The sequence below is a fragment of the Oncorhynchus mykiss genome, chromosome 8 (assembly GCF_057628025.1).
Source record: "Oncorhynchus mykiss isolate SJ-2025 chromosome 8, ASM5762802v1, whole genome shotgun sequence".
Taxonomy (NCBI): Eukaryota; Metazoa; Chordata; class Actinopteri; order Salmoniformes; family Salmonidae; genus Oncorhynchus; species Oncorhynchus mykiss.
The window spans coordinates 24,422,691-24,544,586 of NC_143029.1; the positions used below are offsets into that span (position 1 = coordinate 24,422,691).

Consider the following 121,896-nt stretch of genomic DNA (forward strand, 5'->3'; position numbering starts at 1 on the left):
ACCGGTGTTTTTCTGGATCAAACGCGCCAAATAAATTGACATTTTGGATATATATAGACGGAATTAATCAAACAAAAAGGACCATTTGTGATGTTTATGGGACATAATTGGAGTGCCAACAAAAGAAGCTCGTTAAAGGTAAGGAATAAATTATATTTTTATTTCTGCGTTGTGTCGCACATGCAGGGTTGAAATATGCTTCTCTTTGTTTACTGGGGTGCTATCCTCAGATAATAGCATCTTTTGCTTTCGCTGAAAAGCCTTTTTGAAATCTGACATGTTGGCTGGATTCACAACAAGTGTAGCTTTAATTTGCCATCTTGCATGTGTGATTTAATGAAAGTTTGATTTTTATAGTAATTTATTTGAATTTGGCGCTCTGCATTGTCCCTGGCTTTTAGCCAGGTGGGAAGCTAGCGTCCCACAGAGGTTAATAGCTTGTTTAGGTTCAATTGAAAGACTAATTCATTCAAAATAATAGTGAGGCAATTGATGTAATATGGAGTCATATTTAAATAACTGAATCACAGATAATGGTGAAAGAGTTGTGCCCACCAAAATGTTTTTTTATTCTTATGGATTGACAAGAGAATTATGTTCTCCAGGTACATCACCCAATTTAATTATATTACTCTGTCTGCAAACCAGAATTTGTAAGATCCTGGTCAAAGTAAAGTTTGTTTTTAATCGTACGATAGACGTAAGGCAGAACGTCGTTTGGGCAGAGGTTATATTTTTGCCCACGGGTAAGAGGAGGAGAGTTGGTTGTGCGCGCTGGGATATATTTGGCTGTACGGGATTCAGGTCTGAATAGTTGAAATCGTAAAAGTTGTGATAGTTCCTGGTTATTGATTCTTGGTTTGATTGTTTAGGTAACACCAGTGAATTTGAACAGGAAGTTAATGTATCCTAACATTATAATCTGTTTCCATTACGTGGAACAATGTCAGGTCAGTAAAGTAGATTGCAGGTTGAGTTCCTTTTATTTTACAGGGACAGTGCACATTAATCACAGTTGTGTGTGTAATGGCAGGGTATTCCTATCAAGCACTTTGAGAGACTGTTTGCAGACAGACTGAATGGGTTTTAATGTTGCAAAGCAAGATTGGGCCAAACTAGTCAAGTAGTATGTTAAGTAGGGGAATTTCATAGATTTGAAGTACAGTGTTGTATCCAAGGGTAGTGCATGTTCAATTAAGTACATATAACCATTGAGGAAATTTTAAACTAATGATTGGAGGGAGTACAATGGAATTATCATTAAGTTTTGTTTGTAGTCAACGTTTGGGTTTCTGAATCGGTGGAGTATAATGAAACGCTGACCAAGTGGTTGTGTTTTTTTTCTGGGAAAACGAGTGCTTCATTGTCTCTCTTTGGAATTGTTTTCTGGGGGCTGTAATCTTGAAGGGAGTGAGAGAGGCATGTTTCTACCAAATTGAAAAGGCCTGGAAATGTTTAGAACCTGGGGGTTGCCTTTGGGTTGAGGAAATTTCCATTTTTCCTAGAGACACAATATCTTAAAGGGGTACACACACAAACACACAATTTTATAAGTTTTTGTTTTGTTTTAATTAAACACGTGAATTATTTTGATAAGGGAATGTTCTGGGAACCTGGGATACAACATGTAGAAAATGTTTGATGGTTGTTCTTCAATTTGTCTAATATAGTAAGAAATACTTATTTGAAAGGGTGGTATGACTTTTGACCTCTGTCGTGGCTCTCCTGTGTGGTCTGATCAGCCTCATGGGAGGGCCATTTGGATAATGAATTTGAGGTCATTTGTGATACTGATTTTAAGGTAATTTGTGTAATTGATCATTATAATAGTTTAGTTGACATATTTGTAATTTGAACCAATGAGAAGATCGGGCATAACCTTTGATGATGAGAAGACTTCCTTAAGTCTCTCTTCCTATGGCCATAAGGGTACAATAATTTCTTTGTGGAAGGTTTCAAAGTAGGGATTTTGATCTGATTATGTCATTTGAAACTGTGTTTTGGCTTTTGACCAGTAGTAGTATTTTTATACAATGCTCATGGAGAATTATGGGTTAAAAATGGGGTGAAGGAGGGTTTATAAAAAAAACTGTCAAGGTTATTTTGAAACTTTTTGGCTTAAGTAATGTTTAGTAATCTAGCAAAGTTTTATGTTCCCTTAGGTAATCAGCTGTTGTTGTATGCAGTGTAAGAAATTTAACACAAGGCTGTGAAATGTATATAATAGTATTATTATATTTTGTTGAATAAGGTAGTAGAAAAGGCAGATGGAGAAGGGCTCCCCCGCCCTATGTGGAGGCCTAAGACGACCTTGATGGTTTGGGAGTTTTAGGAGGCGGGGGGGGGGGGGGCAGGAAGTGAGGAAGCTAGAGAGGGAGCAGAAGGAATTTGAGGAGAATGAGAGACGGAGTGAGGATCAGGAGACCTGGAGAGTTACGAAAGGTTAGAATCTCATAAGCCAGGATTGAGAGAAGATAGAAGAATTCCCACTCATAACCTTATCCAACCCCAGAGCTAGGGACGGAGCATAACCAGACACGATAGAAGTCTATAGGGCATGGACACAGAGGGATGTAGCAAGGGCGTTAGGAGTCGCACATCCTAAGACAGGAATAGGAGGATTCAAAAGAGATTTGGTACAAGGATAAGTTGCCCATACTACCTAAGTCATTGTTTAGATATGCAGCAATATTGATGCTTGGGCAGAGCCACTCGATGGAATTAATTCACCCAGGGGAATGGCCTGTCTGGTAAAGCTGTTCATGAAGGCAGGGAAGCCAGACAATGACAGTTGCACTGATCTGCATCCCAGGTTCACATTACATCCAGGCTTCCCCCTTTCACAGTTGCAGGAGGAAACTATTATTGTATGGTTCGATACAGCACACATGGACGTAGGGGAAGTAAGAACATGCAATAGGACAGAGAATGTTACAACCGACGAGACAATGAGGGACCTGACTGGGTGGTTGAGTTTCACGGACTTTAGTAAGATAAAAAGGCTTAGAGCGGGTGTCTGGTGGTTATGTGGAGGCATGAAAGCTGTGGCCTAACCAGCCTACCAATTGGGCCGGTATTTGAGAATTAGTACAGTTAGACATGCCCTTCACCCTTATCAAACACAAAGACCCAATGCCAGGTAGAAGAGAGAGGAGGGCTCCGTCAGGGTCTTTTGACAGTAGTTTACATTGGGGTTCCAAGGAGGGTGCCTGATGAGTTCAAAGCTAGGAATCAGATATTGGTGGATTAGAATCAAGCATCTTCTGGTGCTCAACTCTCAAATGTAGATTGGATAAATTATCTACTATAACCAACAGCGTTTCATTTACTATACTAGAGATGCGATAAAAGGGTTAGCAGAACAAACAGCTGCAACTAGTTTGATGGTATGGCAGAATAGAATAGCATTGGATATGCTACTGGCTGAGAAGGGTGTGTGTGATATTCGGAATGTTGTACTTTTATCCCCGATAACACAGCTCCAGACGGATCAGTGACCAAGGCCCTGGCTGGTTTAACCACATTAGCTCACGAATTAGCAGAGAACTCTGGGGTGGATAATTCTCTAACAAATTGGTTTGACAGTATGTTTGGGAAATGGAAAAATGTCATAATCACTGTGTTGTGGGCAACTTTCACCTGTATGAGTGTTTTGGTCCCATGTGTGAGAGGTTTGATCACCAGGAATCTGGAGAGATCAATAACGCAACAGATGGTGAGATATGGACCGATTCCGAGCTCCGACCAGTGGGATGACAAATAGAGAGCTCCAGGCCTAGGAGATGGCTCTGTTTCTTTTAACTACGAGGAGCCAATGTTAGATGAGACTTTACTTTCATGAAGATTATCAATGAAAATCCTAAACCGGAAGAGTTATGATTGGATATAGGCATAGAACAGTCATTGATGAGTATTCGAATGTCATTACATGTATTAGTTTGGTTTATTCTTGTATAACATTTGTTTCCATGTAGTGTTTAATATAATTTTAATTATTTAGTCATTAAGGGTTGATTGATAAAATAATTTCACTCTGAAAACATTAATTGTATGAAATTGATTATAATCTGTGTGTAGTTTTAGTCAAAATTAGAACAAGGACCTTTTGTCCTTTTTTAGTATGTAAACAGGGTGCAAGTGTGAAACAAATTATAAGAGGAGCTATCGACAGACAAGCTGGACTACGGTGTTCCTTACAGGACATTCTGTCTCCACCCGTGGAGGGGAGAAACTGTTAGGTTTGCAGATAATTCTGAAACATATTGCAGATTAAAATATGTAGTGGAAAAACAGACTAAGCAAGTCGTAGCTTAAGATTTTAACATGTTTGTGTGTTATAAATCTGGGTTTGCATTTGATGTTAGGACATCCTCGTGAATAAACATTTTGACTATTGTAAGCTGAGAAATCTGTCTGTTTCATTTAAACCATAATCTTACAAACCCCGGGTTGCATACTGAGTAGATTAATTGAAGTTTACGAACATTGATAACAAAATTCTCATAAGTTACTGACCTACACAATACCCCATGTCAAAATTGATTTTTATTTTGTTGAATTTTTTACAAATACCTAAATGATTTGGCACAAGTCAATTTGCCACAAGTTGCATGGACTCACGATGTGCAATAATTGTACACACATTAAACCACAAAGACCAGGTAGGTTTTCCAATACCAAAACAAGACAGACATCCCTTTGAGCATGGTGAAGTTATTAATTCATTTGGGTGGTGTATCAATACACCCAGTCACTACAAACATACAGGCGTCCTTCCTTACTCACTTGCCGGAGAAACTGAGGATGGATCAACATTGTAGTAACTCCACAATACTAACCTAATTCACAGAGAGAAAAGGAAGCCTGTACAAAATAATCAATATTCCCAAACATGCAATCTGTTCCCAACAAGTCACTAAAGTAATACTGCAAAGAAATGTGGCAAAGCAATTACTAACTTTTTGTCCCGGATACAAAGTGTTGTTTGTGGCAAATCCATTACTGAGCACCACTCTACATACAGTGCATTTATACGGAGACTTGATTACACACAGGTGGATTGTATTTATCATCATTAGTCATTTAGGTCAACATTGGATCATTCAGAGATCCTCACTGAACTTCTGGAGAGAGTTTGCTGCATTGAAAGTAAAGGGGCTGAATAATTTTGCACGCCCAATTTTTCAGTTTTTGATTTGTTAAAAAAGTTTAAAATATCCAATAAATGTCGTTCCACTTCATGATTGTGTCCCACTTGTTGTTGATTCTTCACAAAAAAATACAGTTTTATATCTTTATGTTTGAAGCCTGACATGTGGCAAAAGGTCGCAAAGTTCAAGGGGGCCAAATACTTTCGCAAGGCACTGTATTTTCAAGCATGGTGGTTGCTATGGGTATGCTTGTAATCGTTAGGGACTAGGGAGTTTTCAGAATAAAACGGAATGGAGCTAAATACAGGTAAACTCCTAGAGGAAAACTTGGTTCAGTCTGCTTTCCACCCGACACTGGGAGAATTCACCTTTCAACAGGACAATAACCTAAAACACAAGGCCAAATCTACACCGGAGTTGCTTACCAAGAAGACACTGAATGTTCCTGAGTGGCCAAGTTAGATTTCAGTCAAAACTACGACAAGCCTTAAATGGTTGGGAAGCAATGATAAACAACCATTTTGACCGAGCTTGGAAGACATGGGCAAATGTTGCACAATCGAGGTCTGCTGCAATCGTTGCCAAAGGTGCTTCTACAAAGTATTGACTCAGTGGTGTGAATACTTATGAGATATCTGTATTTCATTTGTAATACATTTGCAACCGTTTCTAAAAACATGTTTTCACTTTGTCATTATGGGGTATTGTGTAAGTGGGAGAGAAATACACTGCTCAAAAAAATAAAGGGAACACTAAAATAACACATCCTAGATCTGAATGAACAAAATATTCTTATTAAATACTTTTTTCTTTACATAGTTGAATGTGCTGACAACAAAATCACAAAAATTATCAATGAAAATCAAATTTATCAACCCATGGAGGTCTGGATTTGGAGTCACACTCAAAATTAAAGTGGAAAACCACACTACAGGCTGATACAACTTTGATGTAATGTCCTTAAAACAAGTCAAAATTAGGCTCAGTAGTGTGTGTGGCCTCCACGTGCCTGTATGACCTCCCTACAACGCCTGGGCATGTTCCTGATGAGGTGGCGGATGGTCTCCTGAGGGATCTCCTCCCAGACCTGGACTAAAGCGTCTGCCAACTCCTGGACAGTCTGTGGTGCAATGGTGGATGGAGCGAGACATGATGTCCCAGATGTGCTCAATTGGATTCAGGTCTGGTGAACGGGCGGGCCAGTCCATAGCATCAATGCCTTCCTCTTGCAGGAACTGCTGACACTCCAGCCACATGAGGTCTAGCATTGTCTTGCATTAGGAGGAACCCAGGGCCAACCGCACCAGCATATGGTCTCACAAGGGGTCTGAGGATCTCATCTCGGTACCTAATGGCAGTCAGGCTACCTCTGGCGAGCACATGGAGGGCTGTGCGGCCCCCCAAAGAAATGCCACCCCACACTATGACTGACCCACCGCCAAACCAGTCATGCTGGAGGATGTTGCAGGCAGCAGAACATTCTCCACAGCGTCTCCAGACTCTGTCCCGTCTGTCACATGTGCTCAGTGTGAACCTGCTTTCATCTGTGAAGAGCACAGGGCGCCAGTGGCGAATTTGCCAATCTTGGTGTTCTCTGGCAAATGACAAATGTCCTGCACGGTGTTGGGCTGTTAGCACAACCCCCGCCTGTGGACGTCGGGCCCTCATACCACCCTCATGGAGTCTGTTTCTGACCGTTTGAGCAGACACATGCACATTTGTGGCCTGCTGGAGGTCATTTTGCAGGGCTCTGGCAGTGCTCCTCCTGCTCCTCCTTGAACAAAGGCGGAGGTAGCGGTCCTGCTGCTGGGTTGTTGCCCTCCTACGGCCTCCTCCACATCTCCTGATGTACTGGCCTGTCTCCTGGTAGCGCCTCCATGCTCTGGACACTACGCTGACAGACACAGCAAACCTTCTTGCCACAGCTCGCATTGATGTGCCATCCTGGATGAGCTGCACTACCTGAGCCACTTGTGTGGGTTGTAGACTCCATCTCATGCTACCACTAGAGTGAAAGCACCACCAGCATTCAAAAGTGACCAAAACATCAGCCAGGAAGCATAGGAACTGAGAAGTGGTCTGTGGTCACCACCTGTAGAGCCACTCCTTTATTGGGGGTGTCTTGCTAATTGCCTATAATTTCCACCTGTTGTCTATTCCATTTGCACAACAGCATGTGAAATGTATTGTCAATCAGTGTTGCTTCCTAAGTGGACAGTTTGATTTCACAGAAGTGTCATTGACTTTACATTGTGTTGTTTAAGTGTTCCCTTTATTTTTTTGAGCAGTGTATATTTATTCCATTTTGAATCCAGGATGTGACAACAATGTGGAATAAGTCAAGGGGTATGAATACCTTCTGAAGGCACTGTATGCTTTTGTATGTATACAGTACCCACTTCCTTTCAAAATGACAGCTCTCTCCTGTCTCCATGGTAGTTGTGAGTCTTAGTCACAGGAGGTTGGTGGCACCTTAATTGGGGAGGACGGGCTCATGGTAATGACTGGAGCGGAATGAGTGGACTGGTATCAAATACATCAAACATGGTTTCCATGTGTTTGATGCCATGCCATTTGCTTTGTTCCAGATATTATTATCAGCCATCCTCCCCTCAGCAGCCTCCACTGCTGTTAGTCCATGGGATCCTGGCAGTGTGTGCAGTAGGCCATGTCATCAGAGTAGGGCTCCACCTGGATGGTGATTCTGTAGAAACCAAACTTGGTTTGAAGGATCTCTGTAGCCTCCTTAAGGACACTCTGGGGATCAGCATTCTCCTCTGGGAAACAACAATGGCCATAACAGATGTCAACAATCATGCCTTTTGGGCTGTAATGTCTAATAGTTTAGTTGCTTGTGTCAACTGGTTTCTGTTGGCCACTACTGGCAGCATGTGAATCAACATGGTAGATTGTGCGTGCACAATCTAAATGGAGTGATGTCATGTGTCAGACTAAGGGAGGCTGGGTCTCACCGATGGCTACATGGACGGAGACCAGGGTCTGTCCCGCGGTCAAGGCCCACAGGCGCAGGTTGTGCATAGACTTCACCATCTTCAGAGACAGCAACACCTCCTTCACCGAGTTAAACTCTATTCCCTTAGGAGCCCCTGTAGAATGAGGACAGAGGCCTAGCCCATTCAAAAAAGCTAATGGAACACGAGGCAATGCTTTATTGTGCATTTTTATATAAATAAATGAATTGACAAACTGAGGAAAATGTCTGAATAAACAATTTTATTGTTTTGAATTCACCTTGGCTCACTTCAGAGCAGGAGAAACGGAAAAGGCTGTTGAGTTTACCTTCCATGAGTATCCTGACAACATCCCTGAGTATGGTGATGGTGGTCCCAAGGACAAACACAGAGAAGAGGAAGGTACAAATGGGATCTGCTACTTTGTATTCAGGCTGCAACAGAAGGTCCACAGGAGAGAGAATGACACAAGCAGAAGACAGTGGCATCAGAGGGTGATGGGGTGCTGCTCTACTGATGCCATAACACATTAGGCCACTTGGATCACAGGGAGGGTTTCTAATGGAAGAGCAACCTCTTGTAGGGTGATGAGACGTTAACCCCTTCCTACTGAGACTGAGCGACATCAATTCAATAGCACAACAGTTGTATCTCTCCAAATAGTATATTTTAGATGTCAATTTATGACTTTTTGCCCAAGAACCTGACATTTTCAGTGAACATGAATATGTTGCACTGTAAATAAATACAGTATGGGCCTCCCAAGTGGTGCAGTGCTAGCTTTGCCACTAGAGACCCTGGTTCGAATCCAGGCTCTGTCGCAGCCGGCCACGACAGCGAGACCCATGGGGCGGCGCACAATTTGTAAAATAAATACAGTATAACACAAGCCATAATGTAAGTGTACTGTAAGGTGTAAACACTAGTATTTGTTACTGACCCTGTAGAAGATGACGATGGCAGCCACTAGGACCCCAACACTCTGTAGGAGATCTCCCAACACGTGAATGAAGGCTGCTCTCACACTGGTGTTGCCATGGCCATGACCCAGCAGGGTGTGGGAGTGGCCCACATGGGAGTGGCTGTGACCCAAAGGGCTCTGCCCGTTCTCGTCTATTTGCTGGTAGCCTGAGCTCTGGGCATGGAAGGTGGTGGAGTGGTGGAGGATGTACGCCATGCTAAAGGAGGGAGGGAAGAGGATGATACATGTCCATAGTCTAAAGTTCCTTTATCTTTATCCTTCAGTTTATATGCGCTGATGAACATTAAAAAAGACAACATAGCTGAATGGCTGAACCCAGCTAAGGTATTTACTTCACTATGTGCATTTTGTTCCCCAATCAAGTGCAGATGATTATAACTAAGCTATAAAGCCGTGAGAATGAACCACTCACATGATGTTTACTATGACGGCACAACCGGAGGTGATGAGCATCGCTTGACTGTTGATTTCAAAGTTGTTCTTGACTATCCTCTCAATGGCCAGGTAAACCAGAACCCCAGTCACTATCCAGATGGACATCACTGACACCAGCGCTCCTAGGATCTCTGTGGGGGTTGGAGACAGTGACAATCAGTACCACACATCTGTTGATCCATCATTTTAGAGAATTGAGACCCTGGCTATTACTATTCAGCTATGACAACATTCACCATGTGTTCTGGGGACTAAATGGGAAAGTATCTTCAAAGATGTTTGAAGCTGGTACGTCATGGGCCTAACCTGAGCGGTGCCATCCAAAGGTCATGGTTTTGGTGGGTGGTCTAGAGGAGATCCACAGGGAGAACAGGCTGACCATCATGCTGCCGAAGTCAGTCAGGAGGTGAGCTGCATCTGTCATAATAGCCAAACTGTGGGCCAGGTAGCCACCTGTAGATACACAGACAATGGAGATGTCTCAGAGAGACATAATATTCATGTTTGTCAGGCTTCGACCCCTGGTATCATATAAACACGTAAGATATGGAAAGATGTGTAGAATTGCAGGAAAATAGCTTTAAAACGGCAAAACAAATCTCATCCCCATAAAACGTGTAGAATTGGGCGAAAGTTGCTTGAATTTTTTTTTGGTCCGTCAACAAGAGGGGTGTGAACAGTTTGGGGTCACATGGGTTCAGAGGTGGAGGTTAATTACCACGCCGATAAACAACAATATCCAGCCGGACCTTTACCACCTAGGAAATGTATAACCGGACCTTTACCACCTAGGAAATGTATAACCGGACCTTTACCATCTAGGAAATGTATAACCGGACCTTTACCACCTAGGAAATGTATAACCGGACCTTTACCACCTAGGAAATGTATAACCGGACCTTTACCACCTAGGAAATGTATAACCGGACCTTTACCACCTAGGAAATGTATAACCGGACCTTCTCAAATGGTACTTGAGTACCCCTGTTTTAGATGCTATTGATGATGAATGAGTCTCATGAATGAAAGTACAGGCTGTGTTTAAAATAAAAACAACCCAAGTTTTGATTCCCATTACAGCTAAATAAAAATCTACTGATAACATAATGCAAAAACAACGCTTGAAAGAATCTGAGTCATCAGCTAAACTCTGAAATTGCCTCTTGAGATGAAATTGAGTAGTACTGTACAAAAGACAGTAACTTTCATTCCAAATGTCAAGGGAAAGAATTACAGAAACAATTCTGAGTTTCAGTTTCTCCCACAGTAATAGTCGCTGACTAGGAGATAAACGTTGAATATCTTTTTACAACAGTCAGTGTGAAGAAAATGGATGACTCCAAGCCACGGAAGGAAGTCTAGACATTAAATATAGAATCTAAAATGTCACCGTCATGCTTTCCTCACTTTTACCTCCTCTCCATTGTGCTTTGGGCTGACAGGACATTTGTCTTTTTTCCAGGGGAGGATTTCGACATGAAAGGCTGGACACATTTCTAGTAGCCTCTAAAACGTCATTACAGAGAACTGCCCACGGTGCTACTGACTCAGATGGCCTTAAACCTAGTTTTCACTGGCAGTGATCACCAAAAAACTTCACCTTCACTTCAAAGTTTAAGGAACCTACTCATAGTTTGTATAGATTACAGTTTATGGACAATCGTTTTTCCTATATGTGACCAGGAATTTAAAAAAAAACATTACTCTGATCTCAGTAGTCAATAGCTTCTAATAAGGGGCCTAATAAGAGCATTTTAGACTGAGGAATATTATCACCCAGCCTTACCTATGATCTCTCCGATCATGAAGATGAGGCACACAATGGAGGCGATGTACAGCTTCTTCTTAGCCAGCAGCGCGTCATGGTTCTCCTCACTCACTGCTTTGTTATCGTGGCAATGGGCGCCAACAGGCTGCTTCAGCTTAATGGCACCAGCCACATCTTCCTTCTCAAGTGGGAAGTTGGGATAGTCTTCTTTGGAGTCTGAAGAGGAACTGGGATGGGAAAGGAAACGACAACGTCATTTATGAAACATACATACAGTAGGTCTGCCCCTGTCTTATGATCTTTTCATAAGATGATACTGCATAACAACCTAAAGTATATCGAATGGACTTGGATGTTTTCATATGTATATGCATTGTAAAAATACACATGGTTTTGTTGGAGTTGATGTTCAGCCCCTGTCTGCTTGTATCATCAGAATGTAGCGCACTCCCACAGAGATCTGATTACATCTCAATCAGAAAATCTCTCTCAATTCAATAAATGCTTTATTGGCATGAATGGGTGGTTGCCACCGTTGCCAAAGCAATGTATATCAAGTATTACATAAATTAACAATATGTTGAGTATCTATAATAATATATATATAAACAAAAATAATTATACATGGAAAATAATACACAAAAAAGAAAACATACCGCAACTATTCTCTCCCCATGTGCAATGAGGATGATGAGACTAAATGAAGTGGAAAAACTCTAATTTTGGCTTCCAGGAGATAACCCAGCTCTGGGCCCCGACTCCATCAGTCCAGCGACACGCAGGTTAAAAGGAGCCGGCCGAGTGGAAAACAGCTTCTGTTTAATCACACCATGGGGACATGAGAACAAATACACCCCCTCACACCCAACGCATGGAGGCTATTCAAATGTCCGTCTGTCATACATAAGTGGCAATGGCTGGAGCGGAATAAGTTGAATGGTATCAAACACATGGTTTGATACCACTCCATTGCAGCCATTATATTGCGCCGTCCTCCCCTCAGCAGCCTCCACTGGTTCATCAAAATTCTAAGATGGATATTTGACAAAGCCGCAACATAGGCTCATTACAGTTTTACACAGGGATTTCTTACCCACAGTAAATATTTTACATCTTGTCCAATCTGGATTAATTCTAGAGCATAGATTTAGAATCAAACATTAATGCAAATTAGTTCAATGTTCTACAATGGTTCTGCAGCAGTGTCTTGTACTCTACTGGGCTCTCTTCTCCCTCCCAAACTAACTCACACTGCATTCAGTTATTTCCTTCAACTGTCTTGCTACTGTAGATTTAAAACAAAAAATACAATTGTTTTTTTAAAACAAGATACACATAAATGTATTTGGTGTAGACTATGATTGATCAAATGTGTTTCCAGGTTTCTGTGCTCAAGACAAGCAGACTAAAGAGCCTGAGGAGAGACTCGGCGTATTCACACCCCTCAACTTTTTCCACATTTTGTTGGGTTACAGCCTGCATTTACTCCACAATACTAACCTAAATTAGAGTGAAAAGAAGGAAGTCTATACAGAATATAAATATTCCAAAACATGCATCCTGTTTGCAATAAGGTACTAAAGTAATAATGCAAAAAACGTGGCAAAGAAATACAGTTTTGTCCTGAATATAAAGCATTATGTTTGGGGCAAATCCAACACATTAGTAAGTACCACTTCATATTTTCAGGCATGGTGGTAGCTGCATCATGATATGCTGGTCATCGGGAAGGACTATGGAATTTTTTTAGGATAAAAAGAAACGGAATAGAGCTAAGCACAGGCAAAATCCTAGAGGAAAACCTGGTTCAGTCTGCTTTCCATCTGACAGAGACAAATTCACATTTCAGCAGGACAATAACCTAAAACATAAGGCCAAATATACACTGGAGTTGCTTACCAAGACAACATAATGTTCCTGAGTGGCCTGCTTAAAGTTGACTTTAAAAAAAAAATCGGCATGAAAACCCATGGCAGCACTTGATAATGGATGTCGAGCATTGATCAAAAACCAACTCGACAGAGCTTGAAGAGTAACATTTTAAATTTAAAAAAATAAAAAAGGCAAATATTGTACAATCCAAGTGTGCAAAGCTCTTCGAGAAAGTCAAGGGGTGTGAATACTTTCTGAAGGCATTGTATGGTTTTAAACACTGGAAAAATCACATGACTGCACTAGGCCTTTAAGAAATACATTTGAAAAGACAGCCTGAAGACTCTTAGTTTTTATTTGTTTAGACCTGCTGTTTAAATGATTAGTCAGCAAACGATTAATTAGCTGGAAAATGAAATTCTGTTTGCTTTGCTCATCCTGGAAAGCCATTGGCACTGTAGATACGTTGGCATAGGCCTATCACATGCCATGTTGGATCATTTAGGGACATTTTGGGAAATGTAATAAATGATGGTGCTGTGTTGTTCAAAGGGCTGGTCAAAATATGATGAATCCACTGAAGTCTGATGAACTACTGTTTTCATGGCCCATTTTACTATCATCTTCAATAATAGAGAGAGACGGGCGGGAGCAGGGATTCTTGAGGTCATTTGGTACAAAAGATCTTGACAGCAATCTGAAATGTGATGCCAGAGCACTATTACCTTGGTGCCTTTTATTGAGTGGGACGTCTGGAAATAGGTCTGTCATAAGGCTAATAGCCATTAATGTTAGCCAGACTGACAAGGCCCCAACCCCAAATTCAAGCATGATTAATCAAAGAGTTTCAGATTTTCAGACACAAGGGAACTGGCCTGCTCAGCCTGTCTATAGAACCTGACACTGATGCTGGACAGCAGCCAGTAGACCTTGCACTGCTGTCTGCAATTATGATCTTAGAAGAAGCTCTGCAGTTGCATCCACATTGTAGCCTATAACATTTTCTCTCCTAATTCAATTCTTAAATCTGTCATTTCGTCTTTATTCCGTCCATTTAAAATAAAAGGTCCAATGCTGATTTTATCTCAATATTAAATAATTTATGGGTAACAATTAGGTTAAGTACCTTGCGTTCAATTAAAATGGTCAAAAATAAACAAAAATAGCTTCTTAGCAAAGAGCAATTTCTCAAGCAAGAATTTTGCTAGGACTATCTGGGAGTGGTCTGAGTGGAGAGGGGAAACCTGAAAATTTGCTGTTATTGGCAGAGAGGTATCAAACTCACTTTCTTGTTGGTCTATTAACTAATTTACCGCCTGATGATGTCACCAGGCAGGCCAAGACGCCATCCCACCAAAACAGGCAGAAATGTAAGGTGTTTATTCCCCAACAGCTGTTACACTAAAAGGGCATTATCATAACGTTCACAGTATTATTCTAACCTCAGTGGGAATATACACTACATGACAAAAAGTATGTGGACACCTGCTCGTCGAACATCTCATTCCAAAATCATGGGCATTAATATGGAGTTGGTCACAGTTTGCTGCTATAACAGCCTCCACTCTTCTGGGAAGGCTTTCCACTAGTTGTTGGAACATTGCTAAGGGGACTTGCTTCCATTCAGTCACAAGAGCATTGGTGAAGCCGGGCAATGATGTTGGCCGATTAGTCTTGGCTCGCAGTCGGCATTCCAATTCATCCCTAAGGTGTTCGACGGGGTTGAGGTCAGGGCTCTGTGCAGGCCAGTCAGGTTCTTACACACAGATCTCGACAAACCATTTCTGTATGGACCTCGCTTTGTGCACCGGGGAATCATCCTGAATCAGGAAAGTGCATTCCGCCAGCTGTTGCCACAAAGTTGGAAGCACAGAATCATCTAGAATGGCATTGTATGCTGTAGCGTTAAGATCTCCCTTCACTGGAACTGTTCCTTCTCCACCAAACATTACAGTTGACACTATGCATTGAGGCAGGTAGCGTTCTCCTGGCATCTGCCAAACCCAGATCCGCTATCGAACTGCCAGCTGGTGAAGCATGATTCATCACTCAAGAGAATGCGTTTCCACTACTCCAGAGTCCAATTACGACGAGCTTTACACCACTCCAGCCGACACTTGGCATTGTGCATAGTGATCTTAAGCTTGTGTGCAGCTGCTCAGCCTTGGAAACCCATTTTATGAAGCTCCCGACGTAGTTATTGTGCTGGCATTGCTTCCAGAGGCAGTTTGGAACTCGTTAGTGAGTGTTGCAACCGAGGACAGACGTGTTACATGCTTCAGCACGCGGTGGTCCCATTCTGTGAGCTTGTGTGGCCTACCACTTCATGGCTGAGCCGTTGTTGCTCCTAGATGTTGCCACTTCACAATAACAGCACTTACAGTTGACCAGGGCAGCTTTAGGAGGGCAGAAATTGCACGAACTGACTTATAGGAAAGGTGGCATCCTATGATGGTGCCACATTGAAAGTCTCTGAGCTCTTCAGTAAGGCCAGTCTACTGTTAATGTTTGTCTAGGAAGATTGCATGGCTGTGTGCTCAATTTTATACAACTGTCAGCAACGGGCGTGGCTGAAACAGCCAAATCCACTAATTTGAAGAGGGGTCCACATACTTTTGTCTATGTAGTGTTTATAAAACACAGGGAACTCATGTGTTTGACTGCACTGGGCCTTTAAAAACACATAGGCTATATTGACTCCATCCTCTCCCACATGGTAATCTTGTTTTCAAGAACACATGCACAGCTTGCAGCAAAGATTTCTCAGGCATGGGTGACTGACAGTAAAGACCATCCTACTTTGCTGATCTGAAGACTCTGGGACACGGGGACACTGCAACACCCTCATCCCCACACACTGTGTGCACACTTAAAACATGCCATAAATTTCACACTGAAATACTTCCAGGTTTGGTGTTACCTGTTGCAACATCAGTCTCGCTCTCATAATTATTGTCCCAGATTTAGAATGCATGGGGCTGTCAAGCAACCCATTTCATTTCTACTTCTGTTTTACATTATCAAAGCTCAGATTGTATCAAAGTCCTGTTGTCATTGCTGAACGCACACTGATCTCACTGGCACCGTTTACATACAGTGGGGCAAAAAAGTATGTAGTCAGCCACCAATTGTGCAAGTTCTCCCACTTAAAAAGATGAGGCCTGTAATTTTCATCATAGGTACACTTCAACTATGACAGACAATTTTTTTTTTTCTTCAGAAAATCACATTGTAGGATTTTTTATGAATTTATTTGCAAATTATGGTGGAAAATAGGTATTTGGTCAATAACAAAAGTTTCTCTCAATACTTTGTTATATACCCTTTGTTGGCAATGACAGAGGTCAAACGTTTTCTGTAAGTCTTCACAAGGTTTTCACACACTGTTGCTGGTATTTTGGCCCATTCCTCCATGCATATCTCCTCTAGAGCAGTGATGTTTTGGGGCTGTTGCTGGGCAACACGGACTTTCAACTCCCTCCAAAGATTTTCTATGGGGTTGAGATCTGGAAACTGGCTAGGCCACTCCAGGACCTTGAAATTCTTCTTACGAAGCCACTCCTTCGTTGCCCGGGCGGTGTGTTTGGGATCATTGTCATGCTAAAGACCCAGCCACGTTTCATCTTCAATGCCCTTGCTGATGGTAGGCTTTGTTAATTTGGTCCCAGCTCTCTGCAGGTCATTCACTAGGTCCCCCTGTGTGGTTCTGGGATTTTTGCTCACCGTTCTTGTGATCATTTTGACCCCACGGGGTGAGATCTTGCGTGGAGCCCCAGATCGAGGGAGATTATCAGTGGTCTTGTATGTCTTCCATTTCCTAATAATTGCTCACACAGTTGATTTCTTCAAACCAAGCTACTTACCTATTGCAGATTCAGTCTTCCCAGCCTGGTGCAGGTCTACAATTTTGTTTCTGGTGTCCTTTGACAGCTCTTTGGTCTTGGCCATAGTGGAGTTTGGAGTGTGACTGTTTGAGGTTGTGGACAGGTGTCTTTTATACTGATAACAAGTTCAAAAAGGTGCCATTAATACAGGTAATGAGTGGAGGACAGAGGAGCCTCTTAAAGAAGTTACAGGTCTGTGAGAGCCAGAAATCTTGCTTGTTTGTAGGTGACCAAATAATTATTTTCCACCATAATTTGCAAATAAATTCATTAAAAATCCTACAATGTGATTTTCTGGTGAAAAAAAAAATCTAATTTTGTCTGTCATAGTTGAAGTGTACCTATGATGAAAATTACAGGCCTCTCTCATCTTTTTAAGTGGGAGAACTTGCACAATTGGTGGCTGACTAAATACTTTTTTGCCCCACTGTAATAGAACCCAATTAGCCTATCTGTAAAAAAAAAGTATCACTTTAGTTTAGTAAGGTATGTAAGGGTAAGTAGAATGGCAAATAGCGTTAGAAAATAACTATTGTGTTGGTGTTTATGGAGGGTCAAAATCCATGAGAGTTATCCAAAAGGTCATGAACTGTCAAAATCATATTTTACATTAAATTGGATGATATTTCGATGAAACCAGATCAAAGTATGACCAAAGTATAAACAATGACTGTTGCTTCTACACTGAAAGTTTGATCATAAAGTTACTGGTCCCCCCCCCCCCCCCCCCCCCCTCCCCCCAAGCCAAACACTTGGATTCAGAATTCAGGATTATTATGGGGATAGGCTGACATCTCATTTTAATAAACCAATTATATTAAGATATTATCTTACCTAATTTAAATAAGTACCTAGTTGTAACCAACATTGGAGAATGTGTTTGCAGAGGGGAGTAGTATAGCTAGATAGCTAATCTACTGGTGCCAAAACTTGACTGTAGGGTGTCAACAAATTAAAGTTTGCACCATTCATCTATGACAAAGATACTTATATGTTTCTGGTGTCATCTAGTTACTGGCTAGCTAGGTCTTCAGCCAGCATGGAACAAAAGGAGTTATCATGTCAACACATCCTTCAGTGCCTCTGTGAAGTGCATCACAAGAGACATGGCAAACGGGAGATAAAAAAAATGATTGATGCAATTTCAATGTTGTTTGAGTTGCATTGATTATCACCAAATTAGCTTGAGATGATTTTACTGCTACCCTGCTCACTATATCCAAGTTTCTTGACATGGCATTTCGAAGAGCTATCAGTCAGGGAGAGCTCGTGAATATAAGCCTGGTAGCCTGGTAGTTAGCAGTGAGAGGAAAAAGTACTTGAGCATTTCTATCACAAACCAATATTATGGGAATCAGAATAACTGTTCGGGATCTTTAACTAAAAATGAAATGATGTTATTAAAATCCAATAGCATTGTCGGATCATTTGATTAAAGACATTAAAACCGTTCTTAGGCTCTATACAAATGTCTGTATACGTATAACACACATCTCGCATAACACGTGTTTGCGGATGCTAATATGTACAATTAGTTTAGCAATTATTCCATTTTGGGGGGGGGGGGGGGGGGATTATATGGTGGGGTTGACTAAGCAAATTATACTGCAATTTAAAAACAAAGGACAAATATGTGAGTCCACTTAACCCCAAAACAAGGCAAATAAATAAATATAAAATCGTGGGGCATTTCCTATAGGCCTATTAATACCGTTAACTAAACACACTTTGGCTTCCTACTGGGCACATACATCAGTTCAACGTCTAGTTTTGATTTACATTTGGTTCAGTTGTCAACTAACGTGAAATCAACAAAACATGTCACCATGTCTGGGTGAGAAAAAAAAGACAAATCCCTTAGATTAAAGACTTTCTGCAATTGCAAACAGTTTTCCACGTTGATTCAACGTCATCATACATTGATTTTTTTTGTATCTGTTGAAATGACGTGGAAACAATGTTTATTCAACCAGTTTTTGCCGAATGGGTTATGACTTTTCCTTGGAGATAGCCAGGTCTCGCCAGCACTCTGAATCCAGTGTAGGCCCAATTCCCATATGATAATCCACATGTACTTCCCTAAGGATAGGGTATTAGCTATTCATATTTTAATACATTCCCAAAATCAATACAACGTCATGGATTCTATAGTTTATTTGTTGCAATATAAGTTTATTATTTCTATTCACGTCAATAACCAACTTGAGTGGGAAAAAAACGAGCATTTGTCAAATGTTTTTTTATTTATTTAGCCTTTATTTAATTAGGAAAGTCAGTTAAGGACAAATGATTATTTAGAGTCTTTAAACGCGACTGCTGTCCATGGTGCTGAAATCAAATCATCTTCATTCAACCTTTTGTTTTTGCGATTACAATTGCTATACCATTGGGAATCAAATATTAAACCCAATAGGCTACTAAAATAGACTAATAGTTTTCGTTTAGGTTACACTATTTTGTATTTATATATTTTTTTACACAAATAGGTAGACCTAATAATCTATTTAGCTTGTCTATTTTTTTTTATAAACATGACTTTCCCCCCCATGCACATTTTAAATAGATAACTATTTCAAGGATTTTCTTAAATCCATTGGCAGTACATTGTAATTTTACAAAAATATAGCTCACTAAATAAAATGGTCTACAATTTTGTATCAGAACATTTTAAAAGTGACGGATAAAAATCTGCAAACGCCCAGTGAAAATCACTTTTTTTTTTTTTTACTATTACTTAAAAATGAGTTAATATAATTGCTAAGGTCTCAGGGTGTTTCGCCATTCTCCCATCAGATCCCGTAATGAGAGATTATTTTTTACCAGTGATCATGGAACTTCCCTCGGGCCATTCGTCAAATAATGTCCAAAACGAAGCCAAGCATGGAAATTATTTGTTCATTCAGACAAAACATTTCACACACTGCCTGCTTATTGGCAGCACCCGGACAGGTTAAGAATAGACTCAGCGTGAATAAAGCTAAATTCGGCAACTACGGTTCTATTACACGGACCCTTGGAAATTAGGCTACAAATGTGAATGTCTTCTATGTGCAGCGTGAGCTATCCCCGCATGGGATGTGTAGCCTACTTCGTGGAAACATACATTTTCGTTGCATTACCGCATGTTTTCAGAAACAGGACTATCAGTTTGGTGTTGGTTGCCTATGTCTCCAACAATTACAATAAGCTACACTAACTACAGTTTAAAACAGTCACAGCACAAGATAAAGTGTACACCTACAGTACTGCCCTGCACCGTAGCCTAAATATTTTCAGTTTGATAAACCCTTAAAATTACTGCATAAAAGAAAATAGACCAGTCTACTGTGTTTGTATAATTGTACAAATATATTCTCCCTCTTTGTAGGCTAATGCGCAACCTAAAATATCAGAATATGGCATGTAGAATGAACCAAATATCACAACATCTATATTATTTTGGCTTCATATGAAATAATCACAGCTCAAAGGGAAAAAAATGTCATTACCTTTTCAGTGAATACATTTTGGCATTCATCTCGTGCACGAGGTGAGATTTCTCGGAATTTCTTCCTGAATTCACAGTGGTATCCATGTTCGTGTCTTGTCACCCGTTGTATCTAACAAATTAAGCAGAATCTGAAGATGTGGAGTTTCACGGCGATCAGTATCTTAAATGGCACTGAGAAAAGTCGTCCAAGCCATACCAACTGTGCTAATAAAACGAATTAAATCCTTCATGGCAATAAGTATCACCAGTTGCAAATATCGGACCCGATACAAACTAGTAGCCTACTCTCAATTCCACTGCTGCAGTAGCCTATAGCCCAAGTGGTGAACTTGGCTGTGAATGTGCAGGCGTTTGCTTTGGTGCAGCTACAAGTCACAACTGACTGGAAAAGGTCAAGCCCTTAAAAGGGTATCGACAGCGTGTGTCGACGTCAAAAAAGTGCAAGATATTTCGGCGGCTAACCTAGCAAATTGAGAGGAATAGAAAGTTTAGAATTGTGATTGTGTCCTTCGTTACAGTGCAAAAGCCTGTATCTACAAGTAGGCTGCTACCTATTACTAAAAGCTTCATTAACGTCGTGGACATTGAACATAGCCTATAGTTTATTCAATGACCATTTCCAAATGAAACGGCATTGTTATAGCATCAGACATTCAGAGGTAAAACAACTTTTCAGCATATCCAAATTCAATATCAGGTTGCACCTATGCCAATGACTAGAGTAGAAGCAGCCAGGATTTTCTTCGAATGCTGTGTGCATTAAAAATCTGAGTCAAATTCGCGGAATACCTTTGGCACACATCAAGCGGTAAGGATGGAGCAGAGAGATCGATTCAGGACTTGAGTGCCCCAAATCCTTTTTTAGCATGGGCAGCGACATTGAGGACTTTCACCATTTGGAAGTTGTCAACTGGGTGGGACTTCCTATGGGGTTTTAAGGAAGGATCACATGATTCCATCTGGGTCATCAGGAGAGCTCAGCCAATTAATTATACTCCTGAGAAAACCTTCCATAATTACAGGTGGCAGTATGCACCCTTTTCAGTTTATTTGCCAACTCAGAAGTAGTAGAAGAAGAAAATGGACAACTTCAAAATGTAGATGGCTTTAATGGCGCTGCCACAGATAAAACAATGAGCCAGGGCCTCATTTCCCAGTTGCGATATAACTTAAGCATTATAATGATTGTACCAGATGCATCGTTATTTATGAGCCTTTTTTAAAGTATTTCCTAACAAACATGTAGTGAACCTGTAAGAGCGACAGCTAAGAGTTTCATTTGGGGCGTGTTCGGTTTTTCACATGATCCAGTTAGGGGAGCTGTCCAGTTCACTGGTGCTGAAATCGATGCCGTTTGCGTCGTAAGCAAACACGACTAATAGCCGTGTTTCATGTGAAACGTAGGCTAGGCCTATACATTTCGCAGACGAGTTTTTATGAATAAAGATTAAAAAAACATAATCTACAAACTAACCATTTTCGTAATGTAATGTTAATTGATTTCAAGATTTGTACCCCAGTCGTCTTCTTTCCTCCTCAGTGCTTTAGCACACTGCACCACAATACACCAAGTGTACAAAACATTAGGAACACCTCTTTCCATGACATAGATTGACCAGGTGAATCCAGGTGAAAGCTATGATCCCTTATTGACATCACTTGTTAAATCCAATTCTATCAGTGTAGATGAAGGGGAGGAAACAGGTTAAATAAGGATTTTTAAGCCTGGAGATAATTGAGACATGGATTGTGTATGTGTGCCAATCAGAGGGTGAATGGACAAGACAAAATATTTAAGTGCCTTTAAACGAGTGATGGTAGTTGTTGACAGGCACAGCAGTTTTAAGTGTGTCAACATGGGCCAGCATCTTTGTATTCCACATAGGCATTTTGATAATGATTTAAAAATAAATAAATTTCACCCCCCTACTTACTTTCAGTTACTTTTGGATTACTTTGGATTACTTTTTACTTTAAAAGGGATTATAAGAAGACACAAATGATCCATTAAACACATTTGGTGTGTGTCATCATAGAGGTCTCTGATTTGTGGTCAGATTTGCAGGCGGAACAAATTTAAACTTGCGCCTTTTTTCAATGCTGAATTGAATGTCAGAGAAAACAGAAAGATGACAATGGATTTTTCTCAAACATTCTTTCTGAATGTAAAAGTAATCCAAAAAGTAATCATTAAAAAAAAGTAAAGTAGCTGTAATCTGATTACAATAGTTTTGCTGGTAACGTAACGGATTACAGCTAGGTTTTTTTGTAATCAGATTACATGCAGTTACTCACCAACCCTGATTATTGTTGTTCTGCTGAACTCTGACAATGGCTTGGCGTTTATAGTGTTGCATGTATTTCCAATTCCATAATTTGTACTGGATAAAATTCATCTTTGGATAAATCTAAGCTTGCCAAGATACATTTTTTAAATATTACATTAGATCCTATACATTACCTAAATGAAACAGTTAATATCGTATGATCATGCCCATTCACACAAAACGCTTAGAAATTGTTTTAGAATTATATATTGTGAGCTGTGACGTGTATTCATGGTTGCCAAGGGAAGCCAGGCTTACCCAAATATTTGACTAATAACAAATTCTCTCCCTTGTGTTTTCGTAATTTTCAATTAGTTCGCAAGTGGCTGAATCTCACCGGAGAAATCATCCGAGCGAGGGACACGTGCCCCTCTGTCTCAGTATGTGTAGCCCATGTATAGGGTGCTGTCTGGACCAAAATAGTATGACATGTTGTGGTCGTAACATTTGGTTGATTGATGCCTGCAAGCAGTTGGCCTCCCTTGATAAAACAATTATAAAATAATTAGCCAATCAGTGTTCAGCTGAGCTCGACTGTGGGTTGTCCTGGTGCAGGAAACAGGGAGGCCAGTTTGAATTTGGCTTCACACCAATCCAATCACATCCTCAGCAAAACCTCATTTTCATTTGTGGTCTGCTTGTGTTGAAGTCCTTCAATAGCTTGCTTTCAAAATCGGCCCTTTCCTAAGCCATGTATGGAGATGGGGATTTGAACTTGTGATCTTGACTTAATTCTCTTTACATGCAAATTATTATGGCAGTGGTTCTGATCTAAGCATAAATATTTTTTTGCCACTGGCCTGAGATGATGGAAGTTCTAGATGTAGACTAGCCCTTTAGGCTCATGTTAACTAGGTAGCTAATTTATCTGGTGAATTGTTGCCCATGCGAGGAAGTTAGGCTAGCAAGCATTTTAGCTAGGTAGCATATGACAACAAAAAAAAAAGCATACTCTATGATGGAGAGTTGGATGGCATTGGCGTTCCACTAGTCTAATAGAAGTAGGGTGAGTCAAAAAACTGTTTTACCTGCATGCACACACACAGAAAGAAATCAGTGCCATGAACAGCAACATGCTATTCAGCAACATTGATTGGACTAAATTGTTTTTGGTATCTTTAAGTTTGTTTTCAGTGTGTTAAACTAAGCATATACAGTGGGGCAAAAAAGTATTTAGTCAGCCACCAATTGTGCAAGTTCTCCCACTTAAAAAGATGAGAGAGGCCTGTAATTTTCATCATAGGTACACTTCAACTATGACAGACAAAATGAGGAAAGAAAATCCAGAAATCACATTGTAGGATTTTTAATGAATTTATTTGCAAATTATGGTGGAAAATAAGTATTTGGTCACCTACAAACAAGCAATAATTCTGGCTCTCACAGACCTGTAGGACTTCTTTAAGAGGCTCCTCTGTCCTCCACTCGTCACCTGTATTAATGGCACCTGTTTGAACTTGTTATCAGTATAAAAGACACCTGTCCACAACCTCAAACAGTCACACTCCAAACTCTACTATGGCCAAGACCAAAGAGCTGTCAAAGGACACCAGAAACAAAATTGTAGACCTGCACCAGGCTGGGAAGACTGAATCTGCAATAGGTAAGCAGCTTGGTTTGAAGAAATCAACTGTGGGAGCAATTATTAGGAAATGGAAGACATACAAGACCAGTGAAACTGGGCCAACATACTACTAATTTTGAAACATTCGATCTCAGTACAGTTTTCTGTTCCCAAAACTACAATCTGTTACGAACAGAGTGGACTAAGTTTTGTAGACGTATATTTTAAATGGCATTGTTTAGAAGGAAAGCAAGGGCGAATTGAGTTATTGCACATGCGCACAGAGTAGGGACCAGTTCTGTCTGTGATATAATGCTGCGTTCAAGTACTAGTCTTAACTAGGAAACTCTGAGATGTCCAACTTGCTAACTGGTTGTAGTTACACACGTCCCGCATTCAACGAATCAGAAAGTTTGACATTTCTGAGTTTCCTATTTCCAACTAGCATTTGAATGCGGCATAAATCTATGGGATGAGGGAGGGAGTATGGACATAATGGAGCGCTCTCCACGCACTCACATGACATGTACACAAAAAGTGATGTTACACGCTCCTTCCAGTGTTTACGCGCCGCCCGCGTTGTGTACGAGATGGAAGGAAACATGGCAATAACAATTAACCAAAACGATGTCCTGATGCCGGAGAAAGAAGACATGTCCGTGTCTAGATCAGACAGGTATATATATAAATAGTTTATCTATGATTCAGGCTAACACAGAGCAGTACAGAGGCCAAATATATATCTCATTGGCAAACGATATTTCTTAGGAACTTGTTTTCAGTTCCTACCGCTTCCACTGGATGTCACCAGTCTTTGGAATTTGGTTGAGGTTATTCATTTGTGCAATGAAGAAGTAGGGCCATCCTGGAAAAGGGTAACGCTGTTGAGAGTTGGCCAAGACTTGAAAGTAGCGTTAGTTTCCTCTCATCCTCTATTGAAAACAGATAGACCCGTCTTGAATTTGATCGATTATTAACGTTTAAAAATACGAAAGTAGTATGAAATATTTTGGCAAAGTTTATAGGCAACTTTTGAAATATTTTGTAGTGACGTAGCGCATTTTGGAAGCTGTTTTTTTCTAGATCAAACGCGTCAAATAAATTGACATTTTGGATATATATGGACGGAATTAATTGAACAAAAGGACCAATTGTGATGTTTATGGGACATATTGGAGTGCCAACAAAAGAAGCTTGTCAAAGGTAAGGCATGTTTTATATTTTATTTCTGCGTTTTGTGTAGCGCCTGCAGGGTTGAAATATGCTACCCTTTTTGTTTACTGTTGTGCTATCATCAGATAATAGCTTCTTATGCTTTCGCCGAAAAGCCTTTTTAAAATCTGACATGTTGGCTGGATTCCCAACGAGTGTAGCTTTTAATTGAATATCTTACATGTGTGATTTAATGAAAGTTTGATTTTTATATCAATTTATTTGAATTTGCCGATCTGCATTTTCCCTGTTTTTTGGCCAAGTGGGACGCTACCATCCCCTATACCATAAGAAGTTAAAGGTCTTACTCACATCGGCTACAGAGAGCGTGATCACAGTCATCCTGAACTACTGGTGCTCTCACTCATGTTTAAAAATATATATATATATTTCACCTTTATTTAACCAGGTAGGCTAGTTGAGAACAAGTTCTCATTTGCAACTGCGACCTGGCCAAGATAAAGCATAGCAGTGTGAACAGACAACACAGAGTTACACATGGAGTAAACAATTAACAAGTCAATAACACAGTAGAAAAAAAAGAGAGTCTATATACATTGTGTGCAAAAGGCATGAGGAGGTAGGCGAATAATTACAATTTTTCAGATTAAAACTGGAGTGATAAATGATCAGATGGTCATGTACAGGTATTGGTGTGCAAAAGAGCAGAAAAGTAAATAAATATAAACAGTATGGGGATGAGGTAGGTAAAATTGGGTGGGCTATTTACCGATAGACTATGTACAGCTGCAGCGATTGGTTAGCTGCTCAGATAGCAGATGTTTGAAGTTGGTGAGGGAGATAAAAGTCTCCAACTTCAACGATTTTTGCAATTCGTTCCAGTCACAGGCAGCAGAGAACTGGAACGAAAGGCGGCCAAATGAGGTGTTGGCTTTAGGGATGATCAGTGAGATACACCTGCTGGAGCGCGTGCTACGGGTGGGTGTTGCCATCGTGACCAGTGAACTGAGGCGGAGCTTTACCTAGCATGGACTTGTAGATGACCTGGAGCCAGTGGGTCTGGCGACGAATATGTAGCGAGGGCCAGCCGACTAGAGCATACAGGTCGCAGTGGTGGGTGGTATAAGGTGCTTTAGTAACAAAACGGATGGCACTGTGATAAATTGCATCCAGTTTGCTGAGTAGAGTATTGGAAGCTATTTTGTAGATGACATCGCCGAAGTCGAGGATCGGTAGGATAGTCAGTTTTACTAGGGTAAGTTTGGCGGCGTGAGTGAAGGAGGCTTTGTTGCGGAATAGAAAGCCGACTCTAGATTTGATTTTAGATTGGAGATGTTTGATATGAGTCTGGAAGGAGAGTTTACAGTCTAGCCAGACACCTAGGTACTTATAGATGTCCACATATTCTAGGTCGGAACCATCCAGGGTGGTGATGCTAGTCGGGCGTGCGGGTGCAGGCAGCGAATGGTTGAAAAGCATGCATTTGGTTTTACTAGCGTTTAAGAGCAGTTGGAGGCCACGGAAGGAGTGTTGTATGGCATTGAAGCTCGTTTGGAGGTTAGATAGCACAGTGTCCAAGGATGGGCCGGAAGTATACAGAATGGTGTCGTCTGCGTAGAGGTGGATCAGGGAATCGCCCGCAGCAAGAGCAACATCATTGATATATACAGAGAAAAGAGTCGGCCCGAGAATTGAACCCTGTGGCACCCCCATAGAGACTGCCAGAGGACCGGACAGCATGCCCTCCGATTTGACACACTGAACTTTGTCTGCAAAGTAGTTGGTGAACCAGGCAAGGCAGTCATTAGAAAAACCGAGGCTACTGAGCCTGCCGATAATAATATGGTGATTGACAGAGTCGAAAGCCTTGGCAAGGTCGATGAAGACGGCTGCACAGTACTGTCTTTTATCGATGGCGGTTATTATATCGTTTAGTACCTTGAGCGTGGCTGAGGTGCACCCGTGACTGGCTCGGAAACCAGATTGCACAGCGGAGAAGGTACGGTGAGATTCGAGATGGTCAGTGACCTGTTTGTTGACTTGGCTTTCTGTTCAGTGTTGCTTGCCTCAAAGCGAGCATATAAGGCATAAAGAGCTCATCTAGTAGGCTTGCGTCACTGGGCAGCTCGCGCTTGGGTTTCCCTTTGTATTCTGCGATAGTTTGCAATTAAACTGGGTGATATATCAAATTAATTTGATTAATTTGAATGTGTTTTTAAGCGATATTCCAAATGCCTGTATTGCAAAATCATTTTTTTTGTTTAATTTTTCATTTTTGAGCATTTATGTCTGCTTGTTCTCATGTTGTCTATTTGGTCTCGTCTCATTTGCTCTCTCTGTACCACTTGTGTGGAATAATCAACCTGCCTCAGAGGTCAAAGAGGAGAAAGAAAGAGGGCACATAAAAGGAGTTTGACATTTTCTCTGGTTAATAATTCCAGACAGATGTACTGTAATTTACCTGATGGATTGCTTCATGGTCTATCAGTCAGTCTGATGGCTGGGTTTCATTGGGACAACATAGCTAAATTCGAAGTGAAATCCATTTTATTTGGACTATTTTGAAAAACAGCTTATCCAGGCAGTTTTCAGTTCCATTTTGTTGTCTTAAATATTCTTTCTGTGCAAGTTTGAAGCCTAACTCAGCAGTTTTGAACTTCACCCTGTCTCATCTGAACCATTGCACCTCTCTGGTTATGTATTCACTACTTACAGTAATAGGAGTTCCACTGCCAGTGCAGCAGCAGACACTACAACCACTGCATTCTGTTTTTCACAACCACTGCATTCTGTGTTTCACAACCACTGCATTCTGTGTTTCACAACCACTGCATCCTGTTTTTCACAACCACAGCATGTATTGTTGGATTCACTCCTGCCGTTGTTGTTTTAGATTCCTAGTGTACGTTTGTCGGGAGTCCCGCTTTACCCCCGTTTCCTCCTGCAGGCCTGTGTGGAGGAAGTGCCTCTGGGAAAACTATAGTGGCCAGTAAGATAATTGAGGCTCTGGATGTTCCCTGGGTGGTCCTCCTCTCCATTGACTCTTTCTATAAGGTTAACTTAGTTTTCTAGAATCTTTCTACTAAAAGAGTATCATGTAAATGCTATAAGGAGGACACCAAGGTAAACTATAAGAAGATATGCTTAGCCCCAGGACTTTATCCTTGGTAAGATCCTGGCTTTATTTATAAGGAAGGCTCTAAGGTAAACTCGCCAAACTAGTCCCCTGTGATTTTGTATAGGAGTAGTACAGAACTATCAATACCCTCTGCAGCAGAGATGGGCAACTGCCGGCCAGCCTGCAGCTCCGCTTTTGTGGGGGAGGGGGTCCATGTCAGTCCATGTCTCAACTTACGTTTGAGAGTTAGAATACAAAAGGTGCAATATTTTTACATGTGGTTGTGCATCAGCAGTTTTTCTCTTATGTCAGTCACTGACAATCACTCAATTAGCCCATGTAGGCTAACATTATTTAGATTGGTAGGTTAGTCTAGCCAGATATCTAAACTTCTAACTTCACTTAGGGCCTCCAAAATGCTAGGCCCTGCAGTGTATTGTGGGTAAGCAGACTTGCGAGCCACTGCGGCCCCTCATGAGAAGTTCCGATTTTTTTATGATCCTCCCCCATCAAAGTTGCCCATACCTGCTCTAGAGGCATGCTCATCCTACCCAGGCAGACCCACTAAACTCAATAGCATTCTGAGACTGCTGCTTGCATTGTTTCCCTGTTGTTAAAGAAAGTTTAACAGAACCTGGTTGTGGTGTGTTTACCCTGATTTGTCCTCAACCCTCCAAACGGTCGGCCATTTTAATCCTGATTTGAGCTTTTTAATTGCGTAAACCTCTAACTGAATAATTCATATCAATTTACTGTAGCGGCCATGTTCTCATTTGAGGGAATGGCTTTAACAACTCATACTTTGTTGCCCCAATAGGTTTGTGTGAATTTAAAACATCTCTATATATTGACTATCACAAAGGGCATTTCGTTATAGTAATTCCATTCGGTGTTTAAAGTCCATGACAAAAAATAAAATCTTGGTCGACCTAGAGTCTGTTCTTTCGACCAGTCGATAGGTCGAAATTTAAAAATGTGTATTTTTCCCTATATAGACACACCCTTTGCTACTGAGCTTGTCTGATGCTTTAAGCACACTGTGTTTAAATAATGAAGACACAAATTATTTAGCCTAACCAGAAGAAAAAAATGTGTTCCTGACCCTCTTCCTCACACTGCTGCAGGCCTTCGCAGATTCTACTGTTACGCTCCTGCTGCTACACCAGGGGTCGGCAACCCTTTCCATTTGTAGTGCCAATTCATCTTACCATTTCTACTGATCTGCGTGCCAGTTATGATTTTAAATGCACATTTTCATGGAACAGTTGCATTTAATTTATAATAGTCTTCAAATCTCAATCATTGTGGTCAATCAAAATTCAAAAAGTAACTTCTATTGGCATTGCCAACTATATAAAAAATAGTTTACATAAAGCCAACAAATAAAAACATTACAGCCTTAAGGTAGAAAATATCCTGATTTAAAAATAAATATCCTATAAATCACATTGGCTACGCATTGCCTGTTTGCAAGGTACTTTAAATATTTGGTAAACTATTAACAGGTCCGGCCTGAAAATCGCACTAGCAAACTTATAACATTGTATAAATATTCTGGGCCCTCAGTTTCCCGCTATGAAATAACACATATGGAATCATGTAGTAACCAAACAAGTGACAGCTTTGCACACTCTTGGCATTCTCTCAACCAGCTTCACCTGGAAAGCTTTTCCAACAGTCTTAAAGGAGTTCCCACCTATGCTGAGCACTTGTTGGCTGCTTTTCCTTCACTCTGTGGTCCGACTCATCCCAAACCATCTCAATTTGGTTGAGGTCGGGAGGCCAGGTCATCTGATGCAGCACTCATCACTGTCCTTCTTGGTAAAATAGCCGTTACACAGCCTGGAGGTGTGTTGGGTCATTGTCCTGTTAAAAAACAAATGATAGTCACACTAAGCGCAAACCAGATAGCATTCTGCAGCGATACGCCATCCTGTGGTAGCCATGCTGGTTAAGTGTGCCTTGAATTCTAAATATATCAGTGTCACCAGCAAACCAACTCCACACCATAACACGGCCTCCTCCATGCTTTACGGGGGTAAATACACATGGGGAGATCATCCATTCTCACAAAGACACGGCAGTTGGATCCAAAAATCTCCAATTCGGACTCCAGACCAAAGGACAAATTTCCACCTGTCCATTGCTCGTGTTTCTTGGCCCAAGTAAGTTTCTTATTATTGGTGTCCTTGATTCCATATATGTTTTTTTCATAGGTTTGATGTCTTCACTATCATTCTACAATGTAGAACATAGTACAAATACAATAAAACCCTTGAATGAGTAGGTATGTCCAAACTTTTGACTTGTACTGTGTGTGTACACACACACACACACACACACACACAGTTGAAGTCAGAAGTTTACATACACTTAGGTTGGAGTAATTAAAACTTGTTTTTCAAACCACTCCACAAATTTCTTGTTAACAAACTATAGTTTTGACAAGTCGGTTAGGACATCTAATTTGTGCATGACACAAGTCATTTTTTCAACAATTGTTTACAGACAGATTATTTAACTTGTACACATTTAACACTGTATAACAATTCCTGTGGGCCAGAAGTTTACATACACTAAGTTGACTGTGCCTTTAAACAGCTTGGAAAATTCCAGAAAATTATGTCATGGCTAGAGAAGTTTCTGATAGGCTAATTGACATCATTTGACTCAATTGGAGTTAGGCCTTGAAATACATCTTCAAACTCAGTGCCTCTTTGCTTGACATCATAGGAAAATCAAAAGAAATCAGCCAAGACCTCCGAAAAAAATTGTAGACCGCCACAAGTCTGGTTCATCCTTGGGAGCAATTTCCAAATGCCTGAAGGTACCACGTTCATCTGTACAAACAACAGTACACAAGTATAAACACAATGGGACCACGCAGCCGTCCAACCGCTCAGGAAAGAGACGCGTTCTGTCTCCTAGAGATGAATGCACTTTGGTGTGAAAAGTACAAATCAATCCCAGAAAAACAGCACAGGACCTTGTGAAGATGCTGGAGGAAACAGGTACAAAAGTATCTCTATCCACAAACTAGTCCTATATCGACATAACCTGAAAGGCCGCTTAGCAAGGAAGAAGCCACTGCTCCAAAACTGCCATAAAAAAGCCAGACTACAGTTTTGCAACTGCACATGGGGACAGAGATCGTACTATTCGGAGAAATGTCCTCTGGTCTGATGAAACAAAAATAGAACTGTTTGGCCATAATGACCATTGTTATGTTTGGAGGAAAAAGGGGGGGATTTGCAAGCCGAAGAACACCATCACAACCGTGAAGCACGGGGGTGGCAGCATCTTGTTGTGGGGGTGCTTTGCTGCAGGAGGGACTGGTGCACTTCACAAAATAGATGGCATCATGAGGGAGGAAAATGATGTGGATATATTGAAGCAACATATCAGACATCAGTAAGGAAGTTAAAGCTTGGTCGCAAAGGGGTCTTCCAAATGGACAATGACCCAAAGCATACTTCCAAAGTTGTGGCAAAATGGCTTAAGGACAACAAAGTCAAGGTATTGGAGTGGCCATCACAAAGCCCTGACCTCAATCCTATAGAAAATGTGTGTGCAGAACTGAAAAGGTGTGTGTGAGCAAGGAGGCTTATTGTGGGAAGCTTGAGGAAGGCTACCCAAAACGTTTGACCCAAGTTAAACAATTCAAAGGCAATGCTACCAAATACTAATTGAGTGTATGTAAACTTCTGACCTACTGGGAATGTGATGAAATAAATAAAAGCTGAAATAAATAATTCTCTCTACTATTATTCTGACATTTAAAATTCTTAAAATAAAGTGGTGATCCTAACTGATCTAAGACAGGGAATTTTTGCTAGGATTAAATGTTAGGAATTGTGAAAAACCCAGTTTAAATGTATTTGGTTAAGGTGCATGTAAACTTCTGACTTCAACTGTGTGTGTATATATATACTTGTTTTTGTTTTTTTGACTGCCTGACCAAAAAAATCTTGATCGACCGACCAGTCGACTAAATAAGGACAGCTCTAGTTTAATTGTTGCTTTCATGTCCTCAAGACGCAATACATTTTCATGGCTGAAAGAAGCACAGCTATCCAGAGAAACAATGAGATTACTTGTAACTCAAAACCTGTTTTATGAAGGGAGTGTTAATGTAATTAAGCCATAGAACCCTAGGGAAGCACGAGTCTATCTGTACATATAGCCAGCATTCGTGATGGACTTTATAACACATTATCAATAAAGAATGACTATTTTGCCTGACTACTAGGGAACTTAGAGGTCACTTGGCTCCCTCCCTCTGAGCTGTTGCCTCTATTATTTTAAAGCCATTTTAAATCACCAGGGGGTAGTAATGTGGTAAATTAATGAAACCATTAACACTTTATCTCTCTGTGTGAGATCCACTCCCCTCTTTCTGATCAATATGAGTTATCCTGGTCATTCACTGCAGCTCTGTAATGGGGTCGTGACCCTCTGTAGCTCTGATCACATCTGATCGTAACAAGCTGGCCTGCACTGTTCTGCTCAGCCACCTCTGGCATTACTTCCAATGGTTAAAAAATCACATTACCCATTATCGGAGCTGCAGTGGGAGGTAATTACAGCAAACAAACTGGGGTGGCAGGTAGCCTAGTAGTTAGAGTGTTGGGCCAGTAACTGAAAGATCAATCCCCGAGCTGATAGAATCCCTTCAAATATGACACCATACACAGTTTTCTGCAAAAAAGAGGACACACCATAAAGAGAGATTATTACCACACAAAGCAGATGGTGTACACTGACTGTACATAATTAGGCAGACAGCATATGGCAGAACAGGGACTGGACCAGGTTTCTCAAGCATTATGAAGGATGTGCCCACCAGGTGTGCCAGGTAAGAGCGTGGGAGTGTGGCTGGCAGAGGGAGACAGGTGGGTTGGCGAGGTCCAAAGGACACAGCTCCTGGCAGCTCCCCTCTGCAGTCCTGTCTCCATGTTTACAGTAAAACCAAATGGTTAAGAGACGCTCCAAATCCCCCCTCTTCCCTCTGTTCCTCTGGCCTATACCCTATACCGTAAATATATACGTATATATTTTTAAATGTAACCTTTATTTAACTACTAGGTAAGTCAATTGCGTGCGTGTGTGCGTGCGCTTTGAGTCAGTGCAGGAGTTAGTTTAGTCCGGGTAGCCATTTGATTAGTTATTTAGCAGCCTTGTTTAGCAGTCTTATGGCTTAGGGGTAGAAGCTGTTCAGGGTCCTGTTGGATGCAGGCTTGGTGCACTGGTTCCGCTTGCTGTGTGGTAGCAGAGAGAACGGTCTATGGTTTGGGTGGCTGCATTTTTTGGGCCTTCCTCTGACACCACCTGGAACATATGTCTCGGGTGACATGGAGCTCGCCCCAGTGACGTACTGGGCCGTAATCACCACCAATGTTCTCTCAAATTATTTCCGGCACTGAGCAAATTTCAGGTCTGCTGAGCGCAAACGTGAACATTTACTGTGAACTCTGAGGCTGTACCCGCTTTAAGTTCATTTTAACAGTGGTCAAGTAGGCTACTGTGGCTATTTGATCAATGTTGGTCTACCAGAGTGGCCTACCATCAAAAACAATGGAGAAAATGCATCTGTCACGACTCCGACCGAAGACACTCCCCTTCCCGTTCGTTCGGGTGGCGCTCGGTGGTCGTCGTCCGGTAGGCTACTGATTATTTCCTCCCCCTCCTTATGTGTTGATTGTGTGCACCTGTTTTGAGTTAGGTAGTAGGCTTTATTAGTCAGCCGGCCTGCAGGGTTCCTTGTGCGGGATTAATTATTGTGATCGTCTGTTTGGTGTGCTTGTGTGCACGTCTATTGGGTTTTGTGTTTTCCCATTTTGTGGGTTTTTCCCTAGACAGTTTAAGTCCCCCTGTTTGGGGCATTTGTTTGTTCAGTACGCCCTGTGTTTTTGTGAGGGTTGGCTTATGTTCAGCGTTTATCAGTGCATTAAAATACTCCCCTGAACTCTCTGCTTCCTGCGCCTGACTCCTCACCCACTACACTCAGACCGTTACAGCATCCCATAACATTTTATCATGGAAATAGCTGTTCTATAATTCAGCCTACAATAGTAGCCAATGTGTGGTGTTCAATGTAGGCCTACATTCCATGAGACGTTTGAAAAAAAAACATGCAGGGCTTAACATTAACCTGTTCCACATGTCCTTCAAACAAGGCAGTGACTGAAAATGTTGTCTGATGCAAGAAACAACTTTACAATTTTTTTTTACATATTTATTCCCATACCATTATGACAGAGAATCAGACAAATCATGCAACCCTCAGCCTATTAGCTACTTAGCTTATTCAAGCCTTCCCCATTAAGAAAAGGAAAAAAAGCTCGGACTCATTTTTCAAAGGTGGCTAGAAATGCACATATTTTGTGCTCTTTTAGGAAGCAATAACTCCCCCATTGGTGACTACAAATTATCTATAACTGGGATAATAACTCACTAACTACCAAAAGATATGAACAAATGTGCCCACGTGGCTACATGCAGCTCTCACTTTGATCTCAAAACAAGCATATTTACTCTCATGCTGTAAACACAGTCCAGTTCAAAGGGAATCTCACAGATCCATATATGGCAATTGTTGGTTTGCGTATAGGCCTACTGCAGCTCTGATTGGTTATGGTGCACCGGCCTGTGAGTACGGGCCTGAGTTGTGCCTGTCAATGCATTAGAATCCTACTCCGATGCATTCTGCCTATAACAAAATATCTTGCATAGTTAGTTTTGCATACTAATAAGTCTTGCATAGTTCATTTTGTTTCGGTTTGTTGCATTGAAAGTGGCTAATATTGTATTGATTCGATCAAAATTCCAACAGTAAAGGGAAACATTGATAGTGTTATCTAACGTGGAAAACTCTAGAAAGTTGAGAAGTTCAATCTCTTACTTCTCTACAAAAGCTGATATTTCTTCTGAGTGGCAGTCCTGCGGCAGTGCCCTCTTCACATCTGTGTGGGTGTGTGGACCATGTTAATTCCTTAGTGATGTGAACACAGAGGAACTTGAGGCTCTCGACCCGCTCCACTACAGCACCATCAAAGTGGATGGGGGCATGCTCACTCCTCCATTTCCTGTAGTCCACAATCAGCTTCTTTGTCTTGCTGATGTTGAGGGAGAGGTTGTTGTCCTGGCACCACACTCCAGGTCTCTGACCTACCTATACGCTGCCTCTTCATCGGTGATCAGTCCTACTGCCAATGTGTCATCAGCAAACTTGATGATGATGTTGTTGGAGTCGTGCGCAGCCACACAAATGTAGGTGAACAGGGAGTACAGGAAGGGACTAAGCACACAACCGTGAGGGGCACCCGTGTCGGTCAGCATGGGGGATGTGTTGTTGCCCATCCTCACCACCTGGCTGCGGCCCGTCAAACTCCAGGATTCAGTTGCAGAGGGAGGTGTTCAGTCCCAGGGTTCTGAGTTTGGTGTTGACCACTGAGTTATCGTCAGTGAACTGTTGATCTGTTGGGGTGGTATGCAAATTGGAGTGGGTTCAGGGTGTCTGGGATGATGGTGTTGTGAGCCATGACCAGCCTTTCAAAGTATTTCATGGCTATAGATGTGAGTGCTATGGGGTGATAGTCATTTAGGCAGGTCAGCCCTTGCTCTGAGTAGGTGTCCTGGTATTCCGTCTGGCTCCCTGGCCTTGCGAATGTTAGCCTGTTTAAAGGTCTTACTCACATCGGCTACGGAGAGCAAGAAGTCGTCATGGACAGCTGGTGCTCTCATGCATGTTCAGGGTTGCTTGCCCAGCTCGCGGCTGGGTTTCCCTTTGTAATCCGTGATAGTTTGTAAGCCCTGCCACATCCGTTGAGCGTCAGAGCTGGCGTAGTAAGATTCGATCTTAGACCTTTATTGATACTTTGCCTGTTTGATGGCTCGTCTGAGGTCGTAGCTGGATTTCTTATAAGTGTTTGGATTAATGTCCCGCTCCTTGAAAACGTCAGTTCTAGCTTTTAGCTAAGTGCAGATGTTGCCTATAATCCATGCCTTCTGTTTGGGGTATGTAAAGTGCCTTTAAGGATTCACAACCCTTGACTTTTTCCACATTTTGTTGTTACTGCCTGAATTTAAAATAGATTCATTTGAGATGTTATGTCATTGGCATACACATAATACCCATAATGTGAAAGTGGAATTATTTTGTATTTTTAATTAAAAATGAAATGCTGAAATGTCTTGAGTCAATGAGTATTCAACCCATTTGTGATGGCAAGCCTAAATACATTCAGGAGAGTAAATTAGCTTAACAAGTCACATAATAAATTGCATGGACTCTGTGTGCAATAAGGGTTTTAAGGTGGTTTTTGAATGACTACATCCATCTCTACCCCACACATACTATTATCTGTAATATTCAACCACAAAGACCAAGGTGGTCCTCCAATGCAAAGAAGGGCACTTATTGGTAGATAAATATATATATCTATTTGTAAAGGAAGCCTGTACAGAATAAAAAAATATTCAAAAACTTGGCAAATAAATTAACTTTGTCCTGAATTCAAGTTTTATGTTGGAGGCAAATACAACACAATGCATCACTGAGTACCACTCTTGATATTTTCAAGCATGGTGGTGGAGGCTGTATTATGTTATGGATATGCGTTTCATCTCAAGGAACAGGAGTTTTTTTAGGATGAAAAGAAAGGTAATAGAGCTAAGTACAAGCAAAATCCTAGAGGAAAACGTGGTTGTCTGCTTTGTGGCCTAGTCATAGTTTTGACTTAAATCTGTTTGAAAATCTATGGCAAGACATGAAAATGGCTGTGTCTCAACAACCAACTTAAAGAATGTGCAAATATTGTACAATCCAGGTGTGCAAAGCTCAGAAATACTCACAGATGTAATCACTGCCAAAGGTGACTCTAAAGGGTGTGAATACTTATGTAAATTTGATATTTCTGTATTTCCTTTTAAAGACATATGCAAAAAAAATGTAATACATGTTTTCACTTTATTCTGGTGTATTTTGTGTAAATTGGAATCCATTTTGAATTCAGGCTTTAACACAACAAAATGTGGACTAAGTCAAAGGGTATGAGTACTTTCTGAAGACACTGTACGTAGGGTCACTGTGTGGATGACGTCAATGGACTTATTAATAAAGCTGGTGACTGATGTGGCAAACTCCTCAATGTTGTCTGATGAATCCCAAAACATATTCCAATCTGTGCTAGTGAAACAGTCCTGTAGCTTAGCATCCGCTTCATCAGACCACTTCCGTATTGGGCGTGTCAATGGTTTGAGTTTTTGCTTGGAAGCAGGAGGATAGAGTTATGGTCTGATTTGCCAAAGGGAGGGCCTTGTATGTGTGTGGAGTAAATGTGATTTAGAGTTGACACAAGTAACATGCTGTTAAAAATGAGTTATGGAGAAGCCACGAGAAACGCTGCCTCTTAATGTGCATTTTCTTGTTCGCTGATTAGGGTCTTTGTGTCATAGAAAAAATATAGATGAAAAGTATCTTGGTAAATAGTATGGTCTGCTGCTTATCATGAGGTATTCTAACTCAGGCGAGCAAAATCTTGAGACTTCCTTAACATTAGAAATCACACACCAGCTGTTCTTAAGACACACACTCTTCCTCCCTTTGTCTTGTCCGAGTCTGCTGTCGGGTCTTTGCGATGCATAGAAAAACCAGCGAGACTTACTGCCATGGCCTCGTTCAGCCACGACTCCGAGAAACATAGGATATCACAGTTTTTCAGGTCCCGTTGATAGGATAGTCTCGAACGGAGTTCATCCAGTTTGTTCTCCAGTGACTAAACGTTCGCCAATAGAACAGAGGGCTATGGCGGTCTATTTGCTCGCCGACCTAGTCTCGTCAGGGTTCCGGCTCGCCTGCCTCTCTTTCGCCGCTGCTTCCTCTTTCGAGTCCTGGGGATTAAGGCCTGGTTTGGCGTAAGCAGAACGTCCAGGATTGCTGACTCGTTTAAGTAGTAATTTCCATCCAAATTGAGCTTAGTGATCGCTTTTCTGATGTCCAGAAGCTGTTTCCGGTCATAAATCAAATCAAATCAAATCAAATTTTATTTGTCACATACACATGGTTAGCAGATGTTAATGCGAGTGTAGCGAAATGCTTGTGCTTCTAGTTCCGACAATGCAGTAATAACAAGTAATCTGACTAACAATTCCAAAACTACTGTCTTGTACACAGTGTAAGGGGATAAAGAATATGTACATAAGGATATATGAATGAGTGATGGTACAGAGCAGCATAGGCAAGATACAGTAGATGGTATCGAGTACAGTATGTACAAATGAGATGAGTATGTAAACAAAGTGGCATAGTTTAAAGTGGCTAGTGATACATGTATTACATAAGGATACAGTCGATGATATAGAGTACAGTATATACGTATGCATATGAGATGAATAATGTAGGGTAAGTAACATTATATAAGGTAGCATTGTTTAAAGTGGCTAGTGATATATTTACATAATTTCCCATCAATTCCCATTATTAAAGTGGCTGGAGTTGAGTCAGTGTCAGTGTGTTGGCAGCCGCCACTCAGTGTTAGTGGTGGCTGTTTAACAGTCTGATGGCCTTGAGATAGAAGCTGTTTTTCAGTCTCTCGGTCCCAGCTTTGATGCACCTGTACTGACCTCGCCTTCTGGATGATAGCGGGGTGAACAGGCAGTGGCTCGGGTGGTTGATGTCCTTGATGATCTTTATGGCCTTCCTGTGACATCGGGTGGTGTAGGTGTCCTGGAGGGCAGGTAGTTTGCCCCCGGTGATGCGTTGTGCAGACCTCACTACCCTCTGGAGAGCCTTACGGTTGAGGGCGGTGCAGTTGCCATACCAGGCGGTGATACAGCCCGCCAAGATGCTCTCGATTGTGCATCTGTAGAAGTTTGTGAGTGCTTTTGGTGACAAGCCAAATTTCTTCAGCCTCCTGAGGTTGAAGAGGCGCTGCTGCGCCTTCTTCACGATGCTGTCTGTGTGAGTGGACCAATTCAGTTTGTCTGTGATGTGTATGCCGAGGAACTTAAAACTTGCTACCCTCTCCACTACTGTTCCATCGATGTGGATAGGGGGGTGTTCCCTCTGCTGTTTCCTGAAGTCCACAATCATCTCCTTAGTTTTGTTGACGTTGAGTGTGAGGTTATTTTCCTGACACCACACTCCGAGGGCCCTCACCTCCTCCCTGTAGGCCGTCTCGTCGTTGTTGGTAATCAAGCCTACCACTGTTGTGTCGTCCGCAAACTTGATGATTGAGTTGGAGGCGTGCGTGGCCACGCAGTCGTGGGTGAACAGGGAGTACAGGAGAGGGCTCAGAACGCACCCTTGTGGGGCCCCAGTATTGAGGATCAGCGGGGAGGAGATGTTGTTGCCTACCCTCACCACCTGGGGGCGGCCCGTCAGGAAGTCCAGTACCCAGTTGCACAGGGCGGGGTCGAGACCCAGGGTCTCGAGCTTGATGACGAGCTTGGAGGGTACTATGGTGTTGAATGCCGAGCTGTAGTCGATGAACAGCATTCTCACATAGGTATTCCTCTTGTCCAGATGGGTTAGGGCAGTGTGCAGTGTGGTTGAGATTGCATCGTCTGTGGACCTATTTGGGCGGTAAGCAAATTGGAGTGGGTCTAGGGTGTCAGGTAGGGTGGAGGTGATATGGTCCTTGACTAGTCTCTCAAAGCACTTCATGATGACGGATGTGAGTGCTACGGGGCGGTAGTCGTTTAGCTCAGTTACCTTAGCTTTCTTGGGAACAGGAACAATGGTGGCCCTCTTGAAGCATGTGGGAACAGCAGACTGGTATAGGGATTGATTGAATATGTCCGTAAACACACCGGCCAGCTGGTCTGCGCATGCTCTGAGGGCGCGGCTGGGGATGCCGTCTGGGCCTGCAGCCTTGCGAGGGTTAACACATTTAAATGTCTTACTCACCTCGGCTGCAGTGAAGGAGAGACCGCATGTTTTCGTTGAAGGCCGTGTCAGTGGCACTGTATTGTCCTCAAAGCGGGCAAAAAAGTTATTTAGTCTGCCTGGGAGCAAGACATCCTGGTCCGTGACTGGGCTGGATTTCTTCCTGTAGTCCGTGATTGACTGTAGACCCTGCCACATGCCTCTTGTGTCTGAGCCGTTGAATTGAGATTCTACTTTGTCTCTGTACTGGCGCTTAGCTTGTTTGATAGCCTTGCGGAGGGAATAGCTGCACTGTTTGTATTCGGTCATGTTACCAGACACCTTGCCCTGATTAAAAGCAGTGGTTCGCGCTTTCAGTTTCACACGAATGCTGCCATCAATCCACGGTTTCTGGTTAGGGAATGTTTTAATCGTTGCTATGGGAACGACATCTTCAAAGCACGTTCTAATGAACTCGCACACCGAATCAGCGTATTCGTCAATGTTGTTATCTGACGCAATACGAAACATCTCCCAGTCCACGTGATGGAAGCAGTCTTGGAGTGTGGAATCAGCTTGGTCGGACCAGCGTTGGACAGACCTCAGCGTGGGAGCCTCTTGTTTTAGTTTCTGTCTGTAGGCAGGGATCAACAAAATGGAGTCGTGGTCAGCTTTTCCGAAAGGGGGGCGGGGCAGGGCCTTATATGCGTTACGGAAGTTAGAGTAACAATGATCCAAGGTCTTTCCACCCCTGGTTGCGCAATCGATATGCTGATAAAATTTAGGGAGTCTTGTTTTCAGATTAGCCTTGTTAAAATCCCCAGCTACAATGAATGCAGCCTCCGGATAAATCGTTTCCAGTTTGCAGAGAGTTAAATAAAGTTCGTTCAGAGCCATCGATGTGTCTGCTTGGGGGGGGATATATACGGCTGTGATTATAATCGAAGAGAATTCTCTTGGTAGATAATGCGGTCTACATTTGATTGTGAGGAATTCTAAATCAGGTGAACAGAAGGATTTGAGTTCCTGTATGTTTCTTTCATCACACCATGTCACGTTGGCCATGAGGCATACGCCCCCGCCCCTCTTCTTACCAGAAAGATGTTTGTTTCTGTCAGCGCGATGCGTGGAGAAACCCGTTGGCTGCACCGCTTCGGATAGAGTCTCTCCAGTGAGCCATGTTTCAGTGAAGCAAAGGACGTTACAGTCTCTGATGTCCCTCTGGAATGCTACCCTTGCTCGGATTTCATCAACCTTGTTGTCAAGAGACTGGACATTGGCAAGAAGAATGCTAGGGAGTGGTGCACGGTGTGCCCGTCTCCGGAGTCTGACCAGAAGACCGCCTCGTTTCCCTCTCTTTCGGAGTCGTTTTTTTGGGTCGCTGCATAGGATCCACTCCGTTGTCCTGTTTGTAAGGCAGAACACAGGATCCGCGTCGCAAAAAAACATATTCTTGGTCGTACTGATGGTGAGTTGACGCTGATCTTATATTCAGTAGTTCTTCTCGACTGTATGTAATGAAACCTAAGATGACCTGGGGTACTAATGTAAGAAATAACACGTAAAAAAACAAAAAACTGCATAGTTTCCTAGGAACGCGAAGCGAGGCGGCCATCTCTGTCGGCGCCGGAAGTCATTCGTATATATCCGTATATATCCGTATATATCAAAGGATGGCGGCGACATTATGTACAAAACAAGTTAAGATCAGCATCATCATCGATTTAATGGAGAGCCGTTGCCATCCTCAAGCAGATTCAAGGAAATAAGAGGGATTCTCTCTCTGTATTCACTGTTCTACCTTTCTCCTGCTCACTGCTCTCTGCCTGGGCCTGCTTGGGTTGCAGGCTGGGGCTGGGGCTGGCCCTGGGTGACTGGGCTGGGGACTGGCTGATAGACATGGAGGAGCACTGGGTAGGGTGAAGTGTGGGGCTGTGTCTTGTTGGGGATCCATTCCTGCAGCAGGCTTGGCTAAAGTTACACTTGCTAACACAAAGCCCAGTTCTCTTCAAGGAAGAAATGCATGAAAAATGGCCCTTAAGATTAAAACAAAGCAACGTGTAAATTAGTACTCTTTTAGTACAATTGATGGCAGTTCTTCAGGCAACCCTTGTCAGCTATGATTATCTTGGTCCTCTTTATTTCAACAGATCAACAACTTTTCACAAAGACTACGTTGGCTCATCTAAATCCATGAAGTAGAGTCTAGACTTGCAGCCTGCCTAGGACTCTCCTTTCCTCCATTATATCTAGAGGTTGTGTTTGGCCAGTGTGTCAGTGAATGGACTAGACTGTGTTTTATTGATAGTGCTGTTGATGGGTCCCTTAGTTCTCTTCGATCCACCAGTGCTGTGTGTACAGAAATCCATACAAATTAAACTCTGAGCACATGGGTTTGCATTGGCAAAGCACTTCTGTTCCTGGTGATTTATCAGTTCAGCCATTGTAGAGTGAGGTTGGGCTACGCTTGGCAAGGATGAGAAGCCAAACAATGCAGATAATTGGATGTACTTTCATTTACATGTTTTCTATAAAAGTGTTGTTGTTTTTCTTTTAAGATGTATGACTTTAAATCACTGTAATTGTGGCTCACTTAGTACTAAACATTTCTAATCAACCAGTTTATTTATTTTCCTATAAATTGGTTCCCTCTCAACCCTTTGCCATGACTCCAACAGGCCTTACCCTGCTGGCTGCGCCAAGTGTCCGGTCCGTCCTGGCCCGACAATGAGTAGCCATCTTTAATGCTGTAAAATGTTCCTAAACTGCCCTGCTCATTTCCCCAAATGACAGAGGTCCTGAGAGAGATGCTGAGCCTCAGCCTAGAGAAATGGAGAGGCCAGGTTGATCTACTGCCAAGCCCCTTCTCCCTGTCCTATCATAGCCCATCATGTGGAGAAGCTGGAGCCCTTCTCCTCATCCCTTCCTATACACTGACGGCTCTACTGGCGTGGCGCTTTGGGTTCGCCTGGTTGGTCAGGAAGCATATTTACTGCGCAATGACTGACCGTCTCATTGGCTGTCTGAGTTACCCTCCAACACTCAATGGCCAATGAGTCATCAATAGCTCTTTTTGGGTTGTTGCCTCTTTTTGCGTCTCCATCGCATACAGTGGTTCTGCTGGACCATTACTCCTACTAACGTTTGTTTTGCTGAGGTTAGAGCTTTGAGCACTGCATTTAGTTACCCCTGACTGGCTGATGATGGCTGTTTCAATTGATGTGTGTTCAGGAAAAGAGCATTAAATACCCAATAGGCAATCTTTACAGTAGATCCGATTTAACTTCTTTCAACCCTGGGACATTGATTTCCCAACCGTCATGTATGTGGGGTGTCCCACCCCTGAAGGAATTTAGTTTTTACCCAGCACCCCACCATTAAATTATATCTTGGGTTAACACTGCCCTATGAATTGATTATATACATGACCTCTCTTAACCCTCTCTTTCTCTCCTTCTCGCTCTCCCCCAGCTGCTGGACATGAAAGTGTTTGTGGACACAGACTCAGACATCCGTCTGCTCAGGCGTCTGAAGAGGGACATATCGGAGCGCGGCCGTGACATCAGCGGAGTCATCAAGCAGTACAACAAGTTTGTCAAGCCTAGCTTTGAGCAGTACATCGAGCCCACTGTACAGGTGGCTGATATTGTGGTCCCCAGGGGTGAGTGGTTTGTAGATAGCTACTACCACAGTAGTTCTTTAGATTCAATTCAAAATAATACAAGTATTGTACAAATACTTCTGAAAACTATAGCGATTCTGCTATAAAAGTGCAATGTGTGTATGTGTTGGCCACTTCAGGGGGTGAGAACTTTGTTGCCTTGGATCTGATTGTTCAGCATGTTCACAGTCAGCTTGAAAATGTATGTGTGTATGTGTGAATCGTGCTCTATCTCCAATACCTCTTCCCATAGACCCTAACGTGAAAGCATGGAGGAGTCCTTCCTATCTCTGTACATGTTGTCATCTCTCTGGCTCACACCATGCCCAGAGTTTGTGCATGCCAGCCTGACATGACCCCTATCCCATGGTTCAGGACTAGGACAATGAGTTTTTCCTGACCACCTTCCCTATCAAGAAAAACACTTGGTGCTACCCATGACCTCTGAACCCTGTCCTATCCCTCAACATGGGTGGGTCATTTCTGGATTAATGAAATGATTGATGATGAGTCTCATTCTCTAGGAGTGCTCAAGACTATGTCCTATTGTACTATGTCCTATTGTACTATGTCCTACTACGTCCTATTGTACTATGTCCTACTACGTCCTATTGTACCATGTCCTACTATGTCCTATTGTACTATGTCCTATTGTCCTACCACGTCCTATTGTACTATGTCCTACTACATCCTATTGTACTATGTCCTACGACATCCTATTGTACTATGTCCTATTATGTCCTATTGTACTATGTCCTATTATGTCCTATTGTATTATGTCCTATTGTACTATGTCCTATTATGTCCTAGTGTACTATGTCCTATTGTACTATGTCCTACTACATCCTATTGTACTATGTCCTATTATGTCCTATTGTATTATGTCCTATTGTACTATGTCCTACTATGTCCTATTGAAACCAGCCGACTCAAACTCAGTTGTCCTGTATATTCACTGTTTCAATCTGGTATCCAAAAGTAATCCTGAAATCTCAGAGGCTAGTCTCCAAGTAGAAGTTGACCCAACCAGTTGCCCAGTCCACTTCTGCCCTCTAGTGGTCAGGATTCACCAACACACGTTATGAATTTGTCATGTAGATTGTCTGTCTGGTATCGGGCTGAACTAAACTCAACGCTTTCTCTTCACCAAGGGCCTCCTAATGGATTTATAACTGAGGGGCTATTCCTCATACTTTACGTGCGTGCGTGTCAAGGGCATCCCATTTATCTGTCAGCGCCATGACCCATATGCTCCGACTACCATCTTTAATACTTTGCTCTCTGCTGTTAGACCCCTTTTATGGTCCCTACAAACCATGATCTACACTGAGTGTACAAAACATTCAGAACACCTGCTCTTTCTATGACAGACTGACCAAGTGAATCCAGGTGAAAGCTATGATCCCTTATTGATGTCACCTGTTAAATCCGGTTAGATCAGTGTAGATGAAGGAGAAAGGTTAAAGAAGGATTTTTAAGCCTTCAGACAATTGTGACATGGATTGTGTGTGTGGGCCATTCAGAGAGTGAATGCCTTTGAACGGGGTATGGTAGTAGGTGCCAGATGCACCGGTTTTAGTGTACCAAGAACTGCAACGCCGCTGGGTTTTTCACGCTGAACAGTTTCCCTGTGTATCAAGAATGTCCACCACCCAAAGGACATCCAGCCAGCTGGACAAACCCTGTGGAAAGCATTGGAGTCAACATGGGTCAACATCCCTGCGGGTTTCGACACCTTGTAGAGTCCATGCCCCAACGAATTGAGGCTGTGCTGAGGGCCAAAGGGGGTGCAACTCAATATTTTTGGTTACTGTACCACCAACTAAATTTTGCTCTGCCCGGAGTACCCCTGAAGTACCTCCTTGTGCATTTTACTTGTAGGCCTATGGTCTCTGGAGTCGTACACCCGTACACTCGTACACCCGTACACCCGTCGGCGATTGGGTAAAAGAGCAAGAGATCAAGAGACAGCATGTGCTAAAGAGAAAGCAAAAAGTGTGTGAGCACGTGCCTGCGTTTGTGAGGATTTGTGGATTAAGGGATCTCTGTAATAAAATACCATTGTGTGTGGTGTGGATCAAGTAATGAACGATGTCCAGTGGAGAGAGACGGAGGCCGCTCGTCCTCCATACATCACTGTGAGTGTCTGATGATGATGAGGACAGGGCCTGTTGTAGCCTAATGAACCATAACACCCTCCACATCATATAGCAAGACTGCTGAGCCCACTATAGTACTTCTGTTCAGGAGAGCCCCAGGTTTGGGGGACATTCTGTTTGACATGTACTAGATGTTAGGTAGGAACCATTTTGGTTTCCAACTATAAAACAAGTAAAGCAAATATGATGCCCCATATGGAAAAGGAGCTGAAAACCGTATTGCAAAAAAAAAAATATTGCCCAGAAAATGTACATTTCAAATGAAATTCACTCGGCTGTTCACTGGGCCTTGCTGTGAGAGCAGCGCACCAGAACGTAACCTGATCTGATGCATGATTATACCTTCATGTAGAGAGAGCTACCGGTTCATTAGAAATGATGGAAATACACGCCGCATTACATGGAAACGGGAAACCAGTGAAGATACCCAGAGCTTATCAGATGACACGCTGAATGTCTGTGTGATTCATGGAAAAGTGGAGGGGAATGTAATATGTCATCAACGGGGAAGGATGTTTGTGTTGATTTAAAAGGGTGGTGGGGACTGGGGACATTTGGCTTTGGAAGGTTGGAATGGCTTGTCTCATTTCATGAGTTATGTTTTGTTTTTATATCTCTCCTCCCTGTGTCTGTAATGAATTACTTGCTAAACCCTGGCCGAATGCACTCTAACCATCTCAGCATGAAGTCACAGTGAGGTATGACTGCCACGCCCCCCTCCCCATCCATCTACCCCCCCCCCCCCCCCCTTCCTTGTGGTACCTGTCTTTTATTCTGTTTCCTGTCAGCTGAAGCTCAGAGAGCACATCAAAGAAAAAATATGTGCCCAGTCTGAAGGATTACTGACTTAGACCAAACAACTTATCTTACCAAATATTGTTGACATGGTCAATTAATGAAAATGCCAAGAGGAATGTTTGTGTAAACTAAATGAAAGGCTGTCCACCTCCTTTCTTCCACACTGTGAGTCATGAAAACTATCGCTAACTCCATGAGGATGAGCTCTGGTTAAGACCTAAATAGACAGTTGGAAGATGTCATGGATAGATCACTTTGCGGTAGCTGCAAGTAGATGTAAGGAATTCCTTGTTATCGAAAAAGATCAGAAGCTAGCATCACATTAACCAAAGACCGAGTATAACCTTGGGTTATCCCTCCATGTTTATCAGATGACCTCACACTAAGGCCATTGAAAATATTGTCAAACAACTCCTCCCAGCCAGACTTAAACCATTGAAATGTCGTCTGGTCCTGAAGCCGTCCCCTTGCTGAACAGGGGCCCTAACTCTCTTTCCCCCCACCCCCCTCCCAGGGCCCCCTCTCAGCCTGCCCTCACACCACCTCCCTGCCCTATCAGCTTCTCCACAGAGATCATATGGCATCTACTCTGTCCTGCTGCCGTCTAATTGTTGTATTTTCTTTCTTCTCTTTGTCATCTCTCTTGTTCTCGCAAAATGAATATTTATCACCTTCTGCAGAGGAAACTCTTGCATCTTCATCTTTTTTGGGGGGGGATATCCTCTCCCCCTCATTTCCATGTATTTAATGATCTGTTGTTAGCATTTCATCCAGAACCAAAGCCAAACCTTTGTTTGCTGTCATTGCTGTTTTTCATTTATCTCTGAACCAACTGCTTGATTCTTTGTTTTCTTTCTGCTTTGTACACCCTAACTGGCCTGTATTTTGGTTCCAGATACATAAATAGAAAAAAATACAGTACTAAAGTATTTAGAGGGAGTTGTCTTGGCTTCTTTAATTGGCAACAACATTGTAGAACATATAGCAAAGTGTTAAATTGATTTATGGCATTTCTATTTCTAAACAGAACCACTGTTTAGTACTGTACAACGCAAGTTATTTTCTAGATTCTAAATGGTCCTAGTTTTCCATTGTCTGCCAGTAAAGCACCATATACTCCAGACTGGACCAGAGGAGCCTGTTCAAGCATTGCTGTTGCCAGGATCTGCGCACAAATACCCCTCACCCCACTTTGCCTGGCTGTGCAGCCGTGACCTCCAAACATGTTCACGAGGAGGAAAGTAAAATATCCCAGTGGTATCTTACTTTTGTCTCCCTGGCTTGACTGCTGTATCTGTGTGTTGTTGTAGCACTGTGAACTCCCCAGCAGTGGTCTGTCGGTGTTGTAGTACTGTGACCTCCCCAACAAAGGGCAGTGGTCTGACTGTCTCTGTGTTGTGTAGGTCTGTTCTGGCCTCAGCCCACCAGGGACAGCCCCTACCCAAGACCCTCAGCGTCATGGAGGGCACCCCACAGGTCCAGGGCATGCACACCATCATCAGGTAAGACCATAGAGGTTTGGAAGAGCGCAGGGGCCCGGTTTCTCACCATGTCAACACTGTCTCTGCACTGCCACGAGTCTATAATGAATATACACTCAGTGGCAAGGTTATTAGGTTCTCGAAAATGTTTTGCTCCCTCAGACAGTGTGTCACGTGGCTGTGGCTTGCTATATATGGCAGGCAGACAGGCATTGTTACTGTTTTGAACGTTAGAATGGGCAAAACGAGTGACCTAAGCGACTTTGAGCGTGGTATGATCGTCAGTGCCAGGCACGCCGGTTCCAGTATCTCAGAAATGTTCGGCCTCCTGGGCTTTTCACGCACGATAGTGTATATGATTTACCGGGAATGGTGCGACAAACAAAAAACATGCAGTCCAGTGGGTGAAAACAGCTTGTTAATGAGAGAGGTCAAATGAGAATGGCAAGAAACGTGCAAGCTAAAACTGACAAAGAACAACTGTGGTTTGCAGAACGGCAACTCTGAATTCACAACTCGTCGGTCCTTGTCGCGGATGGGTTATTGCAGCAGACGACCAAACTGATCCACTCCTATCAACTAAAAACAGGAAGAAGCGGCTCCAGTGGGCACGCAATCACCAACACTGGACAATTGAGGAGTGTAAAAAGATCACCTGGTCCGACGAATCCCGATTCCTGTTGCGTCTTTCTGAAAGCGGAGTCAGGATTTGACGTTAGCAGCATGAGTCCATGGCCCCATCTTGCTTGGTGTCAACGGTACAGGCTGGTGGTCTAATGGTGTGGGGAATGTTTTCCTGTCTCACGTTAGGTTAGGCACCTTGATACCAATTGAGATACGTTTGAATGCCACACCTTGTACAATCAATGCCCTGAAGAATCTCTTGGCCAGAGATTTTGCAGTGGTTAAACTAGTGTTATCTCTCTCCAGTCCTTGTCTTCATCACCATTCAATCTGCTTTGTTAACGTGTGTTTTTAGTAGACGCCTGCATTGAAAATGTCTCGTCACAAAATGTGTGGCAGTGTGGATGGGCCAGAGAAAATCATTAATTTCACTCACGTTATGGGGATGTGTTTTCTTGGCTCTCAGTGGGAGCAGCTCGGTTAGACAGCAGGGTTATTATGACTATATTACTCTACTGCAGATGTCTATCTCCTGACATCAGGCTCTGTAACATTGAACGCTCACCATGCTGATCCTTCTGCTCCATGGACGTTTACTTGCAAACTAACTGTGAGGGAGTGTAAAGCCTAAAAAGCTATTTAATTGTGTGTGTGTGTGTGGATCACAGGCGTGTCCATACTGAGAGCAGGGGAGACCATGGAGCAGGCTCTGATGGTTGTGTGTAAAGACATTCGCCTGGGAAAGATCCTCATCCAGACCAACCATGACACTGGAGAGCCAGAGGTAGCACACAAATGCATCAGTCCTGTAGTTCACCAAGGCTTCTGTGTGTTTTGTGTGGCCCTCTGTCTGTGTTGCAAGGCTTCACGCACACCCAGACATTAACCTTTCAACTCTGAGACCCTAAAGCAGGAGTGTACGATTGTATCGGTCGTCTGTTTTGTCTGTGGCTTCATTCAAGGCTAGGTGTCAGTCTCATGGCTAACTAGCCTCATTGACCTCAGGTTCACTTCCTCATCAGGGTCACAGACTATCCATATCTTTGAGATAATACCGTATGATGTCAGATGTTGTCTTCATGCTTTGGCCGTTTCTTCTTCAGCTGTACTGGTTTCATTCACAACAGATGCTCAAATCGTGACATTTTAAGTTAATACAATCCACAAATTAAGACATTGTATAAAATGTTATTTGACCACTGCTGTCCTGTGTTCCCTGTCCAGCTCCACTACCTGCGTCTGCCTAAGGACATCAGTGAGGACTATGTCATATTGATGGACAGCACTGTGTCCACTGGGGCTGCTGCTCTAATGGCCGTCCGAGTGCTGCTGGTCAGTTCTACTTTATTCTACCTCATTCTACTCCTCTTGTCTAGTTGAATATTCTCGTGTTAGTCTTCTCTACCCTGCCACACACATGTTGAGGAGGAGTTGGGGCTTGGGGGTTTATCATCCAGATAATGTTGGTTACGCCTGAGACATGGCCTGGTGTTGAGGTAACAGGAGAGCAGCTCTGCTGGTGGAGACTGGACGACCACAGCGGCAGGAGATGGAGGAAAGATTTGGATGCTTGTTTGCTGTCATGAAACACTGTTTTAGTTCAGTAATTTCAAGGCTCTGTCTCATTTGTGATAAGGCTGCAGAGCTAAAGGTACAGCTCTTGTACCTTCGCCCCCTTGTGAAATGGAAACATTTGGGGTCATTAATTACCGTCCACCATGGTGGCCAAAGTCCATGGTTCTGTTTGCCCTCAGAGAGCAAACTTCACTGCATCCAGGTCAATCCAATACTTTTCTCCCATGTCAATCTCTGCGAAAGATATTCATGGTCGTGTGTGTTTGTCACTAGAAGCATTGGTTGTAGTATGTATGTTATATTTGACAATAAGGCGCCGAAGACATCAGACTAACCCCATTAAGGAGCACGTTTTGACAGGTAGTGGGAACTGGGAAGAGCTTGAGATCTCCACAAGTCTGGCTATGGTTGCCACCCATGTGTATGTCTGACAACCTGAAGGACCATGATGTCCAGGAGGATAAGATCTTCCTGCTGTCTCTACTGATGGCAGAGATGGGCGTCCACTCTGTGGCCTACGCCTTCCCCAAGGTCCTCATCATCACCACCGCCGTCGACAAGAATGTCAACGACGAGTACCACATAATCCCTGGCATTGGTGGGTGTCTCTCTCACACTCTCACATACACACAAATATCCACATTTTCCTTCATAACTTTGGCCTCATGCTAATCCAGTGAGTAAGCTGTTTGACTGATCTGAAGTGATATGACATTGTGTGATGACCTAATCACAAATTGAAAACATCCAGATTGTCAGATGTAGCTGGATCCACAGCTCTGTTGTGAATCAACCCAGACTCCGACCCACGTGTTCCATCAGCAGGGCCACTGACACACCCCTCATTGTCACTAGTCCAAGTCAACATGACTGACTCTCCTCTCTCTTCCTCCAGGTAATTTCGGGGATCGTTATTTTGGGACGGACGCTCCCTCGGACTGGTATGAGAGTGATGAAGGGATGGATTGCTGAACTGTTTTGGAGGAGGGAGGGGCGGTCAGCACACGAGCACGTAGACATGCATGCCCTTGACCTGCTCCTAAGAGCTCTGGACCCCCACTCAGCACCCCGCTACTGCCCAACATCTTGGGCACCGCCCTGTGCCAACTCCTCCCCTCTGAGTGAGGTGGAAGGTCATAAGGCTACCTACCCTACTGAGGAGGAAATGTGATATTAGCTTAGCTAGTGACACCCAGAGCCATGTATTTTTAGAGCTGGGCCATTACAGTTTCTGCAATATGACTAATTTTTACATGACACTACAAAAAAATATATATATATATATTTATTTTTTTTGTCCCCAATTTTGTGATATCCAATTGCTAGCTACGACCTTGTCTCATCACTGCAACTCCCCAATAGGCTCGGGAGAAGCGAAAGTCGAGACATGCATCCTCCGAAACATGACCCGCCGAGTTACGCTGCCTCTTAACACACTGTTCGCTTAACCCGGAAGTCAGCCGCACCAATGTCAGAGGGAACGCTGCTTGCAGGCGCCCGGACACAAGGAGTTTCTATGGAAAGGAAAGCTCCCCGGCCAAACCCTCCCCTGACCCGGATGGCTCCTGCCATGACCGGGAGCCCCATAGGATCGAACCCCAGGCTGTAGTGGCGAATCAGCACTGTGAAGCAGTGCCTTAGACGACTTTGTCACTCGGGAGGCACAACACTACAGCATTCTATAGCAGCCATGTTAGTGCCCCATTAACATTACATGAGGAATATGTAAGGAATAATCGAGGGGCTATGCATTCTATGTAAAATAATGAACGGCGTGGAAGGTGTGTTCTAAGTGGCACTAACCTTCCATGGAGTTGCAATATTTTCCAGTGAACGCATAAAGCCCCGAATTGATTATCCCTTTTATACCATGGCTATAATTTAACACATTTGCCACTAAAAATTTGCATCTGCAGATAGAACTATGTTTAAAACCACTTAAAGCTACAGTAGTTGCATTAGTAACCAAACCAACAAACTTGCTAGTTTAGCTAACCAAACCATCAATGCTAACTTGACTTTTTCTTTCAAAACCAGCTCAAACATTGAACATGTAAGAATTCATTATAACCATTGAATTCTACCGTGCTGATATGCCGTGTTATAGGGAAATAATGCACACTCTAGAATGACCTTTAAGCCAATCAGAAACAAGTATTCAACAATGCCATGGTATACAATGTCTATAATGAGCATTATGGTGCATTTACATGACACTTTCCAATACATGGCAGCATTCCATTAACATGACATGGGGAATATGTAAATAATGCTATGTAACTGAATGTCTGAAATTAGAACAATTATAAAACATTCTAAAATTTGGCCCAACTCTCTATATACAGTGGGGCAAAAAAGTATTTAGTCAGCCACCAATTGTGCAAGTTCTCCCACTTAAAAAGATGAGAGGCCTGTAATTTTCATCATCACACTTCAACTATGACAGACAACATTGTAGGATTTTTAATGAATTTATTTGCAAATTATGGTGGAAAGTAAGTATTTGGTCAATAACAAAAGTTTATCTCAATACTTTGTTATATACCCTTTGTTGGCAATGACAGAGGTCAAACGTTTTCTGTAAGTCTTCACAAGGTTTTCACACACTGTTGCTGGTATTTTGGCCCATTCCTCCATGCAAATCTCCTCTAAAGCAGTGATGTTTTGGGGCTGTTGCTGGGCAACACGGACTTTCAACTCCCTCCAAAGATTTTCTATGGCGTTGAGATCTGGAGACTGGCTAGGCCACTCCAGGACCTTGAAATGCTTCTTACGAAGCCCCTCCTTCGTTGCCCGAGGAGTGTGTGGGATCATTGTCATGCTGAAAGACCCAGCCACGTTTCATCTTCAATGCCCTTGCTGATGGAAGGAGGTTTTCACTCAAACTCTCACGATACATGGCCCCATTCATTCTTTCCTTTACACGGATCAGTCGTCCTGGTCCCTTTGCAGAAAAACAGCCCCAAAGCATGATGTTTCTACCCCCATGCTTCACAGTAGGTATGGTGTTCTTTGGATGCAACTCAGCATTCTTTGTCCTCCAAACACGACGAGTTGAGTCTTTACCAAAAAGTTATATTTTGGTTTCATCTGACCATATGACATTCTCCCAATCTTCTTCTGAATCATCCAAATGCTCTCTAGCAAACTTCAGACGGGCCTGGACATGTACTGGCTTAAGCAGGGGGACACGTCTGGCACTGCAGGATTTGAGTCCCTGGCGGCGTAGTGTGTTACTGATGGTAGGCTTTGTTACTTTGGTCCCAGCTCTCTGCAGGTCATTCACTAGGTCCCCCTGTGTGGTTCTGGGATTTTTGCTCACCGTTCTTGTGATCATTTTGACCCCACGGGGTGAGATCTTGCGTGGAGCCCCAGATCGAGGGAGATTATCAGTGGTCTTGTATGTCTTCCATTTCCTAATAATTGCTCCCACAGTTGATTTCTTCAAACCAAGCTGCTTACCTATTGCAGATTCAGTCTTCCCAGCCTGGTGCAGGTCTACAATTTTGTTTCTGGTGTCCTTTGACAGCTCTTTGGTCTTGGCCATAGTGGAGTTTGGAGTGTGACTGTTTGAGGTTGTGGACAGGTGTCTTTTATACTGATAACAAGTTCAAACAGATGCCATTAATACAGGTAACGAGTGGAGGACAGAGGAGCCTCTTAAAGAAGAAGTTACAGGTCTGTGAGAGCCAGAAATCTTGCTTGTTTGTAGGTGACCAAATACTTATTTTCAACCATAATTTGCAAATAAATTCATTAATAATCCTACAATGTGATTTTCTGGAGAAAAAAAATTCTCATTTTGTCTGTCATAGTTGAAGTGTACCGATGATGAAAATTACAGGCCTCTCTCATCTTTTTAAGTGGGAGAACTTGCACGATTGGTGGCTGATTAAATACTTTTTTGCCCCACTGTACATGGCTCTGGTGATACGTAGAAGCCCATACACATCTATTCACTGATGAGAATCCTTGACATCAGGGAAGGAGAGAGAAAACTGTATGTATCTGTTAGTGCCTTATCTTAACTGTGCTTCAATAACATGAAGATTAATATTATATGGTGATGGCCATTGTTATTTATAGGGGAGACTTTGTCTTATAGCTGAGAAGAGCATGTTAATGGTCTGAGGGTACAATGGACCAGGTAGGTAGTGAACATATAAGGTAGTATAGCTAATAGGTAGCTTTAAGCTCAATATAGCCTAAATATTAGTTAACAGACGGCTTCTATGGACATTCTGTACTGTCCTCTCTGGTTTTAGGCAATTGTTCACCAAAAACATAATAATTTGCTTCATTGTGGTTTAAGATGATTCACTTGAATTAGGGAAAGTATTTATTATTTGAGGCCATTTTGGTTTCCTTCCATCACCGATATGGAGCGTACCGAAGGGCCCGTTAGTAGGGAAGTCCGCTGATTACGCCGAACATCGTCCTGTTCATCTAAGGCTGGGTTAAAGCTAGGTATGAGGAGTAGTACAGTGCCTTGCGAAAGTATTCGGCCCCCTTGAACTTTGCGACCTTTTGCCACATTTCAGGCTTCAAACATAAAGATATAAAACTGTATTTTTTTGTGAAGAATCAACAACAGGTGGGACACAATCATGAAGTGGAACGACATTTATTGGATATTTCAAACTTTTTTAACAAATCAAAAACTGAAAAATTGGGCGTGCAAAATTATTCAGCCGTTTTACTTTCAGTGCAGCAAACTCTCTCCAGAAGTTCAGTGAGGATCTCTGAATGATCCAATGTTAGACTAAATGACTAATGATGATAAATACAATCCACCTGTGTGTAATCAAGTCTCCGTATAAATGCACCTGCACTGTGGTAGTCTCAGAGGTCCGTTAAAAGCGCAGAGTGCATCATGAAGAACAAGGAACACACCAGGCAGGTCCGAGATACTGTTGTGAAGAAGTTTAAAGCCGGATTTGGATACAAAAAGATTTCCCAAGCTTTAAACATCCCAAGGAGCACTGTGCAAGCGATAATATTGAAATGGAAGTATCAGACCACTGCAAATCTACCAAGACCTGGCCATCCCTCTAAACTTTCAGCTCATACAAGGAGAAGACTGATCAGAGATGCAGCCAAGAGGCCCATGATCACTCTGGATGAACTGCAGAGATCTACAGCTGAGGTGGGAGACTCTGTCCATAGGACAAATATCAGTCGTATATTGCACAAATCTGGCCTTTATGGAAGAGTGGCAAGAAGAAAGCCATTTCTTAAAAATATCCATAAAAAGTGTTGTTTAAAGTTTGCCACAAGCCACCTGGGAGACACACCAAACATGTGGAAGAAGGTGCTCTGGTCAGATGAAACCAAAATTGAACTTTTTGGCAACAATGCAAAACGTTATGTTTGGCGTAAATTCAACACAGCTGAACACACCATCCCCACTGTCAAACATGGTGGTGGCAGCATCATGGTTTGGGCCTGCTTTTCTTCAGCAGGGACAGGGAAGATGGTTAAAATTGATGGGAAGATAGATGGAGCCAAATACAGGACCATTCTGGAAGAAAACCTGATGGAGTCTGCAAAAGACCTGAGACTGGGATGGAGATTTGTCTTCCAACAAGACAATGATCCAAAACATAAAGCAAAATCTACAATGGAATGGTTCAAAAATAAACATATCCAGGTGTTAGAATGGCCAAGTCAAAGTCCAGACCTGAATCCAACCGAGAATCTGTGGAAAGAACTGAAAACTGCTGTTCACAAATGCTCTCCATCCAACCTCACTGAGCTCGAGCTGTTTTGCAAGGAGGAATGGGAAAAAATGTCAGTCTCTCGATGTGCAAAACTGATAGAGACATACCCCAAGCGACTTACAGCTGTAATCGCAGCAAAAGGTGGCGCTACAAAGTATTAACTTAAGGGGGCTGAATAATTTTGCACGCCCAATTTTTCAGTTTTTGATTTGTTAAAAAAGTTTGAAATATCCAATAAATGTCGTTCCACTTCATGATTGTGTCCCACTTGTTGTTGATTCTTCACAAAAAAATACAGTTTTATATCTTTATGTTTGAAGCCTGAAATGTGGCAAAAGGTTGCAAAGTTCAAGGGGGCCGAATACTTTCGCAAGGCACTGTATATGAACTTTGAAGCCCACAAGTGTGTTGCATTGCGGGGAGTAAATTACAGGCCCAGTTTAGTCAACAACTTGATTTCCCTGTGTTTTATATTTCCACACTGTGAGGTTGGAATTGTACTGTGAAATTGAAAATGATGACAATGCACTTTCAGTGTAAGAGCTGTTTGAAAAGACCCCCCTGAAATTTCACCCTGTTTTGGTGAGATTAAGTTTTGATATGTGAACGATTGCCAGTATATTAGTTAGACCAATAAGAAAGTGTTCCAAACCTAATTTTCTGTTTTTCCATCCACACTCGGACCACTTCCAGACGGTCCTAGTAACATTATTGCTTGAGAAATAGCTCTTTGCTATTTTTGCTTATTTTTGACCATTTTGATTTAATACAATCACATTACCCAGAAATGATTTAATATTGAGATAAAAGCAGCTGCATTTGACCTTTAAGGATTTTATTAGATTTCCCCTCATTTATATATCATAGGTTGTAGTTGATACAGAAAAATGTTTTTACTTTGCATCCATTTCTCTGGGTAATATACTTGAATAATACTATTATTTAATATTTTCTCATTTAAATTGATACCCCTGCTTGGTTCACAAAGGCAGTATAATAGAGAGAATTTACCACAGGATGCATTATCTTGGATGTAACCATCGTGAATTATGTTTTTATGGCCGGACCAGCTCTTGACAATTTACATTTATTGTGTTTTCTGAACTTCATAGTTACAATATTGCAAGACAGAACCTTGAGGATTCAATGGCTACATCAGCGTTAAAATACAGTGTCTTAAAAATAAGGTTCCAAAATATGGTGCCTCAGGCATTTGTTGCCTAATCAATTACATAATGCAATGTATATGGGTAGCTTAGACATTTGGATAGTAAAGGTACAGTGTAACCTATTTGTCCAGATAGAAAAAAAATAGGGAGACCGTCTGTATCACCATGCGTCAGACAGTGCTTCTGTATAGGACTTCTAATGCAGCTTTCGCTACAGTATTTGCCTATTCAGTTACCTCACCTGCATTTCTGTTTTGTATGGCTTGAACTGTTGATGGGTCTTTGGTTACTTTATCGGCTTGTGTGGTTCACTCCGCTTGGTTAAATTGTTATGCTAAACAATTTGCCACGAATCTTGTTTATTTTTTTTGTTGTTGCCTTTTGTTGATTTAAAATAGGAAAAAGCATCATGTATGAACAGGCCTTGATTGAAAAAGACAATTAGTTTCCTGTTTTAAGTGTGTTAACTTAAGTGGTGTAAAGTACTTAAGTAAAAATACTTTATTAAAGTACTACTTAAGTAGTTTTTTGGTGTATCTGTACTTTACTTTATTTATATTTTTGACAACTTTATCTTCAATACATTCGTAAAGAAAATAATGTACTTTTTACTCCATATATTTTCTCTGACACCCAAAAGTACTAGTTAAATTTTGAATGCTTAGCAGGACAGGAAAATGGTCCAATTCACTCACTTATCAAGAGAACATCCCTGGTCATCACTACTGCCTCTGATCTGGAGGACTCGCGAAACACACGTGCTTCATTTGTAAATTATGTCTCTGTGTTGTAGTGTGCCACTGGCTATCCGTTAATAAATATTAAACAATACAATTGTGCCGTCTGATTTGCTTAATATAAGCCATTTGAAATTATTTATACTTTTACTTTTGATATTTACATATATTTAAAACCAAATACTTAGACTTTTACTCAAATAGTATTTTATTGGGTGTCTTTTACTTGAGTCATTTTATATTAAGGTAACTTTTTACTTTTTTACTGAAGTATGACAATTAGGTACTTTTTCCACCACTGGTTAACTTAGCAAATAGGAAAATAGTGTTATTATTTCATGTTCAAAGAAACAGTGCGCGTCTTGGTGACGTCTTGATGAAGTGGGGTTAGCTTCGTTTGTACCGCCTGAGGGCGACATTCCATCGATCTGATCCGAGCTTCATTGTGGAAGTGACGTATGTTACAGTCGTGATGATCATCTGTGTATGTCAATTGGATCTGTAAAGGACGAATGTAGCAATGTATTCTAATGAGTCACGTTTATCGTAATACTCATTGTGTAGTGTTACCGTTTTTGTAGTGTGTGTGTGTGTGTATATATATATATATATATATATATATATATATCTGATGAATATATGTATGTATATGGGGTTTCCAATTGGTTCAGTAATGTTAGGGTTGCATGACAAAGGTTGGTGACAGAACTTCAGCTGCTGAGGTTGCAAGGATAGGATGGGATGCTTTCTTCTGGTTGACTAGCAACCAGGGTCTTTATGTTGAATAAAGAAAGGATATAAACACTATTAGGATTACATTAAGTACGGTTCATATGACATGCTGACAATTTTACACTTCATATTGATATTGCTAGCAGCTTGCTTTCTAATGGGGAACGTTACGTGGGCCCGTGTCATTCGACGACATGGTCTGTGGAGTAAGCTAGTTACGTTGTCCATTATGGCAACAGTTACTTTTGTGTTATAATAAACAAAAGTTGTCTTTATTTTGTGACATCAATAAACGATTACCGATATCACCCGAACATTGAGGTCGACTATTTTTAAGTCATATTGTGAAGTTATGTCTTGTATTAAATTTTAAAGTTATAATAAACTACCAATGTCGACACGCAATATTCGGGATGCCAAGGCATATGATTCCCGGTTATAAGCAGTTCTGACAAGTTTGTCTGTGTTCCTGCAGAGCAGGGTTAGGGTCAATTACAATTTTTATTTGAAATTCCAATTCATATATTGAATTAACTTGTGAAGTGGAGACTTTAATTTGAATTGAATTCGAATTTCAACAATCTTCAAGTTATTGAATTGGAATTAGACAGTATAGCTAGACTGTCTGAACAGTGGCATGGTCAGCCTGAAAGCCTGAGGGAATTTAATTTGAATTTACATTTGTGGAATTGTTGGGGATAATATTGAATTATTCGAACATACCTAACATTGGAATAGAGATGAATTTAATTATCTGAATTCAAAGACTGACCTGGAATTTAATTTGAATTAAATTGAATTTACAGGGAGATGGAATTGACTTAGGCTTGAATTTGGGGAATTAAATCCATCCCTGCTGCAGAAAGCGGAGAATGGTGGGCCTGTGGAGATCCTACCGGGCTCTGATGACCAGGCATCCATGGACTTTCCAGATAATCACAGCCAGTAAGAAAGCACCAATGATGTATACAAACCCTGGATTGCTGATGTTATGTTTTGGCCAATGAGAGGCTTTGAAGCCACTGGTCGGCCATATTGGCACTCCTCAGAACAACAGTCTGTGTTCATAGGAATGAATGGATTTATACAGTATTTCATTTAAATGTTTCAAGATCAAAATGTATTTTAGTATTTTTGTTGTAGTGGGGAGAGTAACATAACTATATATATATATATATATATATATATATACAGTGCCTTGCGAAAGTATTCGGCCCCCTTGAACTTTGCAACCTTTTTCCACATTTCAGGCTTCAAAAATAAAGATATAAAACTGTATTTTTTTGTGAAGAATCAACAACAAGTGGGACACAATCATGAAGTGGAACAACATTTATTGGATATTTCAAACTTTTTTAACAAATCAAAAACTGAAAAATTGGGCATGCAAAATTATTCAGCCCCTTTACTTTCAGTGCAGCAAACTCTCTCCAGAAGTTCAGTGAGGATCTCTGAATGATCCAATGTTGACCTAAATGACTAATGATGATAAATACAATCCACTTGTGTGTAATCAAGTCTCCGTATAAATGCACCTGCACTGTGATAGTCTCAGAGGTCCGTTAAAAGCGCAGAGAGCATCATGAAGAACAAGGAACACACCAGACAGGTCCGAGATACTGTTGTGAAGAAGTTTAAAGCCGGATTTGGATACAAAAATATTTCCCAAGCTTTAAACATCCCAAGGAACACTGTGCAAGCGATAATATTGAAATGGAAGGAGTATCAGACCACTGCAAATCTACCAAGACCTGGCCGTCCCTCTAAACTTTCAGCTCATACAAGGAGAAGACTGATCAGAGATGCAGCCAAGAGGCCCATGATCACTCTGGATGAACTGCAGAGATCTACAGCTGAGGTGGGAGACTCTGTCCATAGGACAACAGTCGTATATTGCACAAATCTGGCCTTTATGGAAGAGTGGCAAGAAGAAAGCCATTTCTTAAAGATATCCATAAAAAGTGTAGTTTAAAGTTTGCCACAAGCCACCTGGGAGACACACCAAACATGTGGAAGAAGGTGCTCTGGTCAGATGAAACCAAAATTGAACTTTTTGGCAACAATGCAAAACGTTATGTTTGGCGTAAAAGCAACACAGCTCATCACACTGAACACACCATCCCCACTGTCAAACATGGTGGTGGCAGCATCATGGTTTGGGCCTGCTTTTCTTCAGCAGGGACAGGGAAGATGGTTAAAATTGATGGGAAGATAGATGGAGCCAAATACAGGACCATTCTGGAAGAAAACCTGATGGAGTCTGCAAAAGACCTGAGACTGGGATGGAGATTTGTCTTCCAACAAGACAATGATCCAAAACATAAAGCAAAATCTACAATGGAATGGTTCAAAAATAAACATATCCAGGTGTTAGAATGGCCAAGTCAAAGTCCAGACCTGAATCCAACCGAGAATCTGTGGAAAGAACTGAAAACTGCTGTTCACAAATGCTCTCCATCCAACCTCACTGAGCTCGAGCTGTTTTGCAAGGAGGAATGGGAAAAAATTTCAGTCTCTCGATGTGCAAAACTGATAGAGACATACCCCAAGTGACTTACAGCTGTAATCGCAGCAAAAGGTGGCGCTACAAAGTATTAACTTAAGGGGGCTGAATAATTTTGCACGCCCAATTTTTCAGTTTTTGATTTGTTAAAAAAGTTTGAAATATCCAATAAATGTCGTTCCACTTCATGATTGTGTCCCACTTGTTGTTGATTCTTCACAAAAAAATACAGTTTTATATCTTTATGTTTGAAGCCTGAAATGTGGCAAAAGGTCGCAAAGTTCAAGGGGGCCGAATACTTTCGCAAGGCACTGTATATATATATATATATATATATGTGTGTGTATGTGTTTCGCTTGCTTAATATAAATTAAAAGTATGCATTAAGGTGTCTATAATAGAATAAACGTGGCGAAACCAAATATAGTATTAGTAAATGCATTTCTGTAGCTTCCAAAATGTTTTTACACTGGTGGTGGAGTGGCAAGATGGAGACGCGGTGGCTTCAAAACAGTGACTCATCTAGTGTGTGTATGTATACATTTTAAAATACCCACTACACTAAGCTACACTACAGTAACTACACTATGTCCATTATGCTCCTTTACAGCAAAGCCCCTGGCAAGAGTCCCAGAAATTCCCTCAAAAAGAGAGGGCGACGGAGACAATTTACCCCAGCATTTTCTCTGAAGCTTTCACCTGATCAGCTTAAACTTGTACAGGTCAAATCAATCAGACTTTTTCTGTCCAAATGTTTACAAACGCAACCCCGTATTCCATGGCTCACGGATGAGAGCTGCAGTCTGAATGGGGTTGTTCAATTTGTGCTGTACCTTAAAATGGAACCATATCTGTGTTTTGTAAATATTTGACATATTCCCTGTTGATTCAGTGACAGTGTTGCTTGTGGTGGCAAACATGTTTGTTTTTGACACATACCCTTATGAAAAAGGATTGCAGCCAGAGTGCAGTATAACTATAGTTAGAGTATAGTTATTCTGCAGTATGCTCTAAATAATAATTTAGCAGTAATTTAGCTGTGTAACTGCAGTTAGAGTGCAGTATAACTGCAGTTATTCTGCATTTACTGTGTCTCTTTTACTGCAGTTTCAAAACAGTGTTTTCTTTTCGTAAGGGTAGCATTCATCAGAAGAGGAAGCACTGACTACTCAGGGTATCCAGGTAAATATTACTTAATTGATCTTTTGCTGAAGTTTTTCTTTTCATAAAGGTGTGGACATTTCCTTGCCGACATAGGCGAACCATAATGTTGTCCTTTTATGCAGTTTTATTATGTAGGTTACTCTTGTAGAATAGAGGCGTTTTTCCTATGATGCTGATGTGACTCATTAACCAACATCTACATGCCCACACGGTCTGTTTTGTCCGTTAACCAACACAAGATGGCAATGAAGAAGTATTTTCGCTACACGGTCTTTACTACCCTCACTAGCTGACAGGTCATTGCGGCGATGAATATGTCAGGGTTAGGTGCCAGCTTTGTTTTGATAGCTAATTAAATCCAATCAATATTTGGTCAGATATTTCACCCTGATTTGACTTGAATATTTCTCTGACTTAGTCCTCTCTATAACCTGTAGTTCAGGGGTAGCCAGTGCTGATAAGTTAAGGGATTTTTTATTTTATTATTATTTTGAAACTGTTATTTGAATTCCATTTTGTTCGTTTTTTTCTGTGAGCTCAATGTGCACATTGCACAGCTTTAAGCGATAAATCAGATCCTACCTGAACTGTGTGATGTAGTAGGGATTTGTAGTTTCCAACAGGCCAACATTCTACATTGTTTAGCGCATAATTAACTGCAATAACCATAATCCACTGCGCATCTACTTGTCCAGTCTGTGTTTCTTTTATGCCTGCTATGGAGAATGTGCGATTGTGAGGGGATAGCAGCTGTTGCTTTGGGATGTAGCTCTACCTGAAAATACATGATCAAAGTGATGGATAGTTGGTATTCAGCAGTCATAAGTATGCCTTATTTACTTTGAAAATAGGTATTTTGTCAGACAGCATAGGCAGCAGCTCTATAGAGATGATATGATGACTTGGAATTAAATAATAGTTATCAAATAAAACACATGTCATATACACAACAACTGAAATATTTTATTAAAGTAATGTGAATAAATTATGTTTAATAAGTGATACGCAGTAATGGACAGTCACTACCATCATGGGAATTTATTTGTATTATTTTTTCATATAAACGAACTGAAACCGAACCGACCTTAAAAAGCACTAATCCCTCAACACTAGGGGTAGCCAAAGTCTATATTGTCATTGACCGTGTGAAAAGGCTTTGATATGTTCCCACAGGCAAATTACCTGGGTGTTTCTCCTCTCAGAAGCAAAACTTTGTCTGTGTGACCAATAACAATGCAAAGAGGAAACGTCAACTGGGTTGTGTAACCTTTACTTAACTAGGCAAGTCAGTTAAGAACAAATTCTTATTTGCAATGACTGCCTAAACCGGCCAAACCTGGACGATGCTGGGCCAATTGTGTGCCGCCCTATGGGTGTGGGTTAAAGGGTTGCAGGCAGTTTAAACATTTATGTAATCAAGATGTCTGACTTGAGTGACTCATCATCTTTGTTTTCAATGGGAAGAGAGATGGTAGCCACTGGGGTTTGTATGTACTGTAATGCACATGAGACATTCAGAAGACAGAGAGAGGGCACCAGATAAGGATATAACGAGTGTGTGTGAATGTGTGTGTGTTCAAATTAATGTCTGCTCTGAAAAGGCAGAGACACTGCAAGCACACCCACATTTTACTGACCTCTGTTTGGCTTAGCTCCAGGTCTGCTTACCTAGCCTGTATGATACATGGAATTCAATACCTGGCATCAGTCAGTCAATGGAAGGATGGATGAATTAACAAATAACGAACAAAGAACTGAATGAGAAAAGAGAGATATCAGGACACCAGTGAGCCACGGTAGCAGTAGCTGATACCCAAAGTCAAGTTGTGAGTATGAATCTTAAGAAGTACTCCTCTTCCCCTCCTATGTGGGTGAGACAGGTCCGGCTGGGCTGGCTTCATCAGCTAAATACCTCTGAGGGCTCAGTGGGTCCACTCCCTCCCCAGTGGAACAACCATCAGGCCCCAGGGGGAATGCCTGCCAACTCTTCCCCGGATCACTTCACTTAGCCTGGGCCACGTCAATCACCATCTACCCCATTAGCCTCCAGAGGCTCTGGCTCTCCCTCAAGGACGGGCCCTGGAGCCGCCGCCAGCCACCTGCCAAGCTAGCTGGTGCTGACATCAGCACTCTCACTTAGGCATGGGGAGAAGAAGCTTGTTACCACCTCTTGACTAGCTACCATGTCTTGCCTCAGTGGGCATCAGATGGATGCTAGATCTAGATAGGGTATTAAAGTTTGGAGGAAACATGTTTTTGTTTTTTTCACATTTCCTGTGTGTTTTATCACTGGACACATACTGTAGGACCTTACAAAAGTGAAATGGTAAATGTAAGTGTCGACCTAGGGTCTGGCTGTGTTTAAGGATGAGCTCATATACTGTAGCTAAGCCTCGGGTTTCTCAAGATTTATGCTTGGTTTGTTCTGTTCTTAAAGGGACAGTTATTAGAAATAAAGGTTACAATTTATTTTTCTTTATTTGACCTTTATTTAACTAGGCATGTCAGTTAAGAACAAATTCTTATTTATAATGACAGTCTACCAAAAGGCAAAAGGCCTCCTGCGGGGACGGGGGCTGGGATAAAAAATATATATACACTACCGTTCAAAAGTTTGGGGTCACTTAGAACAGTAAAGAGGCGACTCCGGGATGCTGGCTTTCTAGGCAGAGTTGCAAAGAAAAATACATATCTCAGACTGGCCAATAAGAAGAAAAGATTAAGATGGGCAAAAGAACACAGACACTGGACAGAGGATCTCTGCCTAGAAGGCCAGCATCCCGGAGTCGCCTCTTCACTGTTGACGTTGAGACTGGTGTTTTGCGGGTACTATTTAATAAAGCTGCCAGTTGAGGACTTGTGAGGCGTCTGTTTCTCAAACTAGACACTCTAATGTACTTGTCCTCTTGCTCAGTTGCGCCATGGGGCCTCCCACTCCTCTTTCTATTCTGGTTAGAGCCAGTTTGCGCTGTTCTGCGAAGGGAGTAGTACACATCGTTGTACAAGATCTTCAGTTTCTTGCCAATTTCTCGCATGGAATAGCCTTCATTTCTCAGAACAAGAATAGACTGACGAGTTTCAGAAGAAAGTTATTTGTTTCTGGCCATTTTGAGCCTGTAATCGAACCCACAAATGCTGATGCTCCTGATACTCAACTACTCTAAATAAGCCAGTTTTTTTAATTTTTTTATCAGGACAACAGTTTTGAGCTTTGCTAACATAATTGCAAATGGGGTTTCTAATGATCAATTAGCCTTTTAAAACGATAAACTTAGATTAGCTAGCACAACGTGTCATTGGAACACAGGAGTGATGGTTGCTGATAATGTGCCTCTACACCTATGTAGATATTCCATAAAGAATCTACAACATTAACAATTTCTACACTGTATTTCTGATCAATTTGATGTTATTTTAAAGGACAAAACATTTGCTTTTCTTTCAAAAACAAGGACATTTCAAAGCAACCACAAACTTTTGAACGGTAGTGTATATAGGGCAAAACACACATCACGACAAGAGATACCACAACACTACATAAAGAGAGACTTAAGACAACAACATAGCATGGAAGCAACACATGACAACACAGCATGGAAGCAACACAACATGACAACAACATGGTAGCAACACAACATGGCAACAGCGCAACATGGTAGCAGCACAAAACATGGTACAAACATTATTGGGCACAGACAACAGCACAAAGGGCAAGAAGGTAGAGACAACAATACATCACACAAAGCAGCCACAACTGTCAGTAAGAGTGTCCATGATTGAGTCCTGGAATGAAGAGATGGAGATATAACTGTCCAGTTTGAGTATTTTTTTGCAACTCATTCCAGTCGCTAGCTGCAACAAACTGAAAAGAGGAGCAACCCAGGAATGTGTGTGCTTTGAGAACCGTTAACAAAATGTGACAGGTGTTATACTGGCGGATGAGGGCTGCAGTAGGTATCTGAGATCGGGGGGAGTGAGGCCTACGAGGGTTTTATAAATAAGCATCAACCAGTGGGTCTTGCGACGGGTTTACAGAGATGACCAGTTTACAGAGGAGTATAGAGTGCAGTATTGTGTCCTATAAGGAGCATTGCTGGCAAATCTGATGGCCGAATGGTAAAGAACATCCAACCGCCCGAGAGCACCCTTACCTGCTGATCTATAAATTACATCTCCGTAATCTAACATGGGTAGGATGGTCATCTGAATCAGGGTTAGTTTGGCAGCTGGGGTGAAAGAGGAGCGATTATAATAGAGGAAACCACATCTAGATTTAACCTTAGCCTGCAGCTTTGATATGTAAAGAGGGAAGGACAGTGTACCGTCTAGCCATACTCCCAAGTACTTGTATGAGGTGACTACCTCAAGCTCTAAACCCTCAGAGGTAGTAATCACACTAGTGGGGAGGGGCGTTCTTCTTACCAAACCATATTACCTTTGTTTTGGAGGTTAAGGGCAGAGAAAGCTTGTTAGACACTAAAAAAGTTTGTTATAGAGAGTATAAGATTGTATCATCTGCATATAAATGGATGAGCTTCCTACTGCCTGAGTTATGTTGTTGATGTAAATTGAGAAGAGCGTGGGGCCTAGGATCGAGTCCTGGGGTACTCCATGGTGATACAGACAGCAGATGTTCTGACTTTATACACAGCACTCCTTGAGAGAGGTAGTTAGCAAACCAGGCCAAAGACCCCTTTAGAGACACCAATACTCCTTAGCTGACCCACAAGAATGGAATGGTCTACCATATCAAAAGCTTTGGCCAAGTCAATAAAATAAAACAGGCCGATAACAGTTAGGATAGGCTTGATCTCCCACTTTAAAAAAAGGACTAACCATGGCTCCCTTCCAAGCAATGGGAACCTACCCAGAAAGGAGAGACAGGTTAAAAAGGTCCGAGACTGGCTTGGCAATGATAGGGGCAGCAACCTTAAAGAATAAAGGGTCTAAATCATCTGACACAGATGTTTTTTTGGGGTCAAGTTTAAGGAGCTCCTTTAGCACCTTTGACTCAGTGACCACCTGCAGGGAGAAACTTTGTAGCGGGGCAGGGGAAAAAGTTGGACAAGCATCAGGGCTAGTCACATTAGAAGGGGTAAGAGATGGATACAATGAAGGACAGACACCACTCAGATAGATATAGGTTCATCTGACTTTTAAGTAGTTTGTGTGTGTGTGTGTGCGTGTGCGTGTGCGTGTGCGTGTGTGTGTGTGTGTGTGTGTGTGTGCGTGTGTGTGTGTGTGTGTGTGTGTGTGTGTGTGTGTGTGCTTGCCTTATGTCTCATAATACTGTTAAAGGTTAGTTGTAGAGGCTCCAGTAAAAGCACATGAAAGGTTCAACTCTCTTCCCAGATGTTTTTGCCGGATCGAACTGCCTTTATTAGTTCTACCCTGACATTTTAAGAAAAGGTTAGATCACTGAAAACGGGCTCCTCTGCCTGTCAAAGCAATATTATTAAGGCCCAATGTCCTTTTTAAAACATTATTTGGGTGCTGGAGGTAGAGTCTGCCCTGTCAGGTCTGAGTTGACTTCAATTGAAGTTCTCTGCTGAGTGTGCCACGCAGGAGCACCATAACACCTCATCCTCCTGTATTTGGAGCTAGAGGTCCGTAGGCTGGGGCTCCACCATGGCCTCATTCCAAACCAATCTTGCCCGATTTCACAACTCCCTCCCTGCAGATCTGAGTGCATAGGGTCCACCGGGTTTTCTCCATGGTTTGATAGGGTGGGGTTTGGAATCAGGCCAAGCTTTTCTCTAATGAGTCTAATGTCTATCCATTTCCCACTGAAGTTGTGTCCATTTGTCTCTCTGTCCCTCCCCAGTGTGGGTCCCTCCATTCATTTTCTCCCAAAGAGGTGAGGGCCATCTGCCCAAGGCCAGTCAGGTCCATACCGCCCAGAACAAATCATTTGAAATAAACCAGGGCCGTTCTCTCTCTTCACACCTTAGCCCCCGCCACGCAGCATCATATTATCACTATGACCAGCCAAGCTAAAATCAGAAGCACCCTAATTCTGTAACTCTGCCATCAGTTGTTGGGTGAGCTGTCACTGTCTTAGCCATGGTCTCCACTCTGTTATGCATCTCTACCACATAGCCCGGTCATCCTCCATCTCTACCACATAGCCTGGTCATCCTGCATCTTTACCACATAGCCTGGTCATCCTCCATCTCTACCACATAGCCTGGTCATCCAGGCGTGTCAAATCAGTGTGTCAAATCGGAGGGCATGCTGTCCGGTCCTCTGGCAGTCTCTATGGGGGTGCCACAGGGTTCAATTCTCGGGCTGACTCTTTTCTCTGTATATATCAATGATGTTGCTCTTGCTGCGGGCGATTCCCTGATCCACCTCTACGCAGATGACACCATTCTGTATACTTCTGGCCCTTCCTTGGACACTATGCTATCTAACCTCCAAAAGAGCTTCAATGCCATATAACACTCCTTCCGTGGCCTCCAACTGCTCTTAAACGCTAGTAAAACCAAATGCATGCTTTTCAACCGTTCGCTGCCTGCACCCGCATGCCCGACTAGCATCACCACCCTGGATGGTTCCGACCTAGAATATGTGGACATCTATAAGTACCTAGGTGTCTGGCTAGACTCTAAACTCTCCTTCCAGACTCATATCAAACATCTCCAATCCAAAATCAAATCTAGAATCGGCTTTCTATTTCGCAACAAAGCCTCCTTCACTCACGCGGCCAAACTTACCCTAGTAAAACTCACTACCCTACCGATCCTCGACTTCGGCGATGTCATCTACAAAATAGCTTCCAATACTCTACTCAGCAAACTGGATGCAGTTTATCACAGTGCCATCCATTTTGTTACTGAAGCACCTTATACCTCCCACCACTGCGACCTGTATGCTCTAGTCGGCTGGCACTCGCTACATATTCGTCGCCAGATCCACTGGCTCCAGGTCATCTACAAGTCCATGCTAGGTAAAGCTCCGCCTTATCTCAGTTCAATGGTCACGATGGCAACACCCACCCGTAGCACGCGCTCCAGCAGGTGTATCTCACTGATCATCCCTAAAGCCAACACCTCATTTGGCCGCCTTTCGTTCCAGTTCTCTGCTGCCTGTGACTGGAACGAATTGCAAAAATCGTTGAAGTTGGAGACTTTTATCTCCCTCACCAACTTTAAACATCTGCTATCTGAGCAGCTAACCAATCGCTGCAGCTGTAAATAGTCCATCGGTAAATAGCCCACCCAATTTACTTAGCTCATCCCCATACTGTTTTTATTTATTTACTTTTCATCCTCCATCTCTACCACATAGCCCGGTCATCCTCCATCTCTACCACATAGCCCGGTCATCCTTCATCTCTACCACATAGCCCGGTCATCCTCCATCTCTACCACATAGCCTGGTCATCCTGCATCTCTACCACATAGCCCGGTCATCCTCCATCTCTACCACATAGCCCGGTCATCCTCCATCTCTACCACATAGCCTGGCCATCCTCCATCTCTACCACATAGCCTGGTCATCCTCCATATCTACCACATAGCCTGGTCATCCTGCATCTCTACCACATAGCCTGGTCATCCTCCAACTCTACCACAGCCTGGCCATCCTCCATCTCTACCACATAGCCCGGTCATCCTCCATCTCTACCACATAGCCCGGTCATCCTCCATCTCTACCACATAGCCCGGTCATCCTCCATCTCTACCACATAGCCTGGTTGTCCAGCATCTCTACCACATAGCCTGGTTGTTCTGCATCTCTACCACCTAGCCTGGTCATCCTCCAACTCTACCACAGCCTGGCCATCCTCCATCTCTACCACATAGCCCGTCATCCTCCATCTCTACCACATAGCCCGGTCATCCTCCATCTCTACCACATAGCCCGGTCATCCTCCATCTCTACCACATAGCCTGGCCATCCTCCATCTCTACCACATAGCCTGGTCATCCTCCATATCTACCACATAGCCTGGTCATCCTGCATCTCTACCACATAGCCTGGTCATCCTCCAACTCTACCACAGCCTGGCCATCCTCCATCTCTACCACATAGCCCGGTCATCCTCCATCTCTACCACATAGCCCGGTCATCCTCCATCTCTACCACATAGCCCGGTCATCCTCCATCTCTACCACATAGCCTGGTTGTCCAGCATCTCTACCACATAGCCTGGTTGTTCTGCATCTCTACCACCTAGCCTGGTTGTTCTGCATCTCTACCACATAGCCTGGCCATCCTGCATCTCTACCACATAGCCCGGTCATCCTCCATCTCTACCACATAGCCCGGTCATCCTCCATCCTCCATCTCTACCACATAGCCTGGCCATCCTCCATCTCTACCACATAGCCTGGTCATCCTCCATCTCTACCACATAGCCTGGTCATCCTCCATCTCTACCACATAGCCTGGTCATCCTGCATCTCTACCACATAGCCCGGTCATCCTCCATCTCTACCACATAGCCTGGTTGTCCAGCATCTCTACCACATAGCCTGGTTGTTCTGCATCTCTACCACCTAGCCTGGTCATCCTCCAACTCTACCACAGCCTGGCCATCCTCCATCTCTACCACATAGCCCGGTCATCCTCCATCTCTACCACATAGCCCGGTCATCCTCCATCTCTACCACATAGCCCGGTCATCCTCCATCTCTACCACATAGCCTGGCCATCCTCCATCTCTACCACATAGCCTGGTCATCCTCCATATCTACCACATAGCCTGGTCATCCTGCATCTCTACCACATAGCCTGGTCATCCTCCAACTCTACCACAGCCTGGCCATCCTCCATCTCTACCACATAGCCCGGTCATCCTCCATCTCTACCACATAGCCCGGTCATCCTCCATCTCTACCACATAGCCCGGTCATCCTCCATCTCTACCACATAGCCTGGTTGTCCAGCATCTCTACCACATAGCCTGGTTGTTCTGCATCTCTACCACCTAGCCTGGTTGTTCTGCATCTCTACCACATAGCCTGGTCATCCTGCATCTCTACCACATAGCCCGGTCATCCTCCATCTCTACCACATAGCCCGGTCATCCTCCATCCTCCATCTCTACCACATAGCCTGGCCATCCTCCATCTCTACCACATAGCCTGGTCATCCTCCATCTCTACCACATAGCCTGGTCATCCTCCATCTCTACCACATAGCCTGGTCATCCTGCATCTCTACCACATAGCCTGGTCATCCTCCATCTCTACCACATAGCCTGGTGTCCAGCATCTCTACCACCTAGCCTGGTTGTTCTGCATCTCTACCACCTAGCCTGGTTGTTCTGCATCTCTACCACATAGCTTGGTTGTTCTGCATCTCTACCACCTAGCCTGGTCGTCCTGCATCTCTACCACCTAGCCTGGTTGTCCTGCATCTCTACCACCTAGCCTGGTTGTTCTGCATCTCTACCACATAGCCTGGTCGTCCTGCATCTCTATCAGCTAGCAGGGTCGTCCTGCATCTCTACCAGCTAGCAGGGTCGTCCTGCATCTATACCAGCTAGCAGGGTCGTCCTGCATCTCTACCAGCTAGCAGGGTTGTCCTGCATCTCTACCACCTAGCAGGGTCACCCCGCATCTTGAACAGAATGCTAACACCTTGACTGGTCACGTCACTCTGACCTTCACACAGGCCATTCCCTGGACCAGTAGAGGGGTGAGGGAAAGCAGAGAGGCAGAGGAGGCGTGACTAGTGAGAGTATCTGTTTTAGAGTTTGGAGCTCCCTAGAGGCAGTGATCCGTGATCTAAGCTCCCATCTCTCCCTCTCTGTAGGGAACAAGAATCACTCTCTCTCTCCATGGTGTCTCTCATCAGAATTTCTGCCCCATTGTTCACAGAGAGGGCTTCTCAGCTCTATTCTTCTTGACAGGTAGCAGCAGTCTACCACACACTCACACACTCTCTCTCTCTTACACACACACACACACACACACACACACACACACACACACTCTCACACTCACACACACACTCTATCTCTCACTCACTCAAACACACACACACTGCTCTCCCTCCTTTATCTTGGACTCTTCCAAAAGTTGTTTACAAGAATCCCCAACTTCCTTTGACAGGAGCCACCATGAAACCCACCTTTTCCCCGGGTGCGTATTCTCTCTCTCTAGTGGTGTATCTGTTTGACTGTTCATTAACTGCTGTGTGATAAATGTCATCTATCTGACTCCAGACCTGCCGGTGAGAGTGTCACAAAGAGGAATGCTTTGATCCTGAAATGGGCTTGTGTTTATATCTAACGAGATGCTGACTTGCATTTGTTCAAGCAGAGAGAACTCATTTGAGTTGCTTTGTCCCTTTTCATGATGTCAACAAAGGCAGAACATATTGATCTCTGTCTGTATTGATTGTTGTACAGAGAATTGATGGAAATGTTTTTCCGTTCAGAAGTTTTCTAGCCAGCAACATTGTGGAGAGAGAGTCATCGTTTTCAGCTTAATTTAGAACAAGTTTGGAGTCATCGTTTTCACAACTCACACCCCGCAAAGAAACCACACCGTTTAGCCTGGAAACACTTTCAGCTGTTGCCTGTGTAATTTACATGTCTATGGGTTTCTCTTTATCATCAATCAATCTCGCGCAGTCATATTCATCAATGCATCTCCTAAATAAGATGTTTGCATCCTCTGCTGTAGATTCCCATACAAGTCGATCTCCGCAGAGACACGTGAGGCTGTTTTTTTTTTATCACGCACATATAAATAATGCATGTGTATGTTTGTCCCCCATCCTGTCTGAGGTTGAGGCGAGGTGATCGATGCCCCCAGGCCCAGCCTCTGGGCAGCGGAAGGGAAGGGAACCCGTGACATTTCCAACACATTGGTGGAGACTGCTCCGTCAACCAGATTGGCACTCCCTGTGTGTGTTAACAGGAGGGCACGCACACACACCGTACACACACATACACACAGGACACTGTGATGTCCCACTGAGGCCTTTCTGGCAATGAAATCAGTTTCCATCAGTCGCTATGGCCAGTGTCCATAGACTCCTCTCTCTTGTGCGCGCTCTCTCTCTCTCACTAATTGATAAATGACCCTGTACTCTTGAAACCTTTCTCTCTCTCTCCCTCCCCTCTATCTTTCCCTCCCCCCTCTCTCTCTCTCTCTCTGCCCCCCCCCCCCCCCCCCCCTCCCCCTTCTCTCTCTTTCTAGTGAGGAGGTATTTACAGAGCATAGTGCTACTGAATGGTTGACCTATCCTGTGTGACCGGGGCATGCACACTTCCAGTCAGTCAGTGTGTCAGTCATCCTTACCTGTGGCAGTAAGGTCTCCAAAGACAATGACCTACAGTACTGTACTAGTGTGTTTTAGGATGACTCGGTCAGAACTTTGGGGATGAGTCCAGAGGAGAAAGGTTCAGTGTTTTGTTTTATTACTTGCGACTCTAAATCATGATAATCAGCCCTTGCTAAATCACCTAAATGGATTTGGAGTGATTATACATTTTTAAGATTCACATCAGTTAAGTCACACATCTCTGTGTTCTGAATGTCTATGCTAATTGGATCTGAGTGCTTTTATAGAAATCATCTATATTAGTGGCTGTATTGGTTACATTGGCTTGGTGCCTCTATCTAATGATATTAGCATGTTGGTGACAACTAGGGTTGCAAAAATCCTGTAACTTTTTCAAAATTCCCAGGTTTTCCAGAATTCCTGGTTGGAGGATGCCTCTTTTTCCCGCTTATTCCCCTGATTCCAGGAATGTTAAATCCAATATTTCTAAGAAACTTGGGAATTTTGAGTAAGTTGCTGGAATTTTTAACCTTATTGACAAATCATTTAAACCGTAAGACCTTTGTTCACATGAATCTACACAGTGTCACAAAGATATTAGTAATACAATGTACTACAACTGTGTAACAGTTGAGTGGACATGTGTAGAATAGGACAAATGCCCAGTCAACCATTCCTCTGCTACAATGTAACTACAGTCTAACTAATCAGTTTATGTAGTGTTTATGAATCGTATATTTTCCTTTATTATATTTACAGTTGAAGTCTGAAGTTTACATACACTTAGGTTGGAGTCATTAAAACTCGTTTTTCAACCAATCCACAAATTTCTTGTAAACAAACGAATGTTTTGGCAAGTCGGTTAGGACATCTACTTTGTGCATGACACAAGTCATTTTTCCAACAATTGTTTACAGACAGATTATTCATCTTATAATTCACTGTCAAATCAAAAGAAATCAGCCAAAACCTCAGAAAAATATGTAGACCACCACAAGTCTGGTTCATCCTTAGGAGCAATTTCCAAATGCCTAACGGTACCACGTTCATCTGTACAAACAATAGTACGCAAGTATAAACACCATGGGACCACGCAGCCGTCATAGCGCTCAGGAAGGAGGCGCGTTCTGTCTCCTAGAGATGAACGTACTTTGGTGCGAAAAGTGCAAATCAATCCCAGAACAACAACAAAGAACCTTGTGAAGATGCTGAAGGAAACAGGTACAAAAGTATCTCCATCCACAGTAAAACGAGTCCTATATTGACATAACCTGAAAGGCCGCTCAGCAGTTTGCAACTGCACATGTGGACAAAGATCATACTTTTTGGAGAAATGTCCTCTGGTCTGATGAAACAAAAATAGAACTGTTTGGCCGTAATGACCATCATTATGTTTGGAGGAAAAATGGGGGGCTTGCAAGCCGAAGAACACCATCCCAACCGTGAAGCACGGGGATGGCAGCATTATCAAATCAAATCAAATGTATTTATATAGACCTTCTTACATCAGCTGATATCTCAAAGTGCTGTACAGAAACCCAGCCTAAAACCCCAAACAGCAAGCAATGCAGGTGTAGAGGCACGGTGGCTTGGAAAAACTCCCTAGAAAGGCCAGAACCTAGGAAGAAACCTAGAGAGGAACCAGTCTATGAGGGGTGGCCAGTCCTCTTCTGGCTGTGCCGGGTGGAGATTATAACAGAATATGGCCAAGATGTTCAAATGTTCATAAATGACCAGCATGGTCAAATAATAATAATCACAGTAGTTGTTGAGGGTGCAGCAAGTCAGCACCTCAGGAGTAAATGTCAGTTGGCTTTTCATAGCCGATCATTAAGAGTATCTCTACCGCTCCTGCTGTCTCTAGAGAGTTGAAAACAGCAAGTCTGGGACAGGTAGCACGTCCGGTAAACAGGTCAGGGTTCCATAGCCGCAGGCAGAACAGTTGAAACTGGAGCAGCAGCAAGGCCAGGTGGACTGGGGAGAGCAAGGAGTCATCATGCCAGGTAGTCCTGAGGCATGGTCCTAGGGCTCAGGTCCTCCGAGAGAGAGAGAGAAAGAAAGAGAGAAAGAGAGAATTAGAGAGATTCACATAGGACACCGATAAGACAGGAGAAGTACTCCAGATATAACAAACTGACCCTAGCCCCCCGACACATAAACTACTGCAGCATAAATACTGGAGGCTGAGACAGGAGGGGTCAGGAGACACTGTGTCCCCATCCGATGATACCCCAGGACAGGGCCAAACAGGAAGGATATAACCCCACCCAGTTTGCCAAAGCACAGCCCCCACACCACTAGAGGGATATCTTCAACCACCAACTTACCATCCTGAGACAAGGCTGAGTATAGCCCACAAAGATCTCCGCCATGGCACAACCCAAGGGGGTGCGCCAACCCAGACAGAAAGATCACGTCAGTGACAAAACCCACTCAAGTGACACCAGTAAGCCAGTGACTCAGCCCCTGTAATAGGGTTAGAGGCAGAGAATCCCAGTGGAGAGAGGGGAACCGGCCAGGCAGAGACAGCAAGGGTGGTTGGCCTTTCCGTTCACCTTCACACTCCTGGGCCAGACTACACAATCATATGACCCACTGAAGAGATGAGTCTTCAGTAAAGACTTAAAGGTTGAGACCGAGTGTGCGTCTCTCACATGGGTAGGCAGACCATTTCATAAAAATGGAGCTCTATAGGAGAAAGCCCTGCCTCCAGCTGTTTGCTTAGAAATTCTAGGGACAATTAAGAGGCCTGCGTCTTGTGATCGTAGTGTACGTGTAGGTATGTACGGCAGGACCAAATCAGAGAGATAGGTAGGAGCAAGCCCATGTAATGCTTTGTTGGTTAGCAGTAAAACACTGAAATCAGCCCTTGCCTTAACAGGAAGCCAGTGTAGGGAGGCTAGCACTGGAGTAATATGATAATTTTTTGGGGTTCTAGTCAGGATTCTAGCAGCCATTATTTAGCACTAACTGAAGTTTATTTAGTGCTTTATCCGGGTAGCCGGAAAGTAGAGCATTGCAGTAGTCTAACCTAGAAGTAACAAAAGCATTTTTGGACAGAAAGTTTCAGATTTTTACAATGTTACGTAGATGGAAAAAAGCTGTCCTTGAAACAGTCTTGATATTTTAGTCAAAAGAGAGATCAGGGTCCAGAGGAACGCCGAGGTCCTTCACAGTTTTATTTGAGACGACTGTACAACCATCAAGATTAATTTTCAGATTCAACAGAAGATCTCTTTGTTTCTTGGGACCTAGAACAAGCAGATCTGTTTTGTCCGAGTTTAAAAGTAGAAAGTTTGCAGCCATCCACTTCCTTATGTCTGAAACACAGGCTTCTAGCGAGGGCAATTATATTGTGGGGGTTCTTTGCTGCAGGAGGGACTGGTGCACTTCACAAAATAGATGGCATCATGAGGTAGGAAAATGATGTGGGTATATTGAAGCAACATCTCAGACATCAGTTAAAGTTAAAGCTTGGTCGCAAATGGGTCTTCCAAATGGACAATGACCCCAAGCATACTTCCAAATTTGTGGCAAAATGGCTTAAGGACGACAAGGTCAAGGTATTTGAGTAGCCATCACAAAACCCTGACCTCAATTTGTATAGAAAATTTGTGTGCAGAACTGAAAAAGCATGTGCGAGCAAGGAGGCCTACAAACCTGACTCAATTACACCAGCTCTGTCAGGGGGAATGGGCCAAAATTCACCCAACTTGGTAGCCTGTGGAAGGCTACCAAATACTAATTGAGTGTATGTAAACTTCTGACCCACTGGCAATGTGATGAAAGAGATAAAAGCTGAAATAAATAATTCTCTCTACTATTATTCTGACATTTCACATTCTTAAAATAACGTGATGATCCTAACTGACCTAAGACAGGGAATTTTTACTAGGATTAAATTACAGGAATTGTGAAAAACCGAGTTTAAATGTAGTTGGCTAAGGTGTATGTAAACTTCCGACTTCAACTGTAACTGTATGTCTTACACCCATAGAGATGTATTGTTGAATATTGTGTTCTAATTATATTACTATGGGACCCCCATTCAAATTATTATAACAAGACAAGTGGTGTATGGTGAGTGATTATTTTTGTATGGTGAGTGATTATGTATAATAATCATCAGTAGTGACTGATGTTATCAGTAAAGCAGAAGCAGGTGTACAGGGGATTAACGGTGAATGGGGGTTGATGTCTTTGAATGGTCTTCTACCGCTTTTTCTGTCGTTGGCACCATTTCAGGTTGGCATGTGTCTAAGCACGTGCCCGCTGTGCGCTGGCACAGAGCGGCAGATGACCGCATCCCAATGATCTTCCTGTTACTCTCTTTCTCGACCCCTTCTTTCTCACTTCCTCTAACCTCTCCCTCCCTCTTTTCTCTTCCTCTCTATCGTCCGGGCAAGCTGGTGGGGGTGGGTGATGTCATCTCCCAGCAGGTGCTTGAGAGGCGGGGTCTAACCAATCACAACGTGACACGGATGGCCAAGATGATGAGAATCGGATTCTTCTTCGTCGTGAGTCCTCCTTCCTCGCTCTTCCTGTCTTTTATCTCACTGTCTCACCTCAAATGACTGGTTGGTGTCAGTATATCAGTCTGTACCACACATGCACATTGGGTTGCTCTCTCACACACAAGGGAGAGGAGGTTTGCAGGGACGGGTTCATGTGCTGTCACAAACACTCCATCGGCCAGCTGTTAAAGGGAAACAGCTCTGCGACTGTGCGTCAATAGCAGCCACAAGTAGGTATGAGTAGGTCTCTGAAGGAGTGAGAGAACAGCTGGGCAGCGTGGGCTGGCCACCCAAGATCAGGCCACAGCACCAAGGCTCCTGGACACACCACACACAGATGTTCCCTCTGACACACTCCTTCTCACAGACTCTGTGAGATGCCGTTGGCAGTGGCACTCTACAGAGAACTGAGAAACTCTGTTGTCGTGACTCACCACAGTGTGCGCGTGTGTGTGTTTGTATGTGGCTATCAGCCCAGTCACGGACCACCCTCTGTGTGACATCACTGGACAGAGCAGGGAGAGTGAGTGCAGAGCGTCACCTAGAAATATTATGTTTTTGTTACGAAGGCAAAAATTATTTATAATTGTGATCTTCTTATGTTCATTCATTAAATATTCTATTGTTTTTGTTCAGTGCCACTGAGAGGAGACCAACACTCTCTACACAGTTATGTAAAAGTAAAGCTCTAACACAAGATGACTTACAGATCTGAAAGAGGTGCTGTGGTAGACTATCTTGTCTCACATATTTGTTTCTAGAATGTTCCTGAAAGCAATAACATTTTTCATGTTTATATCCAACTGTTTCCCAATCAGTTTTTTTATGATGAATCTGTGTGAAGGATCCTGGTGGTCCTGTTTTTAACCCCAGGGCACTGTATTAGGTGGATGGTACAAGGTTCTGGACAAGCTGGTCACTGGGGGGACCAAAAGTGCCTCCATCAAAAGAATGCTTGCCACTAAGATGAGAGGGGCATCTGGGTGGCTGCATTTTATGTGTTCATTTTCAATAAAAAACTAAAACATCTTCAGTACCACCAGCCATTTGACATGAATAAATCGATTAACATGGTTTATATTACTTTAGATAAATTCTCTAATGGGCTGGTCATTATCCCTTGCATGACTCCTTTACTTACAAGCCAAATAACAACAAACATTCTAAATATGAATGGACCCCAGGTGAAGGTGCCCTCAGAAGTGCCTGTCACTGTGGTGCCAGCCAGAGCTGAGTGAATAGGTGTAACACACATCAGAGAAATCTATTTCTGCCTGTTCCCACGTTTACCCCTGGAGGGTGAAGCCCCCCTCAGCGCGTGTCAACTAATCCTTGCATTGACAGGTGGGGAACAAGGCCTGCTTGTATAATACACCGCTAACATGATTTGGGGTCTGTGAATGCACAGGAAGAGAGAGGACAATGAGAGGCGAGCGCAGCATGGCCCTCTCCTGGAGGAGGGATTAGTGTACACTCTGAAGGATGCATGCTCTCCTTTCACAGCATTGCTATTTTCACACACAACTTCCACAAAACAGGGACTCCAGGGCTAAATTTAGATCTTAAAGACCCATTTCTGTTTCAATGTCCTGTCAATGTTACCATATATAACACATTGTGGAGGGAGGGGGAGTTGATGCTGGTGGTCCCTGTCTAAATGAAGTTCATTAGTAGTTGTACGTCAGGTGGTGAAATTGGCCAAAGTTTTACCTGGGGAGTCCTAACCACAGTGATGAATCTCCCTTTATTACAGTCACTGAGCTGTAAAGATGCTTCATGTTAAGAAACAGGATCTTCCCAGACTTAGATGATTTTCAGTGACCTGAAAGAAGGGTAAGATTAGCACAGTTGGTCTGAGCAGCCTGACTTGCCGAGTTAAATAAAGGTAAAACAAATAAATCAATAACTGCTGCCTCAGTGACCATAATGTTGGTGATTTGATCAATGTTGCATCAAATATCAATAAAAATCTACAGGGTGAGGGTCCGTGTTTAAGTAACGACACAGCAACAGGTAAATTGCCATTTTTACTCCTGTAAATTATATGTTTTATAACACAATTTGGCTTTTATGTACAACCCTTTAGAGGTAACAACAAGCTCTACTTTCAGGGCCCAACTCGACTCATCATAATCACCGCAATAATCCAATTTTCTTTTGAAACCTTTTAAAAGTGTCCAGTGTGCATCATTATATGTATGCCCCATGCCCATGCAAAAGTAAGTTTACATTAAAAGCCACTGACCGTTTTTCCCACAAATTTTTCAGACACGTCCACACGTATATTCACACACACAGACCGCACGCACACACAGGCCGCACGCACACACAGACCGCACGCACACACAGACCGCACGCACACACAGACCGCACGCACACACAGACCGCACGCACACACAGACAGATAAAACAGTGTTTGTTCTTGTCATGTATCAACAGGTGGGCTTTGCTCCGTGTTTCCTGGGTGCCTTCCTGGAGATCTCTAGAACTTTGAATGGACTGACTGTGGAAGGAGAACATTGCCAATGTTCAGCATGACTTTACCCCACAGTTGTCTATTAAACGTACAGTACATTGAACCTCAAAGAATAATATGATTAAAAAACATACAGTACCAGTCAAAAGTTTGGATACACCTACTCATTCCAGGGTTTTTCTTTATTTTTACAGTTTTCTACATTGTAGAATAATAGTGAAAACTATGAAATAGTAAAAACTATGAAAAAACACATGGAATCATTTAGTAAGCAAAAAAGTCTTAAACAAAGGAAAATATATTTTATATTTGAGATTCTTCAAAGTAGCCACCCTTTGCCTTGATGACAGATTTGCACACTCTTGGCATTCACTCAACCAGCTTCATGAGGTATGAACTGGAATGCATTTCAATTAACAGGTGTGCCTTATTAAAATGACATTTGTGGAATTTCTTTCCTCCTTAATGTGTTTGAGCCAATCAGTTGTGTTTGGACTCCCGAGTGGTGCAGCGGTCTAAGGCACTGCATCTGAGAGCTAGAGGCGTCACTACAGACCCTGGTTCGATTCCAGGCTGTATCACAACTGGCCGTGATTGGGAGTCCCATAGGGTGGCGCACAATTGGCCCAACGTCGTCCAGGTTAGGGTTTGGCCGGGGTAGGCAGTCATTGTAAATAAGAATTTGTTCTTAACTGACTTGCCTAGTTAAATAACGGTTAAATAAAATTAAAGGTAAGGGTGATATACAGAAGATAGCCCTATTTGGTAAAAGACAAAGTCCATATTATGGCAAGAAGAGCTCAAATAAGTAAAAATAAATGACAGTCCATCATTACTTGAAGACATGAAGGTAAGTCAATCTGGAAAATTTCAATCCGTTTCTTCAAGTGCAGTCGCAAAAACATCAACCATTATGATGAAACTGGCTCTCATGAGGACCGCCACAGGAAAGGAAGTCCCAGAGTTACCTCTGCTACAGAGGATAAGTTCATTAGAGTTACCAGCCTCAGCAATTGCAGCCCAAATAAGTAACAGACACATCTCAACATCAACTGTGCAGAGGAGACTGGGTGAATCAGGCCTTCATATTTTAATTGCTGCAAAGAAACCACTACTAAAGGACACCAATAATAAGAAGATACTTGCTCGGTCCAAGAAACACGAGCAATGGACATTAGACCGGTGGAAATCTGTCGTTTTTTTGGTTCCAACCCCCGTGTCTTTTTGAGATGCAGAATAGATGAACGGATGATCGCCATATGTGTGGTTCCCACCGTGAAGCGTGAAGGAGGAGGTGTGATGGTGTGGGGGTGCTTTGCTGGTGACACTGTCTGTAATTTATTTAGAATTCAAGGCACACCTAACCAGCATGGCTACCACAGCATTCTGCAGTGATACGCCATCCCATCTGGTTTGCGCATAGTGGGACTAGCATTTGTTTTTCAGCAGGACAATAACCCAACACACCTCCAGGCTTTGTAAGGGCTATTTGACAAAGAAGGAGAGTGATGGAGTGCTGCATCAGATGGCCTGGCCTCCACAATCCCCTGACCTCAACGCAACTGAGATGTTTTGGGATGAGTCAGACTGCAGAGTGAAGGAAAAGTAGCCAACAAGTGCTCAGCATATGTGGAAACTCATTCAAGACTGTTGGAAAATAATTTCAGGTGAAGCTGGTTGAGAGAATGCCAAGAGAGTGCAAAGCTGTCATCAAGGCAAAGGGTGGCTACTTTGAAGAATCTAAGTACTTTATTGGTTACTACATGATTCCCTATGTGTTATTTCATAGTTCTACAATGTAGAAAATAGTCCAAATAAAGAAAAACCATTGAATGAGTAGGTGTGTCCAAACTTTTGACTGGTACTGTATATTAAGCATGAGTCACAACTCCAGATATTATAGAAATGTACACATGCTGATTTTTGTCATCTTTAAAAATCAACATGTTGTCTTAAAATATAAGTGTTTAGCATTGGCCTTGTAGCCAGTACCTCCTGTAGTACCCTCTGTTGTACCTCCTGTGGTACCTTCTGTAGTACCTCCTGTAGTACCCCCTGTAGGACCCTCTGTAGGACCCTCTGTAGGACCCTCTGTAGGGCCCCCTGTAGGTCCCTTTGTAGTACCCTCTCGAAGGACCCTCTGTAGGTCCCTCTGTAGGACCCCTGTAGTACCCCCTGTAGTCCCTCTGTTAGGACCCCCTGTAGGTCCTTCTATAGGACCCCTCTAGTACCTCCGTTACGAACTCCTGTAGGTCCTTCTGTAGGACCCCTGTAGGACACCCTGTAGGTCCTTTTGTAAGACCCCTGTAGGACCCCTTGTATCACCTCCTGACCTGAGCTGAGGCTTCCTGTGGAACTCCTTTTCTCTCCTCCTCTGTGTTCTCCAGGAAGCTAACAGAGTGACCCCCATCTCTGACCCAGTTTAATTAGAAGCTATTTCCTCCCATGGAGGGACATAATGGAGGGAAGGAGGGTTGAAATAGCGGCGGGTGACTCATGTCTTAGATAAGGGGTGTGTGTGTGTAACAGGGGTGTTCTTCCACCGCTCCCTTCCTCTCGCTCGGCGGACCATAAATTATTTATGCAAGGAAGGCACTTGAGCTAAAATGAGGCCGAAAGGGCAGTCACCAAAATGTCAGAAGAGACAGAAAACAAATGACAAATGTGCTCATTAGGCAAGACTGTGATGTAAAATATATGTGAGGTGAAAGACAATAACATGACCACACCTCCCTCATCTAAAGCGAGGTGAAACTTGGTCTGGAGCCACAGTCCGACGTTACTAGTTTGAATGGACATTAGTGACACGTGAGAATGTTGGCAGACCCATGCAGCATTATCCTCAGCACTGCTCTTCATTAGCTAGTGGCAGTCCGCTCGCGTGTCAATCACAACATAAGCCCAGCTATGACTTCCCTTCACCTCATTTTATATTGTGGGTCAAGCTTTCCCCCGAGACCACTTGGTTATTCATGTGTCTCATTATAACAATCACTCTGATGCTACAGTACCTCCCTCCTTTATGAGAGGATGAATGAGATAGAGACGTGGGGGTCGGAGACGTCCATTTCGAGAGCTGCCATTCTCCTACACATTCCCTCATTGGTCAGTCACTTCACTCAACGCTGCTGGATGCTGATATTGAAGGTCAAGTGCACACTACCTATTGGAAAAACAAAGATTAGTGCCAGCGACTTGTCTACCTATTAGTGTTTTCATTACACAAGTTTGATGCCGTTATGACATTCTAAAGCTCAGTGTGTCATAATTAAGGGAGGAGATGGTGAGCATTGGGCAAACTGTTGCATGACCACAGGACTGCAGCCTCGTGAGCTCAAATAAGTTGGTTGTCTCTTCAGCCCTAGACCACGAACGAAAGACGTTGCTCTCCAAAGGAGGACGGATTTTGGTGAGGTCATCGTGTGTCTCTGACGTTGTATCCCTGCAGTATTTTAACCCCAGGTGGCCAACGCCTTGTTTGCTAGAAATTAGAAACTGTTACGCCACAGAAAATCAACAAAGACAGGCAACATTTCTGAGAACATTGGCTTATTTTATACATCCAGTCTTGCCCAATAAACCCATTATTACAAAAAAAATAATGAAATCCAGCCAATCTTGTTGCCTGTTGACCTTTAGTGAGATGGGCCAGGCTAAGTGAGGGTGCAGGCAGTTCCAGATGTCTGGTTGTTTTATATGCCATGTGATGTAGCAGGACAGGGCACTGACCCACAGTTATTACATTGAGACTATGGTGTTGAGCTGGTATTGAGTGTCACCTGTCACTGTCTGTGACTGACTCAGAGGGGGGCCAACGCATACTGTAACGTCTCACAGCCTGAGTGGCAGCCCCTACCCACCTGGTCAGGGTCAGAGGTCAACACAGGTGTGAACTGAAGGTAGACACCCCTGTGAGGGAGGGCTAGTGTCAGAAGTTAAATGTTTCTACCAGAAATTCACCATCGTTTCAACATAAAGATTTCTATGTCTCTTATTCTCTGCAGGACTACATGGATGCTTTGATCTCAAATTACTACCTAAGTTCTCCATGTGGAAAGCTTCACATACTTACAGTATGAACCACTCTATACTTCATCAATGTGTTCTGCTCTTTTTCAGCTATGGCCTCCAGTCCAGATTGCCAACTTCTTTTCATCCCACTGCACCATAGGTAAGGCCCAAGGATGGTTAGTGACGTCAATGTTATCCATATGGATTTTCAGTGTAATGTCAATTTATACTCAGAAATATTGATTTATTCATTCAGCTGTGATGCCTGAATGGAACTCTGATGTTAGTACGTAATTCTTGTCTTGCAGATTGGCTGTGGTCCAGATTGTAACTGTCGCCTGGAATTCCTACATGTCTTGGAAAGCCAATAATGGATGTTTCAGGTCCCGCCCTACCTCACACATATAGGACTATCAATGAGACTTTTACACCCACAAATCATGTCAAAAACTTAATTCAGAAAGCTGTGAATCAATCCCACACTAAGATAGTGGTCAGGAACAAATGGTTAACCAACTCTGAAATACTGCATAGTGGATGATTTTTGTGAAAGTTTGTCACACCTACAGTGCATTTGGAAAGTAATTCAGATCCCTTTACTTTTTCCACATTTTGTTACGTTACAACCTTATTCTAAAATAGATTAAATAAATACAAATTATCATCAATCCTCACACAATACCTTATCATGAGGAAACATCAGGAAACAGGATTTTAGAAATGTTTGCAAATGTATTAAAAATAAAAACAGAAATACCTTACAGTATGTACATAAGTATTCAGACCCTTTTCAGGTGCATCCTGTTTCCATTGATCATCCTTGAGATGTTTCTTCAACTTGATTGAAGTCCACCTGTGGTAAATTCAATTGATTGGACATTATTTGGAAAGGTATACTGTCTGTATAAGGTCCCACAGTTGACAGTGTATGTCAGAGCAAAAACCAAGCCATGAGGTCAAAATAATTGTCCGTAGAGCTCCGAGACAGGATTGTGTCAAGGCACAGATCTGGGGAAGGGTACCAAAACATGTCTGCAGCATTGAATGTCCACAAGAACACAATGGCCTCCATCATTCTTAAATGGAAGAAGTTTTGAACCACCAAGACTCTTCCCAGAGCTGGCCGCCAGGCCAAATTGAGCAATCGGGGGAGAAGGGCCTGCCCGGCCGGTGACCAAGAACCCGATGATCACTCTGACAGAGCTCTAGAGTTCCTCTGTGGAGATGGGGAACCTTCCAGAAGGACAACCATCTCTGCAACACTGCACCAATCAGGCCTTTATGGTAGAGTGGCCAGACGGAAGCCACTCCTCAGTAAAAGGCACATGACAGCCAGCTTGGAGTTTGCCAAAAGGCACCTAAAGGACTCCCAGACCATGAGAAACAAGATTCTCTGGTCTGATGAAACCAAGCTTGAACTATATCCCCATCCAACCTGACAGAGCTTCAGAGGATCTGCAGATAATAATGGGAGAAACTCCCCAAATACAGGTGTGCCAAGCTTGTAGCGTCATACCCAAGAAGACTCAAGGATGTAATCCCTGCCAAAGGTGCTTCAACACAGTACTGAGTTACGGGTCTGAGTACTTAAGTAAATGTGATATATATATATTTTATAAAAAATGATTTATAATTATTATTATTTATATAATTATTTATCAAATATATATATATTTTTATAAATTAGCAAAAAAATTCTAAACCCCTGGTTTGGCTATGCCATTATGGGGTATTGTGTGTAGATTGAGGGTGGAAAAACAATTTTATCAATTTTAGATTAACGATGTAATATAACAAAATGTGGAAAAGGTCAAGGTGTCACACCCTGATCAGTTTCACCTGTCCTCGTTATTGTCTTCACCCCCTCCAGGTGTCGCTTGTTTTCCCCAGTGTATTTATCCCTGTGTTTCCTGTCTCTCTGTGCCAGTTCGTCTTGTATGTTAGTCAAGTCAAACAGTGTGTTTTTCCCGTACTCCTTTTGCTATTCTCTTTTGATAGTCTTACTGGTTTTGACCCCTGCCTGACTCTGGACTACTTTCCAGCCTGCCTGATCATCCTGCCTGCCCTGACCTTTATTCTGCCTGCCCTTCGGTACCTTTTGGATTCTGAACTGGTTTTGACCTTTTTGCCTGTCCACGACCATTCTCTTGTCTTACCCTATTGGATTAATAAATATTGTAAGACTCCAACCATCTGCCACCTGTGTCGGCATCTGGGTCTCGCCTTGTGTCACAAGGGGTCTGAATACTTTCCGAATGCACTGTATATGTTAGTATTAATACATTATAAAGTTGAAAGTCAGTCAGAGTGTAGTTGACATATGCATACAATGACTTACTCTGCTGTTAAACAGTACTCATCCAGATAATATTGAGATGTCTGGATGTGTTCTCATTTCAAATGATGACATTACCAGTAATATACTTTTATGTTATTATTTTGTATTAAGCTTAAATTGTATAAACTATACTTTTAAACTGTACGTGGAATTTCAGTATTAAAGACTTATTTGCCTGTTCTTTTATATCTAACTTCTATTTCAAAGACGTCATGGGTGGCTTTGCTCCAACTTTGCACCGTTGTTGTTTGGGATAGTTGGGAAATGCTGCTTTGTCTGTCAACAAAATTCTGTCTGCAAACTTCTCCCAACCAAGAAAAGTGTGTTAGAGAATTGTTTGGACCAAACAAACAAATCCATTATCCTATTTCTGTAAAGAGGAATATTTTCTTCAACAAACTATGTATCGACTACAATTATTTTTGTAATACTACAAAATTACAGGGTAGCCTATTCTGCCGACACAGACAAACAGATGAATAAAAACGATGTTGCGGGAGACACTACAAAAACGGGAGACACAAATAGAATATGACATCCATCTAAGCTGGAGGAGGAAATGATTGTCCAAAAACAAACAAAGGTGCCACTGCTCCAATAATAAAGACAGTGAATATGCACACTCACCTGGGATATGGCCGATGTTCTCTGCTGTCAGGATTTGGCCAGGATTGTTCCGGTTTTGGCCACTAGATGCCCCTATTGTGCTTTTTGACCCTTTTGTTTTCCTTTGTTTCCAGTTGTTATTTGCACCTGTGCCTCGTTTCCATTGAATGTATTTAAACCCTTAGTTTTCGTCAGTTCTTTGCTCTGTGTTTGAATGTTAGCACCCAACCCCAGCGATTCTGTGAACATTTGTTGCTCCAGTTGGACTCTCTTGTGGTACTGTTTTTGTTCTCGTTTATTTATTTTTGATTATCTTTTGAGGCTTTTTTCTGCTGTACCTACCACCTTGTGGATTTACCTTTTGACTTGGAGGATTACCTTTTTCTCTTGGAATTACTTTTGACATTGTGGATTTATATTTTTGCCAAAAGAACTTTCCTTTTTACTTTATTAAAACACCATCTCAAGTACTGCTGTGTCTGCCTCATCTTCTGGGTTCTGCCGACTATTAGTGGCTCAGTTTGCTAAGTGACTGTTTCTCACACCGGAGACCCGAGTTCGTAACCGGGTCTTGACACTCTGCTAGTGCCAGTTAAGTTATGTTCCCTCAATTAAGTTCTGCTAACTAAAATAAAGATTGGAATCTTTTCATTGTCATCTCTTTACAGTAAGTGGTGATTTTAGCATGTAAATCTTCGTGGGGCAAAAAAAGAAAAAGAAAGTGGGATACATGCCAAAAAAGCCACTACACTACACAACACAACAATAAACAATACATTAATTGCACTATAACGGTGACAAACAATGCCCACAAACTGTTAGGGCCTACATAAAGCTACCCCAACAGCAGTCCCAACATCTTACCACTGCTAAACCTGGCTATCAGCGGAAGCTTGTCTAGCAGCAAAACAGTTCATTCAGCCTGCCTTTTAAAATACATAGCTGATATGGCTGACTTGCTTAAACAAATGTGGTTTCTAATGACAATTGAGATGTACCAACTATGGCATAAGGGTACGACAAGCGGATAAGTGGCCATCTGTAATTTCGATTGAGACATCAATGAGCGAGCTAGGAAGAAACAGTCTATATAACTATTTGTTTAACACTTTGAAATGTACAGCGACAGAATTCAGAATATGGGCCGTTCTTACAGTGTTCTCCCTGTACACCAAGTCAGAACTGAAGGATAAATAAAGGGGGCAAATAAGCAGACAATGAAAGCTCTTAAAAAATGTGATGATTACATTTCTCTAAAACAGGTTATAGGCTACATGTGCACCACCAAGTAAGAACAGTAGGTGAAATGAAGAGGGGTAACTAGACCAAATTATTAGGGTGAGGCACATGATCTACTAACAGCTTACTACACAACATACACATAGTATTACTTTCTTAGCTACAGTACACAAATCTCCCTGGCATATTACATAATTTATGCAGCAACATACAAGACATTTTTGGATTCACCTTGTTGTGCTGTGCTCACTTGAACAGGAAGGTGGCGCGGCAGTCCTTGTGGACAAATTTTGTCATCAAAGTCTGGAATGCAGTGGATTTGGGGTGCTTTCAAGACAACTGTAAACTCGGAAAAAACAAGGTAGAATCATGATGCTGTCATTGATCTTCAGGTTGTAGCTCTAGAAAGAGACCCTAGTTCCCGACCTACAATTCCGTATTTCCCAGTCGGAGCTTGTTTTTTCCGTAATTCCCAGTTGTTTTGAACTCACTGAAGTCAAGTATTCGCAGTCCCGAGTTAACAGTTTTGAGTGCGGCACAAATCATGCTTCATTGACAGCATGCCCAATATTGAATGGTTATCATTTTAAACTTGGAAAAGAGACACTTAATCCCATATTTGGGACCACATAGCCACTCCACTGAATAGCAGGCTAGTGATTGCTTTGGATTGCTTGCAGTTAGCCACTGTCACTGATTCCTCCCAAACACCTCCTTGTTGAATTTGCGATTTCCAACTTGTTGTCCAATGTTTATGTCCAATGGCCGATGAGCACCGATACGTTTTATCTATAAATTCTCTTCATTATTTCTCTTCATATGACAAGAATTTAAAATGATTTGCCAATAGATTGTCGACTTGATTCATAACTGCTAGCTAAGATTTTTGAAGTATAATGTTGACATGATCAGTCCAATCAAAGCTATTGTCAATGTAACGTGATATGACATACTTTTATCTGTGGCCAATGACCTTGAGCCTTCTTTGATGGACACTTGAAATGTAACTCTTTGGCAGCACCCAAGAGGCTTGAATTTTCACCCTTAGACTTGGCGGTGACGTACTGTCCCTACGAGTGACAGAACACTGAGCTAATCATGGTGCAACTGGAGAACATTGCAAACAGCTATGCTCTGTATTTTCCGCTGGCTGCCCCACCACCACAGAAAGCACTGAGCTAGGCTGAAACACCTGCATTTTGGAGCTGCCTTACTCAAGAATGCAAAAAAGAGACAATGTTTTTATTCGGCTTTATTAACTAATTTATTACTATATATTTTTTACATTGTTTGCAAATTGATATGTGACACGTATAAATGCCAAAATAACATGCAAAACAGGTAAGCCTACCCCAAAAATGAATAACAAGTAAGCCCCACCTGCCCCGAATGACGGGTCGCCACTGTTTACAGCAATAGCCATTAGTTTTTTTAAATATTGCGATATGCCTGGCTGGGTCTTTTCACTGACAGTTGTAATTTAACAATAATCTATTTGGTATTTGCACCGTGGCTACCCAAATGCTGGGCCCTTCTGGCAGTAGGCTATGAAATTTAAAACAATCCACATCTTTTTTAAAGAAGCTAATGATGCTCTGTGGCCAAATCATGCTTTCTGGTGTAGTAGCCTATTTTGCATGATTGTATTTATTTCTGTATAGACAAGAGTAAGCTAATTAGGCTATATAATTGTGGCAATTTAATTCAATTTACTTTAGGGAAACCTTAGCTTCACATAGCCTTATGGAGACGCCGCCTCTACCTTTTAAAGTGGCATTAACACAACCAGTCATGACGTTTTCATCTGACTGTCAAACAATCACTTAACAAAGCCGGTCCTGTAGGCTACTCGAGCACATTCCTTCATTCGAAATGATTTTACCATCCAAACCTCAACAGTGCACTGTGCACCCGAAATTGGATGAATGGAAAGAGACATCAGTTACAAAACACGTACGTGTAGTGTAATGAAATTCTGCGATTGAATTGATGCATCCACTGTTATCTACGCTGCCTCGGTCTCCGCCACTCATCACCGCCTTGACAAAATGTAAGCGTTCTCCTCAAACCACAACTCAATTTGGAGCGTATACCACCTGGTTTCCAGTCAATTCACTGTTTCATGCGACTGACATGCAGTAATGTTAAATAATGGTCTAATAGCCTTTAGTTTTTTGGGCATGTTGTATTCATTGTGATAGGCTCACGTTTCACCAGTACAGTTTACCCCCACTATTTATTTTACCTGGACGCAGTACAAAGGTATGTCTATTGGTATGTTATGCAGATCACATGTAGCATCCTCCTATCTTACCTCTTCAATGAAAGTCCCATAGGCCTCTACATTATGGACAAGGTATGAAAGCCATCTTCAAAACAGTTTTTTTTTCATTTGCATTTTCCACGAAAACCAAGGTATGAATACTGTCGTGTGCATTTTTTGTTAAACATCTGTATAATTACTATTTTTTGGATTCACAGACTTCACAGACTTCACTCTCGTCACACCTCTGATGAATATAACATGAAACCTGTTCTATCACCGTGCACTGCAAAATCATTCTGTCCATCAACACATTAACATCAACATGCTAGAGGATATACCCATTGGACTTGTGGCTCTGCTGGGAGTTTACCTCAAATTTGGATTTTTTAATTCTGCTTTGCCACTAAAATCATAATAAACACTGACAAATAAAATATTGTGTTATTGATGTGCATATTATTAATAATAATAATAGGGGAGGGGGGTAGTTCAGTTATTAACCCCAAAAGGTTATTCAAAAGGTTATTCGAGGATCCATTTAAAGGGGTTCTTTGTAGAACTCATAGGGGTTCCCCCACAGTTTCAATTTGAAGAACTCCTAATGGATACTCCAGGAACCTTTTATTTCTAGAGTGTACCGGACCGTACCGCCTTACTTTCACCCCTGTATTCAGTGCAGTATATACATCTTGCGAGTTTTATCAGCTAAATATGACATATTCCTCTATTTTATATTTTCTGTCGTTTTAATTAAGAATCCACTTGCATCGCGTGCATTACAAGCGGAAACCTTTTCAGCACCATGGACAGGTTTCTCTGCGCCCTCTGCACGTTTCCCCACTGTGCGCTTCTGCTCTGCCTCGCCAAGATGTTAAACCATGCATAAAGGCATCACGACAACAGCTCATCGTTTCTAGACTACTTTATTCAGAGACCAGATTCATAGTAGCATTGTGCAGATTTACACCTTAACGAATCACTTAGTTTTAACGTCCACAATTGTTTTGTTTTTAGTAAGTAAATGTTGTTTTTTGGGGGTGTTCTGTCATTCCAGTTTCATTAGAGGCATAGCAACACCTTGTGAAACAATAACTGGTTTTGCTTTGTGGACTTAATTAGGACCAATGTGACAGGTTGAGGTAGGTAACTTAAGAGTTGAATATCAGACACTGTCATGCCTTTTCTATCCAGTAGACCTTGGTCAGCAGCATCAGCTGTGAGCTGTCCTCCAAAACACTTGCCTTTACTTAAAAAGGAGTCGCCTCATTTACAAGCAGTTTATGCACTTGCACTGACGTCAATGGAGCTATCTTGGATGTATATAACAGTTCAGACAGAGGCGGTCTACTACAATCACCATTTAGCGGGACTTTTCGTACCGGGTTCTCCATTGACACTTATCTAGACTTTCTCAGCACCAGGAGGCGATCAAGTAAGTGGTTCATTTCGCTTTCTTTTGTTGCACATTTTTAGTTTGAGGTGCTGAGAGCTCTGGTGCTGAGTTGAGATTATCAACGACACAGGAATTAGTTGGTCATTTTTGTATCATGAAAACAATGATTAGGTTCATGTATTTATTTACAAAGCTAAAGAAACCTGTGCATGCTTGTTTCAGTAACGATTTATGTATATTGTGTGCCAATTAACCTCGTCTATGATCTACTTTGTGTATTGCAAGTTTCAATAGGCTACAACCGCCTACTGTTGTTTATTACTGTTTAAGTTTGCTTTTAAGCATTTAGTAAGAATGAGCCTATTTGTATTTGCGTTAGACACAATAGACACATAAGTGCAATTTGATGTTTTAGCGTACGCAGTTCAGTGCTTGTTCCTAATTTTTCTACACCTCTCTCCATAACAGGGCACCGTTTTGTTTGTCTGTCCAGCACTATGAAGCCTGTCCCCCTGGTCCTGCTCCTTGCCACTGTTCTCCTCACCTCTCACATCCCCCCCAGTGTTAGTCGACCACAGGACCTGGCCATGTTCAACGGCCACGGCTACAAGAGTCAGCTGGACGAGGTGTTCCAGAAGGCTGGCGACGCAGTTTCCTACCTTATCGGAGAAAATATACTGCGTTATTTGCAGAGAAATCCCCGGTTGCAAACAGGTTTCCCGCCACAGTTTCCCTTTGAGGTGACGCCCCTAGGCTCGAGGGGTCTTGGTCACCTGGCGCGCAGTTTGCCGCCCTTTGAGCAGCAGCGCGCGCCTGAGGAGGTTAACAGCCTGGAAGACTTCGTGAAGTTGACCAAGAGAAATGACGACCCGCCGATCTCCATCGACCTCACTTTCCACCTGCTGAGAAATATGATCGAAATGGCGCGGATCGAGAGCCAGAAGGAGCAAGCAGAGTTGAACCGCAAGTATCTAGATGAAGTTGGAAAGTGATACCAAGTGTAATCTTCGAGGGAGAAAATATCTCACGTAAAAAAAGCCCCTGGTACTCTCCCACGAAATAGTTTCGATTTTTCTTTGCATTTAACCTTTGGTTTCTCTGTCATTCCTCATGTTTCAACCTGTGCGTAAAAGGAACTTAACCACCTATCCAAAAAGTATTTCAAAATCATCGGGCTATAAAACGATTGACTACCAGTCTACCAAGACCACAGCTACAGTATACTCATAGTGGACGACTGGAATACTATTCTTTGAGAAATGGCATAGTGTGTGAATACTTCGCATTTCACAACTCTATTCTCACCTTTGAATGTCCGGAACATTGTAGTAGGCCTAAAACAATAATATTGTCAGAATCAAATCCGGTTATAAATTGCCCTAATGTGGAATAAGTGCAACATATTAGTCAAAGTAGGGAGCTAACTAAGATTTGATGTCAACAGTAGGATAAATGGTTACTACAAAGTTAATAACAATGACAGATAGCCTAATCATTGAAGTTTCCAGAAATAAATATAAAAATGTTGACAATCTCTATAGCCCTATAACACATTACCAAAGAAAAATGATGCTGTGTAAAATGTTATTGGTTATCCTCTTATGATCTTTAATGGTCAGTTGTTTGATGGCAGGTAGCCGAGTGGTTAAGAGGTCACTGGTTTGAATCCCTGAGCCGACTAGGTGAAAAATCTGTCGATGTGCCCTTGAGCAAGGCACTTAACCCTAATTGCTCCTGTAAGTCGCTCAGAATAAGAGAGTCTGCTAAATGACTAAAATGTAAAATGTTGATCATTACTATATTTACATTATGCCACATATTTTGTTTATGGTTATTATCAATTTGCCCTTGTTTTGTTAGCTCACTTGGCAGACAGCCATCCAGCCAGTAGAAGAAGCCTTTTCACATTAATCCAGGTATGGCAGCGTTTCCCAAACTCGGTCCTGGGGATCCCAAGGGGTGTGCATTTTAGTTTTTGCCCTGCACTACAAAGCTGATTCAAATGATCAAAGCTAGATTATGAGTTCATTATTTAAATCAGCTGTGTGGTGTTAGGGCAAAAACCAAAACGTGCAACCCTTGGGAAATGTTTGGGAAATGCTGAGGTATGGGGTCTGCCAGTGCCCAAGCTTTTTTGTGATACAACTAATATCCAATTTGATCTGGGACTAGGTGAACATATCCTACACTTTACACCCCCCTTATTATATGTTCGTCTGAGTGAACTGTCCTCTGTAGTACAGCATGCTTACCTTAAAGAACAAAAAAAGAAAATGCTTAATTTAATGTAGACTGCTTTGTCAAACCCTAATCATCTGGACATATCTTATGATCCCATGGTTTAGCAGTAAAGAAAAGCTTTTTTGCCATTTATATTTTGTAATAAAAAAGTTCTGAAAAAAATGATATTGACTCTGTCATAGTCTCTTACAGTAATGAATGTAGTAAAGGAAACTATTCTGCTGACTTGTAAAACATTATAGTCATGCTGCTGAGGTTCCTCTTGCCCATTCAAATACAAAACCTGAGTAGTAAACTCTGGCTGAACACTCATTGCAAAACCTCTATGGCCTAACATTCTTTGCAGTCTTCACCTTTAACTCTCATTAAACAGTTACCTTTACAGCAGTTGCCTGCCTTCTTGTTAAATGCATAACGTGGAAGCCTACATAATAGTGTAATGGTTGCTGTGAACTTGTAAGAGGTCGTCAAAATGGCCCCCGACATGGTGTTTCTACTATACGGCTCAGCTCTGTCAGACAGCTCTGTCAGACTGTCAGTATGGTGGAATTCTGCTGCCTTGTTCCTCGTTGTGTTAACACCATAAAGATACATTCAATTACTGATCCCTCTGGAATCAAAGTAGCAGCCGTAGCTCTGGGTCAGGGTTGGTAGTGCAAACATTTCCTCAGAAAAGGAGAGGGAAGATATCACAATGAAATGTATGTTTATTTCTATAAAATGATGTAAACTGAGACTAAAAAGTGCATATACTATACCATCGGAGCATTCAGTTCTCCTCATAACCTTTTAGAAGTGCAGCTTACAGTTGCTTCGGTCTCTACAATATTAGTCATACTTTTTTCTTCAAGGCACTTGTGGAACTCTTGTCAAAGTAAAGTCTGTTGAAGAGGAAGTAGCAGGATAATCACAAGCACTAGAAGGAGTGTTAGGTGAGGAAAAACAACAATATTCTTCCTACTTCACAACATGCACAATTCAAACCAACAGTGGGATACATTTCAGTGGATTATACTTAGCTTATCAAATGTACACATAATACACAGGCTTTTGTACATATATCTGATGTGGGTGGCGAGGGAGGCCTTCAACTGTGTGATGTTTGAGCTTTATTCTCTATTGTAGATCTGTAATTCACTCAATGTAAATACTGTGGACAGCAAAACCAGTTGACAGCCGAATGGTAAAGGCAAACATCAATACTCTGGATGGATGTGCGCAGGGGATTACCATAAACCCTCTAAGTAGTCCTTTCTTGACTGGAAAAACCTTGATTAAAACAAAAGAGGAGATTGATTAATGTGAGTTGAGCATGACAATCTCATACCATCACCACTGTCTTCATTTCCTGTTGGACTGGGTCTATTTTTGAAGTCAAACATTAAACGGGGGCACCAAGTGGGAGAGGAGAGGACACTGTGTTTTGTCTCTTGACATGAATATACTATGACTCTCCTCATTACATAGTGGAGGGAGATTCTCTGCTTCCGGCTGTTAGAGATTCTATGTAATTGTGTTAATGTCCTTCGGAAATGTTAAATTTGCTCCATAGTTTTAAGCAATGTCTACTATAGTTTCCCCTTAGATTCTACGAGTCAGAGATATGAAAACCCCACTCAGTTAACCCCTTCCAGTACTGGACATATCATGGACATTCTGTTCTGTATCATCCCTCAAATAGTGTGAAGAATTATTGCTGGAACAGATTGTTGCCAGAAAACTGTGTCAACCTCAGATCACTGGTGGCCGACACGGATCAATCTCCATTCATAGTCAGGGAACTCTTGCTGTGGTGAGCGCGCACACACACACACCCCATCAATTACTCCTAGCTCTGTCTCGCCTCTCGTGTGTGTCCCCTCCCTCTCCACCCCATCCCGCAATCAGAGGTCGACAGCTCCGGGGGCAACGTTAGCTCATGTGAGCACCCAGGCTCAGGGCCATATATCCACAACAACCCCATCACAAGCAGGGGCAATAGTTATGTATAACTATTATAAGTAATGACACAGGTTACAGAAACATGGCTCAGATCGGTGTGTGAGACACAGGAAAGGTCTATTCTTCACTACATGTCAAGCTGAGGTCCCAACCCAAGGCACTAGGAGGCAGAGCTTTTTAACAGAGCTGAATGCCCAGTGTAAGGGTCATGATCTACAGTACCAGTCAAAAGTGTGGACACACCTACTCATTCCAGGGTTTTTCTTAATTTTCACTATTTTCTACATTGTAGAATACTAGTGAAGACATCAAAACTATAGAATAACACATATTGAATCATGTAGTAACCAACAAAGTGTTCAACAAATCTAAATATATTTTATATTTGAGATTCTTCAAAGTAGCCACCCTTTGCCTTGATGACAGCTTTGCACACTCTTGGCATTCTCTCAACTAGCTTCATCAGATTTTCAGAGTCACCTGGGATGCATTTCAATTAACAGGTGTGCCTTGTTAAAAGTTAAATAGTGGAATTTCTTTCCTTAATGCATTTGAGCCAGAGGGTAAGTTCATTAGAGCTACCAGCCTCAGAAATTGCAGCCCAAATAAATGCTTCACAGAGTTCAAGTAACAGACACATCTCAACATCAACTGTTCAGAGGAGACTGCGTGAATCAAGCCTTCATGGTCAAATTGCTATTAAAGAAACTACTACTAATGGACACCAAAAATAAGAAGAGACTTGCTTGGGCACGAGCAATGGACATTGGATCGGTGGAAATCTGTCCTTTGGTCTGATGAGTCAAAAATTGATCTCGGCATGTGTGGTTCCCACCGTGAAGCATGGAGGAGGTGATGTCATGGTGCTTTGCTGGTGACACTGTCTGTGATTTATTTAGAATTCAAGGCACACTTAACCAGCATGGCTACCACAGCATTCTGCAGTGATACGCCATCCTATCTGGTTTGCTCTTAGTGGGACTATCATTTGTTTTTCAACAGGACAATGACCCAACACACCTCCAGGCTGTGTAAGGGCTATTTGACCAAGAAGTAGAGTGATGGAGTGCTGCATCAGAAGACCTGGCCTCCACAGTCACCCGACCTCAACCCAATTGAGATGGTTTGGGATGAGTTGGACCACTGAGTGAAGGAAAAGCAGCGAACAAGTGCTCAGCATATGTGGGAACTCCTTCAAGACTGTTTGGAAAAGCATTCCAGGTGAAGCTGGTTGAGAGAATGCCAAGAGTATGCAATGCTGTCATCAAGGAAAAGGGTGGCTACTTTGAAGTATCGCAAATATAAAATATATTTTGATGTGTTTAACACTTCTTTGGTTACTGCATGATTCCATATGTGTTATTTCATAGTTTTGATGTCTTCACTATTATTCTACAATGTAGAAAATAGTAACATTTTAAGAAAAACCCTTGAATGAGTAGGTTTGTCCAAACCTTTGACTGGTACGGTATATTAAGCCAAAATTACAAGCATTTTCAAGCATTTTCATTGTCAGTACACCAAGGTAAAGCCCAATCAATACATCAGACTCCTCACTTGAGAGTTTCTAGTTGAAACTTTAATCATGTATAAATAACAGGCCAGTCAAATGTGTACTTCTAGTTAGTTAATTCATCTCTGGCATGTTACAGTGACGCTGTGAGGCCGAAGGGTCCCCTAGCCCTACGATCGTTACACTTTTGGAGGTAGCAAGGGAAATATGGAATTGCTTTATCACTGAGAGGAGAAAGAATGCCTGGTCTCTCCATTTGAAATGAGTTGGCTGTGGGGTAAACAAGACAAGTGATCCATCCATATTCTAGATATTAAACACTTGATTTCAGCCTTTACAGATATGTTTAAGACTGATGTCAGAAGGAACAATATACAGTATAACTATATTTAACAGCCTTTGTGTTTGAAGCCTAAATGTTGTAACTGTGTGTAAGGGAATAAAGCACGAGAGCAGCATAGCATGGTTTTTCTTTCTTTGACCCTTTTCAACTAGCATCGCCCATAGTCTACATCCCCTGTTGCCAGCGATGCTAAGTCCTCACCCAGATCATAACCATCCTCCCCGTCCTTTTCCTGGAAACCTGCAACCACACAGAGAGCACCACATTAAGACAGACCAGCAAAAACAAGGGAAATAGCCTTGAAAGTGCAATTGAAAATAGTTTTGGGGTTAATGTTCGGAGCTGAACATGCGTCAGTACCCTGAGGCTAGAGTCATGTATAGAGAAACATTAATGACTAAACTCTCCATATATGGTCATATTGTACTACCTGAGGCCCTAACTGTGATGAAGTCAATGGTCCTCAGCATGTCTGCCACATTCGCTGTGTTGATGACAAGATGGGCCATGCTCTCGTAGCCCGGCTCTGGACATTCCATACTGGACACCTTGGCAGTGGTGCCGATCCTTAAAAGGACACAGTGGTGAGGTCACAGTTCAGAGACAAACAAATAGGAGGTGACAGACAGCGATGGATAGCAACGTCCTCTGTACCCCTGTGGCTGGTAGTGACGCAGGCTGGTTGGGTCTGCTCGATAACTCTACAGGTGGAGAGCTCCATTTTAATGTATTAGCTATCAGCAGCCAGCAATCAGACATAACTTCAAATCACACGCATCTTCTGTGCAGTTACTTTAGCTTTACAGTCAATGCAATTGGTGTGTTTGTGTTAGTGAATGTAATGCAATTCGTGACTTTCCAGCTAAACACCCCTTATGAAGCAGAATCGAACACTAACCAGACGAAAACAAGAATTTGACTTACTTTTTAAATATATCCTTGATTCTCTGTGGAGAAAAGAAACGATGGGTAGGCTATTACATTTAGTTTAATTTCCAGCACTTATTTTCGGAGGTCAATTAGTGCTATATCTAAACCAGAATGAGTTTAAAACATGCTCCTGCCACCATCCTAACACTCGCTGCTAGCGCTACCTGTAAACTGGTTGACTAAACCAACGGCTTGCAAGCATGAACAATGAGGGAGGTGAATAAAGAGACACTTCAGTTACAAGCTTTACTCAATCTGTAGCTCTTTATAGATCCAGGGACCTGAGTGGAGGAGAGGAGTAGAGCCAGGGACCTGAGTGGAGAGGAGTAGACCAAGGGACCTGAGTGGAGGAGAGGAGTAGAGCTGGGGCCTGAGTGGAGGAGAGGACTGCTGGATGGATGGATGACATGAATGGTACCATCTATCTCTCCCCTAGCTGGGGTTTTAACTACCATCTGTCTGCAGCAGGAGCACGTCATCCAACCTGGCTCTGTTCCAAGGACAGTATTGATGGCCAGGGGACCAGAGGTCAAATAATGAGGCAGGTGTCAGTAAACGACAGCAAAAAAACAACGTTATTAATTTGTTGACAGCAGTACAGTTACAGTCACGAACGGTCTGGATAACAGAAAACCGCCAAACCAACTCTGCTAGGGCAAGTAAATTCATAAATTATTCTGCGCTCTGGCACACTCAGACAGGAGTGTTCTGAAATCGGAGTAGATAGCCAGAATTAACCATGTCCATTGAGAACGCACAACAACTATACAGCTAAAAATTATGTGAACAACCAAGTCAATAGAAGTTGGGTAGTTAGATAGCATATAGTTAATATACTGCTTGGCAAGTTCGATGTATTATTAGTAACCAACTAACGTTAGATAACTAGCTAACACACCGGTAAATACTGCTGTGTAACGCTAAGCTGTTCGTAAGGATAGCGTAGCTAACTGTCAGCCAACATAACGTGTAACGTAACTTATGTGAATAGTTATTACTTTATTACATTACTCAACATTTTATTTACATTTGTCATAATTAGTTAAAACAATTCATTTGTATGCACTCTCGTCAGACTTCGCCTGCATATTTTCCGGCATTTTTTCAATTCTGAAAACGACGCCCATTTTCTGAAGAATTGCATTATGGGCCCCTAAGAGCACGGAAATAGTGTCCACTGCGTGTATACGGTACCAGTCAAAAAAATGTGGACACACCTACTCGTTCCAAGGTTTTTCTTTCTTTATTTTTTACTGTTTTCCACATTGTAGAATTATAGTGAAGGCATCAAAACTATGAAATAACACATATGGAATCATGTAGTAACCAAAAAAGTGTTAAATAAATGAAAAAATATTCTTCAAAGTAGCCACCCTTTGGCCTTGATGACAGCTTTGCACACTCTTGGCATTCTCTCAACCAGCTTCACGAGGTAGTCACCTGTAAGGCATTTCAATTAACAGGTGTGTCTTGTTAAAAGTTCATTTGTGGAATTTCTTTCCTTAATACGTTCGAGCCAATCAGTTGTGTTGTGACACGGTAGGGTTGTTATACAGAAGATAGCCCTATTTGGTAAAGACAAAGTCCATATTATGGCAAGAACAGCTCAAATAAGCAAAGAAAAACGACAGTCCATCATTACTTTAAGAAATTTAGGTCAGTCAATAGGGAAAATTTCAAGAACTTTGAAAGTTTCTTCAAGTGCAGTCGCAAAAACCACCAAGCGCTATAATGAAACTGGCTCTCATGAGGACCGTCACAGGACAGGAAGACCCTGAGTTACCTCTGGTGCATAGGATAAGTTTATTAGAAATTGCAGCCCAAATAAATGCTTCACAGAGTTCAAGTAACAGACACATCTCAACATCAACTGTGCAAAGGAGACATTCAACCATGAAGGCCTAATTCATGGTTGAATTTCTGCAAAAAAACTACTACTGAAGGACACCAATAAGAAGAAGAGTCTTGCTTGGGCCAAGAATCACGAGCAATGGACATTAGACCGGTGGAAATCTGTCCTTTGGTCTGATGAGTCTAAATTTTAGATTTTTGGTTCCAACCGCCGTGTCTTTGTGAGACGCAGAGTAGGTGAAAGGATGATCTCCGCATGTGTGGTTCCCGCTGTGAAGCACGGAGGACGAGGTGTGATGGCGTGGGAGTGCTTTGCTGGTGACACTGTCTGTGATTTATTTAGAATTCAAGGCACGTTTAACCAGCATGGCTACCACAGCATTCTGCAGCCCATCTGGTTTGCGCGTATTGGGACTATCATTTGTTTTTCAACAGAACAATGACCCAACATCAACAACACCTCCAGGCTGTGTACGGGCTATTTGACTAAGAAGGAGAGTGATGGAGTGCTGCATCAGATGACCTGGCCTCCACAATCACCCGACCTCAACCCAATTGAGATGGTTTGGGATGAATTGGACAGCAGAGTGAGGGAAAAGCAGCCAACAAGTGCTCATCAACTCCTTCAAGACTGTTTGGAAAAGTATTCCAGGTGAAGCTAGTTGAGAGAATGCCAAGAGTATGCAAAGCTGTCATCAAGGCAAAGAATGGCTATTTTGAAGAATCTCAAATATAATATACTGTATTTTGATTTGGCTACTTTGAAGAATAGATTTTCATTTATTTAACACTTTTTTGGTTACCACATGATTCCATACGTGTTTTTCATAGTTTTGATGACTTCACTATTATTCTACAATGTAGATAATATTAAAAATAAAGAAAAGACCTGGAATGAGTAGGTGTGTCCAAACTTTTGACTGGTACTGTACTTCGTACTTTGGTGAATTTATTACGACATCCGGTAGCTTTTAGCATACTAACTCTATCTATACTATGACCAATAAGCATACTACATAATTAATTTACGTCACAAATAGTATGGTTAGTGCGGTTAGTATGTGTATTCGAACACAGCTAACATATTTTCCTTTTCCTTTCTGTAACATGATTCTAATCTGTGCAAGGTTGATGGTCACTAGACTTGTATGCTAGACCAGAATGTTATGGACAGTTCTCCTATCTGCGGATAGTGTTGGTGCCAGTCTAAAGGTGTCTGTTCTGAGGACACCCTGGTTTTTATTCTGTGAGACTGTGTGATTCACTGCTTTGTGTTATGTCTTTAGTTATGTGTTTCCAGAACATATGATTAGGATATGAGGGCCTGCTTAGAGAGGCTTGTGAGACATCTGCTCTGCTTTCGTGCTGGAGGTATCTCCCTGTTGCAACTTGTATTAAACCAGATATATTTTGGATTTACTTTACCAATGACTGCTCACCCTTTCACCTGGAAATTCCTCTTTACAGTGTGCGATCAGAGAACCATAGGACCAGAGTTCCCAGAGACATTGATCACACAACTGATCCTATTACAGTACTTTGTTGAGGGTCCCCTGACTCATAGGCTACCTGTAGGGCTACTGATCCTAAGACAGTGAAACATTAGCTACCTGCAGGAACACTGATCCTCGTCCAGTTTACAAGGGCTGAAACAGGCAACTTTCTGCTCAAGAATTTACATCTAAAGTTACATCTGACCATTATTCTATTCCATTACATGACATACTGGTACATACCCTAGGTCCAGTTACTGAGGCCAGACAGTGTACCTAGGTTCAGTGCTAGTGTTCCATCCATACTGCTTACCTGTAGGAACACGGCCATCTGTGGTTCCTCCATGGACTGGATGGCTGTCTCCACCAGCTTGACGGCTCCCTCCAGGTGGTCTCCGTGGCGACGCATGAGGGAGCGGATGTAGTCCAGCTTGTCATCCTGCTGGCGGCTGATCATACCCACCAACTCCTTCTTCCTCTCCTCCAGGATGGCATACAGCCCGTCAAACTTATCACACAGACTCTGCTTCTGACGACGGCCGTTCTCCTGCACACAGACACCCATTGGTAACACCTAATAATAACTTGAACAAGCCCTTATACATTTTTTCAATATATATATATTTATTAATAGTTTATAAATAATGTATTAATACTTATTGATGCTAGTTATTACAATACAACAGGTTGTTCACAGTGATGTGTGTGGTGACTCCACAGTGAGCTTTGTGACTGTGAAGTGAGAGGTCTGAGTGGTTGTAGTGGGTAACATTCTCACCTGGATGGACCTGCAGGTCTCCTCCATCTGAGAGAGGAGGGCCTGGATACGGTCGTTCCCAGCCACCAAGATGGCGATGCCGTCACTCAGCTCCGTCTGCAGCCAATCAACATAACACGATGGGTTAAAATCTGTACTCAATTCACCAGTGGTCACCAACCCCTAATCCTGGAGGGCTATAGGATATGAAGGCTTTTGTTCCATCCCTCAGCTGACACTTTAGGTAGTAGTTCACACAATTGTGATGATAGATTGAAGATTTAAATATCGAAAGTGTTGTTTTTTTAACAATGCATAAAACATTAGCTGAAGTTGCTCGTTAACCTTCCTCGTCTGTATTTGTAATGAATGATTCATAGTGAGCGAGTGAGCAATGAATGCAAGGCACATTTGTCACCAAAGCCACCTGATGTTATAGTCCATTCAAACATACTTATTTTAGCTTATGAAAGTAGATACAGCAAATATGTAACGTGTATGTATCATGTTTGTGTGGGTGGCTTCCCCTTCAGTATTACTCAACAGCCAGGCACATTATCCATCCTTAACAAGTGACCTTCACTTTGATATTAGTCACCGTTCACTTGGATCCTGTAGGGGAAAGTTACAGTCTTAGAAAGAAAAGGTGCTATCTAGAACCTAAAAGGGTTATTTGGCTGTCCCCATAGGAGAACCCTTTGAATAACAATAGTGAACAAAAATATAAACGCAACATGCAACATTTTCAACAGTTTTACCGAGTTGCAGTTCATATAAGAAAATCAGTCAATTTAAATGAATTCATTAGGTCCTAATCTATGGATTTCACATGACTGGGCAGGGGCGCATCCATGGGTAGGCCTGGGAGGGCATAGGCCCACCCACTTGGGATCCAGGCCAATCTGAATGAGTTTTTCCCCACAAAAGGGCTTTATTACAGACAGAAATCCTCCTCAGTTTCCTCAACTGTCCGGATGGCTGGTCTCAGACAATCCTGCAGGTGAAGAAGCCGGATGTGGAGCTCCTGGGCTGGCGTGGTTAGACGTGGTCTGTGGTTGTGAGGCTATTTGCACGTACTGCCAAATTCTCTTAAATAACGTTGGAGGCAGCTTATGGTAGATAAATTAACATTACATTCTCTGGAAACAGCTCTGGTGGACATTTCCGCCGTCAGCATGCCAATTGTATGCTTCCTCAAAACTTGAGACATCTGTGGCATTGCGTTGTGTGATATAACTGCACATTTTGGAGTGGACTTTTACTGTCCCCAGTACAAGGTTCACCTGTGTAATGCTCATGCTGTTTAATCGGTTTCTTGACTTGCCACACCTGTCAGGTGGATGGATTATCTTGGCAAAGGAGAAATGCTCAGTAACAGGGATGTCAACAAATTTGTGCACAGAATGTGAGAGAAATAAGCTTTTTGTGTGTGCGGAACATTTTGTAGATCTTTTATTTCAGCTTATGAAACATGTGACCAACACTTTGCATGTTGCATTCATATTTTTGTTCAGTATGTTTTTGGTTCTTTTTCAGTTCCATATACAGTGCATTCACACAGTCTCACAGAATAATAACCAGTGTGTCCTCGGAACAGACACCTTTAGACTGGCACCAACACTATCAGCAGATAGGAGAACTGTCCATAACATTTATACCTGGATCTCGCAGCTAGCTAGCTGCTATCCGTGTGACTATCGGCTTACATCGATTCCGGAGCAAAGATAAATTATTCCAGAGCTAGCCAGCTGAAGTTCCATCAGTCACTCCTGGGCTACAATCACCTATCCGGACCCGTTTTACTGCCAACGCGGAGCCCCACCGGGCCTTCACAACTGGACTACCGACGTTATCTGCCTGAGGGAGTTATCCAGCTGGCTCCTCAGTCGCAACATTACCTGAACGCCCATCTGCGGTCCGCTAATCGTTAGCTGTCTTATCGGCTGCTATCTGAATAGACCTATCGGACAATTTGTTTATTTTTTCTCGGGCCTCTATAACTACAGTGCCTTGCGAAAGTATTCGGCCTCCTTGAACTTTGCGACCTTTTGCCACATTTCAGGCTTCAAACATAAAGATATAAAACTGTATTTTTTTGTGAAGAATCAACAACAAGTGGGACACAATCATGAAGTGGAACGACATTTATTGGATATTTCAAACTTTTTTAACAAATCAAAAACTGAAAAATTGGGCGTGCAAAATTATTCAGCCCCCTTAAGTTAATACTTTGTAGCGCCACCTTTTGCTGCGATTACAGCTGTAAGTCGCTTGGGGTATGTCTCTATCAGTTTTGCACATCGAGAGACTGACATTTTTTCCCATTCCTCCTTGCAAAACAGCTCGAGCTCAGTGAGGTTGGATGGAGAGCATTTGTGAACAGCAGTTTTCAGTTCTTTCCACAGATTCTCAATTGGATTCAGGTCTGGACTTTGACTTGGCCATTCTAACACCTGGATATGTTTATTTTTGAACCATTCCATTGTAGATTTTGCTTTATGTTTTGGATCATTGTCTTGTTGGAAGACAAATCTCCATCCCAGTCTCAAGTCTTTTGCAGACTCCATCAGGTTTTCTTCCAGAATGGTCCTGTATTTGGCTTCATCCATCTTCCCATCAATTTTAACCATCTTCCCTGTCCCTGCTGAAGAAAAGCAGGCCCAAACCATGATGCTGCCACCACCATGTTTGACAGTGGGGATGGTGTGTTCAGCTGTGTTGCTTTTACGCCAAACATAACGTTTTGCATTGTTGCCAAAAAGTTCAATTTTGGTTTCATCTGACCAGAGCACCTTCTTCCACATGTTTGGTGTGTCTCCCAGGTGGCTTGTGGCAAACTTTAAACGACACTTTTTATGGATATCTTTAAGAAATGGCTTTCTTCTTGCCACTCTTCCATAAAGGCCAGATTAGTGCAAAATACGACTGATTGTTGTCCTATGGACAGAGTCTCCCACCTCAGCTGTAGATCTCTGCAGTTCATCCAGAGTGATCATGGGCCTCTTGGCTGCATCTCTGATCAGTCTTCTCCTTGTATGAGCTGAAAGTTTAGAGGGACGGCCAGGTCCTGGTAGATTTGCAGTGGTCTGATACTCCTTCCATTTCAATATTATCGCTTGCACAGTGCTCCTTGGGATGTTTAAAGCTTGGGAAATATTTTTGTATCCAAATCCAGCTTTAAACTTCTTCACAACAGTATCTCGGACCTGCCTGGTGTGTTCCTTGTTCTTCATGATGCTCTCTGCCCTTTTAACGGACCTCTGAGACTATCACAGTGCAGGTGCATTTATACGGAGACTTGATTACACACAGGTGGATTGTATTTATCATCATTAGTCATTTAGGTCAACATTGGATCATTCAGAGATCCTCACTGAACTTCTGGAGAGAGTTTGCTGCACTGAAAGTAAAGGGGCTGAATAATTTTGCACGCCCAATTTTTCAGTTTTTGATTTGTTAAAAAAGTTTGAAATATCCAATAAATGTCGTTCCACTTCATGATTGTGCCCCACTTGTTGTTGATTCTTCACAAAAAAATACAGTTTTATATCTTTATGTTTGAAGCCTGAAATGTGGCAAAAGGTCGCAAAGTTCAAGGGGGCCGAATACTTTCGCAAGGCACTGTATATCTATTTTTTGGGGGCAAATTGGATTGATCCCCTCTACCACACGTAACCCCACTAATCCTACCGACGGAAACGCACAAGGTGGCTAAAAACAGACCTCCATCCTATGCTAGCTTGCAACCGATGGCCCGGATAGCTGTCTGAATCGCCGTGACCCCAACCAACCTCACTACTCACTGGAACCTTATGATCACTCGACTAAGCATGCCTCTCCTTAATGTCAACATGCCTTGTCCATTACTGTTCTGGTTAGTGTTTATTGGCTTATTTCACTGTAGAGCCTCTAGTCCTACTCACTATACCTTATCCAACATATTAGTTCCACCATCCACACATGCGATGACATCTCCTGGTTTCAATGATGTTTCTAGAGACAATATCTCTCCCATCATCGCTCAATACCTAGGTTTACCTCCACTGTATTCACATCCTACCATACATTTGTCTGCACATTATACCTTGAAGCTATTTTATCACCCCCAGAAACCTCCTTTTACTCTCTGTTCCAGACGTTCTAGACGACCAATTCTCATTGCTTTTAGCCGTACCCTTATCCTACTCCTCCTCTTTTCCTCTGGTGATGTAGAGGTGAATCCAGGCCATGCAGTGCGTAGCTCCACTCCTATTCCTCAAGCGCTCTCTTTTGATTACTTCTGTAACCGTAATAGCCTTGGTTTCATGTTAACATTAGAAGCCTCCTCCCTAAGTTTGTTTTATTCACTGCTTTAGCACACTCTGCCAACCCGGATGTTCTAGCTGTGTCTGAATCCTGGCTTAGGAAGACCACCAAAAATTCTGAAATTTTCATCCCAAACTACAAAATTTTCAGACAAGATAGAACTGCCAAAGGGGGTGGTGTTGCAATCTACTGCAAAGATAGCCTGCAGAGTTCTGTCCTACTATCCAGGTCTGTACCCAAACAATTTGAACTTCTACTTTTACAAATCCACCTCTCTAAAAACAACTCTCTCACCGTTGCCGCCTGCTATAGACCACCCTCTGCCCCCAGCTGTGCTCTGGACACCATATGTGAACTGATTGCCCCCCATCTATCTTCAGAGCTCGTTCTGCTAGGCGACCTAAACTGGAACATGCTTAATACCCCAGCCATCCTACAATCTAAGCTTGATACCCTCAATCTCACACAAATTATCAATGAACCTACCAGGTACCTCCCCAAAGCCATAAACACAGGCACCCTCATAGATATCATCCTAACCAACTTGCCCTCTAAATACACCTCTGCTGTCTTCAACCATGATCTCAGTGATCACTGCCTCATTGCCTGCATCCTAATGGGTCAGAGGTCAAACGACCTCCACTCATCACTGTCAAACGCTCCCTGAAACACTTCAGCGAGCAGGCCTTTCTAATCGACCTGCCCGGGGTATCCTGGAAGGATATTGATCTCATCCCGTCAGTAGAGAATGCCTGGTTATTTTTTTTAAATGCCTTCCTAACCATCTTAAATAAGCATGCCCCATTCAAGAAATTTAGAACCAGGAACAGATATAGCCCTTGGTTCTCCCCAGACCTGACTGCCCTTAACCAACACAAAAACATCCTATGGCGTTCTGCATTAGCATCGAACAGCCCCCCGTGATATGCAGCTTTTCAGGGAAGCTAGAAACCATTATACACAGGCAGTTAGAAAAGCCAAGGCTAGCTTTTTCAAGCAGAAATTTGCTTCCTGCAACACTAACTCAAAAAAGTTCTGGGACAATGTAAAGCCCATGGAGAATAAGAACACCTCCTCCCAGCTGCCCACTGCACTGAAGATAGGAAACACTGTCACCAGTGTTAAATCCACTATAATTGAGAATTTCAATAAGCATTTTTCTACGGCTGGCCATGTTTTCCAACCTTCTAACCCTACCCCGGTCAACAGCACTGCACCCCCCACAGCAACTCGCCCAAGCCTTCCCCATTTCTCCTTTTCCCAAATCCAGTCAGCTGATGTTCTGAAAGAGCTGCAAAATCTGGACCCCTACAAATCAGCCGGGCTAGACAATCTGGACCCTTTCTTTCTAAAATTATCTGCCGAAATTGTTGCCACCCCTGTTACTAGCCTGTTCAACCTCTCTTTCATGTAATCTGAGATTCCCAAAGATTGGAAAGCAGCTGCGGTCATCCCCTCTTCAAAGGGGGGGACACTCTTGACCCAAACTGCCACAGACCTATATCTATCCTACCCTGCCTTTCTAAGGTCTTCGAAAGCCAAGTCAACAAACAGATTACCGACCATTTCGAATCTCACCATACCTTCTCTGCTATGCAATCTGGTTTCAGAGCTGGTCATGGGTGCACCTCAGCCACGCTCAAGGTCCTAAACGATATCTTAACCGCCATCGATAAGAAACATTACTGTGCAGCCGTATTCATTGATCTGGTCAAGGCTTTCGGCTCTGTCAATCCCCACATCCTCATCGGCAGACTCGACAGCCTTGGTTTCTCAAATGATTGCCTCGCCTGGTTCACCAACTACTTCTCTGATAGAGTTCAGTGTGTCAAATCGGAGGGTCTGCTGTCCGGACCTCTGGCAGTCTCTATGGGGGTGCCACAGAGTTCAATTTTTGGACCGACTATCTTCTCTGTATACATCAATGATGTCGCTCTTGCTGCTGGTGTGTCTCTGATCCACCTCTACGCAGACGACACCATTCTGTATACTTCTGGCCCTTCTTTGGACACTGTGTTAACAACCCTCCAGGCAAGCTTCAATGCCATACAACTCTCCTCCCGTGGCCTCCAACTGGTCTTAAATACAAGTAAAACTACATGCATGCTCTTCAACCAATCGCTGCCTGCACCTGCCCACCTGTCCAACATCACTACTCTGGACGGCTCTGACTTAGAATACGTGGGCAACTACAAATACCTAGGTGTCTGGTTAGACTGTAAACTCTCCTTCCAGATCCTCATCAAACATCTCCAATCCAAAGTTAAATCTCATGCTGCCAAACATACCCTTGTAAAACTGACCATCCTACCAATCCTCGACTTTGGCGATGTCATTTACAAAATTGCCTCCAATACCCTACTCAACAAATTGGATGCAGTCTATCACAGTGCCATCCGTTTTGTCACCAAAGCCCCATATACTACCCACCATTGCGACCTGTACGCTCTCGTTGGCTGGCCCTCGCATCATACTCGTCGCCAAACCCACTGGCTCCATGTCATCTACAAGACCCTGCTAGGTAAAGTCCCCCCTTATCTCAGCTCGCTGGTCACCTTAGCATCACCCACCTGTAGCATGCCCCAGCAGGTATATCTCTCTGGTCACCCCCAAAACCAATTATTTATTTGGCTTCCAGTTCTCTGCTGCCAATGACTGGAACGAACTACAAAAATCTCTGAAACTGGAAACACTTATCTCCCTCACTAGCTTTAAGCACTAGCTGTCAGAGCAGCTCACAGATTACTGCACCTGTACATAGCCCACCTATAATTTAGCTCAAACAACTACCTCTTTCCCTACTGTATTTATTTATTTTATTTATTTTGCTCCTTATTTATTTATATATAAAAAAATTGCACCCCATTATTTTAATTTCTACTTTGCACATTCTTCCACTGCAAATCTACCATTCCAGTGTTTTACTTGCTATATTGTATTTACTTTGCCACCATGGCCTTTTTTTTGCGTTTACCTCCCTTATCTCACTTAATTTGCTCACATCATATATAGACTTGTTTCTACTGTATTATTGACTGTATGTTTGTTTTACTCCATGTGTAACTCTGTGTCGTTGTATGTGTCAAACTGCTTTGCTTTATCTTGGCGAGGTCGCAATTGTAAATGAACTTGTTCTCAACTTGCCTACCTGGTTAAATAAAGGTGAAATAAATAAATAAATAAACATTCAGAAAGTATTCAGATCCCTCGACTTTTTCACATTTTGTTATGTCACATTTTATTTTTATTTTATTTAATTCATTTTAATTCATTTTATTCTAAAATAGGGGTCCAGGGGTCCAGATTTTGCAGCTCTTTCAGAACATCAGCTGACTGGATTTGGGAGAAGGAGAAATGGGGAAGGCAAATCCTCATCAATATCCCCTAATGACAAAGCGATTCCTCCCGGGTGGCGCAGTGGTTAAGGGCGCTGTACTGCAGCACCAGCTGTGCCATCAGAGTCCCTGGGTTCGCGCCCAGGCTCTGTCGTAACCGGCCGCGACCGGGAGGTCCGTGGGGCGACGCACAATTGGCCGGGTTAGGGAGGGCTTGGTCGGTAGGGACGTCCTTGTCTCATTGCGCACCAGCAACTCCTGTGGCGGTCCGGGCGCAGTGCGTGCTAACCAAGGTTGCCAGGTGCACGGTGTAGCCTCCGACACATTGGTGCGGCTGACTTCCGGGTTGGATGCGCGCTGTGTTAAGAAGCAGTACGGCTGGCTGGGTTGTGTATCGGAGGACGCATGACTTTCAACCTTCGTCTCTCCCGAGCCCGTACGGGAGTTGTAGCGATGAGACAAGATAGTAGCTACTACAACAACTACGAAATTGGGGAGAAAAAGGGCTAAAAAAAGCGAAAACAGGTTTTTAGAAATTTTTGCAAATGTATTAAAAATAAAAAACATAAAAACCTTATCTACATAGGTATTCAGACCCTTTGCTATGAGACTCGAAATTGAGCTCAGGTGCATCCTGCTTCCATTGATGATCTTTGAGATGTTTTTACAACTTGATTGGAATCCACCTGTGGTAAATTCAATTGATTGGACATGATTTGGAAAGGCACATAGCTGTCTATATAAGGTCCCACAGTTGACAGTGCATGTCAGAGCAAAAACCTAGCCATGAAGTTGAAGGAATTGTCCGTAGAGCTCCGAGACAGGATTGTGTCGAGGCACAGATCTGGGGAAGGGTACCAAAAAATGTCTGCAGTATTGAAGGTCCCCAAGAACACAGTGGCCTCCATCATTCTTAAATGGAAGAAGTTTGGAACCACCAAGACTCTTTCTAGAGCTGGCCGCCTGGCCAAACTGAGCAATCGGGGGAGACGGGCCTTGGTCAGGGAGGTCCCCGAGATCCCAATGGTCACTCTGACAGAGCTCCAGAGTCTCTCTGTGGAGATGGAAGAACCTTCAAAAAGGACAACCATCAATGCAGCACTTCACTAATCAGGTCTTTATGGTAGAGTGGCAAGATGGAAGCCACTACACAGTAAAAGGCACATGAAAGCCCGCTTGGAGTTTGCCAAAAGGCATCTAAATGACTCGCAGACCGTGAGAAACAAGATTGTCTGGTCTGATAAAACCGAGATTGAACTATTTGGCCTGAATGCCAAGTGTCACGTCTGTAGGAAACCTTGCACCATCACTACGGTGAAGCATGGTGGTAGCAGCATTATGCTATGGGGATGTTTTTCAGTGGCAGGGACTGGGAGACTGGGACTGGGAGTCTAGTCAGAATTGAAAGATAAACGGTGCAAAGTATAGAGAGATCCTTGATCCAGAGCACTCAGGACTTTAGACTGGGGTGAAGGTTCACCTTCCAACAGGACAACAATCCTAAGCAAACAGCCAAGACAACGCAGGAGTGGCTTCAGGACAAGTCTCTGAATGTCCTTGAGGGGCCCAGCCAGAGCCTGGACTTGAACTCGATCGAACATCTCTGGACAGACCTGAAAATAGCTGTGCAGAGACACACCGCGTCCAACCTGACAGAGCTTGACAGGATCTGCAGAGAAAAATGGGAGAAGAAGACTCGAGGTGCCACAGGTGCTTCAACAAAGTACTGAGTAAATGGTCTGAATACTTTTGTATATGTGATATTTCAGTTTTTTATTTTTAATAATTTTGCAAGAATGTTTAGAAACCTGTTTTTGCTTTGTCATTATGGGGTATTGTGTGTAGATCGATGAGGGGGGAAAACTATTAATCCATTTTAGAATAAGACTGTAACGTAAGAAGATGTGGAAAAAGTCAAGGGGTCTGAATACTTTCCGAATGCACTGTATATACAATCTTAGTTGTCGTCGTGCCAGCAGGTTGACAGGGTCATTCATGTGTGTGTGTGTGTTTTTGTGTGTGCGGTGAGGTGTTATATTGGATAATTACTTTTCAGTATAAGGACGATATAACAGACAGACAGACTACCAGAAAGGAAGACAAGACAATAGAGATATTGAGTGACATCACAATCAGACCCTTGGTCTTGACTCATGGTACTCCATTACCTTCTGTCTCTTGTAGACATTCTGCAGGGGGGCCACCTCACAGTCCTTGTGCTGGCCAAACACTTTACACATTGAGCAGGTGGGCGTCTCACAGCTCAGGCAGTAGATGTTGATCTTCTCCTCGTCATGCTCCTCACACATCAGCTGCTGCTGCTCCACCTTGGTGGGATTCAGGGGCCTGCAGGGACACAGAAGTAAAGGGACAGCCTCTTAGAAACACACACACAAGCACACATCCGGACACACACCAATGTGCATACGCAAACACACTTTATTTGGCTCTTCTGTCAATGGAACAGGAAATGGGAGCAGCTCTCAAGGCGTCAGATAACCCAGAAGGCATTGGGGGAATTGTACTACTATTGACCATTCATATTTTCTCTAGAGGAATAGCCTACACATAGATATAGAACCATTTACACATTTACTAAAAGGCATTGAGGAATATCATGTTGAGGGAAACTAGATAGATTGCTCATATAGCTCAAATCGGTTTTAGAGAACCAAAAACACTTCCCTTGATGTAACAATATCAAATCAAATCAAATGAATTTATATAGCCCTTCGTACATCAGCTGATATCTCAAAGTGCTGTACAGAAACCCAGCCTAAAACCCCAAACAGCAAGCAATGCAGGTGTAGAAGCACGGTGGCTAGGAAAAACTCCCTAGAAAGGCCAAAACCTAGGAAGAAACCTAGAGAGGAACCAGGCTATGTGGGGTGGCCAGTCCTCTTCTGGCTGTGCCGGGTGGAGATTATAACAAAACATGGTCAAGATGTTCAAATGTTCATAAATGACCAGCATGGTCGAATAATAATAAGGCAGAATAGTTGAAACTGGAGCAGCAGCACAGTCAGGTGGACTGGGGACAGCAAGGAGTCATCATGTCAGGTATTCCTGGGGCATGGTCCTAGGGCTCAGGTCCTCCGAGAGAGAGAAAGAAAGAGAGAATTAGAGAGAGCATATGTGGGATGGCCAGTCCTCTTCTGGCTGTGCCGGGTGGAGATTATAACAGAACATGGCCAAGATGTTCAAATGTTCATAAATGACCAGCATGGTCGAATAATAATAAGGCAGAACAGTTGAAACTGGAGCAGCAGCACAGCCAGGTGGACTGGGGACAGCAAGGAGTCATCATGTCAGGTAGTCCTGGGGCATGGTCCTAGGGCTCAGGTCCTCCGAGAGAGAGAAAGAGAGAAGGAGAGAATTAGAGAACGCACACTTAGATTCACACAGGACACCGAATAGGACAGGAGAAGTACTCCAGATATAACAAACTGACCCTAGCCCCCCGACACAAACTACTGCAGCATAAATACTGGAGGCTGAGACAGGAGGGGTCAGGAGACCCTGTGGCCCACTCCGAGGACACCCCCGGACAGGGCCAAACAGGAAGGATATAACCCCACCCACTTTGCCAAAGCACAGCCCCCACACCACTAGAGGGATATCTTCAACCACCAACTTACCATCCTGAGACAAGGCTGAGTATAGCCCACAAAGACCTCCGCCACGGCACAACCCAAGGGGGGGGGGGGGGGGGGGCAACCCAGACAGGATGACCACATCAGTGACTCAACCCACTCAGGTGACGCACCCCCTCCAGGGACGGCATGAGAGAGCCCCAGTAAAGCCAGTAAAGCTTTACTTTACAATATAATCTTTCATCTTTATTGTGTCAAGACAAGGCCTGAACAAGCTGTGATATTGCTGCTACAGGTTTCTAAATGATATCAACACTGGAAAAGACTGCCACCCAGTGGCCTTCTATATAAAATGAGAATGATAAAAGTTAACCCTGGCCTTACGTTCAACCATAGACTTACATTCAACCCTGGCCTTACGTTCAACCCTGGCCTTACGTTCAACCCTGGCTTAACCTTTACCCTAACCCCTCTAAATAGGGCTCCCCCACCTCCAAATTCCCAATTTAACCTGTGCACCACATGATATAGTGAAAAATATCAGATATTCACTAGGATAACCCAGTGCCACTGACACTGCCTGCTACCAAGGACTGTGGGTTCTCCTTCTCCGTGGCCAATGTGAGTAAGATATTTAAGCGTGTTAATCCTCGCAGGGCTCTAGCCACATCCTCAGAGCATGCGCAGACCAGCTGGCTGTATTGTGTACGGGCATATTAAATCTCTCCCTATCCCAGTGTGCTGTCCCCACATGCTTCAAGATGGCCACCATTGTTCCTGTACCCAAGAAAGCAAAGGTAACTGAACTAAATGACTATTGCCCCTTAGCACTCACTTCTGTCATCATGAAGTGCTCGGAGAGACTAGTCAAGGATCATATCACCTCTACCTTACCTGTTACTCTAGACCCACTTCAATTTGCTTACCTCCCCAATAGATCCATAGACAATGCGATCGCCATCACACTGCACGCTGCCCTATCCCATCTAGACAATACATATGTAAGACTGCTGTTCATTGACTATAGCTCAGCATTCAACACCATAGTACCCTCCAAGCTCGAGGCCCTGGGACTGAACCCCGCCCTGTGCAACTGTGTCCTGGACTTCATAATGGGCCACCCTGAGGTGGTGAAGGTAGGAAACAACACCTCCACTTCGCTGATCCTCAACACTGGGGCCCCACAAGGGTGCGTGCCCAGTCCCCTCCTGCACTCCCTGTTCACCCATGACTGTGTGGCGAAGCACGCCTCCAACTCAATCATCAAGTTTGCAGATGACACAACAGTAGTAGGCATGATTACCAACAATGACGAGACAGCCTACAGGGAGGAGGTGAGGGCTCTGGGAGTGTGGTGCCAGGAAAATAACCTCTACTCAATGTTAACAAAACAAAGGAGATGATCGTGGACTTCAGGAAACAGCAGACGGAGCACGCCTCTATCTACATCGACGGGACCACAGTGGAGAAGGTGGAAAGCTTCAAGTTCCTTGGCGTACACATCACTGAAAAACTGAAATGGTCCATTAACACAGACAGTGTGGTGAAGAAGGCGCAATAGCGCCTCTTCAACCTCAGGAGGCTGAAGAAATTTGGCTTGTCACCTAAAACCCTCATAAACTTCTACATATGCACAATGGAGAGCATTCGGGCTGTATCACCACTTGGTATGGCAACTGCACCGCCCGCAGCCCCAGGGCTTTCCAGAGGGTGATGCGGTCTGCCCAACGCATCACCAGGGGCAAACTACCTGACCTCCAGGACACCTACAGCACCCGATGTCACAGGAAGGCCAAGGACAACAACCAACTGGGCCACTGCCTGTTCACTCCGCTATCATCCAGAAGGTGTGGTCAGTACAGGTGCATCAAATCTCGGACAGAGAGACTGAAAAACAGCTTCTATCTCAAGGCCATCATACTGTTAAATAGCCATCAATAGCACATAGAGGCAGGTCTATATACATAGACTTGAAATCACTGGCCACTTCAATAAATGGAATACTAGTCCCTTTAATAATGTCTACATACAGTGCCTTGCGAAAGTATTCGGCCCCCTTGAACTTTGCGACCTTTTGCCACATTTCAGGCTTAAAACATAAAGATATAAAACTGTATTTTTTTGTGAAGAATCAACAAGTGGGACACAATCATGAAGTGGAACGACATTTATTGGATATTTCAAACTTTTTTAACAAATCAAAAACTGAAAAATTGGGCGTGCAAAATTATTCAGCCCCTTTACTTTCAGTGCAGCAAACTCTATCCAGAAGTTCAGTGAGGATCTCTGAATGATCCAATGTTGACCTAAATGACTAATGATGATAAATACAATCCACCTGTGTGTAATCAAGTCTCCGTATAAATGCACCTGCACTGTGATAGTCTCAGAGGTCCGTTAAAAGCGCAGAGAGCATCATGAAGAACAAGGAACACACCAGGCAGGTCCGAGATACTGTTGTGAAGAAGTTTAAAGCCGGATTTGGATACAAAAAGATTTCCCAAGCTTTAAACATCCCAAGGAGCACTGTGCAAGCGATAATATTGAAATGGAAGGAGTATCAGACCACTGCAAATCTACCAAGACCTGGCCGTCCCTCTAAACTTTCAGCTCATACAAGGAGAAGACTGATCAGAGATGCAGCCAAGAGGCCCATGATCACTCTGGATGAACTGCAGAGATCTACAGCTGAGGTGGGAGACTCTGTCCATAGGACAACAATCAGTCGTATATTGCACAAATCTGGCCTTTATGGAAGAGTGGCAAGAAGAAAGCCATTTCTTAAAGATATCCATAAAAAGTGTTGTTTAAAGTTTGCCACAAGCCACCTGGGAGACACACCAAACATGTGGAAGAAGGTGCTCTGGTCAGATGAAACCAAAATTGAACTTTTTGGCAACAATGCAAAATGTTATGTTTGGCGTAAAAGCAACACAGCTCATCACCCTGAACACACCATCACCACTGTCAAACATGGTGGTGGCAGCATCATGGTTTGGGCCTGCTTTTCTTCAGCAGGGACAGGGAAGATGGTTAAAATTGATGGGAAGATAGATGGAGCCAAATACAGGACCATTCTGGAAGAAAACCTGATGGAGTCTGCAAAAGACCTGAGACTGGGACGGAGATTTGTCTTCCAAAACATAAAGCTAAATCTACAATGGAATGGTTCAAAAATAAACACATCCAGGTGTTAGAATGGCCAAGTCAAAGTCCAGACCTGAATCCAATCGAGAATCTGTGGAAAGAACTGAAAACTGCTGTTCACAAATGCTCTCCATCCAACCTCACTAAGCTCGAGCTGTTTTGCAAGGAGGAATGGGAAAAAATGTCAGTCTCTCGATGTGCAAAACTGATAGAGACATACCCCAAGCGACTTACAGCTGTAATCGCAGCAAAAGGTGGCGCTACAAAGTATTAACTTAAGGGGGCTGAATAATTTTGCACGCCCAATTTTTCAGTTTTTGATTTGTTAAAAAAGTTTGAAATATCCAATGAATGTCGTTCCACTTCATGATTGTGTCCCACTTGTTGTTGATTCTTCACAAAAAAATACAGTTTTATATCTTTATGTTTGAAGCCTGAAATGTGGCAAAAGGTCGCAAAGTTCAAGGGGGCCGAATACTTTCGCAAGGCACTGTATCTTGCATTACCCATCTCATATGCATATACTGTATCCTATAGTCTTCTACTGTATCTTATTACAGTGGGGCAAAAAAGTATGTAGTCAGCCACCAATTGTGCAAGTTCTCCCACTTAAAAAGATGAGAGAGGCCTGTAATTTTCATCATAGGTACACTTCAACTATGACAGACAAAATGAGAAAAAAATCCAGAAAATCACATTGTAGGATTTTTATTGAATTTATTTGCAAATTATGGTGGAAAATAAGTATTTGGTCACCTACAAACAAGCAAGGCACAGTCAACTTAGTGTATGTACACTTCTGACCCACTGGAATTGTGATACAGTGGATTATAAGCGAAATAATCTGTCTGTAAACAATTGTTGGAAAAATGACTTGTGTCATGCACAAAGTAGATGTCGCAACCGACTTGCCAAAACTATAGCTTGTTAACAATAAATGTGTGGAGTGATTGAAAACGAGTTTTAATGACTCCAACCTAAGTGTATGTAAACTTCCGACTTCAACTGTATTACTGCACTGTCGGAGCTAGAAGCACAAGCGGTCCCTACACCCGCAATAACATCTCCTAAAAACGTGTATGTGACCAATAAAATGTGATTTGATTTGGTACTCACAACCAACCCCCAGATACACACGTCTGTATCTGTGTCAATGCCACAAGATGGTTCTCCTGTTTACCGCTCCATCGAGGCAGGGATAAAGTGTGCTAGTTACAGCAACAATATGAGGAGACCGCCAGAGACTGATGTTTCTATATTCCTGGTTTGTTAACATGACGCAGCTGATGAACACACATAGATGCGCTAGTGACACCATTAGAGTAAAATCAGATGCCTAGGTCTTTGCACCACTGACTGCCTAGGGCCTGTTGCATGAGAGGTGAAACTGGAAGCAATATTTCATGGCTGAGTTCACATAGGGTTGTAGCAGTAGTACACCCCTTGTGCTCATGGCTTTTGTTGACATGCCATGTCCTTAAGTCAACAGAGGTCAGCACCGCAGAAGTGTGTGTTGTATGGCAAAACTGTATGGATAATGTTGACATTTGGTGAGCATTCTGGTTCTAGTGGATGCTTACAGAAGCCAGTCACGTACCCCTCACAGACCCAGACACACGCACACACCACTGACCTGCTGGACTCTTCTTGTTTGTAGATGTCTATGATGTTCTCTACTAGCAGGTTCCTCTGTAGGCCATACACACCATGGCGGTCCAACACTGCCTCATGACGACATGATGGGCAGCGGAAACGACCCCTTGTGGACATGGACTTGGACCCCCGAGACTGCCACAGGGGGTTGGCAGCCTGGGAGGGGAGAGGGGGGGAATGGATGAGGAGGAGAGGGGGTAGTGGAGTCAAATGGTAAAGCATCACTCTCACTGGGGGTGTTGAAGGGTTAAGGGAATATATGGACAACAGCTGTTTGACACAAACATGTTGTCTACTCAAGAGGAAACCAAAATATGATTCTGCACTGTGCAGTGCTTAAGACTGGGTACAGACCTAAACACTGAGTTACTACATACCTCTTAAAGGTCCTAAAGGTGACATGATATCAAGAAGACTAACCTTGTTAGATACTTTAACCAGGATGGACCCAAAACAAATGTTCAAGTCAGTCAGTGTGAGGGACCTTTCACACAGAAACTAAAGTTAATCTACAGAGCCACTGATCCATCCACCCACCACTAAATATTGAGCCTCCACAGTCAATACTTTATGATAAAGACCTCAACATAAAGGGATGAAGGCTTGACACTATAGACTGCTATGAATATTGAGGAAGGCTAAATGGTTTACACCAACTTCCATAAATACATCTAATGTATCCTGTCATGATCTGTGATAAGTAGACCATTGGAATACTGTTTCCACTCTCCACTAATGGCCTGGGCCTGAAAGGCAGACCATGTTACATCCTCTCCTAAAGGACTGAGGCAGCTGTTGGAGTCTCCCATATCTGAATGGCTCCTCCAGTTCAAACAGTGACCTGAGGGTTTCAACAGGACCAAAGATATATGCAGGGGTCCCCCAATTACTTTCAGCAGCAGGCCATTTTTTTTCTTGAGAGGATGGTCGGAGGCCTGGCCCAATGATCTTAACTGCTAGCTACCTGCCACCCCATAAAACATGTACTCCTCTCAGCAGTTAGTGGTCCAGCAAATCACAGATCAATGCTGGACCACTAACTGACCACACATGGCCTCAGGACAGGAGAGTGATGCAAAAAAACGTCCGCCCCCCCCCCTCTTACCTGGAAGACGTCATTGGCACACTTCCTGCAGAGGTTGTGCTGGCAGGGCAGTATGACCACAGGCTTGGTGAACATCTCCAGGCAGATGGGGCAGATGAGCTGCTTCTCCAAGTTATCCATGGTGCTAGACTCCCCGAGTTGCCCAGGTTTGTAGCCCAGTGCAAAGTTCATCCCAAACACTGGTCTGGAACTGACACTGTGAAGCTCTCTGAAGGTCTGACGCTCTATGAAGCCTTCAAGAAGAAAGAACTGGGAACCTTCCTGTGCCTCTCTTCTCGATCTTTCTGTCCCTCTATCACTCTATCCCTCGATCTCTCTGCCTGTCTCTCCTCCAGCGTAAAGACCCTCCCTGCCATGGAAATATATTTAGCCTTTGTTTGTTATGGGTCAGGTTACTATCCAAATTGCATGCCACTCTGGACCATGGGATTCCTAACCCCAGACCCACAGCACAAACCAGGGGTGTGTTAGAAGAGAGGAGGGAGAGAGATTCCTCTGTCCATTTTTATGTCTGCAGTAAACTGATTGGAAGACAGACAGGCAGGCCCGTGCAGGCACACACACGCACACTGGAATATTCAGTAGGGTGTGGGTGTATTAGAGGCCCCTGAGTCACTGGGCATGAGAGGGATAGCTGGTGCCGATGACGAGGCACTAAAAATGTAACATAACGTCAGT

At 42.8% G+C, this 121,896-nt stretch overlaps 3 protein-coding genes and 2 pseudogenes across 4 annotated transcripts; 3 read left to right on the forward strand and 2 right to left on the reverse strand.

The window, feature by feature from the left end:
• Window positions 1–7,488: 7,488 nt before the first annotated feature.
• Window positions 7,489–21,065, reverse strand: slc30a2 (solute carrier family 30 member 2). The gene is made up of 8 exons (XM_021614355.3): window positions 20,552–21,065; window positions 11,326–11,534; window positions 9,846–9,992; window positions 9,517–9,670; window positions 9,063–9,300; window positions 8,451–8,556; window positions 8,123–8,257; window positions 7,489–7,927 (listed from the first exon to the last, which is right to left on the reverse strand). The coding sequence occupies exons 1-8, from the start codon at window positions 20,635–20,637 to the stop codon at window positions 7,782–7,784; spliced, it is 1,221 nt and encodes a 406-aa protein (XP_021470030.3). The 5' UTR covers window positions 20,638–21,065; the 3' UTR covers window positions 7,489–7,781.
• A 3,874-nt stretch (window positions 21,066–24,939) lies between these two features.
• On the forward strand, window positions 24,940–53,516 carry LOC110529209 (uridine-cytidine kinase-like 1; annotated as a pseudogene).
• Window positions 53,517–60,129: 6,613 nt separating this feature from the next.
• On the forward strand, window positions 60,130–85,577 carry LOC110531081 (mitochondrial inner membrane protein Mpv17-like; annotated as a pseudogene).
• Window positions 85,578–92,554: 6,977 nt separating this feature from the next.
• Window positions 92,555–95,414, forward strand: LOC110529647 (UI-like). Its single transcript, XM_021612039.3, has 2 exons — window positions 92,555–93,050; window positions 93,480–95,414. The coding sequence occupies exon 2, from the start codon at window positions 93,509–93,511 to the stop codon at window positions 94,001–94,003; it is 495 nt and encodes a 164-aa protein (XP_021467714.2). The 5' UTR covers window positions 92,555–93,050; window positions 93,480–93,508; the 3' UTR covers window positions 94,004–95,414.
• A 527-nt stretch (window positions 95,415–95,941) lies between these two features.
• Window positions 95,942–121,687, reverse strand: trim54 (tripartite motif containing 54). Of its 2 annotated transcripts, XM_021612041.3 has the most exons (9): window positions 121,219–121,687; window positions 120,094–120,269; window positions 113,889–114,066; window positions 104,102–104,197; window positions 103,637–103,870; window positions 99,974–99,996; window positions 99,480–99,616; window positions 99,251–99,289; window positions 95,942–96,521 (listed from the first exon to the last, which is right to left on the reverse strand). In XM_021612041.3, exons 1-9 carry the CDS (start codon window positions 121,387–121,389, stop codon window positions 96,493–96,495), a joined length of 1,083 nt encoding a protein of 360 aa, XP_021467716.3. In that variant the 5' UTR covers window positions 121,390–121,687; the 3' UTR covers window positions 95,942–96,492. The 2 variants fall into 2 exon arrangements, with proteins under 2 accessions (XP_021467716.3, XP_021467715.3); XM_021612040.3 differs by lacking the exon at window positions 95,942–96,521 and having other exon boundaries at window positions 98,755–99,289.
• Window positions 121,688–121,896: the final 209 nt, after the last annotated feature.

What these genes read in the sequence shown, in the direction of transcription:
- trim54 (XM_021612040.3), bottom strand. Translation starts at nt 121,389, where the DNA reads ATGAACTTTGCACTGGGCTACAAACCTGGGCAACTCGGGGAGTCTAGC. An exon ending in GTGCCAATGACGTCTTCCAG is followed by an intron (nt 120,270 to 121,218) that starts GTAAGAGGGGGG and finishes CTCCCCTCCCAG; the next exon opens with GCTGCCAACCCCCTGTGGCA. An exon ending in ATGTCTACAAGAGACAGAAG is followed by an intron (nt 104,198 to 113,888) that starts GTAATGGAGTAC and finishes GATTGGCTGCAG; the next exon opens with ACGGAGCTGAGTGACGGCAT.
- LOC110529647 (XM_021612039.3), top strand. Translation starts at nt 93,509, where the DNA reads ATGAAGCCTGTCCCCCTGGTCCTGCTCCTTGCCACTGTTCTCCTCACC.
- slc30a2 (XM_021614355.3), bottom strand. Translation starts at nt 20,637, where the DNA reads ATGGATACCACTGTGAATTCAGGAAGAAATTCCGAGAAATCTCACCTC. An exon ending in CATGATCGGAGAGATCATAG is followed by an intron (nt 9,993 to 11,325) that starts GTAAGGCTGGGT and finishes GTGTATCTACAG; the next exon opens with GTGGCTACCTGGCCCACAGT. An exon ending in CTCCGTCCATGTAGCCATCG is followed by an intron (nt 7,928 to 8,122) that starts GTGAGACCCAGC and finishes GTTGTTTCCCAG; the next exon opens with AGGAGAATGCTGATCCCCAG.